Raw genomic sequence first — 144,179 nt, 5'->3', positions numbered from 1 at the left:
ATGCGTGCATACTTAATTTCATGCCAGTTGAGCCAGATTTTGCAAAGCCAATCATGGCCCAAAAGACTGGGCCCACTGCCCTTAGCTATCACCAGCCTGGCTTCAGCCTTCTGGCCCCTGGCTGAAATATCCGCATATAACGCCCCTAAATGAGGTATGGGCTGCCCCGTATAGGTCCTGAGTTGGAGCTTAGATGGTCTGATGGGAGGCAGGTTGGATCCCCATGTCCTCCTGTTCACTAATGACCGATGCAGTAGCCCCCGAATCAATCTCAAACTTAATGTCCTTTCCCTTGACAGTGACTGTGGCATAATATGGTTCAGGTGGTCCCTCATCCGTTTCCACCCCAAACATGTTGTAGGCACACGCAGCCTCCTCGTCTGCTTCCCCTAGGCGGTGTGAGGCTGCCCGAGACTGTTGAGCTTTCCCCTGCCCAGGCTTAACCTCATCCTTTATGCTCCTACACTTTTTAATGAAATGTCCCTTCTTACCACAAGCATGGCAGACAGTATCTTTGAATTTACAAACACTTGCATAGTGCATTCCTCCACACTGAAAACATTCCATCCACTTTGCCTGTTTACCAGTCTCCCTCCTGACTTGGAGCACTGCCGACGACTGCAACCCTCCATATCCTTTCTGTATCTCCTTGGCATTATCAACTCCATGCCTTGAGCAACGGTGGGGTTTCCCCCAACAAGCGGTGTTGTACGGCGTCATTATTAATGCTGCATACTAATCTATCACGGAGCATGTCATCCAACACGGCTCCGAAATCGCAATGCTCCGATAGCTGCCGAAGCTCGGTCACAAAACTGCCCACAGACTGACCTGGCTTCTGGACATGGCTGTGAAACTTGAACCGTTGAACTATCACCGAAGGCTTCGGATTGTGGTGGTTCCCCATGAGCTTGACCAGTTCGTCGTATGGAATTTCTCCCGGTTTCCGCGGTGTAGCTAAGTTCCGTATCAGCTTGTACGTCTTTGCCCACCCCCCCACACACACACTCAGGAGAATAGAGCGCTTCTTAGCCTCCTCAGTGATTCCATTAGCACAGAAAAAGTGGCCGGACCTTTCCTCGTACTCCGGCCACTCCTCGATTTGCTCGTCGAACACACCGACCGTTCTGAACACAGCCATCTGAACACGAGGCTCCCCACCCACTCACAGCTCCTGATCGAAAACAGGGCCGACCCGTCCACAAAACCAGTTTACCTCGTCGCCAAAAATATGTGGTAACTTCTACTTTACAAAATGACCACTTGACAACTTGATGGCCAAGAGAGCATCTTTATCTGGGACGGCAAATGATATTTACAATACAGAGGCTTCCCGATACCTCATGCGGCCTGGGTGGAGGAACTATATACAATGCATACCAGGAGTAAAAAGAGCGGAAGTAAAGACCCCGCGAATCCCGGATCCCGCCTCTTGCTACCAACAGCTCCCTGATTAGTATTAACTTACTTCTAATAATACATCACAACAATTCTTGACTCCAACAACTACATGTTCAGCAAGCCTATCACGTCAGTGAGTTGGTCATTGTCTGGAGTAGCCAGCTAGCGGTTCAGAGAAGGCGAGTTGGGCTGTTGGGCCGAGGGATTAGAGTCAGGCCAAGGGGTTCGCCGGATTGCATTCAGAAGAACTCATCTGGATGCAGACCATGCTGCGGCCTGGAGTTGGTGCCTTCGAGTGGGCATGGAGGCAGCATGTAGTGAAATTGTGAGTGACTATCTTGGACATTTTTGTTTGCGATTGTAAGATCCTGTTCGGCATTGTTTGCTGCAGGCCTGCTTCCCTTGTTTGGTGGCAAGATAGGAGTGTCACTTCTGTTGTAGTGAGAACTAGGCCTCAAGCCAATGGCTTGCACTGTACCGTGCCGTCCGGGCTCGATTAGGGCTGGCCACTCCGATCAGTGCTGCCCTCCAGTGGTGATTCAGTAGAATTATAGGCTGGGCTGCAACAACCCATCAATTTGCAAATCTTGTTGCTCAGGGTCTTGGACTAAAAATGTGTTTTCTTACGTGACTCTGTTCTCTTTTTTCCCTTTTTCACTATTTTGAATGTGCGTGTATCTCTTTGCACCCAGAGGAACGCTGTCTCATTTGGCTGCATCTATGAATGACAATTAAACGTGATTTGATTTGATTTTTATTAAAAGTCTCTAAAGTATTTACCTCTACCACCATACCAGGCAGCTCATTCCAGCCACTCAATCCTCCACTCTCTGAGTAAATAACTTACCCCTCACATCTCCTTTGAACCTAACCCCTCTCACCTTCATTACATGCCTTCTGGCATTAGACATTTCTACCCTGGGAAAATGATACCTCCTGTATACTCTGTCTATGCCTCTCATAATCTTACAAACATCTATAAGACCTCCCCTCAGCCACCACCACTCCAGAGAAATAAACCCAAATTTGTCCAGCCGCTCATTTCTGCACCCTCTCCAAAGCATCAATATCCATCTGATAGAGGGGTGACCAGAACGGTATGCAATATTCCAGATGTGGCCTAGCCAGAGTTATAAAAGTCTGCACCATAACCTCTTGACTTTTGAACTCAATGCCTCAGCTAATAAGAATAAGCATTTCACACGCCTTCTTAACCACCCTAACAAGCTGTGAAGCTACTTTCAAGGAGCTATGAACCTGGACATCAAGATCTCTCTGCTCAGCAACACTATTAAGGATCTTGCCCTTAACAATGTATTCTCTCCTTGCATTTCCCCTACCGAGGTGCAACACCTCACATTTATCTGAGTTAAACTCCAGCTGTTATTTATCTGCCCATATCTGCAACTGATCTAAATCGCACTGTATTCTTTTCCAGTCTTCTGCACTATCCACAACTCCACCAATCTTGGTATCATCGGCAAACTTACTATCATGCCCATCTAACATTTTCATTCAGGTCATTCATATGCATCACAAGCAGCAGAGGTCCCAGAACAGATCCCTGAAGAACTCCACTAACTTCTGACCTCCAGCTTGAGTAAGTCTCTTCAACCATTACCCTGTCTTCTTTGTTCAAGCCAAATCCATCGCAAACTCCAATGCATCCTAATCTTCTGGACTAACCTCCCATGAGAGACTTTGTCAAATGTCTTACAAAAACCCATGTAGACAACATCCACTGCTCCACCTTCATCATTCTTGTCATTTTGTCAAAGAATTCAATCAAGTTGGTAAGACGTGACTTGCACCACACAAAATCATGCTGGATCTCCCTAATTAGGCCATGGGTTTCCAAATGCACATATATCCTATCCCTACTCTCCAGCAATTTCCCTACAACTAAGCTAAGACCTACAACTAAACTAAGGTAAGTGTATAGTTTCCAGGATTGTCCCTTCTTCCTTTCTTAAATAGAGGTACAACATTAGCTACTCACCTGTCCTCCGGGACCCTGGGACCTTGCCCGTGCCTAGAAAGGGCACAAAGATACTGGTCAAAACTCCTGCAATCTCATGCTTGCCTCCCGTAATAACCTGGGATAAATCCCATATGACCTGGGGACATCCACCTTAAGACTCATTACGAGACCCAACACATCCTCATCCTTGACCTCTAAATGACCTAACATCCTAGGAAGGATATTAAGATATCAAAATGGCATTTCTTAGCTTAATAAGAATTAAAGTTTGTAAGTTTGAAGAAAAATTGAAATGGAACAGGAAAGCGTACAGTAGTTTACAAGTTTGCAAAAATAAAATGATTTAAGACAAAATGTGAAATCAATCCTTATCTGGAATGTTACAATACATATGACAACACCATTATAGTATATTTTGCGACATAATGCTTTTGTGCAGGATCCATGAGCTTACTTCTGGTTGTTTCTGTGTATTTGATGTTGATGCAACTATCAGCAAATATCCCCACATTCTCATACCAGACAAGGATTGATTTATCATCTATGTTTAGTTTACAGGTGAGTGTTTTACTCCACTCAGTCTTTGAAAAGTTGTTTACAATTGCATATTACATACTTACCCATTAATTCAAGATGGGTATACTTAAAGCAGAGGTTGATAGGTTCTTGATTAATAAGGGTGTCAAAGGTTACAGGGAGTCAGGAGAATGGGGTTGAAGAGGATAATAAATCAGCCATGAAGGAATGGTGGAACAGACTCGATGGGCTGAATGGCCCAATTCTGCTCCTGTGCCTAATGGTCTTATGGATGTTTCTGAGCTGCATTTTAGTATCGCACTGCTATCATTTAAATATTTATCTCATTTTTAGGGTTTCAAATGAGATTCAAATCCAAATTTCAAAGGTGAAACATAGTCCACATCTGTAAATAATAGATATGTCCAACTGAATTAAGCATAACATCGGCTACAGTTGTAAATTTTAACATACACTTCAATGGAATAAGAGTGTTGCACACACCAAAAGTATTTAAGTACAAAATTTATTGCTATAAAGCTGGTTCAAAGTTTTTCAACTCACCTCAAAGGGAGTTTTTTCAATTTGCATACATTGTTTTTGAAAGTAAGCATCAATATCTAAACATCTTATAATTGCAAGACAATTTTAAAATTGAATAATACATTTATGTAAAATATTAAATGTTTTAGATTCTGAATATAGAATTTATGAATATAAGTTTTACTCATTTAAACTAATTAATTTTATGCAGTAATTCATTAAGTGATTTAATGATATTTAAACGTAACAGCTCAATGTTTGTGTTTGTAACTCACAATACAGAAGCCAACCAGAGATGGCAGAAAAATGATGCATGGCAAAATAAGTCCAAATAGCTGGACACTGTTTGAAAGTGCTGTACTTCACAAAACTCATGTGTAAGTTTACAACAAAGTACCGTTCATATACCACAAAAACAATAAATAAATTGGATTCTACTGTAGTTGTAAGCTTGCAGTGTCAACATAACACATGCAAAATGGCCAGGAAAAATTTGGCTGAATATTTGAATGCAGCTTAGTTTAAGCCAGTCATTCTTAACATCAGAACTAATAAACTGATATACACACATGTAACACATTGCATAAAGATATGCAGCAATGTAGAGGCCCTCAGTGAAAATAAACTACATAAATAGACTTTGGACATTGTGCTTACAAATTTTGTCTGAGCTGTAAAGCTAAGCAAACAAGATTAAAAAGATAAACAATGAAATAATGGCTATGCTGCTATTATCAGAGAGAAATGAACATTAAGGTATCTATCTTCCTAGTAAACTCCTGTTCTAATATTAGATTAAATGTTGTGTGCTAAATGGGGAAAAAATGCACAGAGCAAGTCTTTGGTCAATGACAAAGCAGCTGATAATGTGAAAAGGGTAAGGGTTAGGCCTGCTATCCTTTTCCTGAACTGAACCTTGATTCCCTGCAAGTTGGAATCCTCTTTTACCCTTTTAGAAAGCATGATATGTATCTTAACTTACTGAAAAGTCATTTTATTATTGTCGTACATTTATATTCTTACATTCAGATAAATATTCATGTAAAAATCTAACAAAATAAAATGACTAAAAAAGCGTAAACAGTTCTGGGCAAATAAAGGACTGCTTTTCAATTGAAGTAGCATTTCAGCAGCAAATTTTTTATAAACAATATATTATAATGATAGGATTAACTGGTCGCCATTTCTGGGTATACAATAATTAGAAAATTAACATCTTAAAAGTACTTTCTTCCATTGTTCCCTTGAAGAGTTTGTTCATTGCTTTGGAATTCAATATTATTTGAAGTCACTGTTTAAATGTCTACCCGTGTTGCCTGACCAAACCAGAGAAAGATAGAAAGGCCAAATGCATTCACAACACTGATGACAGTGAACACAGACGGCCAAGATCCTGAGGTCTCTATGATGTAACCTGCGAGGTACACAAAAGCAACGCCTGCAAAGAAGGAAAGTAAAATTAACATTCCTTAGGTCTGTCAAAGTACACTGTCACCTACTCAATCCAAGACTCTTTAACAGTTTGCTCTACATTCTTTGCATCAATAGGATGATGCACTCTTACAAGATTCATCATCAACATGAAAAGAAAATAGAAACAGGTGGTTTCCTGGTTTCTCAAGGCTGCTTCACCCTCATTAAGAGTGGGGCAGCATGGTAGTGTAGTGGTAAGCACAATGCTTCGCAGCACCAGAAACCACCAATCCGGGTTCAATTCCCACCACTGTCTGTAAGGAGAATGTAGATTCTTCCCGTGACTGTGGGTTTCCTCCGTGTGCCCTGGTTTCCTCCCACATTCCATAGATGTGCGGTTAGTGAGTTGTGAGAATGCTCTGGCAGCCGAAGTATGATGGCACTTGTGGGCTGCTGGTCGTTGACACAAATAACACATTTCACTGTATGTTTTGATGTACATGTGACAAGTAAAGCTAATCTTAAACCTTGTCAAAATAATAACTGCTGATCTACCCCAGGGCTTTCCTCTTCTTCTTGACAGACTGCCACAGCTCTCAATTTGTTGATTTTTCAAAACAAAATTGTCCACTTACTTTTTAAATACTAGTAATCTAGCCTCCACCACCCCCCCCAGAATATAAAATTCCATAAATTTAACACTGTGTGAAGAAATTCTGATGCACCTCAGTTACAAATAATTGCCCCCTTATCTTGTAATTGTGGTTCCTCATTCAAATCTCCTCCAATAGTGAAAAAATTTCAACATTTGTCCTATTATGCTCCCCACTTAGAATCTTAAATATTTCAATAAGATTACCCTTCATGCTTCTAAACAAGGGGTATTGAACTAACTTCTTTAGTCAAATTTTAATCCCCATATCTATCTTGTATAATTGTCATGAGATCCCAAATTCCAAGGCAAAAATGTCAATTGCTTTCCTAACGATTTGCTACAACTGCTTGTGAGATGTGAGAAAAACATGTCTGTACTTCACTCATTGCAAATCTCTTTCCATTTAGTTTATAGTCTCCTTTTTAATTCCTCCTTCTGAAGTGCATAGTCCCACACTTCCCCACTCACTCTATCTATATTCTGATGGAGAATCAAAATGTCTTTGCCATACCATGCCCTTCCACCTATTTTACCATAATTGCCAAACTTTGATTCCTTGCCCCCCATCCTCTCCTCCAGATCATTAATATACAGTTAATTGGACCATCGGTTAATTGGGGCAGCTGTTTATTTGTGGAAACTCTTAAAGAACAAAAATTAATCGAGAAAAAGAACAAAAATTGATCGAGAACATAGCTGATATTCCCGTTGTTTATTTGGGAAACTATGCCATGTAATTGGGACAGGAGAGTGTTGCTGAACAGTTTACAACTAGCCTCAGTCACGTGCTACTGTGTGGCAGTGAGACACTACACTGTGCTGAGAGTGAGCAGTTTTTAAGTGGCATTAGTTGTGTGTGATGCATTCAAAAAGCAGTGATTTTGTCACTGATGCTGGTGAGAGACAAGAAGTAAAATAATTCTGAACTGTTTTGCTCACCGTGATTTCAATCATTCAGGCTTGGTGATACCAGAAACAGCCAGCAGTGAAAATGAAACAATTTTACTACTTTTATAAGTTTGGAACTATGAAGAATTTGAAAGTATCAGCATTCAGAGTCGAATCAGAATCAGGTTTATTAACACCGGCATACATTGTGAAATGTGTTTTGAATATCATAATGAAAATGAAGATTTGGACAATACAATTTTTGAAAGCATTGTAGGAAGCCAGGCCATTTAAGGTTGTGTTCATTTGAGTAGATAGATAGATACTTTATTGCTATCAAAGGAAATAACAGTGACACAGTAGCATTACAAGTGCACAGATATACAAACATTAGAAGATAAGTAAGAAAGAATAAAAAATGTTGCCTCAAACAATTTAAAAGGAGGGGTAATCACTTCCCCAGCTACAGGCTGACTCGTTATAGAGCCTAATGGCCGACAATAAGAGTCACCTCATACAGCGCTCTTTGGAACAGCTCGGTTATCTCAGTCTTTTGCTAAAGGTGCTCCTCTGTTCAGCCAAGGTGGCAAGCAGAGGGTGAGAAACATTGTCCAGAATGGTCAAGAATTTTCTGTAAGGTTGTTTGTTCTACCACAGTCTCTAGTGTGTCCAGTTTGACTCCTATAACAGAGCCAGCCTTTCTAATCAGTTAATTAGAACACAGAATATAGAAATCTATAGCATATAACAGGCCCTTCAGCCCACAATGTTGTGCCATAACCTACTCTAGAAACTGCCTAGAAGTTCCCTAATGCATAGCCCTCTATTTTTCTAAGCTCCATATACCCATCCAAGAGGCTCTTAAAAGGAACTATTGTATCCAATTCCACCTGCAGTGCATTCCAACACTCTGTGTGGAAAAACTTACCCCTCAGTACACATTTCCAAGCTCCTTAAAACCATGGCCCTTTGTGTTAGCCATTTCAGCCCTGGCAAAAATAAACCTGGCTACCTACACCATCAATGTCCCTCATCATCTTAAATGCCTCTAACAGGTCACCTCTCATCCTCTATTGCTCCAAGGAGAAAAGACCAAGTTCACTCAACCTATTCTCATAAGGTAAGCCCTCCAATCCAGGCAACATCCTTGTGTAATTATCTATGTATTATACTTGTGTAGCCATTGATTAGATTTTCATATCTATGAAATTTCTGTTATTTGAATTGAGCCTGTTGGCATCACCTGTGTTGATGCCATTGCCCCAGCACTTCAGCAAATAGAAGACACTGGTAACAACAGACTGAAAGATCAAATGGTCAATCAAAAGAACATGGTAACATACATTGGATGAATTTCTGTTAATAATGATTAGGAAATAATGCAGTTTTATAGTACTGTAGTAGCATTGATAGTATTTTAATTTGTTCTGTTTCATTGAAATGCATAACTTGTCACTCAGTTAAATGGTAGTTTGCCTTTCTTAATCCTTTTTAACTACAGTGGATTATAGTTAATTAGGACCAGTACATTTTGGCCCAATTAAGCAGCTGCAACTATTAGCTGAAGTTTCGAGGAAATATTTAGTGCAAGTTGTGAGAAATATGTACTGCCCACAAGTGACCAGAGAAGGAGTTATACATATGAGAAGGAATGAAAAATAGCATCTAAGGGGCGTTTTTTAAAAATCCATAAAGCAGTGATGTTGTAAACCTTGAGGCCCTTCAAAAGTTCTGTCAATTATAAAATGTTGGATGAAATCGTACATGATATTGAAACAGGTAAGTGAAGCTATGTGGACTAGAAATTGTGCCAACGGCAAACTGCCAAGCATTCCACTTGCAGCACGATGAATTCTATCTAATAAAAGACAAAACTGTGCTTGTTTGCTGAAAGTTCAAATTCCACAACCATAATGATAGGTGAATCAAAATAAATCAAAATAATACATATTACATCTCCTGTCTGAATATATTTGCTACTTACAATGTTTCTCTTTGTTCTTAAACTGAGCAGGAAAAAAACATGATACGTAGTTTCACACAAAACTACTGAGTTTGTGTGAAGCATTTTTTGGCCCTCTTTTATGGATCAAGCTTTTCTTTTATGGAAAACAAAAAGTATAACATGTTTTCGTGATTTGTTTTTGGATGATAGTTTTATGTCCTTTGAACAGCTATCTAGTAAATATAATTTAACTAAAACTCATTTTATTAGATATTTACAAGTTAGAAATTTTTTTGTATAATGAGTTAGTCTTTTCTGAAACTATGTCCATTGAACATTACGGAAAGAATTTTAGCTCCAAATCCTTATCAAAAGGGTTTATTAGCTGTCATTTATAATATGATCATGAAAATACAGCCAGAAGTATCAGAAAAAATTAAGAAGGAATGGGAAAAAGAACTTCATTGTCTTATATCCACTGAGCAGTGGGAGAAATTTTTACTATTAGTCAACTTGTCTTCTATTTGTGCTAAACATGCTCTGATACAATTTAAAGTTGTATATAGAGCTCATATGTCTAAGGATAAACTTGCTCGATTTTATTCTTATGTTAATCCAAACTGTGACAGATGTCATTCTGATGCTGCTTCACCGACCCATATGTTTTGGTCTTGCCCTTGTTTGCAAAATTATTTGAAAGGTATTTTCAGTATTATTTCAATAGTTCTGAATATCAATTTCCAACTGTATCCCATTACGACAATTTTTGATTTACCAATGGTGGATAATAGTCATTTATCCTCCTCATCTTGGCAAATGATTGCATCTGTTACATTAATGGCTAGTAGATCTATTTTATTGAATTGGAAAGAAATTAATCTTCCAACTATATTTCAGTGGTTTTCTCAAACTATTTCTTGTTTGAGCTTAGAAAAAATTAGAAGTGTTGTTTTTGATCCTTCAGTTAAATTTGAAGAAACTTGGAGACCATTTATTCAACATTTTCATATGAGTTAAATTGTCTTTTCCTAAACCTCACTTTTATTATCCTTAAATATTTGGATGGAGGTTCGGAGTTATTGGCACTACTGTATATATCTGACATTATGCAATGGCCCATGTTGGTTAGTGTTTTTTTTCTTCTCTTTTTTTTGGTTTTTTTTTCTCTTTTTATTTCTTTTGTTCATAAATACTATGAGTTTGGGAGGTTATATATATTGATTATTATATATTTGAATGTCTACTTAAACTATTAACTATGTACTCTCAAATTCTTTGTATTCATGTTTCATTTATGTTTGCTTAAAAATTAATAAAAAGATTTAAAAAGAAAGTTTGTGTGAAGCATGCTGTGTCGAGCAAACGGCAAAATAAAAAATTATACTAACCAAACAAGGCTCCACCAGTGTTCATAATACCTAAGTAATAGAAAAAACAAAAATTCACATTATTAAACTTATTTCATGAGAAGTGCAATCAACAATGATTCATTAATTAACTAACCACTTTGCAATCATTTTGCCCATTCAAGAGGAAGACAAATAGTGTCGCAGAGAAAGCTTTTGACTCACTGGCCATAATAAATCAAAGTACTGAGTACTGGAGATGGCATGTCATGTTGATGTTGTGTAAGACATTGGTGAGGTCTAACTTGGAATATTCTGTACAGTTTTGGTCAGCTACCTACTGGAAAGATGTAAGTTTGAAAAAAATACAGAGAAAATTTACAAGGATGTTGTCGGGACTGGAGGGCCTGAAGTATAAAGAACGATTGAATAGGTTAGGACTTTATTCCTTGGAATATAGAAGATTGAAGGCAGATTTGACATTAGGCATATAGATAGAGTAATGTAAGGAGGGTTTTCCACAGAAGTTGGGTGGGACTACAACTAGGGGTTATGGGTTAAGGGTGACAGCTGAAATGTTGAAGGAGAACATGAGGGGAAACTTCTTCACTCAGAGGGTAGTGAGTGTGGAATGAGCTACCAGCGCAAGTGGTGCATGTGAGCTCGATTTTAATGTTTAAGTGAAGTTTGGATGGCTACATGGATGGTCCCGGTGCAGATCGATGGGAGTAGGCAGCTTAAATGGTTTGGTGCAGACCAGATGGGCCGATGGGCCTGGTTTTTTTCCCTATGACTATGACTCTAACAGGAAATCACAATATTAGTAAAAGTTCATAATTTCTGGTACACGTTGGAGACTGCCATATAAGATGTAATTTAAATAATTTCACATCAGTATTACCACCATTTGGTATCTGCAAAGGTTTTACACTGTATAGAAGTGTAAATTGGATTGAATAAATGTCCAAGCTAGACACATCAAGTTTTGGTGCTGTTATGATCCCAGCCCCCTCCTTTGTGAGAATCGCAAGAGCACCCGTTGAGGGGGGTCAGTAGACCCAGGAAGTGAGAGAGAGAGAAATGTGAAAAATTGCTCGTCCCACCAGGGATACAGAATAAGATGCCAGCAACTATTGTCTCATGGAGACCACGTGAAAAGCCCTCGGGCAAGGTGGGCTGGTTGAGAGAGAGAGATTGCATCATCCCAACCTGATTGACACCTGCGACCCCGTGAGGAAGTATAAAGGAGAGTCTCAGGGGGACAGCCCCTCAGACGCACCCAGAAGACAAAAGAGAGTGATCCTGCAGCAGCGGGATGCCATTCTGAAGGAAGCCACGTGCGTTAGATTCCGGGATTGGTATTTGTGGCTGGAATCACAGAAAACCGCTTTTAACTAACATCGGGGAGAGGAAACCAACGCTCCCCCGATTTCACGGAAGATTCATCAAGACTCGGCAAGTTCTTTCTCTTCTCCCCCAATCTCTCTCTCTCGGTCGCCCCACGCAAAACCCAGCGATTTTCAAAGGACTGAGGCCTGCAGACTTCTGAGTGACTTTTATATTTCCAACGGACGATCTATTAACCCCTAGACACCAGCAGAGCTCACTTCTTAATGATGATTATTACTATACCCGTGCTTTAGATTGAGTGTTGATGATGTGCACTATCTGAATGTATGTATTAACCCTACTTTTGTGTCCCTTTACGAATAAAACGTTTGAAAATAGTGACATCAGACTTCAACGGACCTCTCTATCTTTGCTGGTAAGTTCTCCAGTTACGGGATTCGTAACAGTGCCAACAGAAGGCAAAAATCCAGACCCCAGTTCACCTGGTGGAGGAAGAAAGATGTTAAGAGCCCTTTATTTTGGTTGATAACACTTCTGTGAATAGCTTGGTACTGCTTCTGTAATATTAAAAGGTGTTAAAAGAATGGCTGTTGTTGCTTTGAAAGATCCCACTACCAGATGCAGGCAATCAGATTCATGTATTGTGTCTGAACAAAGTGATGCTGTGTGTCTGTCTACAACACTTTTGTGTCAGTGTGGCTGAATGCAAACTCACCACCCAATATTTCTTTCAATAGTTCACAGTCTGGAACCATACCAGGTGTTCAAGGCAAATAAAGCAGTGCATTTGCAATGCTGGCTGCAGGATCTGCCTCACCATAGTTACAGATATACAGTACACAGTCAAACCCTTCAGCCAACACATACGTTGATGCTGAAGTAGTCCCGCTTGTCTGTGTTTGGCCCAGATCCTTCTAAACCAATGATTCCCTGTTAATGATGGATAAATACGTACGGTGCCGACAATGAAAGTCGACCCGGAGTATAAGACGATCCCCCATTTTCAAGGCTAAAAAAGTGACTTTTTCATGTTACCTTTTTATAAGCCGACCCCTTTTGTAGAGGTTTCTGATTTAATCAGAAAAATCACAAGATCTCACATGCCGGTACTCAGCTTTGCCGGATCCAGAACCTGGAAATTTTGTGAACCAGTACCTGCTAAGAAAACAGGCCCACACATAGTAGAGTGTTATAAGCGAATTCTTAATAAATAAATCGGGGAGGGAAATTTTGGATTAGGTTTCCAAAGGAAAAGAATCCTGAGAAATGTAACCCCCGTGAAACTATTTAGCGCCCATCGTAATCTCGTCAAAACATAACACAGGGTGGCGGGGTCAGTACGTGTACTCAGTTTGGAGTTTGCAACCACCATGTACAAAAGATTAAAACATTTGCAATATGATGCTGGTTTCAAGCTGAAGGTTGTTGATTTTGCTAAAGGAACGAATAATTCTGCAGCTACTAAGAAGTTTAGTGTAAACGAGAAACAAGTGAGAGAGTGGAGAAAGGCAGAGGACATGTTGAGGGAAATGCCATAGACGAAATATACAAACTGCGGGAAAACATGCCAGTGGCCAGAACTGGAAGAAAAAGTTTTAGAGTGGGTGAATCACCAGCGATTGTCAGGATACATTGTTACCAGAGAAATGATTCAAGTTCAAGCATTGAAATGGGAGGAAAAACACCGTGAGGTCAGCGAAAATTTCAAAGCTACACGAAGTTGGTGCACCCGATTTACGAAGAGACGTGATCTTGTGTTGAGACAAAAAACAAAGATTGCTCAGAAAATTCTTGCAGGGTGTTGTTGTTCACGTTCAAGAACGCTGCTGGATGGACAAAGCGGGTTGCTTGAAGTGGGTTAAAGAGGTGCGGCATCGATGTCCCAAAGGTTTCAGGAAGGAAAAGTCACTACTTGTCTGGGACATGTTCAAAGCGCACTTGTCAGGTGAGACAAAAGCAGCATTGAAAGCTGAAAATACGGACATTGCAGTCATCCCCGGTGGTTTGATGTCCATGCTCCAGCCATTAGACGTGAGTTTAAACAAACCATTCAAGGAATACATGTGTCGACAGGGGAACACATTTGACTCAATAAAAGCCAATAAATACGACCTGTCGTCCATGTATTTGTTTTACCAAAGTTGGCACCCTCTGCATAAGCTGACCCCCTAATTTTAGGACCAAAATTTAGGGCCAAATTCCCAGCTTATACACTGGAATTTACGGTAACTCTATAGCTCGTCGTATTGATGAAATGAGTGAAAACACTGAGTATCAACTATGCACAGAGCTACATAAAAAGAATCTGGGATATAACTGGATGAGTCAACTGTGCAAGACAATGAGGCACTGCTCACAGCATATGTACACTTTATCAAAAATGGAAAAGTTTATGAAGAGTTCTTTTTGTAAGATGTTAAAAACAAATATCAAGGAGAATCAATCTATGATAAGCTCAAAATTAAGGATAAAAGTATTATGATTAGGAACATGATTTCTTGTACAACAGGCACCATATATGATAGGTCACCAATCTGGTTTAGTGGCATTTATGAAAAAAGAAATTCTAGGTCTGTTTGCAATCCATTGCATAATTCATTGTCAACGTCATGCAGCCAGAAACTTTAGCCAGTGAATTTTTGCAAGCATCAACAAAATTAAACCTCATCCATTAATTAGCATGGTATTTTGCCAGTTATGCCAAGATAATGGTGAAGAGTTTGAACACTTGCTTCTTCTCACTGAAATGCATTGCTATCAAAAGGCTGCTGTTTAAAACATTTCTTTGATCTTTTTGAAACTGTGGTTGAATTATTGCTCAAAATCAACATGAGTTTGGGAAACAAGATTGAACTTTTATATGGAGATGTGGCATACCTAGCCAATACATATGGCAAAATAAATATTCTAAATATGAAACTGCAGGGTGAGAATTTCAATGTAATCCAGGCAAAACATGCAGTGTCCACTTTAATCAGAAAATTACAAATATATAAACAAAACATTGGGAGAAAAATATTCTCAAAGTTCTCCTGCATGGAAAGTATGACACTCTCTTTCACAGATGGTGATTTGTAAGAGTACTGCTTATACCTGCAGTCACAGAAGAAGGATTTTCAGAATCAATTCAAGGATTTGAATGATCTGGAAATTCAAGAATAGGTAATTAACCTATTTCTTTGTAAGATGGAAGAACGAAAAGAGATGATCAAAATTCAGCGTGACGAAGCAACAATGCTTTTCAAAAATGTCGGCTTTTGTGGTATGTGGTTAAATTGTCATACAAACTTTCCTGATCGTTGAAGACGAGCCAAACTGATCTTCTTTGCATTTCCATCCTCCTACCTTGTTGAAGGAGGCTTCACATCAGCGAACTACACACTCACAAAAACAGAAGCCGCTTGGACATTGTAACGTGGGGGGGACTTAAAGCTTTTGCTGTCACAGCGTGAAGAGATATTTCAACTCTTGCTAAAAACTATCAACCTCAACAATCACACTGATATCAAAGCTGCTGTAAAGTGCACAGGTACTGTGTAAGTTCAGTTTAAAGACAAATAAAAATTTAAAGCAGTATGTCTTTAAATGAGTATAAAGACATGTCTTTATACTACAGGGATGCCAGAAAGTACATTGTGCCTAAGAGGGGCATGGCAAATATGAAGGTACTTAGGGGGGCATTGGGTTAAGAGTTTGGGAAACCTTTCCTATCCATATATCTGTCCAAATATCTTTTAAGCGTTGTAGTTGTACCTGCCTCTACCACTTCCTCTGGTAACTCAAGCTTATCAAGCTTAGGTACTTTATCATTTGTTGATAATAGTCATATGTAAACTCTTGCATTTCTGCCGACCTTTTCGGATTTATTTTACCTGTGAAAACACATTTCCACTCGCTACTTACCAAATAGTGAGCCTGCACATGATGGTGCCAAATCTTGAACATTTACAGAAACACCACTATTAAAACAATCAAAAGGAAAATTGTTTAACTTTTATCTGGAATAAATATTAGTTCTGTACAATACCAAAACAGATTAGATAAACACAGCTTACAATGGGATTTCATAGAATTGTTTATTTGGTCAGTACTTCAAACTTAGAAAAATTATTTAAGATTTTAACTTTTCTGTGAATACAAATTGACATACAAAAAATGGTGAATTATGCTTATGCACAGCTTTATTAGATCTTCAGAAGTTTTAAAGTATTGTTACAAAAACTGGATATATACTATAATAGGCAACCCAAGACCTGCAAATTTAACACAACGAATCTCAGCTTACCTGTGACTGAATGTCTGAAGTCCTAAACTAGCAGACAAAAATATTAAGGCTTGGTAATAGTTGCCTGAGTAACTCAATAATTTGGTAAAGACACTGGATAACCCCATGGCAATCACCTACACAAAAAGAAACAAATTACTTTTACTTCCACTCTCTTATGCAGCTGAACTCTGCAAAATTACTTATCGTAGAAGTTTTCAGTCATCATACCTGCATTAACTTACGCACCCTAGCAGTGTCAAACCCTGAAAAATATAAATTAAAGGAAATACTAAGGCATCAGTTTTTGCAAATTATTGTACAAATTTCTCACTTGCACAGATGACTTGTTAGTCCAAAGTACTTGTTTAGCTAACATTAACAAAGGATTACATTACAACTTCAGTTTTCTTTTGATTTTTCACTTCAGTTTTTTCTGCATTTGCGAAGTTGTATTTTTATTCAGTGATTTGCATTCCCAATAACTTAAAGCATTTCAAAAACAAGCATTACCATAAGTAATTCTAATATTTGCAAATGTAGTTAATTAAGGAAGCTACAAAATGATTTACACACAGACATTTTATCATCTTTCCAAGGTAAGTTAGAATGAATCATAATTATTTATTAGAATAATAAGTAATATACCTTCCTATCAAATTGTGCTTTTGAAATAAGCAATTTAGGGTAACTTAAAATGCTTGCATTTTATTAAAATACATTATCAATAATTTGAAACATAAAGAGAATTTTCCAAAATACAACATAACTGACATTTTGCAATCCTTGTTTTGTATCTAATTGCACCCTCTTGTCAAATCGCTTCAGAACTTAAGAAATGTGTATTGTCTGCAATGATCCGAATCACAATTTTATTGGTGATATTGTGCACAGTCTGAGGTGGTGGGTCAGAGAGGCAGGTACTGTGGCTAACGAGCAGACTGAAAGGGTACCTAGCAAGCTCAGATTCAGTTTGTGATGTGAGACAACTGGCACTGTAAGATGGGAAAGTTATTAGGAGATAAATTATTTAAAACCACAGTACTCTGCCACCAAAGGCACATTATCCAATGATTTTGAAATTAGCTGTATTAATCAAAATGCCATGTGCTTTTAAATACGTTGATTTAAAATTAAGCCTGCTGATTATTTTTATATCCAGTTGGAAGATTCTAATATGCCATGAGAATTCATATGTATGGTCTTCCAGTTTTCTGCAAATGAAGACGATGGCTTTCTTTTACACTTTGTTTTACACAGTACTATAAATCAACGTAAACTAGTTCCTCACCAAGTCTGATCAGATGATCAGTCAGAAAGCCACCAAACAAGGAAAAAGGAATGGCAACAGCCCATGGGACTACATTAAAAACCCAACCCTATATGAAAGAAAAGAAAGACAACTCTTAGCATGCAAATCCTTCAAAATCCTAACCTTCTTCAAATTAAACTCACAAAGCTTAGTTGGAGCCTTCACTATAACATACGATTATTCAGAATATTTACTGAAGTAGAACTGTCACCAGCTCAATTGTTTATAATATATTCTCTTTATCAATCATAAAATAAGTGGAAAGACTATATAAAATTAATGTTCATCTCAGGATCAAAAAGAAATTTAATGTATTCCAAACGTATTCTTAATTAGGCATCTGGCAGCTGAAAATCTCTACTGCACAGTCAGGGTTAATTTTCCTGATGAAGCCTCGACAATTGGTAATGTACATTTCAAATTTAATGCACACTGTATGAAATATCTGTACCCTCATGCACAAAGGATGCATCTAATGCCATGTCGGGAACATCACATGGGAAAGTTCATTAGAGATAGAAACAAGAGTAGGCTATTTTGTCCCTCATGGTTTTTACATTACTTGGTAAAATCATCTCTGATTGCATTGTGTTAATATCCAAAAATCTAAATTCTGACAAATACTTCTCTCCCAATTAGTACCTTCAGTAGATTGTTAATTGTCCTAAATTCTAACATCTGCAGCTTCTTGTGTCTCTTGAAAGATTAATATTTTTATTTAAACGAGTGAGCATATTAGATCGTGCACGTCTGTATTCATTGATGCCTTTCTATTTTGCTCTTGATTTCACAATTATTTTCTACAAACTGTCTAATATTCTCCAACTGAGACATATCATTGCTTTAGCCACTATAACTCCACTAAAGCACTTCCCAAGAGCAACCCACAGAGTCTTACCCTCTCTGTGGGTCAACTGCCAAGGCTCTAGCGACCACTTCCTTTTGATGTCACAATTCAGAATGGAGTCATATCACCATGCCTCAGATTTAGAGTTGACATATGTCATTCAATGGAAACACAACATGTGATTTTGCTTGGATATTCATTCAAAAATTGCATCTTGAAGACCTGAGAGCCTCATTTATTGCCAGGTGGAGACACGAAAGTTCTGAAAAGATTTTGTTAACATTAATATGAACTGTATTTCATAAAGTACTTTAGGTTCACAGAGTAGAGGCAACATACCTTAGATTCAGGAAATAAATCATGGAAGAAGGTTGGCATCCATGACAAAAGGCAGAAAAAAGTCCCGCCCAAGCAAACATGAGCTACACTGACAGCCCTGTAGAAGAAGAAAACAAATATCAAAAGGATTACATATTGTAGACTGATTAATTGAAATAAAAAAAGGAGCAATGAAGAAGCCAAGGATGTTTAGATAACCGATACTGTGTAGGAAACGCCTTATTAAAAATAATATTAAGGAATCTTTCCAGACAATCTTGTTACAACAGGCATTCCCAGTTAGTTGTGGTGAGGAAAGAATAATTTTCCTAGCATGGCAGAGGAAAGATAATGTCAAAGACATTTATTTTCAATTGTTGATAACTATTGCATTAGGATGATTGAAGTCATGACTGAAGTCACTAAAGATTTGACAAAGTAGACTAATTGTTTTTTCTGTAATAAATAGAGAGCTCCAAGTCATAAGCATAATGTAAACAAGTGCTGTCAGGAATTGGATAAAACACCTCTGATTCAATATTCTAGATACGTGAAAGGTGCAACCAGTTGCTATGTTGATGAACATTGAAGATGGATAAATAGCTAGTTGAGAAAAATCGGAAGACTATAAAGTAGGTATCTGATAGTACAATGCTATCTGGCTAACCATCTATGAAGACTAACTAGCCAGGGAATGAAATATTTAGAAGTTACAATGGATAGATACAGGTCCTCTCCCGGTCATGACAGGATTCCATTCACATGAACTGTTCATAATCCAAACAATTCAAAAGCTGAGAGTGTAATACAGATAGACAATAAGGTGCAAGATCATAATAGGGCCGACCGTGAGCTCAGGAGTCCATCTTATCATAACAGAGAATAGACAACATTCTTACATCAGTGGGATAGAAGTTGTTCTTGAGCCTCATGCTTTCAGGGTTTTGCATCTGTTATCCAATGGAAAAGGGAAGAAGAGAGAATATCCATGGTGGGTGAGGTCTTATGCTGGCTACTTTATCTGGGCAGCAAGAAATGTAGAAAGAGTACACGGAGGGGAGACGGCTTTCTGCGATGTGTTGAGCTGTGTCTACAACTCACAGCAGTTTCTTATGTTCATAGGTGCAGCTTGCCTCACTGAACCATATGAATCCAGATACAATGCTTTTCGATGGTGCTGTAGCAGTGTGCTACATGCAGCGCTAAACTAACGACACGGAGTCGGTAAACTGCAGTTAAAGAATATTTTATTCAAACTTCGCGGCTTTGCTTTAAAGCCTCCCTGATCCCGCCCTCTCCGGGCTCGGATGCTGTAGGAGGCACGTATTCACAGTCCCGCGCGAGCTTTTCCCTTTGTTGGTGAAGCAGACCTAGCGCCCTTTTGGGACTGGCCTTTATGCCGGCGCGCTGGCTATTTGTGAGCCAATTCGAGCTTCTGCTTGCTGGAACCATAGGTGAGGTTGCAGTGTCCAGAAGTTTGGCAGTTTCAACGAAACTGCATGAATAATGCGGCATCGTTCATCTCCGGTCCAAATATCGTTTGGGCCGTCGGGGTCACCAATTGTAGCAGTGTGTTACACGCAGCGCTGAAATAACCACACGGAGTCGGTAAACTGCAGTTAAAGAAGATTTTATTCGAACTTCGCGGCTCTGCTTTAAAGCCTCCCTGATCCCGCCCTCTCCAGGTGTGGATGCCGTAGGAGGCACGTATTCACAGTCCCGCGCGAGCTTTTCCCTTTGTCGGTGAAGCAGACCTGGCGCCCTTTTGGGACTGGCCTTTATGCCAGCGCACTGGCTATTTGTGAGCTGGTTCGAGTGCGCTAGGAAGTGGGTCACCACAGTGCATTGATTAAATATTGGTGAAGGTTGGCAGAGATGCAAATTCCTTCAGCCTCCTGAGGAAGCAGAGGTGCTGGTGAGCCTTCTTGTTCGTGACATCTACTCAGATGGATCCAGAAATGTTTTGGTGATATTGATTCCTAAGAACTCAAAGCTCCCAACCCACTTGACCTCAGCACCATTGATGTAATAAGGAGCATGTGCATCACCACCCCCACCTTCCCAAAGTCAATAACCATCTCTTTTGTATTGCTGACATTAAGGGAAAGTTTGTTGTCATGACACCTTGTCACTGAGCTCTCCATATCCTTCCTGTACTCTGACCCATCATTATTTGACCTAAGGTCCATAACAGTGATCATCTCCAAACTTATAGGTGGAGTTACAGAAGTATCTAGCCACACAGCTGTGAGTGCACAGGGAGTACAATAGGGTGCTGAGGATCCAGCCTCAAGCACCAGTGTTGAGAATAACTATGGGGCGGGGATTGCTGCCTAACCTTACTAATTGTGAACTGTTGGTCAGCACTTTGGAATTTAATAAAATTAGGGGAGCTCATGTACAGTAGTTACACTTTTGCACAGTACTCTACATTGGTTAAATTAGGCTCGGGTTAAATCATGGGTTGCTGGGGTAGAATGGCTTAGAGGGCCAGAAGGGCCTATTTCATGCTGTATCTCTAAGTGCAAACTAAAGTAAGAATTAAGTTACCAATGTTAATAAAATGTTTCATACAGGAGTTTCAATCTAAAGCTATCTTTCAGACTCATTGCTGCTTAGTAATGAATCAGAATCAGGTTTATTATCACTGGCGTATGTCATGAAATTTGTTGTTTTGCAGCAGTGGAATACATGACAGTAAAATACTATCAATAACAGAAAGTACTGTATAGGTTTAAAAAAAAAGTAGTGCAAAAAGAGAGAGAAAAATAGTGAATTGGTGTTTGTGGATTCATTGTTCATTCAGAAATCTGATGTCGGAGGGAAAGAATCTGTTCCTGAAATGTCGAGTGGGTGTCTTCAGTCTCCAGTACCTTCTCCTTGACTGTAGCAATGAGAAGAGTGTCCTTGATGCTGGGGAGGTTAGTGCCCATGATGGAGCTGGCTGAATTTACAACTTTCTGTGACTTTTTCAAACCCTGTGCATTGGCACTTCCCTATCAGATGGTGATGCAGCCAGTTAGAATTCTTTCCATGGTCAATCTGTAGAAATTTGTGAGCATCTTTTGTGACATACCAAGTTTCCTTAAACTCCTAATGAAATAGCACCACTGTCAATCCTTCTTTGTAATTGCGCCAATATATTGGACCCAGGATAGATCTTCAGAGATAACTTCAGCCAGGAACTTGAAACTGCTCACCCTTTCCACTGCTGATTCCTCGATGAGGACTGGTGTGTTTTCCCTTAACCTCCCCTTCCTAAAGTCCACAATCAACTCCTTGGTCTTACTGATGTTGCGTGTAAGGTTGCTAATCTATCTCACTCCTATACACCTCATTGTCACCATCTGAAATTCTGCCAATAATTGTTGTATTGTCGGCAAATTTATAGATGGTATTTAATCTGTGCCTAGCCACACAGTCATGTGAGTCGAGAGAGGAGATCAGTGGGTTCGGCACACACCATTGAGGTGCGCAAGTGTTGATTGTCAATGAGGAGGGGATATTATTTCCAATCTGAACAGACTGTGGTTTCCCAGTGAGGATGTCAAGGATCCAGTTGTAAAGGGAGATACAGAGACCCAGGTTTTGGAGCTTGTTGATTAGAACAGAGGATATGATTGTGTTGAGTCATAAACAATAAACAGGAGTAGATGTGAGTGTCACTAGGCAATAGTCATTGAGGCAGCTCACACTGCTTTTCCTGGGCAACTCGTATGATTATCACCCTTTTGAATCAGCTGGTAACCTCCAACTGCAACAGTGAGAGATTGAAGATCTTTTGAAGCAGGTGGTAACCTCCGACTGCAACAGTGAGAGATTGAAGATCTTTCGAAGCAGGTGGTAACCTCTAACTGCAACAATGAGAGATTCAAGATGTCCTTAAACACTTCTGCCAGTTGGTTGGCACAGGTTTTCTACCACCCTACCAGGTACACCAACAGGACCTGACACCTTGTAAAGGTTCACTCTCTTGAAAGATGTTCTGATGTTGCCTTCCAAGAACAAAGCCAACAGGTGCCACAGGGATTCTCACAGGTGTAGTTTTATTCTCCCTTTAAAAGCATTGAGCTCATCTGGGAGTAAGTCACCAGAGTGATTCATAATATTAGGTTTTACCTTGCAGGAAGTAATAGCCTGCAAACCTTACCAGAGATTACCTATATCCAATTCTGTCTCAAACCTCAATCACAATTATTTTTTTGCTCTTATGATGGCCTTCCATAGGTCATACCTGGACTTCTTGTATAGCTCTGGAGTACCAGTCTTGAATCCCACAGATCTAGCCCTCAACTGATGAATCTCCCAGTTCTTCCTTGGCTTTTAGTTTGGGTATGTTCAGTATGTTCTCAAAGGCACACACTCATCCACACAGGTCTCGATGAAGTCGGTGACAACTGTGGCTTATTCATTCAGATCTGAAATAAAATCCTGAATATTGCCCAGTCCATTGACTCAAAGCAGTCTTCTAAGCACTCATTTGCCTCCTTTGACCATACCTGCTGGTGCTGCAGTCGTTAGTCTCTGCCTATATGCTGGAAGTAGAAGTACAGCCATGTGATCACACTTTCCAAGTGTGGGCATGGGATGGCATCTTTGAAGATGGTATGACAGTAGTCAAGTAGGTTAGCTCCACTGGTTCCATGGGTGATATGCTAGAGGTAGCTGTATTGGCCACGATGGAATTAAAATATGGAAGGAAACATCAAACTCAAATGGACAAGGACAGCAGATGTAGATCAAACCAGATGTCTTTTTTCTTGCCAAGTGCTTGAAGGAATGGAGGCTGCCATTTTATGAAACTGCTCTGTTACATCCATTTTGTTTGAAGAACAGATTCTTGCTCTAGGATAAATTAATCACAGCAGTTGAATGCAGACAAAGGAGCTTCTGCTATTGATCTGATAAACCTGGGATCGTTCTCGGATAAACTGTTTATTGTGTACAATGGCAGGTTTGCAGAAGTAATCTCGTTATCCTGGCCCAAAGTCAAGGTTAACTTCTTTGACTGGTTTGAACCAGAGTCAAACAGAACAAAAGAAATCACCTAAAGCACAAAGGTGTGTCGCCCTTGGACTGCACCCAATGGGAATCTTACACAGATTGGTCAGCTGACCTAGAGCGAACAAGATTGAAGCACAACATTTGAACTGATGAGGAAGACTTTAAGAATGAAGGGCTTCAAATGCAAATGGACAAGAACCCCGGAGACTAACTATTGCAATGAAGACAATCACAAACAAAACAAAATCAGCTGATACTGAAAATCCAAGCTACACAAAATGCTGGAGGAACTCAGCAGGCCAGGCCCCTTCTATGGAAAAAAGTAGTTGACATTTCAGGCCAAGACCCTTCAGCAGCAATCACAATTAACAAATATTTACCTTCCCTTTTAAGGAAATATTTCTACATGCAATAGGCCCATGATATGGAAGGAAGGCCGGAGAAGTAGAAAACACTCTCCCAGCTATATCTGTGTAATAAGGGTTTTGGCCCAAAATGTCCACTGTACTCTTTTCCACAGATGCTGCCTGGCCTGCTGAGTTCCTCCAACATTATGTGTGTGTTTTTGCAAAGAAGAACAGAGACTAACTATTGCAAGGAAGAACAGAGATTAGCCACACAGGGAGAGAAGAAAGGATCAATAGTCCTGCTAATGGGAGAACTTTATTTCAGTGTTTTTGTTCGGAGAATTGGTCTGAGTGAGTATTGGTACAGAGGAAACAGCAGCATTCAAGTTTTAAGTTGTTGGCCTGCAGTCAACATAGTTACTTTTTTGTTCGTACAGAGACAATAAAGTGTGAGCTTTGATGAATTAAGAGTTGCGTAGTGAGTTGCCTAACCTAAACCTGTTTATGAATAGTCAACAGCTGTTCAGACTTGTTCAAGTGGCCTGGTTGAAATCTCCCTGAATGATAGGGAAGGTATCAGGATGCTCTTTCTTATCCCTCCTCCAGTGCCTGCCTGATGCTGGCCCAAGGTGGAATGTACACTGCTAATAGAGTGATGGTGAAATACTCCCTTGGCAAATAAAAAAAAAGGATAATATTTGACTGCTAGATGTTCCAGGTCAGGTGATCAGGACTGAGACAGAAATGCCATGTCTGTGCACCACAAAGAGTTCATCATAAAGCATACTCCACCTCCTCTGCTTTTAAAAGACACAACTGACCTGCCTTAATGGTGAATGGTGAAGTCATCAGGCTGCAGTGCTACACTGGAAAAGGCACCAAAGAGCCATGTTTCCATGAAGCAAAGTACACAGCAGTCCTTGATGTCCCTCTTGGTACTGCAATCTTGTTCTGAGGCCTTCACTTTTACTTTCCTGACAGGATAGTTAGGAGTGGAGGTCTAAAGGCCCTGCATTTCAATCGTATCTGTAGCCCAGAGCGCTTCCCTTTTTTAAAGGGGAACTGCACTTCCAAACCGAGTCTGCTAACCGGGGTCCACTGACTTTGAGTATCAATAAATATTTTTGAACACCCTAAAGTGAAGCTTCTTACTTAAGTACCCACTACTGCAACTGGGTTTCAGCTGTAGTGGTCCTAAAGGGGAATATTTGATGATTCCCATCGGAGCTGAACACAAAGCTTCACCACTTATTGCTGCCGTCCTTAGAAAGTAATGGTTAGATTTATTGTAATTATTCTCTTGATATGAATTAGTCCAAATTAGCACTATTTTGAGATCCTGGACACATCTCAAGATCGTTTACCTGAAATGCTAACTTTGTTTATCTCTCTATGGTTGCTGCCTTACTGACTGGTTATTTCCTTCATTTTCTAATTTTATTTCTGAATTCTATCATTTGCTTTGCTCTCTGCCACAAAACAGTTGATTAATAAAACACTTGTGACACAGGGCAAGGATCATCGATATGTATTAAGTAGTTTTCATTTTTATAAACAACAGTTACTTTCATGTCTAAAAATGTCTCAAGGCAAGTCTTTACACTGTTTAAAACCAATTACAACATTGTCCCTGACAACAGAGCAACCATTGTCACTAAACTAACTTTTCCTAAAACAATTCCAAAATGATAAAACCTAATAAGAAAAGAAAATCATATTTTATAAAATGCATTTTAGGTGCTACTGGCTCTTGTTGCACAAGTTATATATGTGGCAAATTTGGGTTCAACCTCCATTCCAAGGGAAGACCGTACAATCCAGGTTGATACCTCAGTGAGGAAATGAGGGAGAGTTCTTTTGCAAATGGTGAACTATGACTTTTAATATCATCCAATCTTTTAGGCAGACATAAAAGAATCCAAGACACTACTTAAAGAAGAGCAGGGGGGAACTTCTGATGTTCTCAAGTAATTAAAGGAGCAACATAAAATTCTCTTTCTTAAACCTCTATAAAGATTTCTGCAATTACTTACCAGACAGGAGCGCTTCTAAGCAATTTTCTCCATGGCACTTTATTGTTCTTTGAATTCACTAGTCTGTTGCCCAAACTTTCCAAAGATATTATCTGGTCTACATGACATAAATTGTTGTTATATTATCTAAATGAAATAAATATAATTGCATAAAGGAATAGTAAATCTCACTGAGGAGAAAAATTGAAAACAGTAATAATTAATGTATATTTACCTTCCCCTTTAAGGAAATATTTCCACATGCAATAGGCCCATAATATGGAAGGAAGTCCAGCGAAGTAGAAAACAGTCTCCCAGCTATATCTGTGTAATAATATCGATCCAACAGCTCCGATTAATAATGTTCTATAGAAATAAAAACGTTTCAGAGTTCATTAGATTACATCGTCAATCAATCACATATAATACAAAAAGGATCACATCTGCTGTCTGAACACTGCACCCTATTCAATAGACCATGCAATATAACAAGTAAGTAATGCTTTGTAAATAATTATCAATCATAGATTTTTTTTCCCACTTGAGCAATGTATTTCTTACAATTTTGTTAACACAAATGGCACATTTCACTCTATTACAAACAAGAGAAAATCTGTTAATGCTGGAAATCTGAGCATCAGACAGAAAATGCTGGAGGAACTCGGCAAACCAGGCAGCATCTATGGAAGAAAGATACAGTCGACGTTTTGGGCCAAAACCCTCCGGCAGGACTGGAGGTTTTCTCAGCAAAGGCTGAGGAATGTCCATCTCCCACCCCCCATCCTCATCACATTCTACAGGGGTTGTATTGAGAGCATCCTGAGCAGCTGCATCACTGACTGGTTTGGAAATTGCACCATCTCGGATCGCAAAACCCTGCAGCGGATAGTGAGGTCAGCTGAGAAGATCATTGGGGTCTCTCTTCCTGCCATTACAGACATTAACATTACACGCTGCATCTGCAAAGCAGACAGCATTATGAAGGACCCCACACACCCCTCATACAAACTCTTCTCCCTCCTGCCATCTGGGAAAAGGCACCGAAGCATTTGGGCTCTCACGACCAGACTATGTAACAGTTTCTTCCCCCAAGACATCAGACTCCTCAATACCCAGAGCTGGATTGACACCAACTTACTGCCCTCTCCTGTGCCTATTGTCTTGTTTATAATTTATTGTAATGCCTGCACTGTTTTGTGCACTTTATGCAGTCCTGGGTAGGTCTGTAGACTACTGTAGTTTTTTTCTGTGTTATTTTTACATAGTTCAGTCTAGTTTTTGTACTGTTTCATGTAGCACCATGGTCCTGAAAAACGTCTCATTTTTACTGTGTACTATACCAGCAGTTACGGTCAAAATGACAATAAAAAGTGACTTGACTTGACTTGACTATATGTTTCGATGTACACGTGTTGAATGAATAAATATGAACCTGAGGCTGAATCAGTTAAAAATATGGTTTCCTTGCAGTTCCCTATTAACCTGAAAATTTTAGCCAGCAGAAATACTCTAAACTATATTCAATACAAATCAAATGTAACCTTCCTGGGCCATATCTTAAAAATAAATAGGTTTAGTACAAATGTAACATAACAATTAAGGATGCAAACTCAAGTTTGTCAATCAAAAGTTTTAGAAATTAAGACTGAATTGCCTCAACAACAACAGTTAAGGGAACAGTAGTGGGAATTTGCCTGTTACTTTATTTATTATGTTGGTAGATCTAGTAAGGAACCATACTTATCTCCATCTACAACAAAATCATTAAGAGAAATCGCCAAACAGAATTTTCAGTTCAATAGACAATTGGGAATGCACAATAAATGTAGCCCATCCACATTTATTGTTCATTATCAATTGCAATGTCAAGATTCCTGAAACAAAACAAAAATGCAACAATACTTTCATAAATGTTAGCCACAGTAATTTCAAGCCTGCAAATGTTTAGAACACATGTCTGCTAAGTTTATGCCTTGTATTCTCAGTTGCTGGTAATACACATAGTATTGTCAACAATTAGTATGACAAAGTATTTTTATCTTGGTCCCAACTTCTTGCAGTTCGCCTGTACGTTGCAACTCACCCAACTTGAGCACCTGTGCAGACAGTACTGGAGGTAAATGCTCGATCACATTCTCGCACTTTATTGGAGAATAAACTTGTTAGGGATGGATAAAATACACCTAGAATCCACAGAGAAAAAGAGAGATGTTATCGTCTATTGTTATTTTATTTACCTGAAAGCAATTACCACTTTGAAGGGGTTAAAATTGTTCTCAGCTTTAAAGGTACTTCAAATTTGATTTAAAGTTTTGTGCTCTAAAATATCAAATTGTGGTATTTTGACAAGAGGATATTGTGAAACACTACACCCATGAAGAATACTGTGACTGTCATTTAAAATGAGTTCTTTCTGTGATCTGAGATTTGTCATTTCTGTGGCAAACCAGAATCTTGTTAATATCCACAAGCAAAATATACACCATGTCATAATCTATTTGTCCTTTTAAACATTCCACTACTCTGCTCTTTTTCCACTGGGGAAAAAAACAAAATTTTATTTTAATAATGTGCATATAGAAAGTGATTAAATGCCCCATTAGGTGATAATTCACATTAGTTCTCTGTTGCAGCTACAGCTGGGCTCTGAAGTATGGAAGCGGCCTGCCATCAAGATGGTAAAATGGAAAATAAAAAATAAACCAAAACAAGGAGGACATTAGTACAATACTAACAACAGCTTTGCAAAATACTGACAAATGCAGATTTTTTAATAACTAGAAAATAAATAAATGCTAGATGCAAAAGCAGTTCTCCATTTACTCAGTAGAAGTATGCACCCTGCATTATGTTACTGGACCTTAGGATAGTGTAATTTAAAAGTAAGTTTATATGCTGTTCAAAATGAACAGAATATAAACTTACCAAAACCTATCAAACCCCACCTTTAATTAGACCATAATAGATTTAAACTATGAAACTTAATTATTTGTTGGTGCATTTTCTGAACAGTTACTATCTTGTTTTATATTACATAGTCTATTTATACAAAATAATGCTCCAGCATATGGTATTTTAAAAAGCAGCCTTTACTTCACACAGTCACTGATATTTTCAAGCTTTTGAACAAGGCAATCTGCAACTAATAGAATTCCCACAAAGGACACTATCCTTAGTTGTGAAATATGGTTGCAATAGCAAATTACCGTGAATACTGAAAATATTAAGTAAGTACTGTGGATGTTGGAAATATGAAGACAGTTAGGCAGCTGTGGAGAAGGAAATAAGTAATCATCAAAAATAAAGAGGAGGAGATCCCATCGAAAGTTGTAAAGTGCTGACTATATCTTCGAAGTTCACTGGAGGCAGGATGTTTCCCCGGCTGAGAAATTAGACGATAAGGACTTAAAGTTGGAGAGTGCAGGATAGGCCATTTAGTACTGAGATGAGAAAGCAATTCTTCACTCAAAAGTGTGGCAAATTTCTGGAGATCTCTACCTTAGGTGGCTGTGTAGACTCAGTTCATTCAAACTAATGTTGAAGCATTTCTAACTAGAATCAGAGGTTATGGCAATAAGACAGGAAAATGGCACAGAGTTTGAAGATAAGTCAGTATCTTGATGAATGGCAAGACTCAAAGGGCTAGAGGCCTACTTCTATCATTGTTTCTATATGAGAAAACAAGAAATGGAGTTAAAGTTTCATAGTCTGATAGATCAGAATCAGAAAAAAAGGCAATTTTTTAAATGCAAATAAAGGCAAAAGGAAAGAACAAAAGCAAAGTCTGTGAAAGGCCAAGTTTAAATGACACACAATGATAATACATAGTTTTGTTTGTGAATACAAGGTTTGTTGTATAATATGTAAACACAGAATATTTATTCAAATTTATAGAGGTGTGTGGAGTGTGCTGGAATTTTGCATTTAGAATGCCAATTGTCAGAAACTGTTGAATTCATGTTGACTAGAAGGTTGCGATGTGCCTAGATGGAAGATGCGGGTCTGATCCTCAAGCTTCACTAGAACGGCATGTGTGGCTAAGGACAGAGAGGTCAGAGTGGAAGTTAGATGAATGATTCAAGTTATAAACAAAAAGAAGCTTGGATTCATGCTTGCAGAATGAAATGTGTAATGAAAAAGTGAAGTTGAAAGGCCAAACAAGCAAAGTTTAAGATAAATGAAGTAGTTAATTAACTGGAAGCATGCACAATGAATCAACATTCCACAAACCACGATCAATTCCTGACCTGTAGAAAAAATAATGTTGGCTTAATACTTTTGTGATGACAGATGGAAAGACAGGAAACACAAGAATAGCATTTAAGCAAACAAGCAAAATGAGTAAGTGACCCTAATGGATACACACATGAACTTGATACTTCTGAGAGACAAATGCTTTCAGTTTGCCTTGCCTGATGTGGCATGAGAAGAATATGAATGGGACCTTCCAAATGGATCTGGCAATATTGTATCTAATTTTAATTTAATACTCTCGAATAAGTGTGCTTTTGCCAAAGGCTTTGAATAAACCTGACTGCACTTCAGAAAAGTGCTGTCACACAGAATCAATTTGAAATCAGAATGGATCATCTAACAACTAGTAAACATTTCCCCTGTCCAGTAAGACCCTTGACTATATCTAACCAGGTTAATTATCAATCCTTATCAGAATCTACTCTTCTACTATCTTTTACAACATTCCATTAAGACATTTTTTCCATGCGATCATATTGTCAATTTCATTCATTCTTACCATATATCTTCAGACACTGTAACAAGAGAGTTGTTTAACACTGAAGTAACTATGACACTCACATAACAAATAAAATTAAATGAAAAGAATCCTTACTAGCATCAGTGTTTTATTTATTTATAATTTTTGAACACATTAAATGTTGAAAATTTAAGAGAGCTTAATTCAAATTGGAGGATCCATCACGAGCAAAATACTAACATTGCCTTGGTGAAAGACAAGCTCAGGTTTGTTGTTAAGAAGTTTCATACTGCATGTGATAGTTACCCGGAGTAGGGCTTTGATGGGCTACTGAAGGAAAAGATCTGCAAATGTTCAACAAAAAAGAGGCAGCATAGATTTGCGGCTGAATTTTTAGGATTTCTACAAATCATATTTCACCCATTTCTTCATCTCTAATTATTGATTTCAATTCCCATGTTCTGTTGCTAAAATTCTATAAGTTATTTGATAGACAATAATGCTTCAATAATCCTGCCTGATCTTTGGAAGGTATTTAATTATTGTGCACTATATACTTAACAGTTCCTGATCTTGGGAGCTATTTGTGTAGAATCTGCCTGTGGGTTTCAATTTCCACTCACACCCCAAAGACATGCCGGTTGGTAAGATAACTGGCTGCTGTAAATTATCAGAAACATCATGAGTGCTGATGGCATGGCAATGTGAGAAAGTGTTTCTGTGAAGGAAGTGGGGGAATGGGATTGATGGGTTTGCTGTGAGACCCAGCATGGACAAGTAAACTGAATGGCCTCCTTCTATGTAGTAAGGAATTATGGAAACATTCTTTCTCTCTCTTCTGGTATTCTACACTGTGAAAGCAGCATTCTTTGCTTATTCTTAATGTACCTTTGTGTTTGTCCCATACCTCCGGAACTTTGGATGTTTAAAACCTGTTTCACATTTCTATCTATATCTTCACTCAGACTTTGCCACCAGTCTAGTTCATACATTTCACCCAAACATTGCAGCTCCTTCCTCTGAATTACTAGTGTCAGATCCCGAGAATTGGACTGCCACTTCTACACTTACCAATATTGTTTTAAAAGCTTTCTTTGAAGATATTTTTTACATAAATGGGTATGAAGACAAAATATCTTAAGAGTGATAAAAAACAGTAACTAAGACTTCTTTGTGATGAAAAACAGTAACTACGACTTCTAATTTATGGTTACATTGTATGTCCATAGTTAAGTACATTAAAGTTGAAGTTTCAGGAAGAGAAACCAAGCAGTAGTCTGTTTCAATATGCTTTAAATAATTTTACCAAAGCAAGTGATCATTGCAAAGGAATGGCACTCCCTGCTCACCTCCATGCATAGAAAAGGTTAAGACAAGAGGCTGATTTGCCACTTTCCAAAGTGATCTACAATTGGGCACCACTCACTCCACATCTACAGAACTCAACAAAAAGTTCCATCAACCTGGCTGAAGAATTCTCAGAGAGAGCAAATCAGGAAATAAAAATAACAGAGGTATTATTTAACCAGGAAAAGAAAGACTGAACACACAGGTGTGGCTGATAAGATAAAATTTTATAAACTATTAGAAACTATGTAACAGTTAATCACAAAATGGAAGGAGTAATTAAGTTGTCACATCCCATAGCAATAATTCTGGGTTACTTTGCTATTAAAAGCTCAAGTTCAATTCCACAACCGAGCACTTTCAATGTTTATTTAGAGTGAGAACAGTTTGCAAAATCCTAGACCATATCTATATAAAGTTTAATGTTGTTTAGAGAGGAAGCACAGCAACAGGCTCTTCCAGACCAATAAGCCCATGCCACATAATTACACTCTTGTAAACAATTAACCTTCTAACCTGTGCGTCTTTGGAATGTGGGAGAAAGGAGCAAATGAACTCTTTACAGAGAGCAGAGGCAATTGAATCCCGGCCATTGCCACTCTAATAGCATTACACTACCTCCTATGCTAATGTGCAATCCCCTGCCAGCCAGCCTAACCTATGGATAAGCAGAGAGTCATGAAAACAACTCATGAACCTCAAATGTATAAAAGATAGAAGTTGCTGGGGTAGTTTTACAGGGAAGTGTCAACAATCACCTGCTGCTGCTACCACAAACTCTGCGACAACAAAAAGAAAGACACTCCCTTTCCACCACTGTTGAAACTCACCCTGTAACAAGCCCATAAGGAATCTGGATGCTGTCAAAAGAACAATCGGTGCAGAGCTCCTGTACACGAGAAGTGGAGTCAACAAGATTACTGATCCCCAGGCACAAGTTGAAAGCATAAGAATTTTGTCTCCACCCAATCTGTTTTTAAAAAATGGATAGGTCAAAGTAGAAATTCATATTAAATATGTTTAAATATCAGAGTTTCACTGAAAAAGCAATTTGCACTCTTACTAGTCATCTTTATTGTTTATGTAATACATTATAAAAGGGGATATAATTATGTGTAACATAAAACTAACTTTAACACTTACAGTAACAGTAGTAAGTTCTTCCTCATAAAAAATGCACTATGAAAATGAGGAAGTTGTTAAACAGCCAATTCTGCAATCAGCTGCTTTAAATGAATGCAATGATTTTTTATTGTTTGGTGCTAGCTGCTTCCACATGTTAATATACACACCACCATAATTACTAGGAAAAACTTCACTGGTGCCTAGGAAATATGCATTCTGTGATGTGGTAGATTGTATAGGATTTCTGGAAAGCAAATATGCAGTATGTTTATGTTCAAAGACATCTTTCTGCTCAGTGCCTCTACTTTTACAATCATAAGAGCTTGTATAGCGCTATACAACTAAGAAAGAGCTGGCATTTAGTGTGTGTGTGTGTGTGTGTGTGTGTGTGTGTGTGTGTGTGTGTGTGTGTGTGTGTGTGTGTGTGTGTGTGTGTGTGTGTGTGTGTGTGTATTTTACCCTCCAAGAGGGCCACAAACTTGTCGTAGGGTATGGAGGCTTGTGTGCCTCAGTGACCGAGTGAGCCACTTTGGATAGAGTCAGGGCCTTGTGCTTTAACTTTTGGTAGGGTCACCCATGCCAAACAGATCCATGGGTAGAGGCCAGACTAACGTCCACTGGTTCTCCAGGTTCAGTTGTTCAGCTCATGGCCTGAGTGGTCAAAAAATTATTACAGAAACAGCAATGAAGAATCCTTCTATATCTGTGTGTGACAGCATGGACAGACAGAGAGGGAGGACTTTCATTGCTGACCTAAGCACCAGTGGGGTAAAGGGATGTAAATATATATATTTGATGAAGGAAAGCAATAAAATCATATTAAAAAGGCACTGAATACATCTTAGAAAGTTATAGAACACATAATTAAAATGAAATACTTTTCTAATATGTACTTATTGATTATGGCAGTGAAGAGGGCAAATGGAATGTTGGCCTTTATTACAAGGGGAATTCAGTACAAGAGCAAGGATGTCCTTTTGCATTTGTACAGGGCCCTGGTGAGACCACACCTGGAATATTGTGTACAGTTTTGGTCTCCAGGTTTAAGGAAGGACATTCTGGCAATTGAGGAAGTGCAGCGTAGATTCACTAGGTTGATTCCTGGGATGGCAGGGCTGTCTTACGCAGAGAGATTGGAGAGATTGGGCTTGTACACGCTGGAATTGAGGAGATTGAGAGGGGATCTGATTGAAACGTTTAAGATAATTAAAGGATTTGATAGGATTGAGGCAGGAAATATGTTCCAGATGTTGGGAGAGTCCAGTACCAAAGGGCATGGATTGAGAATAAGAGGTCAGTTACTTAAAACAGAGTTGAGGAAGAGCTTCTTCTCCCAGAGAGTTGTGGAGGTGTGGAATGCACTGCCTCGGAAAATGGTGGAGGCCAATTCTCTGGATGCTTTCAAGAAGGAGCTAGATAGATATCTGATGGATAGGGGAATCAAGGGATATGGGGACAAGGCAGGGACTAGGTATTGATAGTGAATGATCAGCCATGATCTCAGAATGGCGGTGCAGACTCAAGGGGCCGAATGGTCTACTTCTGCACCTATTGTCTATTGTCTATTTAATTAAGCTTCCTATTCATTCCTTCTCCACCAAATCCTAGCAGATGACATATCTACTATTCACATATATGTAACACCATTTTTATAAATATCCTTAGATTTCTTCTATTAATAAATATAAAGGAATTGCATTAAAATTCAAAATGAAATGTATAGAATCAATAAACATATGTGTAAAAAGTGTCTATGAATTTAGAGAAAAATAGACTGACTATTAAAAACAAGTACCAACAAATGGCCAGACCAGAAAAGAATACCTTATTCATCATATCTGTTTGAATTCTAAAACTTTTCATTACATGTAGAACAACAAGTTCAAGCCATGTAATTGTTGTCAACTACATTTAGAAATTATAGTTTTGTAATTAATGACCCATAGTATGTACATCTTTGTCTCATTCTCTAAAGCCAAGCGTGCAGGGATCCAAAGCAGAATGAAATGCTATGCTCAGATCTTGCTTGACTCTGTTCAACCCATTTTTTCCTTCCGCAATTTAATTGCTTGTGGCTCTGTAGTTCCAATGAAGAGTAACACCTGCTCAAACAAGTTTCAACAAAAACTTAAGCAACAGATAGTAGTAAATATTCAAATATGTGTTATTTAAAATTTCCATCTCACCTGTCACTGATGTAGCCACCTAATATTTGTGTCAGACAGTAGCCCCAAAAGAAACTTCCAAGTACAATTCCAGACTGTTTCTTGTCCCAGTCGAATTGTTCCGCCATGGCAGATACACAGATGGGCAGTGTTACTCTGGCACAGTAGAGGAGGCATGTGCCACTGAACAGAAAGGGAATCCATGACTTGGCATCTAACCTGTAGGAATTAAGAAAGACCATGTGATTTCTCTATGGTGGAGGTCCCACAAACTGCAATGAGCAAAAATGTGCAAGCTATGTCAATTGTGTTGCAAAGAACACAACCATGAACAGTTAACTTGTGAGAAATTAAGTGGAACACGAGTGAATCTGCAGATGCTGGAAATAAATAAAAAAAACACAAAATGTTGGCAGAACTCAGCAGGCCAGACAACATCTATGGGAGGAGGTAATAACAACGTTTCAGGCCGAAACCTTTCATCAGGAGAAATTAAGTGGATTTATTCTGAAAATAGAACTGACGTTGTTTATGCTATAGACTGCAGTGGCAAATACAATAACATCTCAAGGGAAAAACATTCCAGTCTGTACTCATAACAGTCACACTGCTTCCATTTTCCATACTCCCACTTTAATTTCCACAGGGTGGTGTTCAATTCAATGTCATCTTTTTATTTCAAATTCCTTCAAGCGATCTGCACTTTGCAGCCTGAGCCAAGTTTAATGGACCATCCCTCACTGCCCTTGAGAAGATCATTGTGAGCTGCCCTCATGAAATGCTGCAGTCCTTGAGATGTGGGCAAACCCACAATGCTGTTAAGGAGAGAGTACCAGGATCTTGACCTGGCGACAGTGGTATACTTGATTGATAAAGTTACAGCGGTGGATGTTGTCTACATAGATTTTGGTAAGGTGTTTGACAACAATGTGGCAAATTTATCAAGAAGATTAAGATGCATTCAATCCATGGTGACTTAGCTGTTTTCAATTTATAATTAAAACAGAGGGCAGAAGTAATGGGATTAATTCTTGCTGAAGTTGTTCTTCAGGGATCTGAACTGGAACCTCTGCTTTTCCGATATATGTAAATGACCTAGATGGATATGGGGATGGGTGGATTGGTAAGTTTGCAGGCAATACAAAGATTGGTAGTGGGCTGGATGACGTAGAAGATTGTAAACCAAACAGCAGCAGCAGGATTTAGATCAGTTGCAAATATGGTTGGAGTAATGGCAAATGAAACTTCGTCTGGCCAAATGTGAATTGTTGCACTTTGGGGAATCAAATGTAAATGTACAGTATACTGTTAAAGGCAAGATCCTTACCAATACTGATATACAGTGGAATCTAGGGGTCCAACTCCATAGCTCTCTGAAAGTGACTGCAGTGGTTGATAAGGTGGTAAAGGTGATTGCTTTTATTCGTTGAAGCACTGAGTTCTTGTACTGGGTAGTTGGAGGGGTACTATGCAATGCACTGAGGATACAGGCCAAATTTTTCTATACTGAAACACCATCAATGTGGGCAGTGTGAACAGCAGCAGAAGTGAAGCAGCTTATAAAGGGATGATTAAAGCCTTAAATTTATGAACGAATAAAGACCACACGCACTGAAGGTTCTTAGTGAAACAAACAAGGGGAGAAAAAAAGGACTTTACTGAAACACTAATCAGATGCTTCTTACAGAATGCCTATAAAGGTGGCTTTCCTTTTAAGTAACTCGGTAAGTTGCTATACAGGAAGGGTGAGAAAGGCAGGTTACAAATCAGTGCACCAGGAAGGAAATGTGATTTACACCATTTTTCATTTCATGAAAATATGACTGATAGGCACAATGGGCCAAAGCACTAGCTTCTGTGGCTGTGTATCTCAAAGTTCAAAGTAAATTTATTATCAAAGTACATATATGTCACCATATACAAACCGGATATTCATTTTCAAGTGGACATACTTGGTTAATCCAGGAAGCATAATAGAATCAATGAAAGACTGCACCCAACAGGGCGGACAAAAGCCAAGGTGCAAATACAAACACGAGAAAGAATGTATGAATGAATGAATGAATAAGTGAGCAAGGAAGCAATAAATATTAAGAACATGAGATGAAGACTCCTTGAAAGTGACTCCATAGGTTATGAGAACATTTCAGTGCTGGAGCAAGTGAAGCTGAGTAAAGTTATGTTCCTGAACCTGCAGGTGTGAGTCCTGAGGTGCCTGTACCTTCTTCCTGATGACAGCACTATGGGGTCCCTGATGATGGATGCTGCTTTCCTGTGAGCCTGCTCCATGTAGATGTGTTCAATGGTGGGGAAGGCTTTACCCAAAATGGACTGGGCCCTTTTCCTTTCAAGGGTATTGGCGATTCTCTAAAATATGAACTCAGAAAATAGTTTAGAATATCTATTGCAAAGTTAAGATTAGGAGATGTTGCTTTGTGAGAAGTAGTAGAGATACTGAGTAAGCTCACTGCCTTTGCATGATCACAAGTTCTGGATTAGAACTGTTGGTGAAAGTAGGTTTTGGTAAGTGAGCTTCTGAAACAGTTCCATTCTGCTCCCAATTCACAGAGAATCCAAGGTCAGAGCTTTAGACCATTAGGCCATTCAGTCCATCAAGTCTGCTCCACCACTCCATCATGGCTGATTTATTATTCCTCCCAACCCCATTTTCCTACCTTCTCCCAGTAATCTTTGACAGCCTAACTAACCAAGGACATATCAGCCTCTACTAAATATACCCAATGACCAGGCCTCCAAAATCGTCTGTTCCCACAGATTCACTACCCTCCTGCTAGGTAAGTTCCTCCTCATCTCTGTTCTAAATCCCTCTATTCTGAGTCTGTTCCCTCTGGTCCTAGGCTCCTCCATTACAGGGAACATCCCATACACACCCACTCTATCAAGGTCTTTCAATATTCCATAGGTTTCAATTGGATCACCCCTTATTCTTATAAACTCCAGCATGTACAGGCCCAGAGCCATCCAACGCTCTTCATACATTAACCCTTTTGTTCCCAGAATCATTCTCGTAAACTTCCTCTGGACCCTCTTCAATGCTAGTACATCTTTTCCTTGATAAGAGCTCAAAACTGCTTACAACACTCAAAGTGTAGTCTTACCAAAGCTATATAAAGCCTCCGCATTATATCCTTGCTCTTATATTCTAGTCCTCGCAAAATGATTGTTAACATTGCAGCTGCCTTCCTTACCATTGACTCAACCTGCACGAATCCTGCAGAAAGACTCCCTTGTGCAAGATTCCCTTTGCATCAATTTCTGAGTTTGCTCCCATTTAGAAAAGTCTACACCTTTATTCCTTCTACCAAAGTGCATGATCATACAAGTCCCTACACAATATTCCATCTGCCACTTCTTTCCTCATTCTCGCAACCTGTCTATGTCCTTCTGCAGATTACCTGCTTCCTTAATAATAACTGCTCTTCCATCAAACTTGGTTACAAAGCCAGCACTTCCATCATCCACATCATTGACATATACCATGAAAAGAAGCAGTCCTAACACCAATGTCTGCAGAACACTACTAGTCACTGGCAGTCAACCAGAAAAGGCTCCCTTTATTCCCACTCTTTGCCTCCTGCCAATCAGCCAGTACTCTATCCATTCTAGTAATACCACAAGCTCTTACCTTGTTAAGCAGCTTCATGTGTGGCATCTTGTCAAAAGCCTTCTGAACATCCAAGTAAACAACAACTGTTATTTCCTAGAAGAATTCCAACAGATTTGTCAGGCAAGATTTCCCATTAAGGAAACTTTGCTGACTTTGGCCTACTTTATCATGTGCCTCCGAGTACCACAAAACCTGAGCCTTAACAAAAGACCTATAATTTTCTTTCTTCTGCCTCCCTCCCTTCTTAAAGAGTCCTCTCTTTCCCAAAATATTCCATAATATTTGCTATCTATATCTGGTCCTCTAGATTTTATGGAAATAACTATTTATTATCATCATGGTTTAGTTTAATTTTCAAAAATTCTAAAATGTTATTTCAACTACTTAAAAAAGGTAACTATTGTCAGATGCTAAAATTCCTCATCCATGCCTGAACAAACAGTTCAATTTAATTGTTAAAGGAATTGAGTAAAATACTGACATTCTAGTAAGTTGAGTCATGAAAAGTAAATGGATTTTAAAGCCCACTTTATGGATTAAAAATTGAACAAACTTAGTCTTATGAGGATAGGTTGAGTGGGCTAGCACTTTTCTCCTTGGAGCAAGGGAAGATAAGGTGACTTGGTGGAGGTGTACAAAAAGATAGTAAAGACCTTTTTCCCGGGGCATAAATTGCAAATATAATATGCATAATCTAAAGATGATTAGAGGAAAGCATGGGGGGGGGGGGGTCGGAGGTTTTTTTTTTATACAGAGAGTGTGGGTGTGTGGAATGCCCAGCCAGGAGTGGTGGTAAAGGCAGATACATTAGGAGTATTTAAGAAACTCACACGTGAAGGATGGAAGGATGGCGGGCTCCGTATCAGGGAAGGGATCTTAGAAAACGTTAGAAGTTGTCACAATATTGTGGGCTAAAGGGTCAGTGCTGTGTTGTACTATTCTATGTAAATGACAAAGCCAAGATTCAGAAACAATAAACAAACAAGAAAACTGTTAACCTAGATTTGACATGTTTTCCATTTGAGTCAAACAGAACTTTCATTAAAGAAACAGCCTTTTCAGATCAATACTGTACATCCACACCACAAACATGGCTCTTCACAAGTATCTCCCACTCCACTGTATCGATTCCTTTCTCCTTTATTTAGTTCAAACGTATTCACTTCCAACAGCTCCCTAGTCTACTGAGTTCCACACTCTTACCACTCTTGAGCTAACAGTTTCTCCCGAACTTGGCAATGGATTTGATGGTATCTGATTCATTTTTATGACCTGGATATCAGTCCACATCTGACCTTCAGAACCCTTTAATTCTGAAGATCTCTATCAAGTCACTCCTCAAGACTCTTTTTGCCACAGTCTCACCAGCTCAGCTTCTCTTGATGGGCATATAGTATATTCTCGGTTCAGGTACAAACCTCGCCAACCTTTCATTTTACATTTCATAACCCTATAATCCTTCGCATTGTACGAGGATCAGACTCAGGCAATGGCGTCTTCTTGAGACTTATAACACATTGGCCAATCAGCAGAATAGACATTACCTGCTACTTAACGATAACTTTCCGAATAAATAAACATTTAGTTTTCAGCTACGTAAGTACCTTACTTACTTTGACCAGTACGTCCCATTGGAGTGAATCCTGTTGGCTGGTAACTCAGTTTCTGAGTCCCCTGGAAGCTTGAAGCCCATGCTAGCATTTTTCTCGCCATTATGATACACAGCAAAAGCCATCAATTAAACTTTTCAAACAAAACCATCACAGATTTTTTTTTTCGCAGGAAGTTAACTATTGATCATCGGCCACTTTCGCTTTCGCTTGAGTGATTTTTTTTTAATTAAAATTCAGTTCAACTTAGATCGAGTCCCATCTGAAAACAAATACGCCTGTTCTTCCTTCGATCCGGATCTGTTTGTCATACGTGTCATTTTACACAGAAATCAATTTCAGGACTTCCGGGTACACCTAATTCAGTTTCACGACTTCCGGGTAGTTATTTCTTGCGGGCAGGAAACCAGGGAGATGGCAAATGCGAAAGAGACCCTCATTTTCAGGCGCAGTTCCTAGGCACCGAACCGTTGCTCAGAGCCCCCTGCCTTACTCAGCGTATTCAGGCACCGGCAGAATCCAAGCCTAGCTGGTGCAACCTCGTTATTTATTTATTCCAGTAAGCGATGCCACAGTGTTCTTCACATAGAGCTTCTAACTAAATAAGTAAACTCAATCACGAATGTATCAAATATTACATCTGTACAGACCGTAGAATGTTCAGCATCGCTCATTGTGCGGTGGCGTCCATATAGCTACATACCAAGGACAAAGCTGTTCTCTTCCTGCTGCACGGGGAAGTTTCTGTCACATGCATCCAGCAAATCGATGAAAAGGTGCTTTTGATTCTTGGAATGCAAACGTTGAAAGGTTATAAAAAGGAAAACAAAATAATGTTTCCATTGGTTTAAGTGTATCATTTAATCACACTGCACATCTAAACCAATCGTTAGCTTCCGGGGAAGACAGAGAAGTCTACCTCAATGTGTGGCTGCGTTAATGTGTAGACAAAGCCTGTGCAGATACCAAGTGTCACTCTGTGCTAAACTCTGAAATTGTGGAAGATGAATTAGGCCATCCTGCCACAGAACCTTTCATTCAATCTGAAATTGTCCCTTGCAGTAAAGTTTGTGCGGAAGATCACCCCGAACACATCAGTCAGGCGGTGATTTGCACAGAACATCTTTAAGATCCTGTGGATAAAGGAGATCAGGAATCATCCTTCTGTTGCCAAGAAATTTTGGAAGTTTGGATGTAACTGTGTTCCTGCATACTTAAAAATGAATATCAGATGTTCTGTATAATGATAAGCATCATTTTATTCTAAATTCTGCCCATTTAAATTAGGGATCAGAGAAGCATGACTGAACGGAGTAAAATCAACAGCAGTACCATTACTGGCAAGGAGTAATTGCAACAAATTAAGTTTACCCGTAAGTGCAAATATAGCAATTTATTATTGGGGTGAAGTAAAATGCAACAAAAATACCATTTTAGACAGAAAAAGCAGACTAATTTCATATGAAAATTAAAGAATCTGAAGTTGCTGGCTATCTGAAATAAAAACAGTAAATGCTGGGGAGGAGGTGGAATTTAACAGGTCAGGCAGCATCAATGGAAAGAGATATGGTTGCTAGTTCAGGTCCACGTTAGATGCTCATTGGTCCTTTCGTAATACTGTAGGGTCAATCATATTTTGAAAATACTGATGAAGAATTGTAAACTTAAGCTTTCACCATTTGTGAATGAGCAGGAAAAAATTTCCTAGCTAATTATCTACTAAGTCAAAAAAAAATCCAACTCAAGCGTCATACACCAGTCCTGCCAGACTCGGAACTTGATGCACCTTTGCTGCCATCCCCTAGGGCAGAACTTCCCAACCTGGGGTCCACAGACCACTTGCATAATGATATTGTTCTATGGTATTAAAAAGGTCTAGAGTCTAGGGAAAAAACATTATCCTTTCTTGGGTAAGGTAATCAAAATTATATCCAGTACTGCAGGGCTGAATTCATTGAGGCCCTGGTTGCTAACCAGCATCCAGTTTCATGGAAATAAAAACTGCTTTCTCTCACAGTGTCAAAATCTATTCACTATAATGGGCTTTCCCCAGATGATTTGGTAAAAAGGACAAATAACTCACTCAGTAGGTTGAATGGAAGCTTATTAAGAATTTGTAAGTTTAATTCATTTTGATAAGAACAAGTTCGAATATAATAAAAACTGAAAACACTGGAAACACAGAAGGGCATGCAGTACCTGTAGAAAGAGGTTAATTTTTGAATCTGATGAAAAATATTTATACTGAAATGCTGTTTCAGTTTCTCCATCTACAGATGCTGCCTGACCTGCTGAGTGTTTCCAACACTTTTATGATTTTTAGATTTCCACTATCTGCAGCTTTTAATTATCATTTAGTTTAAATGTGGACAGATATTCGTAAACACAAGAAATTCTATAGATGCTGAAAATCTTGATCAACACACAAATTGCTGGAGGAACTCAACAACTCAGGCAGCATCTATGGATGGGAATAAGCAGTCAATATTTTGGGCTGAAACCCTTCATCAGGAACAGAAAGAAAGAAGCCAGAATAAGAAGGTGGGGATAGGTGAAGGCATATAAGCTGGCAAGTGATAGGTGAAACTAAGTAAGGGAGAAGGTGGGTGGGGGGGAGGGCAGATGAAGAAAGAAGCTGGGAGGGGATAAGTGGAAGAAATAAAGGTCTAAAGAGATAAGGAATCTAATAGGAGAGTTCAATAGACCATGAAGAAAGAGAAGGAGGAGGGTGAGCAAAGGAAAGAAGTGGGCAGGAGAGGAAGTGAGAGGGTACCCAGAATGAGGAATGGAAAAAGAGAGAGGAGGTTCAGGGAAGTAATTACTGGAAGTTACAGAAGTTAGAGAATGACTTCATTCATCCCTCAATGCATGTCAAGAGATAACTTTCTAGACCGTTCCATTGGAAGAGTTAAAGTAGGGCTTAAGGAGTTGCAAGGTTGCTTGGCTTATTGAAACCAGTTACAACTAATGAAGCAAAGACTCAGATGAGTTCAGAGAGACATCACAGTGAAAGAACAAAAGTTACAAAAAGCAAAACTGAAAGTGCCAGAAACAAAAGGAATTTGGAGAGCAGGAGGTGGGCAAGTTGATCACGTGAGGCTATTTTATTATCTAGAAACAGAAGCTTAGATCATTTTGAAGTAATTTGCACAAGTAAATAAACAAGAATAGAGGGATATGAGCCTAATGCAGGCAAATAGGTTTGGCATCTATGTAGGTGTCATGTTCAGCATGGACAAGGTTGGCCAGAAGGCCTGTTTCTGTATTATATGATTCTGTGATCCTATGAATCAGCAGGAATAATACAGGGCTGTTTTACATTACAACCAAATCAATTGTAATTCAAAACTCTGCAAGGTCAGATTATGAAGTACTTCATTGTTTTCCTTTTCAGAATTTGATGTAAATCACTAGGAACCTCAAATCAATAAAGATAGGCAGCAGCACCTCTGCTATGATTATTCTAAACACATCCACAGGGATGTGTCCTCATCCCCCTAGTCTACTCCCTGTATACTCACGTCTGTGTGCCTAGATTCTGCTCTAACTCCATCTACAAGTTGGGCTGATACCAAGATAGTGAACTGCATCTCAACTAACAATGAGTAGGAGTACAGGAATGAACAGAGAGCTTAGTGACCTGGTATCACCACAACAATCTTTCCTTCAATGTCAATGAAATAAAACAGGTGTCCAATGCGTTCAGAAAGAGGAACTGTACACAAGCTAATCTCTACATCAACAGTGTTGAAGTTGAGATGGTTGAGAGTTTCAGGTTTCTAGGTCTTGTACGTTAAAATGGCTCTTAGTCTCACAACCTACCTCGTTATGATCTTGCACTTTATTGTTTTCCAGCACTGCACTTTCTCGATAGCTTTTACATTTCTTCTTCATTGTTTCTGTTACACCTTTTTTAGCTCAATGCACTGTGTGATTTGATTTTCACAAACATGTTGCAAGACAAGGTTTTCCATTGCATCTTGGTACATGTGACAATAATAAACAAATACCAATATCAATACCAAATTGCAGTCAATCAATGTGAAGAACTATTAGCTACATGTCTGTGAGCAGCCTCTGAGTGCAGCATCTAAGAGTTCAGAGAGGCTAGAGCAATGGGGATAGCATTAAATAGATTGATTACATTAACTAAATATTTAAATACAGGCAAGGCTGGGCAAGTATTGCAATGCGGCAGTACTATGTGATAACTGATATAAAAATACTATTGGGAATGACATCAACCACATTTTCTATAAGTGTTCACAGTGTGAGAAATCTCAACTTACAGTTGATGTGTTAGAACCTAAGATTAAGATACGATAGGGAAGGGGATAGAAACCTGGATACTTTATTCCAGCAGACAGTTAAATTACCTAGAGTAAGTACTATAGAACTGGAGTATATGACTGAAGGTAAAGCACACCTAAGGATCTTGGGAGATAATATTGTGAGCCTTGACTTCTGTGCTGTCCAACAGCTACAATGTTCTTGCAGTCTCTGCAAAATGAGAGCACAGACTCCTGGGGCTGCTCAATTTGCTGAAGTGAAAATAAATGAAATGTTCTTGTTTTTAAAAACATCTTGTTAGTTAATATTCTAGTTAAGTGGACCAATACTGTTCTGTGCAGTCTTGAGTGTGTGTCCTATAGACTATGTTGCCTGACCTTTGATATGATTGACTGAACTACGCTTGTGTTAAATAGCAAATACAGAAAAGCAATGGACAGGATTAAGTGATCTAATGGCCAAAAATCAGTTTGAAGCTTTGAGATCGATGTCCACATCTTTAATGATGATGGAAATTAGTGTGCTAAATGTAAGGATGTATTGTTTGCAATCATGCTTAGCCAGAAATGTTAAATAAATGATCCACCTTGCCCTCCAGCTTCCTCCTGAGACAGTCCTACTATATCAAGGGTGTAGATGTTCAGCCAAGTGTATTCACTCTATGCAATATTAAGAAATGGCCAAGAAAACTGAATACAACAAAGGCAAGGAGCCAATATCCTAGTCTGGCTGAAGAACCTGTGCTCCAGAACTGATTGCACCTGTAGCCATTGTTATAACAATACCTATCAATGCAGACAATTGCTTAATAATATCCTGTTCACAAAATGCAAGATAAATCCTACCTAATTAATTACTACCCAATGTCTGTTATTACCAGAGTGATTGACAATGCCATAAAAAATGCTATCAAGCAGCTCTTATTCACCAAGAGCTCCCCCCAAAAATGTAGGGAATTAATTAAAGCAACACACAGAAAATGCTGAAGGAACTCAGCAGGCCAGGCAGCACCTATGGAAAAGAGTAAGTAGTCTAGGTTTTCATGTTTGGAATTAACAAAAGATAGCTCTGTCAAGGACAGATCCTGCCTGAGCAATCTGACAGCATATTTTGAAGAGGGAGCAAGGCATATTAATAAGGTTAGTGCAGTAGGTGTGGCTTACATGGTCTTCAGTATGTCTATGACCCTTGTAGGAGAATGGTCCAACAGTTTAGGATCTAGGACATTGATAAATTGAATCTCTAAGTGGCTTGGCAATAGGAGTTGTAGAGTGCAGAGGATGATTGTAGAGTGTTGTTTTTGTGACTGGATGCCTGTGACTACTGACATTCCATAGGGATCAGTATTGGGAGCTTTGCTGTTTATAGTATATGTGAATGAGTTTGATGTGGATGTGGGCAGCCTGATCACTAAGTTGACAGATGACATGAAGATTGGTGGAGTTTTTGATGGAAGATATTCTTAGGGAACAGAGTGATAATGATAAGTTGGTGAAATCGCCTGAGAAAAGTTCAGTTGGCGTTTAAGCTTGATAAACTTTAGGTGATGCATTTTGAGAGTACCAATGTGGTTGGACACACATCATGAATGGTGGGGTCCTAGGGAGTGTTGTGGAACAGCAGAACTTTGGTGAACATGTCCAGTGATCCTTGAAAATAGCAGCACAGGAAGGTTGCTTGATTAAGAAACCATATCTGATGCTGGCCTTCATTATTTGGACCATTGAATACAAGAGCAAAGAATTATGGTCCATCTTTACAAAGCATCGGTCAGACCTCAGCCAGAGTAATGTGTGTAGTACAGTCCATACCTGCATACTGCACAACATTGCAACAGTCAGGTATGAGCTAATAATTGGCAAGTAATATTCACAGTAATAACCACTTCCAATGAGAAGAATTAGGCTACTTGGCTCATTTAGTTTGCTCTGGCATTTGATCATGGCTAATTTATTTTCCCTCTCAACCCTGTTCTCTTGTCTTTTCCCTATAACTTTTGATGCCCAAAGACTTCACAACCTCAGATTTAAATATACCCAATGACTTGGTCTCCACAGCCTTCTGTAGCAATGAATGCATTCCAAATTCACCATGATCCAGCTAAAAAAAATTCTTTCTCATCTCTGTTCTAAAGTGACAGTTTTCCATTATGAGGCTGTACCCTCTGGTCTTAGTTTTTGCCGTTAATGGATACATCCTCTCCACATCCACTCTATCTAGGCCTTTCATTATTCAGTAGACTTCAATGAGATCTTCCTTCGTTCTTCTAAATTCCAGCAGGTGCAGGGCCAGAGCCATCAAATGCTGCTCTTATGTTAACCCTTTCATTCCCAGGATGATTCTTGTAAACCTTCTCTGTACCCTCTCCAATACCAGCACATTCTTTCTTATATACAGAGTCTCAAACTGCTCACAATATTCCTAATGTAAACTGATCAAAGTTCATAATGCCTCAGGATTACATCCTTGCTTTTATATTTTAGTCCTCTCAAAATGAAAGCTAACATTGTAAAAGAAGAGAGAAAGTCTAACTTAAACATTCAATTGCATTACCATTGCTGAGTCCCCTACCAGCAACAATCTGGGAAGGTCACTGTCGGCCAACAAATGCCAATGGAGCATTCACAAATATATTATAGATAAAAGAAGTTTGCAATTGGGTATCTTGCAGCAAATGACTCGCCTTCTGTCACCACCATGTACAAAGCTAAAGAGTGTGATGGAAAACTTACCACATGCCTGGAGGTGCACAGCACCAGTTCACAACACCATCAACAGCAATCAAGACAAAGCACTCCTCCATCATTCTAAATATTTATTCCGCTCACTGTCAACACACAGCAGCTTAAGTGTGTACCATCCATGAAAGAAATTGCAGTTACTCATCTTGGTTACTCTCTTCACCTTCAAATCCTTAGCCAATATCACCAAGACAAGGGCAGTAGCTGCATGGGAACTCTATCTTGCGCAGGTTCTCTTCCAATTTGTACGCAAATCTGACTTGGATATATTTTGCTAACCTTTCAAAAATTGTTTAGTCTAGATCCTTGTACTCCTTTGCTAACAACAAAAATTCAAGGTGGTGGTTTATCCGTTCTATTATTCACAGGCAATTTGGGAATAACAATAAACACATTTCTTGCCAATGATGCTCAGATCCTAAAAATGAAAAAAAAAATCATGTCGTTCCAGTTATTTCATTTATTTTTGGCCAAGAAGGTTGCAAATGGTCTATGATGAAGTACTGAAACACAAGCAGCAACTTTCCAAGCCTGAGTAGGAATTTGTGGAACTTTCTAAAATTTTCATGATGATTGCCAAGACTATAATTGCATCATTCAAGCCATTATTTTCTCTTAAAGGTATATAAAGTTTATGTCCCATTAGAAATTGGTACTCAATATTGAGAGATATTGAGGTCCTGGTTAAGAAAAAGGAGGTGCGTGATAGGTATGAGAGGCAGGAAAAAATGAGTTAATTAAGGAACATAAGAGATGCAAGTGAACACTTAAGAAGGAAATCAGGAGGTCTAAAAGAAGACATGCCGAAGGAGAATCCTAAGGGATCTTAGAAATACAGTATATTAGGAGCAAAATGATAGTAAGGATCAAAATAGTCCTCTGGAAGATCAGTGTGGTAATCTATATGTGGAACTGAAAGTGATGGGGGAAATCTTAAATGGATATTTTGCACCTGTTTTTATTTCAGAGATGAACACAGAGTCCACAGATGTGAAGCAATGCAATAATGTGGTCATGGACGCTATACAGATTATCGAGAAGGTGTTCGCTGTCTTGAGGCAAATTAGAGTGGATAAATTCCCAAGGCCTGACAATATGTTCCCTCGGAGCCTGTGGGAGGCCAGAGCAGAAAATGCAGGGCCCCTAGCAGAGATACTTAAAATATCCTTAGCCATGGATGAGGTGACAGAGAATTGGAGGACAGCTAATGATGTTCCATTATTTAAAAGTTATTAGCCAGTGAGCCTGACATCACTAGTGGGAACTTTAATGGAAGGTACTCTAAGAGACAGGATATATAGTAGCTGGATAGACAGGATGTGATTAGGGATAGTCAACATGGCTTTGTGTGTGGTAAGTCATGTATAACTATTCCCCAGAATTTTTCAAGGAAGTTACCAGGAAAGTTGATGAAGGCAAGGGAATGTTGTCTACAAAGACTTTAGCAAGGCTTTTGACAAGGTCCTGGATGGAAGGTTACTAAGAAGGTTCAATCGCTTGGCATTCAGGATGAGGTAGTAAATTGGATTAGGCCAGGGGTTCCAAACTTATTATGCCACGGAACCTTACCATTAACTGAGGGATCCATGGACCCCAGGTTGGTAACCCCACTGGCTTAGAGTAAGAAGCCAGAGAGTAGGAGTAGCCCCTCAGACTGGTGGTAGCCTGTGACTGGTGGTGTGCCACAGGGATCGGTACTGAGTCCATTGTTATTTGTCATCTATATCAACAACCTGTAAAATAATGTGGTAAACTAGATCAGCAAATTTGTGAATGACACCTAAATTGGGGGGGTTAGTGGACAGTGGGGAAGACTATCAAAGCTTGCAGGAGGATTTGGACCAGCTAGTGAAATGTACTGAGAAATGGCAGATGCTGTAGTGTTCTATAATTCTATGAGTTGTTAATGATTCTTTTGAATAACAAAATAAAGCAGAATTCAACCAGGTCACTTCCCATTCCTGATATTCATCCTTCCCCTCTATTTTCTGTTCTCCTGTAATGGCTACTGCAGTTTCACATCCCATATCTCACAGTTGCATTGTTTTATTTTTATTATACACAGAGCAGGCAATACAAATATTTACCACCAAACTCCAAAGCTAAAGTTGTTCCTATATTATATCTATCAAAGGGTTTCAGATGCAAGGCTTGGAGCTACAAGTGGATGAGTGATTGGGATGCTATTAAAAATATAATCAGGATATTTTGGATTGAGGGGTTGGTTAGATTAGTATTTGAGAGAGCAAATTGTGTATTGATAAGGGCCAGAGGAAGGCGAGAGGAGGTTCCTGAGAAGTATGACTTGCTGAAATCATTTGGGGGGGGGGGCAAATAGCCCATACTGTGGTATAAATTCTACCTAATTAACAGGAATGCAAACCCTAAATGAATAGAAAGAACTGCGTTCAGAAAGACTAGGTTTAATGTGGAGTACATCTGGATACCGAATGCTGCAAAAGCCAATATGCACCTGTATCCTATATAGAAGGATCCAGGAGGCATCAAGGCATGTTGTGTGTTAACAGCTCCAGATGGACTGGAAATTTCATGGCTGCATCTGGAATCGGATAGGAACTAGGACCGGAGATAAATGGCTGAGAGAAACAGGGGTGAGGAACGTCTATTCAATTACATATACATTTTAAAACTGCTTACTCAGGGCCGGCAATGAGATTGTAGAAGCTCCCTAGCCCCGCCTTGTGGTGAATGTACCTCCACTTGGTAAAACAAATGTATGTATCACCATCTGAAAGTAGAACTAAATGCATTTAACATACAATCATATATTCATTAAAACTAAACATCTCCTCAGAAACGAACCTCAGAAACTACCCGATTTTGTATGTTTGTCTCCCAACCTAAACCAGTTATTTTGTGCCACAACTGGTTCTACAGAAACTCTAAACGTAATTGCTTCATAAATAAGACTCAAATCCCCAGTCAAACATTTTAGGTACAAAGAAGTTGAACAAAATTAATCAAAACGTCCAACTAAATATTCGCTGAAATAACTTTGTTAAAAAAACTTGTTTTGAAATCAAATTATTTAACTTTGAAATGCTACCATATTGAATATCTTAAAATGTTTAAAACGATTACTGTTTGTATTTTGATGATGTTACATATGAGAAACAGAGCAAAGTGGTTTGAAATGGAAAATATTGTAGATTTCGGAAAGGCAGTACCTATATTCACATTTTGGCCGCTTTGGAATTAGGAATTAGATAAGTAATTTGTATTTTTGGTGGTAAAAGAGTCCAATTACTCGATTCTTCAAAGTAATGCTGACGTATTATTCTTTCCCCATTATTACAATCAACAAATTTTCTGAAAATAATACCCAAAGCAGAAGGTATTTCTGCTTCTAATTGCTACATTAATCAATTTGATCTTGCTCTGTCAGAAATATTCTTCTTATTCTACAGATTACTTTTGCACCTTCTCTGCAAGTGAAAGCTTTTCACTTTCTCAGTGCCGTGAGTGGTCTTGAACCCGTGTTGGAATCAGTGTTCATGTTTCTAAGTTTCATGGGTGCCACTGTGGTACAGCTAGCTGAGTTAGTGCCTCACAATAGCAGAGAGTTGCGTTCAATTCTGACCTCGGACAGCACTTCTGTCGAATATACATCAGTGACTGTGTGGGTTTTTCTTGGGTGCTCCGGTTTCCTTCCATATCCAAAGACTTGCAGATTGGAGGGGTAATTGGCCATTTTAAATTGTCCCTAGTAAGTAGATGGGAGCAGGTGGGGTCAAAGATCAGAATTATGGGAAAATAAAATTTCAACGTAAGTAGTATTAGTGTAATTGGTCAGCATAGAATTGCTGAGCAGAAGGGCCCATTTTTGTATTGTCTATAGGTTGTGGAAACGGTTTGTGTTGAGGTGAGGTCATGTAGTCTTGTGGCAGCTGGCAGTATGCTCGGTCACTGCCAGCTCTCTGGATCCAAATAAAGGAATAATTGTTAATCTTTTGTGTCTTTTAAAAGCAAAGCAAGTAAAAAATTTATTATCAGAGTACAGACATGTCACCACATCAACCCAGAGATTCTTTTTCCTGCAGGCATATACAGCAAATCTATAGAACAGTAACTGTAGACAGGATCAATGAAAACTAATGGTGCAAATGCAAATATAAACAAATAGCAATAAATAACAAGAGCATGAAATAACAAGATAAAGAGTGCTTAAAATGAGATCATTGGTTGTGGGAACACCAGAAATAGAATGAATGTAGTTATTCTCCTTTGTTCAAGAGCCTGATGGTTGGGAGTTAGTAACTGCTCTTGAACCTGGTGGTGCAGTCCTGAGGCACTTGTACCTTCTACCTGATGGAGCAGCAAGAAAAGAGCATGGCCTGGGTGGCGAGCATTGTTGATGAATGCTACTTTTCTACGACAACACCAGCGATGAAGAGAGATATCACTTCTCTAAGAGGGAAATGACACAGCAATTTGGGGGAGGTAAGGATAACTGGGAAATGACAATGTCAACAGCTCAGAGAGCTGATGAGCCTTCCATGGATTATGCAGAATGTAAATACCGAGTGTATGAGGAGCATTCGGGGATATATAATCCAGGGAGGGATGATCCAGTCTTCCTGAAAACTTTGAAAGAAGACCACCAGAAACTTTTAGATTTGGAGTTAGTGGTGGGATTAACCTACTCTGCAATAGTGTCATGGGCCAGTGAGATAGACCAGAGGAGGGTGAAGAGAAGTTGTAAAATGGCTGTAGTGAATGTAGCTGTTGGGATGTCACAGATAACTTGCTTTGTGTGCCGGTAGCCAGGGCACATAGCAAGGAACTGCTGGAATAGATGTGGGAGAGTAAAGGAGATGATTTTTTACAGCCATGGTTGGAGGCAGAGCCTTGAGAAAAAAAGGAAAGTGTGAAAATTACTGACCATAGCAGGCAAAATCCACAGCAGCACCCTTTCCTTCTGATTTGGCTGCTGACCAGATTAGTAGGAGGCAATGAATGGAAATCAAAGGATCCTTTCCCTGGTTGACTGCCAGCAACTGTTGGTGTTCCACAGGGAACAGTGTTGAGACCACTTCTTTTAATGCTGTATATTAATTATTTAGATGATGGAACAGGTTGCTTTGTTGCCAAGATTGCAGATGGTACAAAGATCGGTGGAGGGACAGGTAGTGTTGAGGAAACAGGTAGACTGCAGAAGGACAGATTAGGAGAATGGGCAAGAGAGTGGCAAATGAAATACAATGTTGGAAAATGCATGGTCATGCACTTTGGTAGTAGAAATAAATGTGCAGACTATTTCCTAAATGGGGAGAAAATCCAAAAATCTGAAATGCAAGGTGACTTGGAAGTCCTTGTGCAGAACACCCTAAAGGCTGACTTGCAGGTTGAGTTGGTGGTGAGGAAGGCAAATGAAATGTTAGCATTCACTTCAAGAGGTCTAGAATTCAAGAGCAGGGATGTGATGCAGATACTTTATAAGGCACCGGTGAGACCTCACCTTGGACATTGTGAGCAGTTTTGTGCCCCTCATCGAAGAAAAGATGTGCTAGCATCGGAGAGGGTTCAGAGGAGGTTCATAAGGATGATTCCAGGAATAAAAGGGTTATCATTCAACGAACATTTGATGGCTCTGGGTCTGTACTCACTGGAATTTAGAAGGATGAGGGGGTCGATCTCATTGAAACCTTTTGAAAGTTGAAAAGCCCAGACAGAGTGGATGTGGAAAGGATGTTTCCCATGGTAGGGGAATCTAGGGCAAGAGGGCACAGCCTCAGGATAGAGGGGTGTCCATTTAAAACCAGAGGGTGGTGAATTTGTGGAGTTTATTACCACAGGCAGCTGTGGAGTCCAGGTCATTGGATGCATTTAAGGCAGAGCTTGACAGGTTCTTGATTGGACACAGTATCAAAGGTTACAGGGAGAAGGCCCGTGAGTGGGGCTGAGGAGGGGAAAAGGATCAGCCATGATTGAATGGCGGAGCAGAGTCGATGGGCCAATGGCCTATTTCTCCTCCTATGTCTTATGGTCTACTCATAGAGCTGGTGAGGTCAGATAAATGATTGACATTCACCTTCATTACCACTGATGGTTATCCATGGATATACACGAGGTTTACTGGAGTGCCAGCAAAGTGAAATGTTAATGGACACAAGGTCATCAGTATCAATAACTGATCAACCCTCGTCCACAACTGGCGAGGTGAGTTACAATACTGCTGCAGGACGTGAAACAATGAGGGCAGCGAGAAGTCAGCCCCAGGTACTTAAGATTGAGGGAGTGCAGTTTCATGTAGATTTCTGGGTGTAGCCAAGCAATGAAGGCAGGTGCTGAAGAAGAAGGAAAATAACATGGAGAACACAGCGACAGCGAACATGTGTGACCCACAAAACAGCTAACATGGCCCACAGAGAGACAGCAGCCCTAAGCAGGGAGGAGAGCCAGGGCGATGTGTGGGAAACATGTCAGGAGGTACCAAGGAGTGGGGTCAAGCACAATCAGGAGCTCCTAGAAGTAGTGCAGCTGCCTGATGAGGCAGCAGTGATTAAAGTAAAGGCTCATCAGAAAGGGGATAGTAAAGAGCCAAAAGGGAATGAATGGGCAGACATCAGTGCGAGGAGGGGAGCAGAAGAACAAAAAGCAACAGAAATTACAAGTGCACAGAAAGAAACCACAACTGCCAATTTAGCAAGATTATATGGACAGGGTAACACATTGAGAGAGTGAGCAAAGCAGCCTCCAGGAATAGCATGTTAAAGTATAACAGTAATGGTACTCTGCAAATTACGTTGCACTTAAAGGCATATACTTTGCTTCGAAGTTTGACAGCTCCAGTAACCCAGCAAAAAGTACTTTTGCTGATAATGTCGAATTAATGCAAAATTTTTAGAACCAAAGTCGTTATAGATTGTAGAACGCTTTAGGTTTCATAAGCAGAATCAAAAAGAAGGGGAGTCCGTTTCAGTGTACATGGCTGAATTGAAGAGATGGTCTGCACATTGTCAGTTTGGTAATTGGTTTAATGGTCAACTGAGAGATTGTTTAGTTTGTGGAATCTTCAAGAAAGCATTCAAAAACAGCTCCTAACTGAAACACAACTTACATTTAAAAGAGCAGTTGAAGTTGCTTTTTCAATGGAAACTGCAGACTGAGGTGCAATTGAGTTGCAGTCAGGAATGAAAGCCAACGTAAACAAAATTGCAGCATCCAGCCAGAGACGTGACTAGCTGAACAAATTGTGGGAGGGGCTCACATACACCAGACCAATGGAAGTTTAAGGATAAAACCTGAAGAAAATGCAGTAAAGTAGGACATATACAAACAGAATGTTGGGCAGACAAAAATAAATGGGCTGCTCAGGGAAGAGAAAAAAGCTAAAAAGTGAACTTGGTCTTTTCTCCTTGGAGTGATGGAGGATGAGAGGTGATCTGATAAAAATGTACAAGATAATGAGCAGCATTGATCGTGTGGGTAGTCAGAGGCTTTTTTCCCAGGGTCGAAATGACTAACACGAGAGGGCGTAGTCTTAAGGTGCTTGGAAGGAGGTACAGAGGAAATGTCAGGGGTAAGTTTTTTACGCAGAGAGTGGTGAGTGCATGGAATGGGCTGCCGGCGGCGGTGGTGGAGATGGAAACGATAGGGTCTTTTAGGAGGCTCCTGGATAGGTACATGGAGCTTAGAAAATTAGAGGGCTATGGGTAAGCCTAAGTAGTTCTAAGATAAGGACATGTTCAGCAGAACTTTGTGGGCCGAAAAGCCTGTATTGTGCTGTAAGTTTTCTATGTTTCTAAGTCAAGTTGCAGTTTCAAAAAGAACACTAATCTGCATGCTGTCAATCAAAAGTCTGATAATGATGAGAATGACACAGGACTATGTAGCCTTGAGATTTAAAATGTGAAAATAGATAAGCCATATAGCTTATGCCAGAAGTGAATGGAAAATTAATTAAAATGGAGTTGGACACTGGCTCAGCTATTTCAGTTATTCCACAAAATGAGTCCGAGTTGCATTTCAAGGATTGCAAACTGAAGCCTTCAGATATTCAGCAAAGAACTTGTACTGGAGAAAATATAACTTCAGTGGGAATAGCATTCCTAACAGTGAAATACAACAAACAGCAAGCCGCATTGAACTCGGTTACTGTGTGTTATGCCACTTGCATTTAGGCAACAATGAAAGTCCTCCATCTCTGTCTGTCCTTGACCATCTTCTCCATTGTGCCCCAGGTGTGGTTCAGAGTCCTCATTTCTGCCTCTATGGTACAGCACCAAGTTGTCTTTGATATCCTCCATTTCCTCCACCCTTCAGCAGTCCAATAAATTGCTGTCTCGATGATGGAGTTGGCCTCTCTTCTCATCACATGCCCAATCCACCTCCAACATTCCCCGTGATGATTCTGCCCATGTCCTCTTGGTGATACTTGAAGGAGTAGGACAGAGTTGGAAATCTTTCTTGGCCAGAAAATACCACTATCTTCTGGAAGCACATGGTGTGGACTGACGACAGCTTGGCAAGGTCGTTTTCTGTCATGCACCAACATTTTAACCAATACAAGAGTGTGGACAGAACACAGCTCTGGTACAACTTTACCTTGGCATGGACGCTATCGTAAGCTACTAATTGATCTGAAGACGTTTGTAGATTTGCTGAGTCTGCACTGGATACCATCTTTGGTTCCACCATCCTGCTGAATGATGCTGCCCAGGTGGGTGAATTTGCAAGTGCATGGTAAGACATCACCAATGCCTTGACGGGAGGAGGAGACTCTACATTGCGGGTCATGGTCTCAGTCTATCTCTGAGTCCAACCTGTCCATCAAAGGTACATAGGTGCTGAGTTTTCTCTTGTGTGCTGGTTTATATGCAAGGTCATCCTCAAAGTCAAGGTCTAAAGTAGAGACTACAGTCCACCTAATGCCTCTCTGTTTATCCTTCACTGTTTGCCTCACAACCCAATCAATCACCAAGGTCAAATAATATCACTGACTTCACACAGCTTTTCTTATCTCCTGTCTTGACTTCAGAGTTCAAATTGCAGTCTCCAACCATGCAGGCGAAGTTAATATAGGACTCTGGATGGACAATTTTGGAAGGGACCTATATGATCTGAGAATTCACCAGAGGCTTCCCCTGTAGGAGCTATCAAAAGCCTTTCCAAATTCCACAAAATTCACATAGTTGTGTTTGCCACTCTCTGCACTGTTCTATGGTGTTATGCAGTGTGAAGATCTGGCCAACCCAGCCTCACTTTCTCCTGAAGCCAGCTTGCTCTTTCCTCAAGCACACATCGACAGCATCTGTAATCGGTCAGATGATGACTTTGGCAAGAATCTTGCTGGCCCTGACAAAAGTGTGATGCCACGCCAGCTGTTGCAATAACTTGGCACTCCTTTCTTGGGGATCTTTGTTCAGTTCTTGTGTACTTAGCCCTGTTCCCAGATTATAGTAAACAGTGGTTGCAGGATAGCTGCTGCAACTTCTGGTTCAGCTTGAAACAGTTCAGCATTTAAATAGTCATGTCCTGGAGCTTTACTTTTCTTTAAATTGCAGCAACAATCTTCTCTTTCTTGGGTGGATCTGTGTTGATGTTGCGGTCCTCTGCTACCTCTTGTATGTCAGGTTCTTCATCTGCTGGTGGTTTATTCAGTAATTCTCTGTCCAGCATGCTTCTTTCTGTTTTTCAGCTGTCAAAAGCAGACCATTCTTATCTCTCACAGGACCACTGGATTTGGCCTGCAACTTTACACATTGAAATCTTGTGTATATTTCCAAGATCACCTAAACTGGTTGCTTCTTCAGCCTCCTCTGCAAGGTCTTCCACGTAGACTCCCATTCTTTCTTACAAGTCTCTTCACTTTCTTGTTAGTTTCGGCAAATGCGAGATGAAGTTTCTCCTTAATTCATATTGACTTTGCACCTGACACTTCCTTCTTAATTTTCTGTCTTCTAAGGCCATCCACTTTTCCTGCTGTTCCATTCTTTGTTCAGCTTTCCAGCTCTGTATCCTAGACAAGCCTCACTGCTCTCCTTGAAGACCAAGGCAATCCACTTCCATAATGTGTTGATCCTGTCTACTGGCACACCTTTGTCATGATCTTGCAAGGCCTGGAATCTTTTCTTATGGTGAAGGCAGATCTCACACTGATGTCCTTGAGATACTCAATATCAGAATATCCTTGTTCATGTATTTTGGTCGCAGTGCCTTTCAGCTTCTGTTTCATCACTGCTATGACAAGGCGGTGATCACTTCCTGTATCTGCTCCTCTCTTCACCTTGTCTCCACGTACCATTGATCAATAAATGGTCAGTCTTGTTCTTGTCTTGTCCATTGGGTGAGCGCCATATCAATCTGTGGATTTCACCATGCGGAAAGAGTCCTTCCTATGACCAGTAAACACAAAGTACACTGCAGATGCTGGGGTCAAATCAACACATACAAACAAGCAGGTCGGGCAGCATCCATGGAAGTGAGCAGTCCCCTATCACCGCAATTTTTGGTTTACCAATGATAGAGTTAAATCATTTGTCTCCTTCTGCCTGTCGGATGATTGCATTTCTTACATTAATGGCTAAAAGATCTATTTTGTTGAATTGGAAAGAGATTAAGCCCCCTACCACATTTCATTGGTTTTCTCAAACTATGTTATGTTTAAATTTGGAAAAAATTAGAAGTGTCATATATGATCCTTCTATTAAATTTGAAAAGACTTGGAGGCCATTTATTCAATATTTTCATATGATGTAATATGACCTTTTCCCAAACCTATTTCTTTCTGCTTCTGATTATATGCATGTAGAGAGGATCAGAGCTGATGACATGATGACACCTATGATTCTTTTTCTTTTCTTAGATATTATAAACAGCCCGTGTTTCTTTTTTAAGTTAGTGGTTAGCTTGTTAGAGTAGTTTTTTTTTCCTAGTTTTGTTTGGGGTATAATTTTTTTTCTTTTTCTGTTTTGTTTTCATATTGTTATACCTAGTTTTCTTGTCTTGTACACATTATATTTGTATCATGTATGATTTTGGGAGACTTAATTTTTTGTACCTATTGTCTATATATCCTTTTATGTTAACTTCTAATTTTGTAATCCCAATAATTATGTATTAATTATGTATCGATTCTTGTTATATGTTGATATTAATAAAAAGATTGAAAAAGAAAGAAAGGAAATGAGCAGTCAATGTTTCGGGCCGAGACTCTTCGTCAGCAATTGGTAGAGAGTTTGAGGGAGCCAGCTGCTGACATAGTGAGATCCTTAAAGGCACAGAACCCTTCGGCTACTTCTGTGGGCTACATGCAAGCATGTTTGTGCATGGCCAAGTGGTTGAGGCATTTGTCTAGTGATCTGAAGGTCGCTAGTTCGAGCCTTGGCTGAGGCTGAGTGTGTGTCCTTGAGCAAGGCACTTAACCACATGCACGCAAGCCTCTAAATCCTACAAGGTTGTGGTCCTCTTGAGAGGACATTGAGCTTCTATGTGGTAAGATCCCAAAAAAAACAATATTGTAGGGGTGTGATAGGCTGAGACATCTACTTGATTGGATCTCCGTCCATGGGTCACCTGCAATGAATTAAGAAGGATACTGGATGATGCCATAGCAGTGTTCAAAAACGGCATTGGAAAACTCAAACATATCAAGGGTAAAATAGTGTTAAATGAAAATGCCGCACCCAAGTTTTACAAAACCCATCCAGTTACTTCTACCATCAGTGATAAAGCAGCCAGTGAGCTGGATCACATGGAGGCTGAAGAAATTCTTTCCAAGATTGAGTGTTACCCATGGGCAAAGCCTGTGTGCCAGTAGCCAAGAAGAATAAGTCTGTCAGGATCTGTGGAGATTTTGTTACCATCAACCCAGTAATGAAAGTAGATAAATTCCCTATGCCCAGGATAGATGATATTTTTGCAAAACTTTCTGGAGGAAAACACATTAGCAAAGTAGACTTAACTAAGGCCTACTTTCAGATGGAAATAGAAGCGTCCAAAGTGTTTCTCACCAAAAACACTCACAAAGGTCTTTAACACTATAACGGGCTTATTTTTGGAGTAGCACTGCACCTGCACTCTAGCAGAAAGCGAAGGGCCAGGTGGTGCAAGGCTGCCCAAACACTCAGTGTGACATAAATGGCATCATTATTACTGGTAAGGAACATCTTCAAAACCTCAAGTCAGCGTTAAAAACATTATGGGCTCAGAGCACAACAAGACAAGTGTAAATTCTTTAAACCAAGCACTGCTTACTGTGGTCACACGATTTTCACACCAGTATTATACAAGTGTGCTGAGGAAATTCAAGGAGTGTTAGATGCCCCGAAGCCAAAGGACGTGCCACAGTGACAGCCCTTCTTACAGTTCGTCAATTACTATAACAGGTACCTGCTAAATCTGTCTATTGTGCCCCACTCCTTGAACTCATTTCTATAGGTCGGAAAGAAAGGACAATGGACCAAGTAGGGTGAGGTAGCTTTCCTAAAGGTAAAGGAAATGGTGACATCAGATGTGTACTCACACATTATGATCTAAATCTTCCGGTGAGTTTTGCCTGTGACACCTTGCCTTATGCTACAGGTGCCTTCATGCCACAGGTTATGATTCATGGAAGTGAACGCCCCATAGTCTTTGCATTATGTTCCCTTACTTTTGCAGAGAAAAATAACGCATAGGTTCACTGAGAGACTATGGTATCGGATGCCAACGTTTTAACCGTAAATTTTATGGGAGCGAGTTTACAATTGTTACTGATCATCAACTATTGGTCAAACACGAGGAAATCTGCAGATGCTGGAGATTCAAACAACAAAACACAAAATGCTATAGATGCTGCTTGGTCTGCTGTGTTTCACCAACTTTTTGTGTGTGTTGTTGTTTGAATTTCCAGCAACTTTATATCTGAATTGAGAAGTGAATGATGAATCTTTTCATGGTCTAAGCAGGACATAATATCTCTGAGCCATTGAACATGAGTGGGTGGGCAGCATCTCTCCACCTAAGAAGGACTGCACATCTGGCCAAAAGAGAGGCGAAAGACAATGTACAACGCTTAGTCGGATTTAAATGCATGTCAGCTTCTCCCGAAGTACTGAAAAGAACAATCAGAGGGTTAAATTCCAAATAGCAATTAAGTATGTGAGATAAAGTTAAAACAAATCTCGCCAGAATTTCTCCAAGTTAGGACAAGCTCAAAACATATGAGTAAGAGAGGCCTCGCCCCCTTTGCACTTGTCACAACAGGGACTAATATCAGGATAGAACCGCAACAATTTAGTTTTAGACATATGAGCCCTATGTATCACCTTGAACTGTAAAAGGCAGTGGCGAGCACATAAAGAAGTTGAATTAACTGACTTGAGAATTGAATCCCAAACCTCATCGGACAAAGAAATATTTAAATCATGCTCCCAGGCAGTTTTTCTCTTCTTGTTCTACAGCGGTTGGCACCCAGCTTAATGGTGTATTACCGCCACCTTCAGCTCCAGAGTGTGGATCAGATGATAGACTTACATGCTAAATCCACACACACACACACACACACACAGACACAAACACCACCCCACGACCCACAATCCACACTTTATCCTTTCTTTTTTGGCCATCCTAGTACCCTATTCCTGCTTATCCATCATATCCTATAAAAACCCCTGTATCCCTTAAGAAAGCTAGAAGTACCTTGACCTGTGTTCTCCCAGCCATGCCCAGTAACCCTTTTAATGTGAATTTCTGCACCCCCAATTCCCTTAGATTAATTCTCATTATCTCTCTCTGTATCCCATACTTCCTGCAACTCAGAATTACATGTTCTACTGATTCCTCTTCCTGACGATCCTCACACAATCCTGTCAGGTGTTTCCCTATCATTTTCAATGTTTGGTTTAGTGCACAGTGCCCCAGCCTTAACCGAGTCCACACAGTTTCCTCTCTTCTGTGTCCACTGCCTACCGTAGTACCTGTAACACTCTTTTGTATTTGATATAAATGCCTCCCTTTCCTCTCTCTGTCCCATCTTCCTTGGCACATTAGGATGATTCTTTCCCTTTTTATTACACTTAGTGCAGATGTTGGCAGCGTTGCGGTGGGTGGAGAAAGGTAGACTAGTCAAAGTGTTGATATGCTCAGATTCATCCTCAGTTCTAGCAAGTTTAAGGTCTTTTCACTCAAACAGCCGGCAAGATGTACTTCATGAAATCCTTCAGTCAGTCACAAGAGTTGCAAATCAGGGAGGTCAGGTTAAATTTCTATGGGATCCAGCTCATGTAGGGGTGAAGAGGAATAGGAGGGTGGATGAGTTGGCATGAAAGAAAATATAGAAATGCACATTAGTATCAGCAAGGCAGTTTTTGTCGAAGGAGGTCTGCTTCAATATCGTTAACATATCTCGAATAGTAAAAATTAAACCTTTTCCCAATGGATTCATACAATGAAACAAATCCACATTTTTAACAGGAACCTCGGGAAGGTTTGGTATTAAAGGGTTCATAAAATGTCTAATTTCGAGATATCTAAAGAAATGAGTGTTGGGTAGGCCAAACTTTACAGACATTTGTCTTTCCCAATAATTCAGACAGCTACATTGATTGGTTTGGAGAGAGGGAGAGAAAATCTTCCCTGAAAGGCAAAACCAAATGAACTTTACCACAATCTTATTGCTTTCTATGGTTTCTATTATCAACTTTTTGAATTACAGGAAAATCTAATCACTTAATTTAAATTCCCCTGTCACTATGGTGTGATATGAACTTATACTTGGATCAAGTGATCAACCCACTGAATGTAAGTCCAGTAACTAGTCAGTCTGGAAAAAAACTGAATGGTTTGTGAAGTTGCTTCAAAGAGTAAAGAAAGCATAACAGAGACATAGGCTATTCGGCCCACGCTGAGCATTGTACATCTGCACACTAATCCCATTTTCTCATCTTCTACATCTGTTTGACAACACTAGTTCAAGTTTATTGTCATTCAACTATACACATGTATATAGCTAAATGAAATATTGTTCTTCTGGAGACAAGGGGACAGCACATACAGTCACATGCAGCATATGTAGTTATGAACCAGCACATAATTAAAAGATAGTATTAGTACAGTCCCTGAGTGGCATGGCCTGAAGATTGACATAAAGTGCAAGATCCAGATTATGTAAAACAGTATAATTATAACAAAGAAGCAGTAGTATAATTGTGAAATAGCAGCAATAAAGGATTAAAAGTGACTGGTGCAGAACACTCAGACGGTATACATGTGTGTTGGGTTGCAGAAGTGTGCAAAGGTGGAAGAAGCTGTTCCCATCCAGTCAATTCTGGCTCTTATGTTACAGTACTTTTTGCCTGATGGCAGGAGGTCAAAGAGACAGGGCCTTGGGATCAACACACATAAAATACTGGAGGAGCTCAGCAGGCCAGGCCGCATTTATGGAAAAGAGGTGATGTTTTGAGCCGAGACCCTTCATTAGGACTGACGAGGTGTAGAGAGGACATGGAGGTTGTTATTCTTTGAAATAGCTGTTGAGGGGCAGTGAGTTAGAAAATGGCTGTCCTATGATAACTGCATCATTTTTTTTATATCTCTGGCTAAATGAAACAAAGCAAAAATAGCTAATTTTTTCCTACCCCCTCCACCTTCATTGTCCAAGTGGTGGGGAGGGGAGTGAGAGGGAAGGAAGCAGATTTGGGATTGGTGGAAGAGACAATGGACATGAAGCACCATCTATTTTTCCAAGGGGAGAGGTCAGGATTTGGACAGGGATGAGTGCTAGATACAGAAGCTTGCAAAAGGGGAGATCTTGGACAGGTATATAAAATGATGAGAGGATATGATTCTGAAGCTCTACTTTATACTGGCTTCCACTTGGACAGTTATTATATTTACCTTTGCACTCACATGAAATGTTAACTCTGTTTTTCACTGTCTGACTGCAGAGTGTTTCCAACAGTTTCTGCTTATGATGCTAACCACTGCTTGTTGTCAGTTTGTCATAACTAAACTCAAACATCAAGCTCACCCTATCTACTTTTTCACGTGGCCGCTCAACAGCCTCAATATCTTCATTACCTTTGATAGCTCTGATTCCTTACCATTCCATCTCTGTTGTCATTCCTAATCTTAAAGAAAATCCAATGCAGAATGCACAGACTTGAGTAAGTCAAAAAATATATAGTTTATTCGAGGGTCTTCCTATTCTGCTTCTGGAACTTGATGGCTGCTGCTATTTGCATGACATACTCCTTAAAGGAACGATAGCTTCAAGACTGTTTATGATTTATATTTTATATACTAAATCCTTTTGAAAGCAAAATTACCCCACTCATCATCTTATAAGTTTCCCTATCTCACCTTAAAGCTATGTCTTCTAATATTTGACATTGCTTCTTTAAAAAAATGCATATAGCAGTGGTCCACAGACAGTAAGTAAAAGATGACCAAATTTATTTGTGTTGGCATGAATAAACAATAATAGTTATTTTTATTGTTGTTCATCTGATCTTGGTGTACCTGGTGTTGGATTAATGCCCCATGGAACAGCACGATATATTCACTGCATTGAACAGTTAAACTAGATTATAAATTCAAATCTACTTGAATCTACCCTGAGGCAAAGCCGAAGTAAATTCATAATCAATATGTTACCATATACTGCCTTGAGGTTCATTTTCTTGCAGGTATTAACTGGAGAATAAAATGATACAAAATAATTTACAAAAAGCTATACATAAAGACTGACAAACAAACAATCTGCAAAAGAAGACTTGTGCAAATAAAAAAGTAATATTGAGAATATGCGTTGTGGAGCCCTTGGGGGTGGGTCTGTGGGTTGTTCAATCATTTCAGAGTTATGGATAGAGTTGTCCGCACCAGTACAGGAGCCAGATGACTGTAGGATATTAACTGAGTAGTGACATTCAACCCAGAAAATATTTGAATGCAAGTCTCTTATTTGCTTGCTTTCTGAAAGAGAGTTCTTGGGCCTTAATGTAAAAATTAATGCTATTAAAGTGCCTGGAGGGGTTAACTTTAGTGGAAATGTGAAAAGCGTGTCTTGAAGTAGGAGTACTTCACCTTATATTTGGCAGTTATCCAAGGCTTATAATGAAGATAGGGATATCAGTGTCAATGATTGAATCGTAGACAAACATTCAATTTTCAAGTGTGTACACTGTTAGGATTAACATCTCTTCATCAGAATAGATACATGATGTCCCTTGTATTAAAAATGCTCCTCACTAGCTAATTTTAGCACTGATTATTAGCTCCAAATGAAGTGACTACTGCCAGTGTTGTCTTAAATTGCACAGCCAGTAACCCATTTGCGCCCAATCCAATTTAAAACCAATTGATAGAACATAGCTGACCCCAAAATCGTCCATTTCTTAATCAGTAGGTTGAAACAAGCTAGAAGTTACTTGTGTTTAACTGGTTAAAGTAACTGCAAACCCTAAGCAATTATGTCTGTTATCAGTGGAATAAATTATTATCTTACAATTATTTTATTGGTCATTAATCTTCTCATAATTTTATAAACATTATCAGGTCTCCCGTCTCCAAAACTCCGGTTTGTCCAACCTCTCCTTGTAGCCAATACCCTCTAACTTAGCAGCATCCTGGTGAATACAGTCATATTGTTTTATTATTTTCATATCTACTGAGATACAGTGAAAAGCTTGTCTTGTCTACTGTTTATGGAGATTACGGCACATTGAGTTAGAAAGAGGTAAAACAATACCATTGCAGAATAAAGTGTGAAAGTGACTGAATGAGTATGGCACAGGATCACGGCAAAGTACAAAACCCCATTTCCAAAAAGTTGGGATATTTTCCAAAATGCAATAGAAACAAAAATCTGTGATATGTTAATTCACATGAACCTTTATTTAACTGACAAACATACAAAGAAAAGATTTTCAATAGTTTTACTGACCAACTTAATTGTATTTTGTAAATATACATGAATTTAGAATTTGATGGCTGCAACATACTCAACAAAAGTTGGGACAGAGTTAAAATAAGATTGAAAAGTGCACAGAATATTCAAGTAACACCGGTTTGGAAGACTCCACATTAAGCAGGCTAATTGGTAGTAGGTGAGGTATCATGACTGGGTATAAAAGTAGCGTCCATCAAAGGCTCAGTCTTTGCAATCAAGGATGGCTCACCCCTTTGTGCCAAAATTCGTGAGAGAATTGTTAGTTCAAAAGGAACATTTCCCAACGCAAGATTGCAGAGAATTTAGGTCTTTCAACATCTACAGTACATAATATTGTGAAAAGATTCAGTGAATTCAGAGACATCTCAGTGCGTAAAGGGCAAGGTCAGAAACCACTGTTGAATGCGCGTGATCTTCGAGCCCTCAGACGGCACTGCCTAAAAAACTGTCATGCTACTGTGACAATTATAGCCACCTGGGCTTGGGAGTACTTCGGAAAATCATTGTCACTTAACACAGCCCGTCGCTGCATCCAGAAATGCAACTTGAAACCGTATTACACAAGGAGGAAGCCTCTATGCAGAAACGCCGGCGAGTTCTCTGGGCCAGAGCTCATCTCAGATGGACCGAAAGACTGTGGAACCGTATACTGTGGTCAGATGAGTCCACATTTCAGCTAGTTTTCAGAAAAAACGGGCGTCAAGTTCTCTGTGCCAAAGATGAAAACGACCACCCTGATTGTTATCAGTGAAAGGTGCAAAAGCCAGCATCTGTGATGGTATGGGGGTGCATCAGTGCCCATGGCAAGGGTGAGTTGCATGTATGTGAAGGTACCATTGACTCTGAGGCATATATTAAGATTTTAGAGAGACATATGTTGCCATCAAGGCGACGTTTCTTCCTGGGACGCCCATGCTTATGTCAGCAGGACAATGCCAGACCATATTCTGCACGGGCTACAACAGCGTGGCTTTGTAGACACAGAGTGTGTGTGCTTGACTGGCCTGCTGCTAGTCCAGATCTATCTCCCATTGAAACTGTATGGCGCATCATGAAGAGGAGAATCAGACAACGGAGACCACAGACTGTTGAGCAGCTGAAGTCTTATATCAAGCAAGAATGGACAAAATTTCCAATTGCAAATCTACTACAATTAGTATCCTCAGTTCCAAAACGATTAAAAAGTGTTATTAAATGGAAAGGTAATGCAACACAATGGTAAACATGCCTCTGTCCCAACTTTTGTTGAATATGTTGCAGCCATCAAATTCTAAATTTGTGTATATTTACAAAATACAATTAAGTTGGTCAGTAAAACTAATGAAAATCTTTTCTTTGTACTTTTGTCAGTTAAATAAAGGTTCAGGTGAGTTAACATATCACAGATTTTTGTTTTTATTGAATTTTGGAAAATATTCCAACTTTTCTGGAAATGGGGTTTGTAGATCATGAGGCCAAAAATCCATCTTGTTATACAACAGGTCAGTTCAAGAGCCTGATCACCATAAGACAGAAGCTCACTCTCATCCTCATCCTTGTGTGAGAAGCTCACATTTCATCCTCATTGGTGTGGAATTTCTTTCCACAGATGGTGGTGAATCTGTGGAATTCATAGCCACAGATGGTTGTAGGGGGCAGGTCATTGGGTATATTTAAAGTCAAGGTTGATAGGTTCTGAATTAGTAATGGCATCAAAGGTTACGGGAAGAAGAGGGATGGGTTTGAAAAAAATACTGAAGCAGACTCAATAGGCCAAATAGCCTAATTCTGCTCCTATGTCTTATGGTCTTATAGATAGGGTAAATACATGCAGGCTTTTCCCCCCTATGGCTGGGAGAGTTGAGAACTGGAGATCACAGGTTAAAGGTGCAAGATGAAATACTTGAGCGGAAATTGAAGCGGAACTTCATCACTTACTAGGTGGTGCAAGTGTGGAACAAGTGCCAGTGGAATTTGCAACATTTAGAAGTTTGGATAGGTAACATGGATGAGAGAAGTGTATTAGTCCAAAGGTGTATTAGGTAGGTTAGCCAGTCATGGTAAATTCTCCAATGGTTAAGGTCAAATCAGGGCTGTCAGAGGTTGGTAGGCTCTGTGGTTCGAAGGGCCATTAGGGCCTATTCTGTGCTGTATCTTGAAATAAATAAATAGTTTAAACTCCCCTATCAGTATAAATTTTCTATTTGATTATTTCCTCTTAAATATGATTCATCACGAATACTTACTGTTCTGACAAAAGTTTCAAGTAGATTTATTATCAATGTATATATCACCATATACTATCCTGAGATTCATTTTCTTGCAGCCATTCATAGAACAGAAATACAACAGAATCAATGGAAAAACTACAAAGACTGACAATCAGCATGCAATGAAGACAGGCTGTACAAAATAATAATAGTAAATAACTAACACTGAAAACATGAGTTGTAAAGTCCTTGAAAGTGAGTACATAGGTTCTGGAATCACTCTACACTTCCTGGCCTGTTGAGTGTTCCTATCATTTTTTGTTTTTAAGATCTCCAGCACCTGTAGCCTTAGTTTTTTTTTAAATTTTCAGATGCATTTGATATCCTAAGGAAAATGATTCTGCCCATAAAATCTGTATTCATGCAATAAATCAACCCCCTTTACAACCACATTTATGAAAAACATCACACGTCTATTCACCTAGGGCATTTTTAAATTGTAGCTCCTCTTCACATTCAATACAGTGACCAAAATGAGTTTTATTAAAACTTAAAATACATTGTATTTGTTGTACATGAAAGACAGATTCCTGTATATAAATAGAATTTCCATGGACAATAATTTTCCTGTTTAATAAGTTTGAAACCATTTTAAAAGGTAGAATGTTGTATTATGCAACACATGATGTCTTATTTTGTGGCATTGATGGAACTCTATGGTTTATAGGTGAGAAAATCTCATTGCTGTGAACTAAGTATCATCAAAAGTTTTTATTTTACAGGAATATCCTTGAAATTTGAAGTTTTTTTGCTCTTTCCAGTCAAGAACAATATTTCTCTCTTTAATAAATATTGTTTTGCATGTGAAGTGAAGAGCAATTTCCAGTTATTAAATTTGGCACATGCCACACACCTTCAGTGGACTCAAATCGCATCAAATTTAACTATCCACTGTCCCAATTTACAAAGACTATGCTATTTCAAAATTTGAGGGACTAATTTTTTAAAAAAATATTTGTTTAGACTTAAGTCATACGGCTTTGAAACCTGCCCACCAGCCCCATTTGTCCAACCCAACCATGGCCTCTGCCAAGCTAGTTCCATTTGCCTGCATTTGGCCTAAATCACTCCAAAACTCTCTGATCCAGGCAGGTACTTATTCAAACAGCTTTGAATATTATTATTGCATCTGCCTCACTTTCCCTGGCAACTCATTCTGTATACAGTGCCCATAAAAATTATTCACCCCCTTGGAAGTTTTCATGTTTTATTGTTTTACAACATTGAATCACAGTGGATTTAATTTGGCTTTTTTGACACTGATCAACAGAAAAAAAGACTTGTGTCAGTGAAAACAGATCTCTACAAAGTGATCTATATTAATTGCAAATATGAAACACAGTAAATGATTGCACAAGCATTCAGCCCCTCCCCCTTTAATATGACACACCAAATCACCACTGGTGCAGCCAATTGGTTTTGGAAGTCACTCAGCTAGTTAAATAGAGATCTGTTTTTGGTGACTGGTGTGCACTCAAGGTGTTTCAATTGATTATAGTAAAAATACACCTGTATCTGGAAGGTCCAATTGTTGTCCAGTCAGTATCCTGGCAAAAATAACATCATGAAGACAAAAGCACACTCCAAGTAAATCTGCAAAAAAGTTATTGGAAAGCACAAGTCAGGAGATGGATATAAGAAAATTTCTAAGTCACTGAATATCCCTTGGAGTACAGTTAAATCAATCATCAAGAAATGGAAAGAATATGACAGCAGTAAATTTGCCTAGAGCAGGCTGTCCTCAAAAAACTGAGTGACCATGCAAGAAGAGGACTAGTGAGGAGGCCACCAAGAGACATATGACATCTCTGGAAGAGTTACAAGCTTCAGTGGCTGAGATAGGAGAGACTGTATATACATCTGTTGCCCAGGTGCTCAACCAGTCACTGCTTTATGGGATGGTGGCAAAGTAAAAGCCACTGTTGGGATAAAAACTCACATGAAATCTCAGCTAGAGCTTGCCTGAAGGAATGTGGGAGACTCTGAAGCCAACTGGAAGGTTATAGGCACAACATGCTGGAGGAACTCAGCAGATCGGGCAGCATCCGTGGAAATGAACAGTCAACTTTTTAGGCCGAGAAACTTCGTCAGGATTGAAGAGGGAGGGGGCAGGGTGCCTATAATGCAGGTGGGGAGAGGGTGAGAAGGCGGCTGGTAGGTGCCAGATGAAAAACCAGTAAGGAGAAAGATCATGGGGTGGGGGAGGGGATAGTCAGGAAAGGTGAAGAAGGAATTTAAGGGGAAAGCACTATGGTTAGTAGAAGGAGGTGGAACCATAAGGGAGGTGACAGGCAGCTGGAGGAGGAGGCAGAGTGAAACCGGGAAGGGAGGGGGAAGGGAAATACTGGAAGTCGGAGAATAAGATTCTATGGTCCAATGAAACCAAAATTGAGCTTTTTGGCCATCAGACTAAATGCTATGTTTGGTCTAAGCCAAACACCACACACATCTAATACATACCATCCCAACTATTTAGTATGGTAGTGGCTGCATCATGTTGTGGGGATGCTTCATTGCAGCAGGCCCTTGAAGGCTGGTGAAAGTAGAGGGTAAAATGAATGCAACAAAATACATTGAAATCCTGTAGGAAAACCTGATGTAGTCTGCCAGAGAACTGCGAGTTGAGAGAAGATTTGTTTTCCTACAAGACAATGACCCCAAGCCTAAAGCTAAAGCTACACATGAATGGCCAGAAACACTAATGTTCTGGATTGGCCAAATCAGAGTCCAAACCTCAATCTAATTGAGAATTTGTGGCTGGACTTGAATAGGTTCATTCACACACAATCCCCATGCGATCAGAAAGATCTTGAATAGTTTTTTAAAATAGGGAACAATTGCAGTTTCCAATTGTGCAAAGCTGAGAGACCTATTCACAGGCTCCAGGCTATAATTGCTGTCCAAGGTGCATCTACTAAATACTGACTTGAAGTGGGTGAATACATCATAATCAATTATTTTGTGCTTTATGTTTGTAATTAATTTTGATCACTTTGTAGATCTGATTTCCCTTTGACATAAAAGTATTTTTTTGTTGATCAATGTCAACAAAAGCCAAATTAAATCAACTGTGATTCAATGTTGTAATACAATAAAACATGAAAATTTCCAGAGATTAATACTTTTTATAGGTACTGTATATTATTATTACTACACAGTATTGGACATTGGTAAATTATTATTGTGTATTTTATTATTAGTTATTATTGCATATATTATCATTTGTGTTTTTAAATGTTGCTGCCGTAACAAAATAATTTCCCACTCAGGATAAATACTTACATAATACCACCCTCTGCGTAAGCAAGTTAACCATCTGGTCCCTTTCAAATTTTTCCTCTCATCTTAAACTTAATTTTTGGTTCCCCTTCCTTGGGAAAAAAGACTACATGCATTCACCATCTCTATGCCCCTTGTTTTATATGCCTTTATAAGGTCACCCCCATCAATCTCCTGTACTCCAAGGAATGAAATCCAAGCCTGTACAACTTCTAAAATTCACGACTCAAATTCTTGCAGCAGCCTTGTAAATCTTCTCTTCACACTAACATCTTTTACAACTGGTCTATGTGCAAGAGTAGGCAGAACATTGTGGACGAGATGGGCCAAAGGGCCTCTTCTATACTGTAATGCTCATTAACTCTATGACTAATACCATAGGGGGTATTAGGGGACATTAGGGGGCTAATGTCTCTTGAAAATTAGTTCAATTAGCTCCATTCAAAATTAGCGATAAGTTAACCATGCATTGCAAATTCCACTCAGAATTTTTCTATGATTCCCATGAAAGTTTCTGTAAGATAACCACCTACAAAGCCAGCAGCTGGGGTGCCCTCCTAACAGACATTGCAGATGGCTTGAAAGGAATAGTCTGAACTTCAGACTGATGTATATAGGAAGCAGACTCACGTACATCAAGCACAGAAAGTGCAAATCTTATAGAGTATAGAGAGAAGGCTTACAATGGATCCTAAAGTATTATTTACAGACAATGTCATATTGCATAAGGTATTTCATCGTTGAACCAAGATTATTTTCACATCATAACTGCATCAAAATGCAAACGTATTAGTAAAGCATTATGATTACTGGTTAAGCATGTTTTATTTTTGAGTTCTTAGATCCAAATGGAAGATTATGAAATTCAAGAGAAGAATGTGTGAATTTTAGACCTTTTATTTATTTTTAAATTCTGAAGAATTCTGTCACCAAAATAAACATGACTTTTTTTCCCAAAAACAATAGCTCGCCATTTAATAAAGATGTTGTTTTTGATCTTACGTCAAAATATTCTGCAACATAAAGATTTATAACAATCTGCTTCAACCCACTCACCAATCAACTTAGTACATAGAACTAAATTCATCCATCCAGATATTCTTAAAAATACAAAATGTACAATTTCTCAATCTCACCATTTTGCCTCAAAGCGTTTTACCTCAATGAAAAAAAAGGTACAAATATCTCTTGCAATGAAGACACTCAGCATAATACCGATGTTGACAAATTCAAGAGGAAACTGGATGGTTTTATAGACAAGTGATTAAAAGCCTTAAATGATGTTCATCAATGTTGCATTTGGAAGGATGGGGATTCTGACTTGATCAGTGAGAAGAACTTAAATTCTTGATACTTCTTAAGTCAGTACATTACACAAAATCTTTTCTAATTGGAGTTAATTACAGACAAAATCTTAGATTTGCTATTTATTCTATTCAAATAAGTCCCCTTAAATAATAATTCACCATTTATCAATATATGAACATGTGTAAACTGTAACTTTGGGATTTGTATTTCTACAAAATAGTTACTTTATACAGACAAGTTGTTTTAGATTACAAACTATCAGAAGTCACTGATAACTGTGGGGGCAAAAATAATGGAAGGACTGAGGTTAATACTGTCTCCTGGACTTTGCGCATCTTCAGGCAATTCCCTAAAAGTTTTTGCTACATTGACTGAGGCAACTTCGTAACAAAAACATGATAACCATGTGCATGATTACTCTCTACTGAAGGGATTCTGATGCAAAAGGGATTTGGGGCTGATGGGATTTTTCATTTCCCTGTATCTGAAGACTCAATATCTGGCAATTGGTGCTAGAGTAAGCAAGTTACTAAAGTAGGGCAACACAAAGGAGGTGGAGGAACTCTGTGAATTTGGCAGCATCTATGGAGAGAAATGTACAGTTGATATTTTGGGTTGACACCCTTTATCATCTCTTCTAACTCCTTTATGTATTACTCCAGATTTCCAGCATCTGTAGCATTTTGTATGTCTACTGGGCAACTGTTATCACATTTGATCTGTATTTTCATATTTAAAGAAATTATAAATTTTAGATTGAAGAAGGTGGCACTTAAGAATAAAAACTGTTCAGAAAGATTTTCAATAAAACTCAAAAAATTAAAGAAAAGATTTTGCAGATGCTGGAAATCTTGAGCCACGCACACAAAATTTTGAAGGAACTCAGCAAGCCAGGCCCCATCTATGGAGGGAAATAAACAGTCAACATTTCCAACTTATTCTGGCTTCTGTCCCCTTCCTTTCCAGTGCTAATGGAAGATCTCAGCCCAAAACATCGACTCTATAGACGCTGCCTGGCTTGTTGCTCCTCCAGCATTTTGTGTGCATTGCTCAAAACTTTTAACACCTGCTCTACAGGCCCACCTGTTTACAAGAGATTACCAATTATGTGATTTGCACTTTCTTACAGTTATACTGAAGTGATCCAGGTGTGTATTCCTAAAGTAATTTATTGTTATGAAACCTTGAAAACAAATAGGGTGATGAGGACGAAAGTAAAGAGTTCACATCTATTTTTGTACAGTATTTTCACCATACTTGGGCCAGCACAAGTTTCATTTTTACGTCTATTATACTTTTAAAGTCCCTCTAGGAAATATTTACAGAAGATTGCACATAGAATTTTCCTTCTAAGCTAATTATAAAGTTTTGAAAAATTAAATAAGCTTTTAAAACTCTGTTTAAAAGATATTAGACAGAGTCTGCATTGAGCTATCAAACTAAGTAGATATGAATGACTTGTGTGGATTTTCAAAGTACTTGCTGATCTATGCAATGATAAATTAACATTAAACATGTTGACACGTTATGAACAAATGAAAATGTTTAAAAGCACATTACATGAATTTCAAGTGTAAAGCACTTTTGTATTGGGGAAATCATTAGACTATTATTTTCTACATTATATACAATCAACTCTTCTAAGGGAGTCATTCCCACAAAATATACAAAATTGAGATTAAATACTACGACTTACAAGCTTAGTTCAATACAAGGCTACTTAATGAGAATTAACAACTATGTGAACTTTTTCCTTGACAAGGGAACATTTTAATGAGGCTGACAAAAGAAAGATGAATAACTGTTTCTAATAATTACATTCCTAGAATCCATACTGCATCCTTAACTGGTTCCAGGTAAGTTTTAACAGCAGCCAGTAGGATACCATATTAATAGTAACATTTTTGATGATACTCATTAGAAATTAAGTACAGGATTAATCTCAGCTATGACTAATTAGCGAAAAAAATCAGATGTCTAGTAAAATGTTCTGAAAATATAAACATACAGTTAAGAAACATCAGCATATGAAACAAAAATTGCAAATAGAAACTGTACAACAGCCAAAAGTAAATACCAAATAATCTGTAGTTTCAGTCCAACATGCCAAGTTGGTAAATTTATAAGTTACCATAAAAATGAATTTAGGACTGGGGTGAATCTTGCAATCCGTTGAGCCTTCAGCAACCATTTGATGGCGTTCTTTGATGTACTGCGTTGGTAATGTTTTGGACTTCATCCCAGCCTTAAATGTGATTATTCTTAACCATAGAGTTTTATTCACATGTTCTGTCATTTATTAGTGAATTTATCACAGTCCTTTCTGAAACACTGTAAGCAGTTAACATACAGGAAGACAATCCAGAATCCTGTTCATTCCCTTCGTACAGCCTTTATTTGGGTTCCTCGATTGTTCCCTTACTGAGGTCTGTCATCTTAGGATACTTAACTTTCTTGTGGTCCAGTTCATTCTGTGCCCATAATAGAAGCTTTAGCAGTTTGGCTAACTTGGGTGTTGATTCACGATTCTCATAATCCAAAACAGCCTGATTCACTTCACTCCAAACCTAAAAATAAAAGGACTCCAGTTTTTACACTTAACCATAGATTTTATATTTAGAAATCATGAGTGTGTTGAAATAATTTGTGGATTCCCACAAAATCAACAGACCATAGAGTGATAGACTGAACTAAGAATTAAATTATTTAGCTTCACACTGGTACAATACTAAATGAGCAGTAACGTTACCGAAAAATACATCCATAACTGGCTCGAGATAAGTTTAGCCACAGCCAGTAGAATACTATTTTAAGTAGTAAAATGGATTCAACAGTGGCTGGATGGGAGATGCCAGAGAGTAGTGCTGGATAACTGTTCATCAGGTTGGAAGCCGGTGACTAGTGGTGTCCCTCAGGGATCTGGACTGGGTCCAATGTTGTTTGTCATATACATTAATGATCTGGATAATGGGGTGGTAAATTGGATTAGTAAGTATGCAAATGATACGAAGATAGGTGGTGTTGTAGTTAATGAAGTAGGTTTTCAAAGCTTGCAGAGAGATTTAGGCCAGTTAGAAGAGTGGGTTGAAAGATGGCAGATAGAGTTTATTGCTGATAAGTGTGAGGTGCTACATTTTGGTAGGACTAATCAAAATAGGACATACATGGTAAATGGTAGGGCACTGCAGAATGCAGTAGAACAGAGTGATCTAGAAATAATGGTGCATAGTTCCCTGAAGGTGGAATCTCATGTGGATAGGGTGGTGAAGAAAGCTTTTGGTATGCTGGCCTTTATAAATCAGAGCATTGAGTATAGGAGTTGGGATGTAATGTTAAAATTGTACATGGCATTGGAGAGGCCAAATTTGGAGTATCGTGTACAGTTCTGGTCACCGAATTATAGGAAAGATGTCAACAAAATAGTGAGAGTACGGAGGAGATTTACTAGAATGTTACCTGGGTTTCAGCACCTAAATTACAGAGAAAGGTTGAACAAGTTAGGTCTTTATTCTTTGGAGCATAGGAAGTTGAGGGGGGACTTGATAGAGGTATTTATAATTATGAGGGGGATAGATAGAGTTGATGTGGATAGGCTTTTTCCATTGAGAGTAGGGGAGATTCAAACAAGAGGACATGAGTTGAGAGTTAAGGGGCAAAAGTTTAGGGGTAACGTGAGGGGGAACTTCTTTACTCAGAGAGTGGAAGCTGTGTGGAACAAGCTTCCAGTAGAAGTGGTAGAGGCAGGTTCGATTTTGTCATTTAAAAAAAATTGGATAGGTATATGGACAGGAAAGGAATGAGGGTTATGGGCTGAGTGCAGGTGGGTGGGACTAGGTGAGAGTAAGCATTCGGAATGGACTAGAAGGGCCAAGATGGCCTGTTTCCGTGCTGTAATTGTTATATAGTTGTATGATTAGAGTACTGTGCTTAGTTCTGGTCGCCTCACTATAGGAAGGATGTGGAAACCATAGAAAGGGTGCAGAGGAGTTTTACAAGGATGTCGCCAGGATTGGGAAGCCTTATGAGAATAGGTAGAGTGAACTCTGCTTTTTTTTCTTGGAGCGATGGAGGGCAAGAGGTGACCTGATAGGGGAGTAGAAGATGATGCGAGGCATTGGTCGTATGGATAGTCAGAGGCTCCCCCCCCCAGGGCTGAAATGGCTAGCACAAGAGGGCACAGTTTTAAGGTGCTTGGAAGTAGGTACAGAGGAGATGTCAGGGGTAAGATTTTACACAGTGATGAGTGCATGGAATGGGCTGCCGGCGATGGTGGTGGAGGCGAATACAATAGGGTCTTTTAAGAGACTCCTGAACAGGTACATGGAGCTCAGAAAAATAAAGGGCTGTTGGTAACCCTAAGTAATTTCTAAGGTAAGGACATGTTCAGCACTGCTTTGTGGCCACAGGGCCTGTGTTGTGCTGTAGGTTTTCTAAGTTTCTATTACTTTCTTTATTCAATGCACAGGAATAACTTTACAGAAAAAAATTACCGGTAACCACAGAATGTAAGAAAGGAAATTAATAACTTTTGAGTGCTTTGATAGTTACTTGCTCAAAGTGCCATTGGTTTGAAAAATAGCAAACTTTTACTAATAATATCCAATTATCAAATATTGAAAAAGTTACCTTTTGCCTTTGCATCATATTAAGCAGATCCCCAAACGGTGATTCTTCTGGATTATCAAAAGCTAATAGGGCCAATGTACGTTCCATCTCAGTAAGACATTCCCGACTCTCCTCACCTTGCTCAGCAAGCTGAGTTTGAGCAAACTCCAGAGCTGCCTCAGTTTCACGTTGGCGAATCAACTCAATCAAATGCTGTTGCTGCAAAAATCCAGATTTACTAGCATTATCTTAATTATTCAGCAATACAATAAATACTACAACATTCCAGTTGCTTTCCACTTTCATTACCCCCTTTAAAAATATGATGGAAAGCCAATAACAAGATTTGATTTATGCAATGGGTCAAAAATAATTAACTAATTAATTTTAAATTTAATAAATGGTAAAGAGATATTTGACAAAAATGGGGCACACAGGTAAACATGCACATCCAACAGTTGCTTGTGCTGAATTGCTGATCAATGAATTTCAGTAATGCCTGATATTCACTCTTGAAACACAAATATTTCAAGTCAACTCACTTTTATTGTCATTTCGACCATAACTGCTGATACAGTACATAGTAAAAACGAGACAAAGTTTTTTTCAAAACCATGGTATTACATGACACAGTACAAAAACTAAACTGAACTATGGAAAAAACACATGAAAAAAACTACGCTACCTACCTACCCAGGACTGCATAAAGTGCACAAAACAGTGCAGGCATTACAATAAATAATAAACAAGACAATAGGGCAGTAAGGTGTCAGTCCAGGCTCTGGGTATTGAGGAGTCTGATAGCTTGCGGGGGGGGGGGGGGGGGGGAAGAAACATTTCCATAATAGATATGAAAAGTACATATATTCAGCAAGTCAGTAGTAGAGCATTTAACACCTAATCATTCATGACAATTAATCTCTTTGGCACTAATTAGGAACTTTCTTATGTAGGAAGTCTCCTTCTGATAATTTTTAATTAGTCGACCTCCTACATTTTCCTCTCTGAATATCTTTTGTAACTTTCCATCTTTATCGGTACATGATTTGACATTGAAATGAACTATTATTATGATTTAAACTTTAATTTCCCCAACAGTTACAACTTCTTTATTCAGGAAATAACTAATTGTTTATTGAGTTCATTCAAGTCAAGTGCCATGTTTTACCTCAATTTGCTGTCATTTCTCATGCTATCAATGACCTTATAAGTAAAACTAATTATGAATTGAAGTCTAGGCAGGTGCCTAGTTAGTAGAGAACACTGAAATACCCTGACTTCCTTGGCTGTGTAAGTCTAGGGAAGATACTCTCAAGTCCCGCCAAACTCATGAGATTGAGACTGTGCATCCCACCCCAAACCCCAGTTTGTGTAGATGCTGTGCAATATGCTACCCTGATACAAATTAGTGCCATGAAATAACAGACAGTACAGTATACTGCATATGATTAAAGGAATTATATTTATGTATCTTAACTTAAAGGGTTAGTAAAGAATAACAAAAAGGGCCCATTCTAATTAAACAGCCAAATGTGCACGTTGGAGCTCATCTTGAACTTCTCTGTCACTCATGCACTGGGCCCTCGGTCAACGTAAAAGCACACACCACCTTCTAAACAAACGGGTCTCCCACCAGCTCGTATGCTATGAATGGTTCTCCCCAGCATTCTCCATCTCCCGCTGAACAAAAGCCCAAGACCAACCTTATCGTCCCTCACCAAGAAAACCTCCTGCTAATTGGATGGCAAGCATTCCACATCATCCCTTATCTTCAACAATAACCCAAACAGACTGAAAGCAGAATAGCTGCTCTTACAGAGCTGCTAAATAAAATACCTACAGTATAACAGTAAAGATGTGAACCAGGGCATTACAAATGCTACAGGATAATCCCAGAAATGAATCCTCTACCCTCTCAAACAAAACAATAATGCAATATTTTTTGAAAGGACAGATAATTTTCTGTATTTGAATTATCAGACATTACAATAAAAAACCTAAATTTAACAACAACACTATCATTAGCTCACACAAAACTTTCCACTGCCCAAATCCTTCTTACTTTTTGACCAGTTACAGTATAAAAATTTCTTCTTGTTCATTCAACAGACAAGCCGAAAAAGAAATGCCTAACTTTATTGCTGCTTTACCCTTCTTGTTAATGGGCATGCATTAGATTCAAGATGCAAAAAGGCCTATTACTGTTCAGATTAAACTATAATCTTACCAGTCTAATCCTCATCTTTACACCTTACTCAATGAGATCAAGTAACAAACATGAATTATTTTAAAATGCATAAATTGTAGATGCATGTTTCAAACAATAGTTCAAACGCTAATTACAATTTTCATGCAAAATATGCCTAGTTTTTCACATTGCCTTTTACTTACGAAATTAGCAAGTACATTTTGTAAACTTGGATGACCTCCTTACCTGCAAGTGGAAGTAGAGGTAACGATTTGTGTCCAGAAGCTCAGGATGGAGACTGTTGATTAATGCAATGGCCTCTTGAATCTGTCCATTCAGTATCACCTCACGAATTTTAATACGTTCATCAAGAGTGTCCAAGTCAACACTAGGCTCTATTCCAGATTCCACTCTAAATTTTTCAGCTGCTTCCTTAAATCCTTCTAAAACAAAAGTATGCAAAAACAAAAGAAAGTTGCATTAAATTTCATATGACCTTTTGTTACAGATGTCAATATCTTTAATGGAGCATAAATAAAAACAACTTTTGCTCCAATTATAATTTTAAGTTATGCTACAATCATTATGATTACTTCCACATTTTATGGCATCTGTTGGTACCAAAGCTATGCTGTACACATCTTGTACTAGGCACTGGTATGCAGAGGAAGTGCGCTTGTTTGAAACTCATCTAGCTCTATTTCCTGGCTGCTGTTTTTTTTTAAACACTTGCACTCCTACTTGGAACAATTCCAAAAAAACATTTGTATCATCTGTTTTATTTTTTTGCTTTAAGTATTGTTCATTTTTATGTTTAAAAAAATCCCCTTCAACATAAAAAATTGTAGCTGCTCCAAATTACTGCCTAATCACTATGTTCATAAAATTAATATCCACTTTAGATGAGCTAATTTTTGATAAAGTAACAGAGCATGTTTTTTCAAAACCACGTGTAAATATTAAATGTTCTTACCAGTAACTAAATAATTCATGATAAGCCGATTCATGTCAGCTCTTTGTATATGTAAATTATTGAGCTTTTCCATCCATTCATCTTTAGTAATTTCATCAGGCTTTTCTGTATAACTCATTCTGAAACACATAAGGAACATAATGAATCAATAAATAATGTCAAATTAAAATCAAAACCTGAATGGAAAATAGAGGTGATATACTTCCATTATAGAGAATTTTTATTTTTGAGTTTACAAAAAAGTGGTATTTTAGAATATTTATAGTTCAGCAAACTATTAAGAAAATTTTTTATATTAAGTTAGAATAGGTCATTCACAAAAAATAGAACACAAAATCCAAAATATAAATTTTAGCTCAGTAAATAAATAGTCTTTGCTTTACATTGATTTAATGAGTAAGGCTGTCAAAGGTATTGAAAAGAAGGCAAGAGAAAAGAATGGGATGAGAGGGATAATAAATCAGCTGTGATGGAATGACAGAGCATAAACCAAGGACCAAATGGCCTAATTTTGCTCCCATATCTTATAGTCTTACGTATGGCATAATCTGTCTGCACTGCCACAAAGAAAAGCTTTATAAGGTATCCTGGTATATGTAACAATGATAAGACCAATACAAATTAGTAGATCCAAAAAATTTACTTCACATGCTCAATCTTTGAAAAGTTAACAGTGTAAAAAGTCTACAAACTAAATAATTCTTCTTCATGCAAGCACACTAATTCCTGCAATACATGTTAAAATTATATCATATTAAACTATATACATAGAAGCAATGTTTATTACCGCAAATAAATTGTCTGTTCGCCAAGACAAAAATCAGGTAGAAAATGTCCAGCTGTTTGATACCCAACTGTCTCCTTCAGCTGTGTTCAATCACTTACAATCCATTGACTGCACACTACTGAGGGTCCTGAAAGGAAGAGCTACCATACTGTGGCCTATGGTATACAGTTAGAGAACCAAAGATGAAAGTTCCATTAGAATTCACTAAGCCAATCTGGCACGAGTGCACCTTTTTTAACATGGTGTACAATCCTCTTGAAAACCCCTATTTACACTACAGACACATCATGTTAAGTGACAAAATCAAAATTAAATGGATAACGAATACATCATGGATGGCTAAAAACTCCAGCTCGAGCCAGGAGACCAGAACTGATTCAATATGGATTGCAATAAAGCAGAGTCGCAAAGTATTCTAGAAATGAAATGTAAGCAATGTGTCAATACCCCCCCCCCCAAAAAAAAAGCCTTTTCCAAACCTGCACTTCCACACCAGAACAGATTCATGGAAATAGCAACAGTTGCATTGCTAGTTCATTTCCAATGTCACACATCATCTTGACTTGGTAAAACTACTGCATTGTTGCTTCAAAATCAGAGCAGTCTCATCTAAGTCTACGTCCTCACTAGACTGGATAATTTTGAAAGCGCCGGTTTCGCTTTAAACGACAGGTGTCCACACCAAGCGTTTTGAAAATAACTCCGTCCACATTAAACGGATATTTGGGTGAATCTCCTCCTACTGGGCATGCACAGTACACATCTACAGAAAACAAGTGGCATGTTTGATGTCAAATCTTGCTGTGAAAGTGTGCACTTGTGCAGTGGCAGACTAGAAAACTTAAAAGGAAATTGCCAAATGGCAGACAGCTGTTGGCTTTTGCACAGGAGTACTTAAAACTAAAAAAAAACACAAATACTGGAGTGTATAGAGGCAACCGACAGGGAGTTCACAAATGGTATGACCTAGCTGATGATGAACATTGAAAAACTGACTGTCGCACCCGACGCAGACTGGGAGACCGTTTCACTGAACACCTATGTTCTGTTCGCCAAAGAAAGCAGGATTTTCCAGTGGCCACACATTTTAATTCCATGTCCCATTCTGATATGTCTATCCATGGCCTCTTCTACTGTCAAGATGAAGCCACCTCAGGTTGGAGGATCACCTTATATTCCGTCTGGGTAGCCTCCAACCTCATGGCATGAACATTGATTCCTCTAACTTCTCTTAATGCCCCTCCTCCCCGTCTTACCCCATCCCCTATTTATTTATCCCCCCCCTTCTCTCTCTGCCCCTCTCACAATCACTCCTTGCCTGCTCTCCATCAACCTCTGGTGCTCCCCTCCCTTTTTCTTTCTCCCTAGGCCTCCTGTCCCATGATCCTTTCCTTTCTCCAGCTGTGTATCCCTTTTGCCAATCAACTTTCCAGCTCTTGGCTTCATCCCTCCCCCTCCTGTCTTCTCCTATCATTTCAGATCTCCCCCTCCCACTTTCAAGTCTCTTACTATGTTTTCTTTCAGTTGGTCCTGATGAAGGGTCTCGGCCCGAAACGTCGACAATGCTTCTTCCTATAGATGCTACCTGGCCTGCTGCGTTCCACCAGCACTTTGCCTGTGTTGCTTGAATTTCCAGCATCTGCAGATTTCCTCATGTATGCGTATTAATAAAGCACTTTATTAAACGTATAAAACAGGTCTGCATCAGCGTTATCTTGTACTTCTGTACAATGTTACATAAGGCTGTTACACATCTATTGTCAGAGAAGTACTTGCATAAATAGGTAAACCACCTTCATACAAGCAAGGACAGAAAACAGGGTAAAGTGAGTATAGTTATTTACTTGCAAACACGAGGAAATCTGTAGATGCTGGAAATTCAAACAACACACACAAAATGCTGGTGGAACACAGCAGGCCAGGCAGCATCTATAAGGAGAAGCACTGTCGACGTTTCGAGACCTGATGAAGGGTCTCAGCCTGAAATTTTGGTGAGTGCATTTTTAACTCTTCTGGCTTCCCTCTCGATGCTGTCTGTTCCACAGGGGAACCATCAAGACAAGTCGTCACTTTTATTGTCATTTCGGCTGTAACTGCTGGTACAGTACACAGTAAAATCAAGACAACATTTTTCAGGACCATGGTGCTACATGAACAATACAAAAACTACAATGAACTACATAAACCAACACAAAAACTACACTAGACTACAGACCTACCCAGGATTGCATAAGATACACAGAACAGTGCAGGCATTACAATAAATAATAAACAAGACAATAGGCACAGCAGAGGGCAGTAGGTTGGTAGTCCGATGGCTTGGGGGAAAAATCTGTTATGCAAATAAACAGCTGAATGGCAGCGTCCAGGATTCTGTCCGTTTCTGTACTCCCGCCGAGTATTTCATTGCCTCAGATGTAGTCCAATTTAATGTCCACTGGAGAGCAGAATGGACAAGAGCCAACCAGCAAGGGCTTGCTTTTATCCTGGCACGGACTCCTGCCCACTCACCTTGCTTCCTCGCACACCGCTTACGACGTCCCCACCTCTGGCCACCGGCATCAGGCGACTCTGAGGACTGCAGGCCCGATTCCCTCAGCAAGCAGACACTGGAGAGCAGAATGGATGGGAGAGATGGCCAGCTAGGGCTTAAGTTTTTTTGACTGCAGCAGTTCAGAGGCATTCAACAATGCCTTTTCAAAACATTCAAGAAGTACCTTCATTAAGGTAAATTGGTTTATTGCTGTCACATGTACTGAACAACAAAGAGAAACTGATTTGCATGTCATCCATACTGATCATCTCATTACATTGTGAATTTAAGTGAAACAAATAATTACGGAAAGTGTTAGTTAGAAAGTGCAATGCAGGCAGACAATAAGGTATGGGACCACAACAAGGTAGAATGTGAGATCAAGAGATTTTCTAGGGGACTGTTCAATAGTCTTATAAAAGCAGGACAGAAGCTGTCACTGTGCTTGGTGAGACACAAGATTCTCTTAACTTAGAGAATGTTCATTTCTAAGTCTTTCATTATCTTGCAAAAAGACGCTACATCAGCCAATGTCGGGTAAATTAACTGTTTGCAACAAAATTAAATCAGAAGGATTTAATCCTTTAAATTCACTTTTCCATAACTTTTCTTTAAAAAAAATAGGCATGGCATAATATACAAACACCGTGGATCTTTTTATAAAATGCAAGCAAATTTCAACTTAAAGACACACAGTGCCAAGAAATGAACACATTTTAACACTGGGAAAAAAATATGAAACATGCGTTCCAGCTTATCAGTATACAACAGGACAGCATTACATTATAGCCTTTACCCACAGATGCTTTGTGGCAGCCTCAATTTTCTGTATGTTCCCAAGTACATAAATCTGGATCCATTGGGGACATTGTCAAGAGCACTGTGCACACAGGGCCCTTAATATTACCCTTCTACCCAGTATCCTCTGACATTTAACCCTGAGTTGGGAGACCCCAATACATAAAGACTAGAATAGTCAGAACAGCTTCTTCCCTCAAGCCATTAGGGTTCTGAACTTACTGCCACATCACATTCCAAGTATCACCAGATAATTTGTATTGTACCCTACAATATTTAATTTTTGCACTTTGTTATGTGTAATTTATTTGCAGATTTAATTCTTTCCTAAATTATTGTGTGTTATGTGTACTACTGTGCTTTACACCCTGGTCCAGAGAAACATCTTGTTTGGCAGTATACATGTATATAATTAAATGACAATAAACTTGACTTGACTTAGAATGTCTCAACCTCTGATATTCAGCTGTGGACAACTAGGTTTGAGCACAAAGTAGGTCGTTCACGTAGTTAACAATCTTCCAAGCAATTGATGTTTGTTTCAATATATATACACCCCAAGAGCAAAATGCAGATCCTGTGTTACACAGCTGGACATGTTTAACCTCAACAATGACCACTGCAGCACTTTTCTGGCCTCCTTAGCAAACATGCTCATCTCCATCAAAGCTACAGGGAGAGCAGCATGCTGCAGCACAGACTTTCAGGCTATGTATAAAATATCTGACAGGAAACCCATTTGGAACCACCAGCCAAGCAAACTCTTGGCACGTATTTGAAATTTATGGTGCTGTGGCATTCTGCCAAATAGTTAACAGTCTACTTAATTACTGCTTATGTATAGGGTTGAAAAGAATTGATCATGCCAACTAATAAATGTAACACAATATGCAACATGATGATGTTTAGTCAGTACCATCTTTATTCAATATAGATTCACAGCACCACAAATTAAATAGGCTTATTTGCCTATTATTTATCAATTTTGTATTACTGTACCAAGTTCCCACATGCGTATATTGGAATTCATTCCAATATTAAATGACAGAACTTTTATTTAAATTGTTCGCTATACTTGTATTACATTCAAAATCAGCAAAAAGCACAATCGACAAAAAATGTTAATCAACTTCTTTTCTACATTAATGTATTAGTCAAAAGTACTAGTATTATTTCACCAATTTATCCTAGGTGTAGTAAAAAAATAAACACATTAAATATCTACAATGGTTCAATTTTGTAATGTATAGGTAACCCTCATATTAAAAGGGATTGGGGAAATCACCTGTATATTTATCAAGAAGTAAAAGGTTTAAAAGTATGATACAAATGCTGTGAACAAAGTTCCATTACCCAACTGCTGCAATGCAAAGATCACCTGAACAGTTAGTTTAACAGAACTACTTGTAGAAAAAATTCTAGTTCATCACAGACTACCCATGCCATTACCAATACTTTTAGACCTTAAGGGAATAACAAAAATATCCAAGTAAACTGCATCAGGACACAACTTACACAACTCTCTGCTACTGTAAGTGTCAATATAATGTCTGCCTTAATTATTTGGATATGCTTGATTTTCTAGCATTAATAATGTCTGCCTTAATTATTTGGATATGCTTGATTTTCTAGCATTAATCTTCAATTCTAACCAATGCCTACATAAGTAGGATTCAATCAAGTTGGTTAGTAAGAATTGATGATTAATCTGCACAAGATGCCAGCACATCTACATCCCAGCCACGCATTCATTCGCAGTGTTAGATCAAGGTTACTGCTCATTGAGGGGTACAAAAAAAAAGAAACCTGATATTTAAATGAAAGCATTTGAGATTCAAAGAGAGGTCAGAAACACTTTTCTAGTGAAATCTCAGGGGACAGATTTGAGATATTTAATGGATCAAACTGAGCTTCTATTGAACTGAATTGATTTGACTTTATTTCATACATCCTTCACATACAATAGTAAAAACCCTTTATGTTACATCTCCATCTAAATGTGCAATCATAATAATTTATAACAAAAAGAACAGTCAATATAACATAGAAATACACTCAAATCAGCGCGAGTTAATCAGTCTGATGGCCTGGTGGAAAAAGCTGTTCCGCAGCCTGTTGATCCTGGCTATGCTGCTGTACCATTTCCCGGATAGCAGCAGCTGGAATAGATTGTTGTTGGGGTGACTTGCATCCCCAATGATCCTTCAGGCCCTTTTTTCACACCTGTCTTTGTAAGTGTCCTGAATCATGGGAAGTTCAAAACCACAGATGCGCTGGGCTGTCTGCAGCATTCTTTGCAGAATCCTGCGATTAAGGGAGGTACAGTTCCCATACAAGGCAGTGATATAGCCAGTCAGGATGCTCTTGATTGTGCCCCTGTAGAAAGTTCTTAGGATTTGGGGACCCATACCAAACTTCCTCAACCATATGTTGTGCCTTTTTCACCACATAGCTGGTTTGTACAGACTATGTGGATGCCGAGGAACTTAAAGGTGTACACCCTCTCAACCCTAGAGCCATTGATGCCAATAGAAGTTGCCCATCTCCATTCTTCCTGTAACCCACAACCAGCTCCTTTGTTTTTGCGACATTGAGGGAGAGGTTGTTTTCTTGACACCACTTTGTTAGAGAGATGACTTCTTCCCTGTAGGCCACCTCATTATTGTTTGAGATTAGGCTAATCAATGTAATGTCACTGGCAAATTTAATTAGCAGATTAGAGCTGTGGGTGGCGACACATTTCTATAATACATTTCAAACAACTATAAGCTCATATTTAAACTAGGGAAAGTGTGCAGGTATCTCAGATTTTTGTTAAAAAGATCCTTTTTCAAGCTGTAGGTGTTGTTAATACAACTAGATTGTACACACATTTATACTTGCCTTAGACACTATGGAGTTGCTTAATACACTGCTTCATAGCTAAAATTATTATGTATGACTAGATTGATAATATGATTTTCAAACCTAAAAACATATTCATTTTGGTTGAAAGTCATAGAAGCAAAATTAGGCCATTCAGCCCATCGAGTCTGCTCCGCCATTTCATCAAGGCTAATCCTGGATCCCACTCAACCCCATGCACCTACCTTCTGATGTCATGGCCAATCAGGAAACCATCAACTTCTGCCTTAGAAATACCCACGGACTTGGCTTCCACCGCAGACTGTGGCAGAGCATGCCACAGATTCACTACGCTCTGGCTAAAAGAATTCCTCCTTACATCTGTTCTAAAAGGTCACCCTGCTCTTTTGAGGCTGAGCCCTCCAGTTCTGGAAACCCCCACCACAGGAAACAATCTCCACATCCACCTTATCTAGTCCTTTCAGCATTCAGGTTTCAATGAGATCCCCACACATTCTTCTAAATTCCAGTTAGTACAGGCCCAAAGCTGCCAAATACTCTTCATATGTTAACCCCTCATTCCCAGAATCATCCTTGTGAACCTCCTCTGGACTCTCTCCAATGACAATACATCCTAGCTGAGCTATGGGGCTCAAAACTGTTGGCAATACCTCAAATGTGGTCTTACTAGTGTTTTATAAAGCCTTTGCATTATCTCCTTACTTTTATATTCTATTCATCTTGGTTTTGTTCATAGTCAGTTCCACCTTTTCTTTTGCAAACTTAAAACTTCACAACATTTTTAATGTAGTGATTCAAAATCTTGTGTATTATAAAATAAATTGTGATACTTAATTGGGTATCAAAGATCATGTACTCCAGTTCAGTGTCTTATACGGTTTGTTTTTTTATTTTCTGACTTATAAGAACTATTCAGCAATAATGTCTCAGTGGTAGCAAATTTTACAACAGAAAGCCAAGTTGAAAAATATACATTTTCATATATTTTAAACTTGATACCCAGTTTTATTGTTTTATGTAACAAAATACCTGATCTAAAAATATCTGACCATCTTTATCCTAAGCCAACTTTTAAAAAAATACCTTGCCTAGATATCAGTAAAATAAATAAATTTTCTACTTTTAAATCTTAAAACTTTTGCCTCAAATTAGCTTCCTCGTAGCAAGCCCAATAGTCCACAAGGAAATAATGTAAAACAATTTTCACATTAGTAGATCGGCTAACTGATTAAAATGTCAGGAGATATAGTGAAACATCACCTCTTGATGAAGCTGCAAAGCAGTATTTAAATATATTGAAGTGTTCTGAAATATTAAGCAATAAAGTAATTTCTTTTGGCTCCAATGGTTTTAAATGAGTGCCTGGCTTTGGTTGCATCAATCTAGAACTTACTGTTTCACAAAAGACCTAAATTCTTCAAACACGTTTTGGCCAAATCTCTGGAAAAGACACCTTGAATGTATTCACCTCTGTCCTTTAGAGAACATGCATGGAAATCAAACATCCGGTCTTAGGGATGTCATCCTTTACTTATATTTAGTTAAACGATCTACTGACACTCATTCAAATATTAGTTTCCTTAAGTCTGACATGTTATTCTCCTCTATACACACACACACACGGTGCAGAAGTCTTATGCACATGTAAATAAATTCTGTGAAGCAAAGATGCTTTCAAAAATATTGAAATGTTAAGTTTCTAAATATCAAAAAATTACTATAAATAGCAGTAAACTAAAATGAAATGAAAATTAGTATTTGGTGTGACCACCCTTTGACCACACTGCATCAATTCTCTGAGGTACAATGTTGTGCAGTTTTACCAGAAAGTTGGCTGGTAGGTTGCTCAAAGCATCTTGGAGAACTTGTTGCAGTTCTTCTGCAGACTGGCTGTCTCGCTTGCTTCTGTCTCTCCAGATAATCCCAGACAGCGCAGATGATGTTGCGATCAGGGCTTTGTGAAGGCCATACCATCTTTTGCAGAACTCCTTGTTCTTCTTTTCGCTGAAGATAGTTCTTTATGACCTTAGCCGTGTATTTGGGGTCATTGTCCTGCTGCAGAATGAAGTTGAGACCGACAGACACCTCCTTGATGGTATTGCATGATGGATAAGAATCTTATACTTCTCAGCATTAAGGATTCAATTAAATCTAATTCTGACCAGATCGTCAACTTCATTTGCAGAAATGAAGACCCAAACCTGCAAGGGATCTCCACTGTGCTTCACTGTTGGCTGCTCATCCATGTAGCACTGTCCTGCTTTTCTACAGATAAACTGCCTCCTGAATGAGCAAAACAATTAAAATTTTGACTTGTTAGTCCAGAGCACTTCATGCCATTGTTCAGCACCCCAGTACTTGTGTTTTTATGCGTAGATGAATCTCTTGGCTTTGCTTCCTCATCAGAGGAATGGCTTTTTGGCGGCAACTCCTTCATGAAGGCTACTTCTGACAAGACTTCTCCAGAATGTAGAGGGGTGCTTGGGTTCTGTGAGTTCAGATCTGATAACAGTACTAGACTTCTTCCGATTTAGAAGGGAAATCAGTTTGATGCATCTCTCATCTGTTACACTCTGCTTCTGTGGTCAACCACTGCATTTCTGGTCTTCAAACTGGCCTATTTCTTTGTGCTTCTTCAGAAGAGCTTGGACAGCACACCTTGAAACTCCTGTCTGCCACAAAATTTCTACTTGGGAGAGACCTTACTGATGCAGGATGACCACTTTGTGCCTTGTTGCTATGCTTACCCTTGCCATGGAGTAAGAATGGGTGATTTGGAGGATACACTGTCACATCTGCCACACTTTCACCTAATATTTTAGTTTCAATATTCTCCGCCCTGTTTGATTGCTTCTACACCTGATTCTGTTTCAATTAATCAGTTTAGCTCATCCAACTCTATGTTACTGATCATTTGCACTTGTTTGTTATCTAGGCTATATACCTATAAAGTAATCAAGTTTTTATTTGAAAAGTGGTCTATTACTTAATAGGTTACTTTCTTTAAGAAAATACAAAATATTTCTCTGTAACATTTAATCTTTTTGGAAAACGAATGTTTAGAAATCCATAATTTGCTCTTTTCTACTGACAAAAGACAAAAAAAATATAAAACAAAGTGCCCACAAGGTCCTACCACTTTACCTAATATAATGAAAAACATATTTGCTGCTTTCAGCATCACAGGCTTCTTTTTCTGCATTTTTTTTTTAAACATACAGTGGCATGGAAAAGTTTGGGCACCCCGGTCAAAATTCCTGTTACTATGAATAGCTAAGTGAGTAAAAGATGACCTGATTTCCAAAAGCCATGAAGTTAAGGATGACACATTTCTTAAATATTTTAAGCAAGATTACTGTTTTATTTCCATCTTTTACAGTTTCAAAATAGCAAAAAAGGAAAAGTGCCCGAAGCAAAAGTTTGGGCACCCTGCATGGTCAATACTTAGTAACACCCTGTTTGGCAAGTATCACAGCTTGTAAGTGCTTTCTGTAGCCAGCTAAGAGTCTTTCAATTCTTGTTTGCGGGATTTTCACCCATTCTTCCTTGCAAAAGGCTTCTAGTTCTGTGTGATTCTTGGGCCTCCTTGCATGCACTGCTCTTTTGAGGTCTATCCACAGATTTTCGATGATGTTTAGCTTGGGAGGCAGTGAGGGCCATGGAAAAACTTTCAGCTTGCACCTCTTGGGGTAGTCCATTATGGATTTTGAGGTGTGTTTAGGATCATTATCCTGTTGTAGAAGCCATCATCTTTTCATCTTCAGCTTTTTTACAGATGGTATGATGTTTGCTTCCAGAATTTGCTGGTGTTTAATTGAATTCATTCTTCCCTCTACCAGTGAAAGTTCCCCATGCCACTGGCTGTAACACAAGCCCAAAGCATGATCGATCCACCCCCGTACTTAACAGTTGGATAGGTGTTCTTTGCATGAAATTCTGCACCCTTTTTTCCTCCAAACATACCTTTGCTCATTGCGGCCAAAAAGTTCTATTTTAACTTCATCAGTCCACAGGGCTTGGTTCCAAAATGCATCAGGCTTGTTTAGACGTTCCTTTGCAAACTTCTGATGCCAAATTTTGTGGTGAAAACGCAAGAAAAGTTTTCTTCTGATGACTCTTTCATGAAGGTCATATTTGTGCAGGTGTTGCTGCACAGTAGAACAGTGCACCACCACTCCAGAGTCTGTAAAACTTCCGGAAGGTCTTTTGCAGTCAAACAGGGGTTTTGATTTGCTTTTCTAGATATCCTACGAGCAGTTCCCTCAGAAAGTATTCTTGGTCTTCCAGACCTCAACTTGACCACCACTGTTCCTGTTAACAGCCATTTCTTAATTACATTACGAACTGAGGAAACAGCTACCTGAAAATGCTTTGCTATCTTCTTATAGCCTTCACCTACTTTGTGGGCATCATTTATTTTAATTTTCAGAATGCTAGACAGCTGTTTAGAGGGGCCCATGGCTGCTGATTGTTGGGACAAGGTTTGAGTCAGGGTATTTATAAAACTTTGAAACTTGCATCACCTGGCCTTTCCTACCGAAGACTGTGAAGAAGCCATAGCCCTAACAAGCTAAATAAGGTCTGAGACCTTGGTAAAAGTTATCTGAGAGCTCAAAACTCTTGGGGTGCCCAAACTTTTGCATGGTGCTCCTTTACTTTTTCTCCACTCTAAAATTGTACAAAACAAAAATAATACACTAATCTTGCTTAAAAATGTTGAAAATAATGTTTCATCTTTAACTTTATGACTTTTGGAGATCAGTTCATCTTCTACTCACTTAACTATTCACAGTAACAGAAATTTTAACCAGGGGTTAAAACTTTTGCATGCCATTGTATACCCCCAGCATTTAACCAATTAGGTCTACACTAGCTCCAAAAGAAACAATCCCATTAGATCCATTCTCCCTCTTTATTTCCCAATACCCTTGCAAACTTTTCTCTCTCATACAAGCCTATCACTGACCTTTCATTCAGCATCAATTTCGATGCTACTTCTGCCTTTATCATTAGTTTTAGCTTTGCTCAACTTTGATGTCTTTTGGCATTTAGATCAGATGCTGCTTAAAAGCATAAACTGGCTTGCTCAAATACCTTTTTGAACAGTTCCTATCGGTTGTTTGTCACATTACCCATTAGCAGATTTGCACTATGGCTGTCTTGACTCAAAACAGGAACAATCTTTTTATCCAAATCCAGAATCTCAGCAAACGTTTCACCCTTCTTCCTTTTAAAAGTTGCACTGAACTCAATTGCATTGGTATCAACACCACTATTAAAACAATTTTTACTAGTAGTTAACCAATAAATTAAAAATGCTGCTGTCAGAACTCAGGGTCAGGCAGTATCTATGGAGGAAAATGGACAGGTGACATTTTAGGTCAGGAATATCAACTGCCCCATTCCTTTCCACAGATGCTGCCTGATCCACTGAGTTCCTTCAGCATCTTGCTTCACCTCCCAGATTCGAGCAACCTCTTGCTTCTCTAGGCAGTTAAGTCAGACGCAAACAAATTTAGTAAGTTGGCTGCAGAAATCTGTTCTGATAACAAGAATTTCATTATCTTTCTGAGAGGTACCAATCAAATTACCCTAACCCATTAGGGCCTTTATCCTGATAAAATCTATTCTGTTCAATGGAATTCTGTTCTTTATTCTTGGGTGTTTCTTAATAGAAACCACATTGCCTAAATTCTCAGCCCTTAAAAGATATTTGCTATTCTTCTAACGGTTTTCTCCTATTGTCACAACAATCTATTTTATCTTCTTTAATAGTATTAGCATCAAAATTCTATTTTAAATTCCACTGATAGCTAGCCTCCCCTTGACCATGAAATGAAAGAGTCTTAGTTACTAAACACACAAATAGTGAGTGTTTGCCAGGACTCGAGAGCCAATCTGAATCTTCTCAAGAGCCAACAGAGATGCGTAACAAATACCAGCAATTGTCTGTAATACCCATTTCCCAGAAAATAAAATTAAGTTCTACAACCCGTGCACGAACAGCAAGATCGTCATCCCCTATCAATGCAATCTGCTGACTGAACAGTAAATACACTCCACTGACCTCAGTCTTTTCTCTGTTGTAATTTCACATATTTTCTTGAATTCCTTTCACTTTGACACTGTTTTTCCATCCTTTGCAGTAAAGCGAAACAAATAAAATTCACAGAGTACGTAGGATATCGCTAACAAAGAAGCCTGGATAACTGTTAACACACCTATAACAGCGTTATGCTAGCTTATTTTTAAATACTCCTATTTTTTTCGCTTCCACCTACAATCTTTACACTCATATATTACTCACGTATACGAATTATAAACATCGCTAAGTTCCATAGTTACTGTTTAAAGAAACAGCTTTTTCCCAAATCGAACAGATCAAGAACTTCAGAATAGCAAAACTACAATTTAACATGATACATAAATGTTTTCACTTGATGAATGACACAGGTCTAGTGTTATTTCAACAAACTACTACTAACAGTAGAAATCATGACCCCTCGAAAACGTATTCAAAAAACAGACATTTTCTGCTTCATAAAAACTGGAGACTTCTTACAATGGTTTTATAAGTAGCCCGCAATATTATTAAATTACCAGATTTTTTGTTTGTCCAAATAATAAAAACGCAAGTGAAAGGACTTGAGTATTTTTATAATGCGTTGCCGAGGCCTATTCGTAGGACACTACTTGGCCCTTAGAAACAAAAATATTACGGCAAGTAAAACAAAATCGCGGAACACTAAAATTTTCGTAGATTTCATTCCTACACAGTATCCTAGTTTGGTTGCTATTTTCCGTCTATAACCCAGCTTTAAACTGAAAGAACATACCTCAAATGTGAAAGATTTGGTTTGTACCCAGACCTAACACCTGAAAAGCTCGCGATCTTTCCGTCCACGAAAGTTTGGTTGAACTAATTACGATTCAACCGAGCTTACCTACCATCTGATTGGTGGTCTCCCAGACGTACCGGCCAATTCTCTCGTCCGTGTGTGTTACGGTTGGTGAATTAGACTGTCAATCATCCTGCCTCCCCGACTCTCATAAATTACAGACCTCCCTTCCCCCCCACATCAGTGAGAAGAGGGGCTGGTTTGAAAGAGCGCTACTGCACATGCGTGAGTGGCCCGGAGCCGGCCTGATTGGTTCGGCGCTCTTTTCCTCTGACTCAACGGTCGGCGGTTCTCATCCCCAAGGTGCGGCGCACGCGAGATTTCTCGCACGGCCTCCTCCCTCAGCGGGGAGCGCGCCCGGGCCGCTGGGTGCGCGCTTGCCGGCGCGCGCGTGTCAGGGGAGGGGCGAGGGGAGGAAAGAGGAAGTGGAGGCGACGCCGTGCGAAAGTGAAGTGCTGACTGGAACCTTCCCGATGTGTTTCATGTCGTGAGCGGTTGACGAAGACCAGTTAGCCAGAGAAGAGGACGTAGAGCAGGTGAGGCGGCAGTGAATGTTCCCCTCGGCGCGCTCCTTGCAGCTGTCGCCTTGTCCTTGTACCGGTATTTAATGCGCGGTCTCGGCCATGCATGATGGCGTTGAGTCTGATCCACTGTCGCAGACAGCGCTACAAATCTGAAGCGCTCGGTGGATTTGGAAAGGATTTAATTCGCTTAGTGTCTCCTACTTGGGTGGGGTGAATGAGGATTACCCACCTTATTTTCCAGTGTATCTCATTACTGGGCGTTGATTATGGGGAAGTAGCGGAGATCGCCGCGGTTAGATGTCATAGGCTCTTTGAATGGGAAGCCCCAGGGTTTCGATCAAACGCAGCAGCAGCATTGCAGATTTTTTTTCATGCATTCGCATAACCAGGGAAGAAAAATGCAATCTGCCACTGTCCTCAGGCATGAATTAGGTTGCTGTCGGCACTTGGCAATTTCAAATTGTTTGTGATGTCATTATTCTGTTACATTGGTGAGAAAATTCAAATAATAACGATGGAACTGCGTCAGCAATCGTATGAGTCGGTACTCCTTATTTCTGCAAAGCGAACATCAGGGAGCTGAGTAATCCCTGCTGGATCCCGTTTGGGTTGGGGAGGGGGAGGCTGGGAATGAGTTGTTTTTCATCATACGCTCTGTAATGATCTATGAAGCATGACAGGTTTTCTTAGCAGCCCTAGTTTTCAGGAATTATTTATTGCGTTAAAGGATGTCAGAAAGCTCTCAATTACTGTTATACAGTAACAGATATAAATACCAGTTTAAATATTTTGCTCTATTTATATTTAGGATAGGAGCATAATATGCCTTCAATGCTTTCTAGATTATGACGCGGGAAATGGTCTAAAACGTTAAGTTGCTTGTTCATGTTAGCATAAAAGATGTATGTCAATGCATCGAGAAATAGTGGTGTTACAACTTGTATTAAATTTGCGCTAGATGGCAGATATTTTAAACTTTAGTTGCGACATGTAAATGTGTTACTGAGTTGAAGCAACAGGTTCAACAGGTTTTGTGTTGTAATGCTTAAGGATTGCGCATAAATTTGCCGTTATTGAAGCATCAAATGTCGCAACTGAATGTTTTACACATTGTGTCTGCTTTGCCATTGAGTAGGCAATGCTATCTCCCTATACTTTGAGTTCTCTAGTACCCAATGATCTGTAAATTAACTTTGACTAGATCTTCTAAGTCCTCTGGGGCAGAGAACGCCAAAGATCAATGGTAAACTGACGTTTCATTTAGACCTAAGTGGATGCCCCTTTGAGATTGTAACCCTGGTTCTAGACACTTCAGCCAAGCAGAATACCTTCTCCTTGTGTGTCCTGCCAAACTAAGAATTTTACATTTCAAGGGAGCAGCCTCTCTTTAAATTCTAAAGGAAAGGTGCTGAGTTTATTCAAATCTTTATCCAGCTGACAGTCGTACTGTCCCAGAATCCAGTCTCCTGAATCTCTATTACACCTTCTCTAGAGCCCTCCTTGGATAAAGCTAAAATTGTGCACAATCCTCCTAGTCACACCAAGGCCTAAATAATTTTAATTAGGCATCATTGCTCTTGAATTCTTAACCTCTAACTATGTTGACAAAAATCAATTAGCCAGAAAAAATATAAAAGTGAAGCTTAATGGGTCAGGAACTGCCAACTGCAGCCACATGTCAGCTTTCAATAACTTGTCTACAAATACACTCTGGTCCCAGTGAACACAGTTCCCAATCTTTTGCCATTTAAAAAAAAATGCCATGCCTTGAGTTTTTCTCACTGGAATGGATACCTTTATGTTTCTACATGGTACATCATCTGCCATTTTGCCCACTCACATAGCTTGTCAGTATCTCTCATGAAGCTTCTCTGCCTGTTCATCTATCAGTAGTTGTGTTTCAGTGTGGTTTTGAACAAAGCCAAGTTATACCGTATGGAGCTGGACCTTTTGGCTCAAATTGACCATGCCAAATGAGTTTGCCTACCTGAGCTTGTCTCATTTGCTTGCATTTGGACTAAAACACTCTGTCCATGTGCCTGTCCAACTGTCTTTTAAATATGTAACTGTATCTGCATCTACTAAGTCTTACGGTAGCTGATTTTACCCATACTCATCACTCATTGTGGAAAAAGTTATCCCTCATGTCCCCTTTAAATCTTACCCCTCAACTTAAAACTGTGCCTGTTGCCTTTAGACAGGCATGGGTTCTCAGTGATGTTCTAACTGTATTGTTTTAATTGTTTTCAAGATTAATATGTGACTAACATAAAATTTGTATCTATTTATGTACACAATCCTCATCAGTGATTTAGGTGAATGAATTGATTATCAAAGATTTCAATGTTTGCTGATAGGAAAATAGGCAATTATGAGGAGGTTACAAGAAGCTTTAAAAGGATATTAGATGACCAAAAGCATGATGCATTGCATTTAATATGAAAAACGTGAGGTCATGTACCTTGGTAGATATTGAAATGTTAGATATACAAAGAGAATTTGAGACCACACCTAGAGTTTTATAGCTGAGTTCTTGCCTTAGAAAAATGTCTTGCAATTGGTAAAGAGTAACTGGACTGGTTCCTTGAATATCAGGTTTCTAGGGTGTGAAGCAAATGCCATCAAATCTAACTGGACTACCAAGGCAATTATCAGCAACTGCATCTTGCCACTAATGTAGAAAATTTTACTAACTTCATTTTTCCATCTTTATAATTGATCATCTTTGATCATCTTTATAATTGTCTTATTTCATGACATCCAAAATTTGTCCATTTCTTCTTGAGTATCACAAAGCATAATGACCTTGGAAGGCTTTATCTGTTCTGTGGAACTGAAATAAGTATTATTGGTGGACATACATTAAAACTGAAACAAACTGATAGAACTAGGAACATCTTCCTCAGGCATCAAAATTTGCACAGTTACTAATAAGGAATGTACATTTTGCACAAGATTTTTCACGATTAATGGTTTTAAACAAAACATGAATCTATTATAAGGCTATTATGTAATAGTGTCTATAATTACATTTTGAAATTTGGCAAACAATTTGAATTCTAGGTCTTTTAATGTTGCTGTTAACTGTTGCTTTATAAAGTTAATCAGCATTTGCTAACTAAATCAAACATGATGCTGTGAAAAACATCTTTAGGTTAATAGTGCCACAGTAAAATTGTAAATGATCATGATTTCAAAATTTCTGAGAAGCTGGTGTATATTGTATGCTACTTGCTTCAATAAACCTGTGTATATTATAACCTTTGCAATACCGTTGTGATTTTTTTTCCCTTTTTTGGGGGACCAAAAGGAGAGAATTTGGGATTTTTATGTTGACAATCTTGAAAACATGGCAGGTAATTGCTAACAATCTTAAAAATGTGTTAACTGTGCAATACTTTTTCAACAGGCATTTAATGTAGTAGTTGTTCATAGCTTAAATTTCAACTTCGTAGTTGCTCTTGTTTTTTTTAAAAGCCTGAATTTTAAAGTCTTGTTATAAAAGAGTTATTTATTAGCATTATGGACATGTTTTTGTGTCGTGATTCACACATTAATTGTCCAGGATTAGAGCTCATATCTTTCTATGGCTAGAGTGCAGACCACTATCAGTGCAGTAGTAATGACTGTTGCCCTTTTGTCTTAAATCTCTGAATAAAGTTTTGACAGCTTAAACTTCCTGAATAAATATTTTTTCCATGTATATATTTTAGTATTTGATAGTTTCCCTTAGCATTTTATCAAGTCATAAAGTTTGCTTAAATGTTTTTTGGTGGCTTTTGCTATATTTTGAAGGGGAATAAAGTCTGACCACTTTCTCCAAATAACTACCATGGGAAGTGTTTTTGTTCATTAACACAAGCTTTCAGTGAGGTAATCTATGGGGAAACTGAAAGCTAGGTGGTAGGAAAGTGATATGAAAATTGGGTCATCCATTTTGATAAGAAAATGCCAAAGTAATATTCTTTAACCAGTGAGAAATGAACAAATACTGACAGAAGTTGTGACACTGCTAAGATCTAAATAATTTACACCAGTACAACTAGAAATTGGGAAACCATATTATATTTTGACCTTTATTACTAAGAGTTTGTAATAGAAGACTTCAACTACTGCAATCCTTGAATTCGCATCTGGAATACTCTGCAGTTTATGGCTTGCTATCCAAGAAAGGATATTTCTGTACTAAGTATAGATTTAGTGGATTAATTTCTGAGGTGGTGAGATTATTTATGAAGAGAGATTGTGCAGGATTAGTCTATTCTAGGTGATATCAGAGTAATCTCATAGACATTTGTAGTTCAATTTATATGATGTCGATACTGAATCTTTCTTCTAACTGTCAATCCAGAACTGGGGAAACTGGGGGCAGAGCAGTAACACAACAGGAAAAGCTGCTGCATCAGCTGTAGCGTAGTCTTGACTTCCAGTGCTGTCTTTGTGTGGTTTGTACATTGTCCACCTGTGACCCTGTAGATCATCCCAAGTGCTCCAAATTTTGTACACCTGCCAATGTAGGAAGGTTAATTGTCTACTGTTGATTGTTAAATGTAAATTGCCCCTAGTGTAGATGGGCGATGATGGAATTTGTGGATTTAATAGCCACATGAGGAGAATTAGTTACTGAAAAATCATTGATTAATAGAATTGCTCTAAAAGCCAATCTAGACTTGTTGGATCAAATGATCTATGGTGTAAGGGAAGATGCAAGTCTCCAAGGATAGGACTAAGTTTTTTTTTGTTGATAACACCTTTTATGCACACGTTGAAAGAAGAGAAAGCTACATCTCAAATCCCTGCAGCATCTGATGACACTATGATCTTTATCATGCAAGCTGATATCAGAGTATCTTCAAGAAGCTGAGCCCTCGCAAGGGCTTGATGATGCATCTGGTAGGGTTCTGAAAACACGTGTAAACCAATTGGCGGGAGGGCGGGAGTGTTTAAGGACATCTTCAATCTCACTACTGCAGTCATTGGTTCCCATATTCTTCAAAAGGGTAACAAGCATAGCACTGATCAAAAAGAAAAGAGTGAGCTGCCTCAACAACTACTGCCTGGTGGCTCTCACATCTACTGTGATGAAGTACCTTGAGAGGTTGGTCATAGCTAGAATAAATTTCTGACTAAGCAAGGACCTGGACCTGCTGCAATTTGCTTATCATCATCATCGGTCCACAGCAGATACAATCTCACTGGTTCTCTTTTTTAGTCTTGGATCATTTGGACAAATAGTCATACCTACTGCTTATTGACTACAACTTAGTATACAACACTATCTTGCCCTCAGTTCTAAACAACAAGCTCTAAAGCCAAGGTCTCTGTAACTGGATTCTTGACTTCCTCACTGGGAGACCAGTCTGTGCAGATCAGAAATAACTCCTCTTTGTTGACAGTCAACACCGGTGCACCTCAAAAATGTGTGCTTAGCCCATTGCTGTACTCTCTACACCCATGACTGTGTGGCTATACAGAACTCAAATGTTGTCTATAAATTTGCTGACTACGCAACTTGTAGGCAGAATTTCAAATAGTAATGAGGACATGTACACGAGTGAGATAGATCAACTGGTTGAGTGGTATCACAGCAACAACTTTGCACTCTGTCAGTAAGACCATGGAATTGATTGTAGACTTCAGGAAGGGTGAGTTAAGGAAACAGACCAGTCCTCATTGAGGGATCAGCAATGGAAAAGATGGCTGTTTCAGGTTTCTGGTTGTCAACATCTGAAAGATCTATTTTGGGCCCAACATATCAATGCAATTGTAAAGAAAGCACGCAGCATCTGTATTTCATTAGGACTTTGAGAAGACTTGGTATGCACCAAAGACAATTTTTATAGATGTAATGGCCTATTTCAGTGCTGTAATTGTTGTATGGTTATATGTACTGTGGAGAGCATTCGAACTGGTTGCATTACTGTCTGGTATGGAGGGAACATTGCACAGGAACTGAAAAATAGCAAATGTGTTCATGAACTATTCAGGAATATGATGGAGGGGAAGAGGGTTCTTACAAGATGGTGCCACGTACAGCAGCCATGTTGTGAGCTCTGTACCAACTTTACAGTGTACTGTCAACTTCTGCAATTTCCTTTACATTTCATGTTCAAGAAACTGATAGTCATGTTAGATATGATAGACCGACTCTTCTGAATATCAGCAAGACAGCATTTACCACAATGTGCTGCCTTTTCTACACTGGGAACCCTTGCTTACCCAATCCATGGGAAGCTCATTTATTACACCGTCACTAGCCTCAGAAGCAGCACTGGAGGCGAGGGAGAAGGGCCCGCGTCCTAATAAGGCTAAGACAATGTGCTAATCAGCTGCTGCTCCCTAGCATACTCCTGGCTAAATTTTAATCCTTAAATAATAAGCTGAGTGAACTGAGAGCCAGAATCTCCTATCAATGGGAAACAAAGAATTATAACATCTTGTGCTTTGTGGAGACCTGGCTGATGGTGGAGATACTGAATTACACCATCAAACCCTCTAGGTTCACCCTGTTCTGGTTGGACAGGTCTTAAAAACCTCTCTGGGAAGAGTAGAGGAGAAGGGGTATGTTTCATCATCAATACCTGGTGTGGACCCCCTCTCCCTGGAATGTGCATACCCTCAAATCCTCTTGCTCCCTGGATCTGGAGTACCTTGTGCTACTGTGTAGACCTTTCTGGCTGCCTCGGGAGTTCATGGCTATTATTATCAGAGCTGTGTGTATTCCACCATAGGCTGATACTAACCTGGCTCTGAAGGAACTGTATGAGACCAGCACCCTGGAGACTGTACACCCAGAGTCTGCCTCCATCATCACCAGAGACTTTAATAGAGTGTCACTGGCTAAAGTCTCCAAAGTTTTGTCAGCACATCCAGGTGAGCATGCGGGGAGATAGCACACTTGGCCACTGCTACTCTCCCTTCCACAAAGCTTACAAAGCACTCCTCAGTCCACTGTTTGGTAAGTCGGATCACTTCTCCATCTTGCTTCTGCTGATGTACAGGCAGAAGCTGAAACAAGAGGTAGCTGTAGTTAAAACCATCCACTGTTGATCCAACCAATCAGTCTCCATGCTACATGACTACTTTGACATCAAATGTCTTTTGTGATGAGGCTGTCTGGGTTAATGGAAGCGGTCATGGCCTTCATCCGGAAGGGCATAGAGGATGTTGTACCCTCAAAATCGGTTGGGGTCTATCCAAACCAGAAACCTTAGATCAGCAGTTTTGTGTGTGCAGCACTTGCTGTGCGAGACAGAGCTTACATTGCCAGTAACCAAAGGGATCTCAAGAAATGCAGCTACGATCTATGCAAGATCATCAAGCTAGTGAAACGAACATACAGGGGTTAAGGTCCAGACAATTCTCCACCAGCAACACACACAGCTTTATGGTTGGCAAGGTCTGCACACCATTACAGGCTTCAAAGCCAAGTGCAATGGTGCTGCCAATATTGCTGCCTCTCTTCCAGATGAGCTAAATCTTCTTTATGCTTGGTTCGATGACAACACTGAGCCGCCGAAGTAAACTGCACCTTGGTAATATCTGAGGCAGAAGTATGCAGGTGTTTCCAACACATGGACAATAGTAAAGCTACAGGACTGGACAGGTGCGTTTTAAAAAGGGCCCAAAGTATTGTTGGGGAACTGAGTCACCCTAACTGCAAACTATTCCAGCTGCTACCATCTGGAAAATGGTACCGCAGCTTAAAAGCAGGACCAACAGACAGCTTCATCCCCCTGGCCATCAGACTGATTAATTCACCCTGATACAATTGTATTTCTGTACTATATTAATTGTACATTCTATTTATTACAAATTACTATACATTGTACATTTAGACAGATGTAATGTAAAGATTTTTACTCGTGTCTGTGAAGGATGTAACAAATAAAGTCAATACAATTCAACAAACACAAGAAGATCTGTGGACGCTGCAAGATCTGTGGATGCTGCGCGCACACGCACACAGTGCTGGGAGGAACTCAGCAGGCCAGGCAGCATCAAACTCTTAATGAAGTATAGCTGCTGGCATGCCTTCTTTGTAATTGCATTAATGCGTTGAGCCCTGCATAGGTCTGTAGATATATTGACACCCAAGAACTTGAAGCTGCCCAACACTTTACACTGCTGACTCAATGACGACTGGTGTGTGTTCTCTCAAGTTCCTCTTCTTGAAGTCCTCAATCAATTCCTTGGTCTTACTGATGTTAAGTGCAAAGTTGTTCTTGTTGCAACACCACTCATCCAGCTGGTTATCTCAGTCTCTACGACTCCTAAGAATCTACCAACAGCAATTGTCATTCACAAATTTATAGATGGTTTACTAAGTGAAACTCCAAAGCTTGCTTTCTCTCCTTTCCATGTGCACTGAATATCTACTAATTTAGAATTGGTAAGAAGCGACAAGTGATGAAAGGAATAACTTTTTTAAAGTAGCGCACATACTTTTGTTGTGGTTGTTTTGTCTTTGCTGCCATTATCCCTATCCGGTCAATTTCACCCTTCCATTCCCAAGTACATCACTGATAGTACATAATTCACATTAAACATAAAGATGTTATACATTTTTATCTTCATTTAAAGGTGATTCCTTCCCTATGAGCTTACTGTAAGTTTACAAAACCAAGTTCTTAGAATTTTATGCTGTTACGATTCAGCAGTGGTGTTTTCGCCTGAAGTTTCATTATATAAAATCAATAATATCATAACATCTATTATGCACTGTGATGCTGAGTAATGGCCAAAAGTTTGCAGTTTAACATCCTGAGGGAATGTATTCTTAATTTCATTTGGCACAATATTTTAAGGCTCTGAAGAGATTTAACAAATTAGTTTATAAAACCCATGAATTCCTTATTAATACACGGTATTTAAAGGGAAACACTTAAGAGTTGACTGATAATTATGTATTGAGACATTTTCAGTTTTTAGTTTCTCTGACTTTAGCAAACAATTGCTAGTTATAGTTTAATAAGTTTTAGTATTTGAGGTTAGCATATTGAATTTGTAAGATTTTCCTTATCAGGATGCATCATGCCTCTTGATTTGTATTAAGACCAATATGGATGTAGTTTAAATTAATATTTAGAAAATAAAAATGTCACAAATTCTCATGTGAAAGAGCAAGTGCATGATTTGCTTTGCCAGAGAAAGCATGCACTTGCATCGTTTTGTTAATTGTAGTTTCAGGGATCTAAGCTAAAATGGTACTTTTTTTTAAATCAGTGAGCAATAAATATTGTAGATTTGTTCCACTTGATAAATTCCTAATCTAATCCAAATTTAGATGTTTTGGTTTAATGAAAATAAAGCACTTGGTCAAAGTGGTGAGGGTAATTATTTATTACTGTCAAATGCTATTCAACTCAACAATAGCTTTGAGAACCTCCTATATTTGGGTAAATGTGACGCATGAGCTGTGTATACAAAACTTGCAGAATTTGCTATTTGGAATGTTACTGGAAATCTGGATAGAAAAGGGAATGCTAAATTCTTTGAATCAAAATAATATTAAAGCTTTGAATTTTGAAGATTTTCTTTCAGTTATCAAACTAAACTTGACACCAAGCAATATAGTGAAATTAGGGTGATTTGAAAAAGAAGAGTTTGAAGGCAGTATCATAAAAACTTAGAAAATCTACTGCATATTACAGTCCCTCCGGCTGGCAAAGTTGTGCCAACCATGTAACCTACTCTAGAAGCTGGCTAGAGTTTCCTTGCCACATAGCCCTCTATTTTTCTAAGCTCCATGTACTTACTTAAGTCTTTTAAAAGACCCTGTTGTATCTACCCCTATTGCACCCACCACTCTGGAAAAGCTTAACCCTGACATCTCCTTGTACCTGCTTCCAAGCATTTTAAAACTATGCCCCCTTGTGTTAGCCATTTCAGCTCGGGGGGTGGGGAAGGCCTCTGGCTATCCACAAGATCAATGCCTTTTTATCAGGTCACCTCTCATCCATTGGTCCAAGGAGAAAAAGCCAAGTTCACTCAACCTATAAGGCATTCTCTCCAATCCAGGTGACATCTTTGTCACTGCACTCCTCTGCACTCTATAGTATCCGTATCCTTATGTTATGAGGTGATGGAACTGAACACAGTACTCTGTGGCGTCCAACTAAGGTCTTGTATAGCTATAACATTACATGGCTCCTGAACTCAATCTCACAGTTGATGAAGGCCAACACACCATACCTCTCAACAACACTGTCAACCTGTGCAGCAGCTTTGAGTGTCTATGGACATAGACCCCAAGATCCTCCACACTGTCAAAAGTCTTACCATTAATATTATATTCTGTCTTCAAATTTAACCTACCCAATTGAACCACTTCACACTTATCTGGGTTGAACTCCATCTGCCATTTCTCAGCCCATCCTATCAATGTTCCGCTGTAACCTCTGACAACCCTCCAGACTTTTCACAACATCCCCAATTTTTGTTTCATCAGCAAACTTAATAACCCACCCTTCTACTTTATCCAGATGATTTATAAAAATCAGAGGAGGGGTCCCAGAACAGATCCCTACAGAACACCACTGGTCACCGTACGTCATGCAGAATATGAACCATTTACAACCACCCTTTTGCTTTCTGTGGTCAAGCCAATTCTGGATCCACAAGTCAAGGTTTCCTTGGATCCCATTACTTTCTGAATGAACCTCGCGAGGGGAACCTTATGAAATGCTTTGCTAAAATCCATATATATTGCATCCACTGCTCTACCTTCACCAGAGTCAGTAAAAGGAGCATAATTCTATTCTGGTTAATTATTGCCCTTGCTATCTCAGTCATGAGCAAAATGTTGGAAGTAGTTGTTGACACTAAGTGATAATTGTGCACCAATCTCATTTTGGGTTCACAAAATCCACTTGGCTTCAGACGATGATCCAGGTTCTAGAAGGGAAATGAATGAGGTATCAGGGCAACATTTGACTGTGTGCCCATGGACACACAAAAGAATCAAAAGAATCCTCATGGAACACTCAGTTCCAGTATATTAATATTTTAAATTGTTTATAAGCAATTTCCAAAGGACAAGTCAGCATTGTTTGCAGTTCTTGTGCAATGAGGCTCGGGGCTGTTTCACGTGACCTTGGTAACCACATCTCCAGCTGTTCAAACTGTAGCACAATGCCTGAGTGTGAGGAGAAGAAACTTGCTGCTAGACATTTAAGATCCTTAGAATTTGCGGTGATTCCCAGATTATCTTGCAGCTTGGTGAGCAGGGTTAATACATTTAGAGTATGCCCTAGTGATTCATGGTAATACAGGGAATTTATAAACCAAAACTTTGTTGCTAGAAGATTCTACACAAATAACCATCAAAACTCAACATTTTGACGAACATTGTTTAGTGAAAAACCTATTATGTAAAAAAAAATGATTAACTTAAATTCGCGATGAAAGTAGGTGAAGGATGCATTTTTTTTTGGTATGTAGATCTTAGGACCTTATGATCCACATAAGTCTTGCTAGGAAATTAAAACACATTGAATTTAAGAGATGTTGGTAGCATATACAAAATTGTTGAAAGGACAGAGAATGGAAATATGGTGTTATTTTTAGACTGGCTGGATGTTGATTTCTAGGTCAGACTGTGACTGTTAGTCTTTTGGATATTTAAACAACTGGATAGATATTAGGAACTTAGCTTTTGAAGTTGGTTCAAAAAGTAAATATAATGTAATAGTGTAGTAGTATAGTAGACTTTTAAGAATTTAAATTCTAATGTTGCAGAGTGATTGTATTTCTTACTGAAGAGTAAGAGGTGGTATAAATTTAACAATTTAAAGTGTTTGTGGAAGCATAAATGTAAGAATTCATCTTGTAGCTGAGTAATATGGAGCAAAATATTCTCTTGTGTTATATTGTATGTTACGAGGGAATAACTTTCATCAATTGGGAAAACATTGACCCTAATATTTAGATACTGCTAAATGCATGGAATGCAAACAAATCACAATAACTTGTACATTTAGTTTGATTTGGTTATTTTGGGCTGTATTTTTTGCAGAGTTTGGACTTACAGTATTCAAGATACTTTGATTTAGTATTTAGTAACATATCAAAGATAGTGGGGGTAAAAATCTTTCTTCTTGACTTTTGTATTAAATTCCCCTGAATTCCAAATAGGAAATGAGAGTAGGCTATATTAATTGTTAGTGAATAGTTAATATGTAACACTAACTTGTACTTGTTACTGTTATTTTTATATGTGCTATGTCTCTGTCATAATTCTAGGGCACACTTCCTGTTTCATACCACCTCATTCCACCTGCTTCCTGTGAGGGTGCAATTTTGGTACAATCTTGTAGTACTAAGCTCTCTCTCTTTCTCCCCCCCCCCCCATAGAAACTACCTGTACTGCTGGACTTTTGCAGCACTTTCCTTCATTTCTGATTTCCAGCGATTGCTGTGATCTGTATCAGAATCCTAACAGGAATTTTTTCCTCCTTCTCTCCTTTCCTCTATTTACCACCGCCAGACAGATCATCTGTCATTGTTCTGATCTTGCCATAACCCCGCTTCCCCCACTCTGCGGAAAGATTATTAACATAAAATGTTACCCTTGTACTTTTTTTTGGATGATATGTGTGTGTTTCAGGTATTTTCAGCACATTCTCTCCTAGTTGTAAGATAATTCCAACCTACTTCGTGTTTGATCTGTTTGTAGTTTACTAATTGGAATCCTGGGCCAAGTTTTAACAATTTATGCAATTTGTACATTTTTGGAAGCAGCAAATTAAAGATAAATTTCCCCCCAAATTCATTACAAAATCCTAGAAATATTACATCAGTGAAGGACCTTAATACAAACTAATTCTTCAACACTGTCCAAGTTGCCCATTGTGTCCATAACATTCTTTGCCTTGGTGAGTCAAATGCTTCAATTGATGCTCATCTATCTTGAGTATTTGCCTCCACCTCTTCAGCTCACTCTAGACTTCAGCTACCCTCTGTGAAATATTCCCCTTCAGATCCTATCAACTTTAACTTTGCCTTTTAGTCACCGTCACTGGAGGAAGATGGCTTTTCTATTTGCCCAATCTATCTCCCTTGTTCACTGGTTATCCATTAGGTCGCCCTTGATTTTTTCCACACAAGAAAACAACCCCAGCCTATCCAGTCTCTTTAGACTGTGGTGCTTCAATCTCCAGTGTAATTGCATCCTTCATACAGTGTACTGATCAGGACCACACAGAAATGGCTTAACCAATGTTTTACACAGATACAACATAACATTCTAGGTAAGTATATTCTGTATCATGACTACTAATAAAACCACATGCACATTGTTCTTGATGCAATCAAAGATGCAGTGTATAATGCAATGTACTGTATTGTTTTAGTTTCTTTTTGGACTAGCTTGATGTTTACTTACTGTTATGAATTAAAATAGACTTTTTCTAGCAAACATAAATCCTTCACTTTTAAATGGTACAACTTTCTAGTGATATACATGAATGTACTGAATTTTCTGAACACTCTTTAAATAAAGACGGACTTTAATCATGCACACCCCATTTTTTTCCCTAAAAGATTTGTAATATATTTTAGCAGAAGAAAACGATTTATTATTCCTTCACCATGGCGGTACATGACTGGAGCAAAAAACAATTTAGAAGTTGTTTACTACAACTTTTGATAACTACCCAGATTGTAAATAAAAGGCCAGTGGTGAGATCCATAAATTGTGGATAACTGCTATTTGATTTTAGCTTCGAATTGTTAATTCGAACCCCAATTTTTTTTCCAGTGGTTTTGTTTTGAAAAATCAGCAGTTTTACACTGATCAAACATAATTTGGTATTTTTGACTCCATTCTTTCCTCACTAGTTTTTGTAATCAGAAAATTAAGCTATTACGAACTTCTCTCCCTATTAGTTTTTAATGCTAGTTTGAACGTTAATGATTCGCAGTTGAGTTCCATGGATTTTTGTTAGAGTAGTGAGATTGGGCTTTCATCAATACCAACATGAAATGGGGATTATGATTGTTTTTTTGTTGCTGATTAAATATTTTATGAAGTGTTGAAGTAATTTTAATCTAAGTAAACAGGGATAGCTGATTGGATTGCACATTTCATTCATCCAATTTTCCAATGAAGTGACTTGGAATCTTAGAAGTTGTAAATACTAATAACTCAATTTCCTACAGGATGTACAAATTATAATCTTTTTGTTTTTCTAACTATATTGAAACTGTGTTTCAAATTGTATATTCACTTCCTCATAGTTGAATGATAGACTAAAGAATATTCTATAAACCAGCAGGAAATGAAATTTATTAGTTGTTTTTGTATCCTCTACTATGTAATTAAAATGATCAACATCAAAAAAAGATTCTTTAAATCTTGTCACCCTTGGCCAAGGGTGTATCTGGGCCATTAAAGAAGTCCATTCTCTCTATTTGGCGTCATTCCTTTTACTTTCTTTGATATATACTAATTGCAATCTAGTTTTCATTTCTATGCATTACAATATACTTCAGCAAAAACCAACAAATTTCACAACATTTGCCCGTGATATTGTTACGTACTCGTGACACATGACAGTGGTGCCCTTGTCACGTGACTGGGGTTGAAGCTATACTGGACTTGAAATAATGGTCTTGTGATGGTGGAGTGACATCATTTTCTGGCCAGTAGAGATCATGCGACAGGTTTTTTTTAGGTTATAAAAGGAAGACCCCACCCTGTGAGGAGGGGCAGTTCATGGCTGGATTTGCCAAGTTGACTTCATGCCACTGCGTGATTTAATGTGATGACGCAGTTTAGTTGAAAAACGAAGTTTTATCTAATGCCTAAAGTTTAAAAGGTCATTGCCAGCAGGTTCTTTACAATTCTGCTCGTTTGAGAATCAGTGGAGAGTGAAGATCGAAGTTCAGGAGTTAAAGATCGAGGAGAATCGATTTATACGGTGAAACGGGTGGACCTTTGTTTGATCCTTATTTGTAAGGATTTCGTTAACTATTCTCGCGTTAATCCCTGGGTTTACCAGAAAGGATTGAGGATAGTGAGGAAGGAAAGGTCAGTGCCTTTAAGCCGTTTCATTTCGTAAATTCTTCGTGGGAAGTTCAACGTTGGGGATCGAAGCAAGCGACGTGAAAGAGAATTTAAATCGTCTTATAAAGTCTCTCCTTTTAAATGGACTGTGAGCATATCGAACTTTTGGCAATACCACTTTAAAGAACTGTTTTTGCAATATCGCTTTAAGAACTGTTTGAGCTGCCGCACCACAGTTGATTTCCGGTTACGTTAGTGTTTGTTTACTTTTGGGGGGGGTTTGTTTTCTGTGTTTAATAAAAGTTTTTTTTTGTTATAAAAAAACCCTTGCCAAACTCATATTTATTGTTGCCTGAATATGTAACAATATTAAATCTGATTCTGACTTGCCCCATTCTGATTCATCTGCCTTGCAGTGAAGCTTGCACTTTGTTGCTTTCTGCCTTTTTTTTTACTTTGTTAAACACAGGCTAGGCTTTTTTGTAAGACATTTATTTAGTCTACAAAGAGTATAAACAGTTCTCTAATCATTGAAATTTCTTTGTGCTACACCTTTGGAAAGGCAAAGCTATTAGAGTTTACAAACTGTTGAAATGTACAAACAAATTCTATCAATTATTGCACTTCTGGTATTCATACGTTTATGATCTGAGCCAGATTATCCTGCTTGGTTTCCTCTTTGTATTTATGAAAATTGGATTTGTTTTCTGTACTTAAAGCATAGCAAATTGACCACATGAAAACTATGTAAATAGTTTAATTTAAACAAGCTACATTGCTTTGATTTGCAGATTAAGCATATAACATCAACAATTACAATAAAATTATCCATTAAGTGCAGAGCAGCATCTAGATGGCTCAAAGGAGAAAATTTTCAGAATTTGCCCCAAAACTATGTACAAATTTTTGAATATGGTAATTCCTGTTTTGTTGATAGTCCTATTGTTTCTGCTGTTAAATTTGTGTTTGGTGTAAGGGAATTGGAGTAATCAGTCAGATTACCTGATACTCATTCTTTGCTTTGTAAATTGAGCTAGATTTGACCAGAGCAGAATATTTAAAACTTGCCTTGAGCAGATGTTATAGTTTACAGTACTTTAAAATGAATATACACTGACCTGCCTGTTCACATATAAAATTGAAGCAATAGGAAAAAGTACTGCTGGAATTGTCTGAACTTATTTCATTTTTCCAATTGTCTTCATGTATGTCTTCAAATTCTTAAAACTCTATTTTGCTGAATTTCCTATGGTATTGGGCTCAAGCATACAATTGCAGAACTGCTGTCCCATGCATTATCAATCTTGTTTATCCTCAGGCTGGAAATTTATTTAGCTTTCATCTGAAAAGCTTCGTGATACTCTTACTCTCGTGTAAGAGTACTGGTACTCTGAGCCCTAGAAACACTTAGTGTCAGAATGCATGATGTTTATTGTGTATCTGTTTCTTGAATTTGATATTCTAGAATGCATCCCCTCACACTTGTCTGCACTAATCTCCATCTGCCCTTCTCCTGCCCAAATTTCCAATTGATCCGTACAAGACCATAAGCATTCTCAGCAGAATTCGAGCCATTTGGTCCATCGAGTCCGCTCTACTATTCTTCATAGCTGAATTCTTCGAATCCTTTTTTTCCTCTTCCCCTCCTCCCCCCCCCCCCCCCAGCCCCACTCCCAGGCTTTCTCCCCATAATCTTTGATGCTGTGACCAATCAAGAACTTATCAAGCTCTGCCTTAAGTACACCCAATGACCTTGCCTACTCAGCTGCCTGTGGTAATGTTCCATAAATTCATCACCCTCTGGCTGAAGAAATTTTTCTGCATCTGTTTTAAATGGACATGCCTGTATCCTGAGGCTGTGCCCTCTTTGTCCTCGTCTCTCCCACCATGGGAAAAATCCTTAAAATCCTTTCTACATAAACTCTGTCTAGGCCTTTCAACATTTGAAAGGTTTCAATGTGATCCTCTCCCCCCCCCCCCCCCAGTTCTTCTAAATTCCGGCAAGTATAGACCCAGAGCTATCAAATGATCCCTGTGTGATAACCCTTTCATACCCAGAATCATCCTTGTGAACTTTCTCTGAACCCTTTCCAATGCCAGCACATCTTTTCTTGGATGAGGAGCTCAAAACTGGTCACATACTCAAGGTGAGGCCTCATCAGTGCCTTTATAAAGCCTTAGCATCACATCCTGCTCTTGTATTCTAGACCTCTTGAAATGAATGCATTGCATTGGCTTTCCTCACCAGCCACTCAACTACAAGTTAACCTTTAGAGTGTTTTGTGCAAGGATTCTCAAGTCCTTTTGCATTTCAGATTCTTGGGACTTTTTCTCCCCGTTCAGAAAATAGTCTGCATATTTATTTCTACTAAGTGCATGACCATGTATTTTCCAACATTGTATAACATTTGCCTCTTTCTAGCCCATTCTCCTAATCAAAGGCCTTCTGCAGCCTAGCTGTTTCTTCATCGCTACCTGCCCTTCCACCAATCTTCGTATCATCTGCAAACTTGGCAACAAAGCCATCTATTCCATCATCTAAATCATTTATATACAGCATTGAAAAGAAGTGGTCCCAATGCCATCCCCTGTGGAACACCACTAGTCACTATCAGTCAACCAGAAATGGATCCTTTTATTCCCACAAGCTGCCTCCTACCAATCAGCCAGTGCTCTAACCATGTTAGTAACATTCCTGTAATACCATGGGCTTGAACTTGTAAGCAGTCTCATGTGGCATCTTGTCAAAGGCCTTCTGGTAGTCCCACTACATCTCCTTTAGTTATCCTTGTATTTTCAAAGTATTCTAGCTGGTACATTGGATAAGATTTCCCTTGAGGAGACCATGCTGACTCTGTTCATTTTTGTTCTTTGTCACCAACTACTCCATAACCTCATCTTTAACAATTGACTTGAACGTCTTCCCAACCCCTGAGGTGGCTAGCTGGTCTATAATTCCCTCTCATACCACTGTAATTTCCATTACTCCACTGAAATACTGCTCCATCAGACTTTGGTTTCTCCCTGTTAAATTTAATCATATTGTGATCACTACCTCCTAACGGTTCTTTTACATTAAGCTCCCTATTAATTGCCTCCAGTTCATGTTCATTATTTAACATCCAATCCAGTGTAGCTGATCCCCTAGTAGGCTCAATGCCAGACTGCTCTAAAAAGCCATCTTGTAGGCAGTCAAGATCCATTACCAACCTGATTTTCCCAATCAACTTTCATGTTAAAATCTTCCATGACCATCATAACATGCCCTTTTGACACCTTTTCTATTTCCTGTTGTAATTTGTGATCCACATCCCAGCTGCTGTTGGGAAGCCTGTGTATGACTGTCATCAGGGTCCTTTTATCCTTGCAGTTTCTTAACTCAATCCACAAGGATTTAACATTTTCTGATCCTACATCACATCTTTCTACTGACTTGATGCCATTCTTTACCAACAAAGCCACACAACCCCCTCTGCCTACCTTTCTATCCCTCCAATACAGTGTGCATCCTTGTACTTGGGAGCTGTATGTCCAACTTTCCTTCAGCCATGATTCAGTGATGGCCACAACATCATACCTGACGATCTGTACAACAAGATCATCCACCTTTTTCTTTTACTCTGTGCATTGAGATGTAACACTTTGAATACTATATTTGCTACCCTGTTCCATAATTCGCCTCCTGCAACTTTGGGGTGACTACTTCTCTGCAACTCTATCGATTATCTCCTCATTCTCCCAGAGAAAGTGAAGGTTATCCAGCTGCTGCTCCAGTTCCCTAACATGGTCTTAATGGAGCTGCAGCTGGATGCACTTCATGCAGATGTAGTTCCCTGGGAGACTCTGGGTCTCCAAAACTCCAAAATCTGGCAAGAAGAACACACAAACAATGACCATTTTCTACACCAGGTACAGTAAGAGAAAAAAGGGAACCTTAACAGAAACTTACCCAGAGCCAATGCCTCTTTCGAGCTGAAGCCTCCTTCGAGCCAAAGCCTCTCTCACCACTGGCCTATTCCCAACAATGGCTGTCCCACTTAGCCCTTCTGTACTTTCATTTAATTCGCTGTGCTCCGCTCCCACCACTGGACCACCAGAATGAGTCTAAATGTCCACAAAGCTCCACTTTTAAATAAGTGTTACTGACCTGCGAGAAACCTTGTCACTGTGGTGTGCTCCCGCCATTGATTGGGCCGCTGGAATCTTTAGACAATATTTTTTAATTTTCCCCAAAGAAATTTCTGCAGCCTTGTCTAGGGGATTTTATTTAGTGATGCCTTAATGCATGCTGATAGATATTTCTAAGAAGCTAAAGGAATGGTACAGCTATTCACCCAATCAGTTTGAAGGGTCTTTGCAAGCATTTCATACTGCAAATTGGAAGATTTGGAAGAGAAATTGCATACAAGTTGTGCACAGAAAATGATTAAATGAAAATAGTGGATATTTGTTTGCTTTTTAAAATCAACATTTTATCCTTTGAGGGCATGATTATTACTTGAAATGTGCTCGCTATTGCAATAAATGTATATAGTGAATCTTGTAGGCAAATTCTGTAAATAGGTTGTGGAGAGTCACAACCTTCAGCTGTAATTCCTAAGTTTGACTGTATTTCTTCAGCTGCCTGAAGTTGAGATCTGTGCTGTATTAAATGTACAGCAAAAGCTTTGCCGAAATCCTGAACCTTTGATAGTTCAGTGAGGTAAAGCCACAGTAAGTGTGTGATAAGTAGAAATATTTTTTTTTGGGTTAAACACTTGAACAGAAGACCTTGAGTTTATGACCATCTCGGGGTTTCTCCAAAGTTTCAGGAAACGAGTAACAAAATTTGTTCAATGTGCCGATCAAACTTGCAGATGACACAGCTTTGATCAGCCATATTTCTAGTGGTAATGAGACAGCCTACATAGGAGAGGCTATCACCCTGGCACAGTGGTGCCAGGATAACAATGCTCGATGTCCAAGAAAAAAACCAAGAGCTGATTGTGGATTACGGGAGGAACAGAAACAGGCTCAGCCGATCAATGTCAATAGGTCTGCAGTTGAGAGGGTGAGTAGTTTCCAGTTCCTCAGTATACACATCACCAATGATCTCACCTGGACTATACACACCAGCTTTGTGGCAAAAAAAAAGCACAACAGCATCTCTTCCACCTCAGGTGTCTGAAGAAGTTCGGCGTGGGCCCCCAAATCCTCAGACCTTCGACAGGGGCACCGTTGAGAGCATACTGACTGGCTGTATCATCACTTGGTATGGGAACTGCACCAATCTTGATTGCTGGGCACTGTAGACAGTGGTGCCGACAGCCCAACACATCTGTGGATGTGAACTTCCCTCCATTGAGGTTATTTATAGCATCAAGTGCAGAAAGAAGTCCTGGAATATCATCAAGGACACCAGACAAACCCAGCCATAAACTGTTTCAGTTGCTTCTGTCTGGCAAACACTACTGCAGCATTAAAGCCAGGACCAGCAGGCTATGGGACAGCTTCTTTCTACAAGCCATTAAACTCTTAAATTCCCATATCTGTACATTACAATGGGGTCATAACACAAAGATTTTTACTCCCTCACAATGTGGAATAGATGTAAGACAAATAAATTCAAATTCTAAATTCAAAGTTATTCAATGGCATACAGTGCAGTTGCCTTGTGTCTAATGCTATTATCTCCTCTGCTGTATAATACAACTTTGGTCATCACCCACACCAAATAAGTTTCATAAATTTGAGCTTAAGTTTTTGAATAATTTATTAGTTCTCAGTAATTTGCCCCTGAGTTTTTGCTTTAGGAGGATGGTATTAGTTTACTGGCAGGTTAAAGATGATAACATGATTGTTTAATTCATTGTAATGTATTTGATGAGGCTTGCAAACAATGAAGAATGCATAAAATATTCCTGTCCCCCATCAATTTTGATGTTGCAGTTTAATTACAGTACTCGGAAGAAATAAAAAGGGTTGTCACAAGTTATAAGGATGATGATCAATTGTATTATAGAAATGAAACTGCTCCAGAAGTGCCCTGTTTTCTTTTTATGCTTTGCAAATTTAGCTGTTGTGTGAGTCTCTGCTGTAGATCTAGCTCTTCCATACCAAATTCAAACTTTTATCTATTAAGCCTTCATGATCAAATAGTTCTCCTCTAATTTTATTCCAATGCTCCATGATTTCTGCTCAATATCCTTAATTTATACCTTTCCTTATGTTTTAGACTTTATTGATACTCTAATGCAATATTGTTCTGATTTGTCTTCAACCTGAAACTTTCACTGTTTCTTTCCTCAAATGCTGAGTACTTCATTTTATTGCATGTTTTCAACAGTTCTGTTTTAATTATTGTATGTTTTCCAATACAGTATATGGAATCGTATGTGGTTTGCTTTTTGCCAATCTTGGTAACTAAGATGCCTCAAATTACATTTTAAGATGGCGATCTTCCTCTGCTTGTCCCAGCATTAATATAAATTTTCATGGGAAGAAAATACTGGAGTCTCTTTCTAATTATGTAATCAAGGTCTTGATACATGAACAGTTTTAGTCCCCATTTCTAAGAAAGGATATGCTGGCACTGCAGAGTACAGGGGTTGTTTAGGAGAATGATCCAGGGAATAAAAGGATTAACATACGAGGAGCATTTGATGGCTCAGGGCCTTTACTGCTAAAGTTTAGAGGAATGAGGGGGACCATGGGGGTGGGGTGAGGATTGCATTAAAACTTAACAAATGTTGAAAGGCCTGGATAGAATGGACATAGAGAGGAAGTTTCAAATAATGGGAAAGTCTAGGACTAGAGGGCACAGTCTTAGAATAGAAAGACTTCCCTTTGGAAGTTCAAAATAAATTAGTTAACTATATATGTCACAATATACAACCCTGAGATTATTTTTCTTGCAGGCCTACTCAGTAAATCCAGGAAACATAATAAAAACAATGAACAACCACACCCAACAAGGCAAACAGCCACTGTTCAAAAGACGACAAACTGTGCAAATACAAATGAAAAGTAATAATAATAAGCAATAAAATATTGAACATGAGATGAGCTTTTGAAAGTGAGTCCATAGGTTGCATGGAATAGTTCAGTGAAGGGGCGATTGAAGTTGCCGCCCCACCCCATCCCGATTAGCTCAGGAGTTTGATGGCTGAGGGGTTATAACTGTCCCTGAACCTGGTGGTGTGGATCCTCCATCTCCTGTGCCTGATGATGGATGCGGCTCTCCTGCTACAGTGCTCTTTGTAGGTGTGCTCAATTGTGGGGAGAGGTTTATCCATAATGGGCTGGGTTGTATCTTCTACTTTTTGTAGGCTTTTCCATTCAAGGGCATTGGCGTTTCCCTACCTGGCTGTGATGCAACCAGTCAATATACTCTCCACCAAGTATCTATAGGAGCTTGTCAAGTTTTATATGCCATACTGAATCTTTGTAAACTTCTAACGAAGTACAGCTGCTGCCTTGGTTTCATCATAATTGCACTTGCATGCTGAGTCCAGGACAGATCCTCTGGAATGCTAATAGTGAGTAATTTAAAGTTGTTGCACCCTCCACCTCTGATTTCCCTGATAAGGACTGGCTCATGGGCCTCAAGTTTCCTCCTGAAGTAAATAATCAGCTCCTTGGTCTTGCTAATATTGAGCAAGAGGTTGCTGTTACAACATCATTCAATCAGATTTTCAATCTCCCTCTATGCTGCTTTGGCAACATACTTGAATTTGCCAACATTGGAGGTGGTGTCAGCAAATTTAAATATGGCATTGGAGCTGTGCTTAGCCTAACAAATGTAAAGTGAAAAGAGCGGGGAGTAAAAAAACATCCTTGTGGTGCATTTGTGCTGATGGAGATTGTGGAGAAGATGTTGCTCATGATCCAATTACATGAGGTATGGAGGCCAAGGTTTTGAAGCTTATTGATTAGTTTTGAGAGCATGATTGTACTGAATGCTGATCTGCAGTTGACAAGAGCATTCTGATGTATGCATTGTTCCTGTCTAGTGGTCCAGGGTTGAGTGAAGAGTTAATGTGATGGTATCTGTAGTGGACCAATATGCCAATAGGCAAACTAGAGCATATCCAAATTGCTCCTCCAGCAGAAGTTAATATGTTTCATCATCACCCTCTCAAAGCACTTCCTCACAGTGGATGTAAGTCCTATTGGATGATAGTCTGAGCCAGGTTACCATGTTCTTAGACACTGATATAATTGAAGCTTGCTTGAAATGGGTGAGTACCTCAAATTCTGAATAAAAGGTTAAAGGTGATGGTGAATACTCCAGTCAGTTGATCAGCACAGGCCTTAGTACTCAGCCAAATACCCCATTTGGTCCTGATGCTTTCTGTGGATTCACCCTCCTAAAGGATTATCCCACATCACCCTAGGACAAGGTCACTGGGGGGGGGGGGGGAATGTATATGGAGGTTCCTTTCTGTTTTCACTGTCAAATTGAGCTAATAGAAATGAGCTAATGTGGGAGTGAAGCTTTGTTAGCTGTATCATTTGGTTTCACTTTGTAAGAGGTAATAACATTTGAGCCCTGCGCACGCACACAATAATCCTTTGTATGTGTTTGGATGCATGCAGGACAGTAGAGTGGTATACCTGAGCTGCAGTCTCACAGCTCCAGAGGCTCAATCCTAACATCTGGTGATATCTTTCTGAAGTTTCCATGTTCATTCTGTAACTATGTACATTCATTATGCTGCTACCATTTCTTCCCATGTTCCAAGGAAATTGTGATTGGTGGATTTGCAAATGTAAGTTGCCTCTGGTGCAGGTTGCTATAGAATCTGGGCGAGCTGATGAGAATATTGGAAGAATAAATCAGATTAGGATAAATGTTCTGTTTGAGCTGTATGCTGCTCTAACTTGGACAATCTTCCTCACTATCCACAACATCATCAACATTTTCATCTGCAAACTTCCTTGTCATACCTCCTGTATTCATTTCCAAGACTTCCATATAATACAAATGAAGGCCCATGACCTGATCCCAGCAGTAGACCACAGGGCAGACTTTCCCATCAGAAAAGTATCTTTCCACCATTACCCTCTGCTTCCAAGCACCACATCAATTGTACATCAGTTTAGTTTCCTTGCCCAGATTGCCCATGTGCTTAATCTTCTAGATTAGCCAACCATACAGAAATTTGTCAAATGCCTTCCTAAGGTTAATTATAGGTGATGTCTTCCATCCTACTTTTATCAGTTTTCTTCACTACTCTTCAAAAATCTGTCATAGTAGTGAGGTAGAATTGCCATCTACATAAAGTCATGCTCAATATCCCTGACCAGCTCCTATCTTTCAAAAGGTGTATGAATTGTATCCCTTGGAAATTTCTTCTGTAATTTTTCTGCAGTTGATTGGCCTGTGGTTACCTGGCTTATGCCTGCTACCTTCAAACAAAGAAACAACATTAACTATCCAACAACTTTCTTGCATCACCCTACAGCTAATAAAAACAGAAAAACCTTGCAGAGGCCCCAGCTATTTGTGCAGATTCTAGAACACACAAGCAATGCACACAATGCTGGTGGAACTCGGCAAAGGAAGAGATGGCTGGGAAGTCGGGCTGCATCTATGGATGGAAGTGAACATTTCAGGTAAAAACCCTTCATCAGGATGAAGGGCCTCTGACTTTTCATTCCTCTATGGATGCTGCCTGACTTGCTCGGGTGTCTCTTGCGTTGCATTTTGTAGCAATCTGGGATAGATCTCATTTGGCCTGAGAGATTTACCAACATTTCTGCATCCCATGACATCTTAACATCTTTCTTTATATTGGCATACTCCAAATTATCCACATCTCCTTATATTCACTATCTTCCCTCCAACCTCTACTTCCCTTTTCTTGCAGGATTGCTCCCTATGCCTCTCCCTTGTCCAGTCACCCCTCCCCACTGATCTCCCTTCTAGTATTTATCCTTGCAAGGAGAACAAATGTCATACCTACCACTTGCCAGATCCTTTTATTCAAATCAGTCACACCACCCCCACCCATCCCTTGCCCACTAATCCAAGATCTAAGTTTGGTGATCAATTGTACGCCTTTCCATAACAGTATTGAAATTTACAGAATTATGGTCACCATCCTAAAGTAACACTTTCATTACCTACCCAGTTCAATTTCCAAAGATGAGGATGACTACTGCCTCATCTCTAGTTGGAACCTCTAAATATTGACTCAAAAATGCTCCTTGGAGGCAATTAACACGTTTTGCCTCTATTCTTCTAATTCCAGCCAGCTACTTTGAGGCCAATAACACAAGTAAAGTGAGCATACCTCTCATTGTTAAGTTCTTTCTGTATGGCCTCATTGGATGATTCCTCTAAAATGTCATCTCAAAGTAGAGCTGTGAATTCTCCTTGAGCAACATGATTTCCTCTTCCCTTTAAAGTATGAAACTTACCTCACTACAGAACATTAAGTTGACAGTCCCTGCCTCAGTGAGGTTTCTGCAATTGTTAAAGATAATTATAAGTGCTGATCCACGCTCTAAGCTCACTTGAACTCCCTGTGGAATTCCATACATGAATATAAATTCATTTGAGCCTGGTACCCTTCTTATGCTCCCTGACTTGCATCATTTATCTATATTTTTCTTCCTACCTGCTGCACTTACTGTTTCCTAATCCCCTGACAAATCAGTTTAAACCCTCCCACGTAGCATGAGCTAACTTTAATAACTAATAACCAAAGATATTGGTTCTGTCTTGTTTAAGTGCAGCCTATCTTGAACTAGTTCCAGCTACCCCAGAAGTGATCCTGATGTTCCAACCACATAAAGCCTTCTGCACCAACAGCTTAGCAACACATTTGACTATCCTATTCTTCCTTCTGGAACACGTACTGTGTAACCCAAAGAGTACGTTGTTAGAGGTCCTGCTTTTAACCCACCTATGGTTAATTTGGATAGCCTTATTTCATTATGTTGCTCTTTTTTTAAAAAAATTGTCCTGCCTCTGTTTTCCCCACATAATACTCTATTAGCTTAACCTATGTATGTCCTCTTCCCAGCTTGCTTTGCTTTGCTACATTGTAGTCATCAACAATTTTAACATCCATGCCTTTAGATCATATATGTCAAACTCAAGGCCCGCAGGCCAAATCCGGTTCGCGGTGGAATTATCTTTGGCCCGTGAGATAATATCTAATTACTATTAAAGCTGGCCCCAGTAATTGAAGCGCCTATGGCGTATGATATGGCTAATGCTGAGTTTATTCAGGTACTAGGTTTTCAGGGTTTTTAGTGTTTATTCGGTTTCCCTGGTTTATTTCCTGAATATCATTAATGAATAATTTTTTTTCTCTATTAGAGCTGGCCCGCCGGTATATTGCATGCACCACTAATACTACAAATCCCACAATGCACTGCCAGTGCATTGCTCGCGCTTGCCTTACTCTCTCATCAGCATCCTTATGGCGCTAGTCACGTGTGGTCAACTTTCAGCTATCCCTCACCCCAAAAATGGCTGAACGAAAGGTGGACTTTGAAAACAGGGGTTTTCAAGGCAGGTGGGAGGCAGAGTATATGTTCGCAGATATAAAGGGCAAACCTGTTTGTCTTGTGTGCGGAGACGGTGTGGCTGTAATTAAAGAATATAACGTAAGACGACACTATGAAACGAAACACCACGACAAATACAAGCATCTGGACAAGAAACAGAAGCCCGCGATGTGCGGTCAAAAGAGTGGATTGGTGGGCAGGATCCGGGAGAAGATGCGGGAGGAAAACGGCGCAGGTGAGCTGACAGCTTATCACTGCATCATACACCAGGAATCGTTGTGTGGCAAAGCCTTGAAAATGGAACATATAATGAGCACCATAACACGAGCAGTTAACTTCATAAGAGCCAAAGGTTTAAATCACCGTGAGTTCAAGTCATTTCTGGAGGAGTTGGGTTCAGAATATAATGATTTGCCCTATCACACAGAGGTGCGATGGTTAAGCCAAGGAAAAGTGCTGAAAAGATGTTTCGAGTTGCGTGAGGAGATCTGTCAGTTCATGGAAAGCAAAGGGAAAGACACAACAGAGCTCCGGGATAAAAAGCTGCTTTGTGAAATGGCGTTTCCGTGTGACATCATGAGCCATCTCAATGCACTCAACCTGCAGCTTCAGGGGCGGGGTCGTGTGATCACAGACATGTACGCTGCAGTGAGGGCTTTTAAAACCAAGCTGCGCCTGTGGGAGACGCAGATGCAGCAAGAAAACTTGAGCCATTTTCCGTGTTGCCAAACTATGAAAGAGCAGGTTTCTACCGCAGTGTTCCCACGTGCAAAGTTTGCTGAAAAACTTAGCATACTTGGTGCTGACTTCACATGGCGATTTGCCGACTTTGAAGCCCAAAAAAGCAGGTTTGAACTGCTCAGTAATCCATTTGCAGCTGACGTGGAAAGCGCACCAACCAACATACTGATTGAACTCCAATGTAGTGACACACTCAAGGCAAAGTATGACTCGGTGGGCGCTGCACAGTTTCTACGTTTCATGCCCGACACAATGCCCCAGCTGCGTACCCAAGCAGCTCAAATGCTCTCTATGTTTGGCAGCACATATCTGTGTGAACAACTGTTTTCTTTGATGAAGATAAACAAAACATCACACAGGAGTCGACTTTCTGATGAACACCTTCACTCAATTCTGAGGATTTCCTCAGCTCAGAGCCTGACTCCAAACATTGATGAACTTGCATCCAAGATGAGATGCCAAGTATCTGGCTTAAACTAGTGTGAATCACAGAGTGTTGGCCTGTGGAAAAATGTTTTCATTAGAAATTACTCTGGAAAAGCTGCAGATAAAGCCATAAGAAATAAATGCAACTGATGTTTTATTTATTTAATGTTCAATGTTGTTTTTGTAGGCAATAACCTAAGCTTTGTTAGTTCCAGGTTAATATGTGTAATAAATTCATTTCAATAAGTTTTGCAATAAACACTGAACCAGTCCGGCCCTCGACTTGTACCGATTTTTTAAATTTTGGCCCACTGTGTATTTGAGTTTGACACCCCTGCTTTAGATTATTTATGTAAGTGGCAAAAGTTGAGCTACAGTATCTAGTCCATTAAAACTCTTAGTTGAGCAAATTGCTAATACCATATCGTTGGTGAATGCAACTTTCCAGAGTTTCTCCCTCCCTGCTAATTTGTAACTTGCAGCTTTTTTTTTGCATGTTATTTCTTTACTCTGCAGTGAAGCAGCTATTTCTTGCATGTTGTATTCTCCATAGTGAAGCAAAAGCACCTTACATTTATTTACTTGTCTTTAACTCCCAACTACTTTGTGTAGATCGTTATTAAAATTTATTTGATAATCTATTTTTGTGCTCTATTTTTTCTTTCCAAATTAATGTTTTGGTTATTCTGTGTATTTTTATTCTACCCAATTTTCTAACCTTCCACCCTTGTTTCTTTCCCTCCTTTATTTGGTACCATTACTAACTGTCCTGTAGTTTCTTGCTTGTTACTTGGCTACTCTGACAGCATTCGTCAAACCAATTGCCTCTACCTCAAGAAGGACAAAGGCAGCAGATATAATAGGAAGACTGTAGTAAGATATAAGCTGGAGGGAAAATCATCCCAATGTGGAAATATATTGTTGGTCAAAATCTGGAAATTAATTCCAGTAACATGTGATATTACCTTCACCAGAAGACCTCTAATGCTTCAGGAAGTTGGTACTGAGGTCATTAGTTAATCTTCTCATTGTATAATACCAGCTGTATTCCAGCTTGCCCTTCGGTTGCCTCTAGAGTATGGTCCTCTAGTAAGTTGTTGTGAAAATAGTACAAACTCGCCTTGGCTACCCTTCCTCGGGATTTTCTTTTCCCAGTCTATACTTCGATTAAAATTCCTGTTGATTATTAGCTTGCATTTCTGATCAGCTCTATTCTTGCTTTATGCTTCACCCAACCCTGTGTTTACTATTAGGGAGAGCCAGAACACCATCCTTGCCTATGTGTATTTTTGTGTCCATCCAGATGTTTGTGCATTCTGGTTTGCTGAACATGGGTCCGTCCTCTCCATTGGACCATCATTAATTACAGACCCACTTCTCCCGCTAATTTCCACTAAATTTATCAAACATTTCTAAGGGTTATATACTCTCAAAATTGATAAATTTGTGGTCATGTAGCTAGTCTCTGTAATGGTTATTCAATCATATATTCTCTACTTGTCCATGTTTTGAATGTTGCATGCATTTAGATACAGAACTATTAATCTTTAATTTTCTTCCCTCTCTTTCATTCCCAGGAATGAAAGGTTTAATATAGATGAGCACATGATGGCTCTGGGCCTGTACTTGATAGAGTGTAGAACGGGGGGGGGGGGGGGGAGAGAAGATCTAATTTGAAACCTATTGAATATTGGACATGGAAAGGATGCTTCCTATAGTTCGGGGAGTCTCGGAGGGCACAATCTCAGAGTAGAAGAACTTCCCTTTAGAATGGGCAAGAAAGAATTTCTTTAGCCAGGGATTATGAATCTGTGGAATATATTGCCACTGACTGCTGTGGAGTCCAAGTCACTGGGTGTGTTTAAAGCAGAGGCTGATAGGTTCTTGATTAGTGAGTGTCAAAGGTTATGGGGAGAAGGTAGGAAAATGAGGTTGAGTGGATTATGAAATAAGCCCTGATTGAATGACTGAGCAGACTTGATGGGCAGAATAGCCTAATTCTTGTGATCCTAGTTGCTGATTGAAATTTGAACTCTTCCTTCCTATCAACTGTTCATCATTCTCCTCTTTTTTTTTGTCTTCATTCTTTGATTTACCACATCATTTCAACTTTATTTGCTTATCCTATTTAGTTTAAGATTCTTTCTTCTTCCCTGGTTTGCTGTGACACCAGTCCCTCCATGGTTCGGATATAGTTTACCCCACTTTCTGTAATAAAGGTACCAGTACTGAAGTGATAAGTTTAAATATTTTCTCCTTGCTTTTTGGTGATAATGCTATACTTGCCTGTCACTCATTGTTTCCTACTTTGAGTGCTTAAAATTAGTACCCAATAGCTTTTCAGTAGGCTGCAGTTGCAGATGATGATAGTGGGGGTTTGATTATTGCATGTTTAAAAAATATTATTAATGCCTTTAGTTCTAATTATAGGTAAGCCTGTTCTATTTTAAGTCATTCCAACTGGATTACAGTTAAACAATAAAGTGTGTATATGCTGAGAGTTTAACTAATTGCAAGGTAAAGGTTTCAAGAAAAACAGTGTTAGTCTTTTTCATTTTTAAAGGCTTCCTTGGCAATTTTGAGTGTTGTCATGTATTGGGGGTGGGGGGGGGGTAGAAGAATGGTCCATTATTGCATCTATAGCAAGCAATGAACAATACATTTAACTATAAATTTTCTGAGCTTTCTTGATGCTATGTTCATTCTGTTTTCTGGCCTTTGGTCAACTTTTAGTTCATGCCGGTTTACTAACCCAACACCCCCCCCCCCATTTTGTTCACTGTAATTATAATAATCTTTAATAGATTTCAGCATCTCCCCCAACACTGATGTTAGTTAGGCTAACTCTGACTTTATTTTGTCTAAGGTACCAACTACTGCTTTCACTATTTTCATAGCTACCTTATTCAAAACCTAAGGATGCAGGTAACTATGCAAGTCAAAGCTGTCCTGGATGACCTGGAAGGTGAAAGTTGAGGATCCATAGTGGTGTTCTGTGCAGCATTTCCATCTGCAGACACATTCTTCTCTTCTGCCTCTGGTGAACTTTCTCCCTTAGTGTTTCTTTCACATTACAGTATACTCCTTCTCACTTTGGGAAATTTCAGGTTCTTCACTTTCTCAAGGTGCAGCTTCAAATTTTCATCAAGTTACTGGTGGGAAAAAACTCTGAAAACAACTGCCTAGCAGTTAAAAGTAGCTACATTATCGCAACTTTTATATGGTTTGAACTTGCAATTCTGCTGTTAATTCTAAACACCACTTGTTTAGAGTTGCCCTGCTCCCTTATTGTCTGCAGGCCCTTTAATGATCTGATGCCTGTGTATGAGCCATGATTTGCTCAATCAAGAACTACATTTGTTCTATTCATTCAAATCATTGCATGTTATAGATTTTGCCCCTGGGATTTGATTGTTGAAAGCATCGCCTCCATTTCTCGGCTGCTGCTACCCTGCTGGGTATTATCTCTTTGGCAGCTCAATTGGAAAATGAGCCACTTAATGGCTGCTGCAAGCTCTATAATAGCATACAGTATGTTTAGCCTTTATTTCTGTATTATTGAATACCAATAATGAGGATAGCGATTTGCCATGTTTTTAAGTTTTCCATCTTTTGTCAATCTGCTTTAATGCAAGAGCCCTAATTAGAAGCTGTCATTAGAAGTTAAACAGTGTGTTGCTGGATCTGGCATTTACCTTAAATTGGCTAAAGGATATTTCCTCCACTTTTTGCCTTTCAAAAAAAAAAACACTGTGCCTGATGCCTGAATTGAATGGACCATGTAGCCTTTAATTTGTAACTTCTGTGTTGTACCTGAAGTTGAATCCTTTTTTATGTTCTTTTAGGTTCATAGGTTCATTTATTATCAGTGTTCTCTGGGTAGCCATGAAACCAAGAAAGAAAAGCAGTATGATCATCAACCCCAAATCACACCACTTCCCACACAAAAAATGAACTAAAACAGAATAGGTACATCAATCCCCAAATCTTTCCTCCCTGCACAAAAACGGAACAGGCCCATTACCACCCAAATTCTTCCTCCCACACAAAACGACAAACAAAATGGAACAGGCACATCAACCCTCATATCCCCCTCCCTGCACAAAAAAGACAGCAAACAGTGTAAAAAAAAACATTTTAGGCAACTAATAGAAAGGTAACAAATGCTGATGAAACAAATGAATATTTAATCCAGTCTGTTCTTGGTATTTAAAGCTGAGAACCATTCTTAGATTGGGAAAGGTGGAAGGGGTAGGGTGGTTTATTTTGTTTCTGGACAGGAGTAAAAATGTGGCAAGTGTGATTGTATTTCAGTGCTGATGGCATTACAATTGCAAAATTGCCTTGTTTATTACTAATGATCATGGCTTATTGGAGCTTTGGTTTGGACCATCTAATTTTTTTGTGATGAGTTTCTACTAGTTTGTGAATTTAACAGGAGCACAGCAGATGTGAAATATTCCAGACTGGAAGCTGCTATGTAACTCTAGTTGAAGACAAATTTAGATTAATTTACTTCCAGTTAGATTAAAATGAAAATCTTAGTTGCAATTGTGATAAATCACACTACAGTATGTATTAGACTAGGTTTATACATGAGGATGTACATTTATACATTTAACTGAGGATGCCAGTTAACTAATAATGGTGAATTTTTTAAAAGTATATTTATCTATGCTGTACTTCTGCTAGAAAGAATTTGGGTTGAATTGCGTCTACACTCGGTGCAGATAAATATCCAGTGAATGGCATATCTGAAGGCAAAAATACCTTGTTAATGACAGATCAAAGGAGAATGACCAGACTGATTCAAGCTGACAGGAAAGTGACAATAACTCAAATGGCCACGCGTTACAACAGCAGTGTACAGAAGAGCATCTGTGAACATACAGCACATTGGATGGGCTACCACAGCAGAAGACCACAACATATAATCATTGACCACTGTATTAAATACAGGAGGTGTTTAATAAAGTGGCCGCTGAATGTGCATCTGTGAAAACAAAAATTAGTGAACAATTGGCTTTTATCGCTAACAGCTTGTTTTATGAACATTACTAAACATCAGACTGTTTTATTGGAGTATTGGCAAATATATTTCCAATGGTGAAGTGAGATGTTGATAATATTCTAAGCTCTATTTTACTTAGCATTTCATAAGAAAAGGTAAGGGTGTGATATGGAGAAATTTGAGTATGTGGGTTTGACAGCAGAAGCACAGTTATCCATAGAATTATTTTAAATCTGGCATTCAGGAGACCAAAAATTGATGAATCGGATATACCAGAAAATGATGAAATGAGGCACAATCTGAAAATGTGTTCTTACTATAAAGATTAGGATGAAGTTAAGATATTAAAGATGTTTAGAGTAGCAAGATTGATGCAAGGCTTTTTGTAAGAGGTAGTATGGAGAAGTTTGACCTAGTACTTGAGAGCTGTAAACCAAACATGGATGAAGATGTTGTGGAACTAGTAGTTTCTACACTGATATAATTTGATTGCCTATATCTAAACATCTATCGATCTTCTGCTGTAGAAAACAATGTTACTTTGATCAATTCTGTGCTGAAAAGCAACAGCTGGGTATCTAGTTATCACATTGTTTTTTTTTCTTGCCTCCTTAGTTTGTGCAATATGGGCGACCAAAGGCAACGTTCACTATCCACCTCAGGAGAATCACTGTACATTGTTCTGGGACTTGACAAAAATGCTTCACCAGAGGACATTAAAAAGTCATATAGGTAATTTCTACAGGTTTCTTTTTGTTGTGAAATTTTGTCATTATTAAACATAACACCAGAGGGTGCCATTTGTTCGCATGTAGGTCTGTCTGTTTCAGAAATCATTCTGTTCCATATACTTTGAACTGGAATGAAATATGAAATTGCATTGGGTGAATTTTTGAAGTACTGTTGTACTAAAGTTGTAGAATGTGAACATATTTAGAGTTTTGGACTTCAGTGAGACATTTTTGCATGCTTTTTCCTGCAAAATTTCTGCCACTCCCTTGTCCAGCTCAGATGATGAGGTATACATTACTGCAGCTGCAAATAAAATTTTTTGGTTATAAGAAAGGTGCAGCTAAAGCAATTCTGTCAACTTGAATAGTTCTATTATTTATTTTTCCTAAGAAACCTACAAATTGAAAATGCTTGCTCATTTCTGATAAATAAAGTAGCCCAAGGAAAAACAGCCTCTCTAATACTTTGTTTCAATTTTGTCTTTAGTATAATTTAGAAACTAAAGAACCATATATAATTTACTGAAGCAAATGGAAAATGTTTTTTGGAAACGTGTTTGTCTTCCTCTTTCCCAGAGAAGGCAAACTCAAATGTTAATTTCTTACAGGGCTTTTTATGTTGTAACCATTTTAGTATCTGTGACTGAATATTAACTGCCTAATAGCAGAAAAATGGCAAATCAACCACCAGTTAGCTTTATTTCTTGTGGTTTTGCAACTCAAGGTCCTAATCACTAAGAAGACCTCATCAAATGCTTTATAATCTCACCTTATCATTTTAACCTCCAACTTTACTTCTACATCTGTCCTTGTGATTAGAGGATGACAGTGGGTAACAAAGCTCACCCTGTACCTACAATGCCATGCAAAATTAGGTATTTTGAAGTAGTATTCCTAAAGGAATCCTTGACATTACACTTCAGTCTATAATGCACTTTGACAACAACTTTGTAATAAAGTGACAATTTTGAGCATTCATTAAAAGGTAAGACTAAATTCTAACATTGTTTCCTTTACATATAGAAAACTTGCATTAAAGTACCACCCTGACAAGAATCCAGATAATCCTGAAGCTTCAGAGAAATTTAAAGAGATAAACAATGCTCATGCAATTCTGACTGATGCCACAAAGCGGAATATTTATGATAAGTACGGATCATTGGGTCTCTACGTGGCAGAGCAGTTTGGCGAGGAGAATGTAAATACATACTTTGTCTTGTCCAGCTGGTGGGCAAAGGTGAGAATTTCTAACAGTACTGATGTATTTACCTGAAGTAAATTAGTTTCAATAGTTTCATGATTATTAGACAAGTGATTCATGAATTACTAAGGTAACAGAATGTGCATGAATAGGGACATAACCAGAAGAGTCAAGGGCAGTGTTTCTTATGATACGTTAGACTTGCCTGCCCTTAAAGACAAAATTCAGTCATAATTTTAAGGGGTTAGGAGAGTGCTCTTGCTTTAACCTGTTTCGATAAAGGATCTTAAAAACATAGTGTAAAAATAATTTTTTAAAGTCTGCCTGACATGTCTATCATCTAAAGATCTCCTGCTTCCAAGTTTTAAATTTATGCAGTCAGAAATTTAATGCTTGTAACTTCTGCAAGTTAATTTGAGACTGGATATTGGAATTTGTCAGTTTGTAAACATTTTGTGCTGTCAGTCACATCTCCATTTCCCTCCACTCTGTACAAGTTCAACACTTCTGCTGTCTGCTATGCTGGTTGGCATTTGTTAACAAAATATTTTGTTTACATCAAGCAGTTACTCATAGAATCTTTACTAAAATAGAATGACTGTTCTTCATTTCTAAATGTTAATTTTTGGGCTTGTAGTCCATATTTATTCCCACCCAGTACTTCACAAAAAAGCATTAAGTCTTAAGCTTGTGAAAATATGTATTTAAAAAGCATGTGAACTGAACACCAGCATACTGATTTGTTAATGTACTGTTCCCATGTAGTTATTCTCTCCCAAAGGTATGTAGATACAGCCTTGCCTAAGTTTTCTAACTGTTTGTTCTAACTGGTTTTGGTAGCCTTTTCACAAACATGGATCTCCAAAGCTATCATCTGTAGTTGGGTACTTTTTAAATTGTTTGGAATATGATCTTGATTATTTTGCCTCCTGTCCCATTCCATAGTACCATTACTACTGCAGAAGATGATAACGCTCCATAGTTGTATGTGTTTCTTCCAAATTTCTGGTCAGTGTTGATAGTGGAGGGATCCAGTAATATAATTCCTGTGAAATCAATTGAATTGGCTGAAAACTGGTATATTTTTATAGTGTGTATCTCAAGAGGAAGCAAAGAATTGTCCACTTAGTACTTTCTGTTGAAGATTATTTGTGAAAGTCTCAACTTTAGCAATAGTCTTGGTGGTGCAAATATTGAGGATGATATCCTTGAATCCATCTCATCTCTTTAGCTGCTAAATTGCACAATTCCACTCCTGACTAGATGTGACAAGATTGCAGAGATGTTATCTGATCTGTTGGTTGTGTAATTCTTCAACTTGCATGCTATTTTTCTGTGTTCTTGATTTTATTTGCTTGGTGCAACTCCCAGCATGTCTTCCTCCATTCCTCACTGAAGAACAGGATTTATTATAATTTTAAGTTAAAGGATGTAATATCCCAAGATGATATGGGTTGGAAGTAGAAGGTAAATATCTTCACTATGCTATTTGATTCTCCTTGTTCTGTTTACTATTTTAGCTGGTTTTCTACTGGCCTCTCCCCAATTCCTACCACCTTTTCTCTAAGAAACAGCAATGTACACTTAGTGTCCAGAAATGAAACCCGGTGTGGTCTTCTGCTGCTGTATCCCGTCTCACTTCAAGGTTCATGTTATGCATTTGGAGGCGCTCTTCTGCTCACCACTGTTATAATATGTGGCTTTTCAAGTTACTTTTGCCTTGCTTTGAGCTTGAACCCATTGGCCATTCTTCTGACCTTCCTCATTAATGAGGTTTTCATCGATTTTTTTTCACACTATTCTCCAGAGACTGTGAAAATCCCAGGAGGTTTGTAGTTTCTGAAATACTCAAATTGTCCTGTCTGGCACCCCAACGATCATTTCACAGTCAAAGTCACTTGGATCACAATTTGTCCCCAATTCTGATGTTTGGTCAGAATGAGTGGACCTCAATCATATCTGTATGCTTTTATGTGTAGAGTTGCTGCCACATGATTGGCTGATTATTAGGTACACTTGCATGTTAGTGCAAATATCTAGTGCCCACTGAGTGTATGATATAGTAATAGAGCACAGGAACAGGCACTTCAGACTGACTGGTCCATGGCAACCAAGATGTCCATCTAGGCCAGCCCCATTTGTCCCAGTTTGGTCCATATCCCTCTAAAGTAAACCATTCTAATTCTTGTACCTTTTTGAATGTGCTTTTAAATGTTAATATACTGCACCTGTCTCAACCACTTCCTCTGGCAGTAAATTCTATTTACAGAGCATCCTCTGGGTTAGAGTTGTCTCTCAGGTTACTGTTTAAATTTCTCCCCTTCCCATACCCTCAGCTTAAACCTATGCCTTCTAGTTTTTGAAATCGCTAACCTGGGGGAACAAATATCTAGTTGAATCTTAGTCACAGTTTTTCAATTGTTTTGTTTAGTTTCTTAATGTGATTCTAAATAAGCATGTTGCATTATATATGAAATATGTCAAATCATTGCTCCATAGGAATATTTGATTAGCATTTTATTATTGAAAGTCTATTTGAATGGAGTCTGCCACTATTAATGACAAAGGATTTTTTTAAATTTTCAGGCATTGTTTGTCTTCTGTGGAGTGATTACTGGTTGTTACTTCTGCTGCTGCCTCTGCTGTTGCTGTAACTGCTGCTGTGGGAAGTGTAAACCAAAGCCTCCTGAAGGAGAAGAACAAGAATATTATGTGTCTCCAGAGGATCTGGAGGCACAGCTACAATCAGACATGGAAAAAGGTAAATAGAATCTATAACTTGCATAACATCGGATGCAGTCTTTCTGTAAATGAAAGAGCTTAATTCTGGCATTTTTTTATAATACTGGATTATTACAAAAGTTAAAACACTTAAGCGATAAGACTAACTGATTTTAAGCAACAAATTATATTGGTGCAGAGTTTACAACCTGCAGTACACTAATGGTTCTAGGCACTGAATTTGAAAAAGACCTCATGACCTTGATGACTGTAGTTCTTTTGTTAAACTACACATGTGGAACACTAGCCCAGCAGTGTCTCTACTTTCTGTGAAGGCTGAGAAAAGTCCATCTCCCTCCCCCCATCCTCACCACATTCTACAGAGGGTGTATCAAGAACATCCTGAGCAGCTGCATCACTGCCTGGTTCGGGAATTGCACCGTCTCGGATCACAAAACTCTACAGCAGATAGTGAGGTCGGCTGAGAAGATCATCGGGGTCTTTCTTCCCCTATTACAGACATTTACATCACATGCTGCAGCCGCAAAGCTAACAGTATTGTGAAGGACCCCACACACCCCTCATACAAACTCTTCTCCCTCCTGTCATCTGGCAAAAGGTACTGAAGCATTCGGGCTCTCATGACCAGACTTTGCAACAGTGTCTCTCCCCCCCCCCCCCCCCCAAGTCATCAGACTCCTCAATACTCCGTCTAGACTGACATCTACATCATTTATTATTATATTGTACTTTGTCCTCTACTGTGCCTGTTGTCTTGTTTATTAATTGTTGTACTGCCCTGCACTGTTTTGTGCACTTTATGTAGTCCTGTGCAGGTCTGTAGTCTAGTGCAGTTTTTGTTGTTTTACGTAGTCTAGTTTTGTGTTTCATGTAGCACCAGGGTTCTGGAGGAATGTTGTTTCATTTTTACTGTTTACTGTACCAGCAATTTATGGTCAAAATGACAATAGACTTGATTTGACTTTGTGTATAACTGCATTTTTTTGTGGAGGCCAGAGCAAGCTGTGCTTATGAAATGATTGGAAGAATTGTGACACTAAGGAAAGCTATGCTGTCTTTGGCTGTCAACTTCTTAGTTTTCAATGTTTTAAACATTAGAACAGTTATAAACTTCTCAAAAAAATTATCATATGCTTTAGCAATTAATTTTTCCTAACTTGCACATTTTATTGTTTGTGTCCCACTCAATTCATTTCTGGTGTCCAATATTAACTCTGATTTGCGAAAGTTATCAAATCTAACACTTTTACTGCAAGTTTTCCTCTGCTTATTAGATGTCACTAAGCAAGCATTTTAACTTTCCATAATAGATTTTGATGACTTTACTGTTCCAAATCTAAATATCCCAAAGATGGTATATTTAATTATACAAACTTCTGTTGAACCATCATGAGTGAAGGAAGGGCAAACACAGGGTAGATTTATCATAAATATTGCATGAGGGTATGTTAAACTATATTGCTAAAAGAACGCAGATAATATTCCTTTGGGGCTGCTCCATTTTGATAACTTCTCCATGTACCAAAACTCCAAGTTTGACCTTGCTGATTGAAAGTGTGAAAATTTGTAGTGAGACTAGAGCATTTAACATGGGCTCACTTTTAACATTTAAGAAAAACTTGGACAGGTACATGGATGAGAGGTGTATGGAGGGATATGGTCCAGGTGCAGATCAGTGGGACTAGACAGAAAAATGGTTCAGCACAGCCAAGAAGTGCCGAAAGGACCTGTTTCTGTGCTGTAATGCTCTATGGTTCTATGCCACTGACGCAAGTTATGGAAATTGGAGCTTAAGTTATTTATTGATTTCAGTGTTTTTAGAGTTTCAAGGAAATGCATTTGAGAGTAATTTCTCTAATTTTTGAGTGTTAAATTCATCATATCTTAATGTTAAATAATGAAGTCCAGTTTCCATGAGTCTTTTGTTGTATTTGCATCTTGAATATAGAGATTTTCCAAACTTCAGGATGCTGGCAATGCCCAAGAAGAAGTGAGCATTTTGAATATTTAAGACCATAATTGAAATGAATGACATATTGCCATAAAATAAATCCATAAAGTTATAGAAGATGGAACCAGGAACTTCTACCTAGTGGATGCATAAAAAAATTCAATTGTTTTGCACTTGCTTTCTAAAACCTTATAATGACAAGTTCCTATCTTGAATTGTGCAGACCATCTGAGGACAGTTGGATCAATGCATCTTTCAGTACTTTAGCAGCTGCTGTCTCTTAAGCAGTCATTCGTAAACACTTAAGTCTAATAATGTCATTCTGCATCTGGTGCCTTTAAAAGAGAACTTGGTACAGAGTCCTAATGTATACACTTCACTTGTCATTTTTACTTCACATTAGAATTGTAAATGAGGCACAGATTAATTGTGTTTAGCCTTATTTCTATAATTGTGGATATCTAGTGAAAGCTTGAAGAGCAAGTCTCTTTCATAATCACTCTCCTTCATAATCTAATCATCATCATCAGGTGCCATGCCCAGTTTGAGCTTTGACTGCCATGGCCCACACACTCCTGTTTTGGGTCAGGTGGATCAATTCATTGGTATTCATTTCCAGTTCTCTGGCTGCTGTCTCCATCATCACTTGTCTTTGCTTTCCTCTGTTTTCTTTCCTTCAATCTTTCGTATAATTACTGTGCATTCTAACTCTTTCCTAATCACATGTCCAATGAAGTTGCGTTGCCTTTTCATGATCTCATATATTATTTCTCTTTTGTGCTTGCTGTGTTCATGACGTTCTTGTTAGATATTTGTTTTGTTCATGATGTTCTTTGTATCCTCCTCAAAAACCACATCTCTCTGCTGCTTCAATTTGTTTCCCCATGTTAGTATATGTTGTCCAACATTCTGAGCCTTTTAACTGGATAAACGTAACATTTCAGTACTCTGAGGCGGGTTGTCATGCCTAGTTTAGTGTTGATCAGTATACTTTTTATCATCTTGTTGAGTCTCAAATTAATACTAAGGTTCATTTGTTCATATAATACAACAATTTGTAAAGCTTTCTACATGCCATTTTGTATCAGATAATTCTCTAAGTAACAGTTCAGTCTAGTAAGGGATTCAGTATTCTTGTCATTGGACGTATAAGCAATGTGGTGGCAAGCCTAAGGCACGCACAAAAATTGTTGGCACGCAGCATGCAATGCTGCCCCTCAATTCATTAAACCCATCCCATAAATTAAAAAAAAAACAATGTTCATATACACTCAAATGAAGCAGTGAATGAGTTTTTTTTTTACAAACCAAGGCGGGTAAATATTTTCACAGGAAATGTCTCGTACTAGCTTCAACCCTCTAGGTGGTTGTAGGAACACAGGCTATTGGATGATAGACTTTTAAGTCCTCGTGGGCCTGGTGTACACTGTTTTGATAGCAAAGTTACTATAATTATTTAGAAATGTTAATTTTCCAATTGCCTTTTTAAAATATTAACATTAATTTTTAAACCATTTTTATTTTAATCTGTCGCTGTTATACTTTTGTTAATAGCAAAACAATGAATTCACTTAAATACACAACAGGACTCATCCTATTTTTTTTTGTTTCCCCTTGAAGTCCATAATTATTGTTACTAATTCATTAATCAGTGATAATCTATGTTCAAAATTACCATGGAATTACAGGAGTTTTTTGGGCACGCATTCTCAAAAACATTCGTCACTGTAGTGTAGATTGTTGACTTGTCATGTCATCTGGAGTAGTTTTCTAGAAACACATATTATGGAATCAGCCAGACAATGGAATATTTTACCCTTCATGCCCTCCACTATTTTGACAACTTCCAACTCCCTGACCCTGACCACCCATCTTCAGCATACACATGTTTCCCATCTGGAAGATTGTGGAGCTCTCCATTTCTTACGGGAACAAAGACCCAATCTACTCTCCTCTACTAATGCTCTCGGCATCTGTGAGGACTTGTTCTTGTCTTCACAACTTCAATTTCAACTCCTCCTGCTTTCTACAAATCAAAGATGTATCTGAGTATTCATACAGACTGTTTCATGCATTTGTTGGTATTATCACCCGTGCTACTAACTTCCACCCTTCTCTTAAATTCAGACCACTTTTGACATGTGTCTCCATCACAAGAGATAACTAGTCTGCCAATTATCTACTATAACACACTGACTCACAGTTACTATGACTACACCTCAGTCTACTGCTCCTTTCCCTTCCTCTTTCCTCTCTCTGTTACATTGGCTTTCAAGATGATACATTCCAATTTGGGAATTCTAACTGTCCTCATTTGTCAGGAAATGTGGCTTCCCTGCTACCTTGGATATCTGCTCTCTCTACTTCTCTTCCCCCGCCACCCCGGTAGTTAGTTTCCTTCATCCTCTTTCACCCCACTAGCATCCATATCCTTTATAATCTCTGCCACCTATAAGAGGATTCCACCACCAGTCACATCTTCCTCCTATTTCTCCATTAGACCTGGTTCACTCATTTTTTCGGTAACCATCCATATTCCCTGTACTTTCCCCTGGCACTGTAGGAGGCGCACCCCTTGTCACTGCACCACCTTCCTCAACACCATCTCCAGATGATCCAACCTTGTTTGTTGCATTTGGTGCCCATTGATACCTCTGCATCAGTGAGATCTGCATTGAATAGGCAATCATTTTAAAGAGCTTCTGCGTTCTATCTGCAGTGATCAACTTGAGTTTCTGGTTATTTGAACTCCTGTTCCTATTCCCACACCAACCTGCCCTCTGCCTTTGTCATTGTGAGGCCAAATCCCTCACTAGAAGAACCAGTGCCTCATATTTCATGTGCATAGACTACAGCCCAATGGTTTGAAAATTGAATTTGCCATTTTCATGTAACCTATATCTGCTGCATTCTGTTTCCCTCTCTTACCAGTCCACCTTGGTCTCATCCTTTACTCATCTTTCCATTTCCCTCAGCTAGGTTCACCACTGTCCCCTATCTGACCAATGCCCACACACTATCCACCTGGGTTTCTTCTACCTTGGCTTCCCTTCACTGGTTCTGCTTATCACCTTCCAGTTATCATCTATACCTTTTCCCTACCTGTCTGCAATTGTTTTTTTAACTTGTTTCCACCAACTACCCAACAACTCCTATATCAAAACCTCCCCCCTTCCCCATTTGGCACCTTCTATTCAACATATGCCCCTCCCACTACACCTGGTTGCTCTAATCACCCACCAGCTCCTGTCTAGCTCCTTTCCCCTCCATACTGCTAGTCTTCCCACCTTTTATTCTGCCCTGATGTAGGGTCAACCAAAATGTTGACCGTCCCTTTGTCTTCACAGATGCTGCTTGAACTGAGTTCCTCCAGCAGTTTTTTCTTTTCCCTACCACCTTCAGAATATTTGAACTAGTGTCTCCGGTAGGCTATACTGCATCTGAAACTGTATAATGCTATGTGTTTCAATTATCCTGAGCTAAAAGATCTTGGAGGTAATAATCATAGCATGGTAGAATTTAGCATTAATTTTCAAAATCAGAAACTTGGATTTCAAACAACATTGTTAAACTTTAAGGGTATTTACAGAAATGAGAGAGTTGGCAGACTTCAATTGGACAACTAGATTAGCAGGTAAGATCATGAACCAGCTGAGAAAGCCATTTAAGGAGAAAGTTATATCTTCAATTGAAACAAGATTCCTATGGTGTAAACGCTGGGAAGATGTTTTCCTTCAAAATAACATATTTCCTCTTTAAGAGTGGAATGAGGTAGACTTTCTCTCAAAAGGTTGGATCTCTGGCATTCCTTGACCCAGAAAGCAGTGAAGGCTGAATATTTGAATGTATTCAAAGCTGAAAGATTTTCAATCATTCGGGTTATTGAGGGTTGTAGGGGTAGGTTGAGAAAGTAAACTTGAAGGCAGAGCATTCTTAATTGTATTAAATGATGGAGGAGGCTCAAGTTAAAATGGTGTATTCCCCTAACTAATGGGAGCATCTTACCTAAAGAAAAGTTTTCATAACGTTTGTTATATAATTAATTATCAATGTACAGATTTTTCTGGTTAAATTTAATTTAGATTTGGCTATCTAGCATGTCTAACTTGCTCCTAATAACTTGGTCTAGATTTTTCTACATTTCACATTGGGGATCACTTGCTTTCCTAGGTAACTTGCTGTTTAACTTGTATTTTTCCCATGGCTAAAAGAGAATGCTGGTCCAGGCAAGACACTAAACTGTATTGTCAGGTTATTCAAGGAAATGAGAGTATTGATTTATCCATGTGGTTAACTCTTTTGCAAAACTCTTTAAGCTGTTTCCATGTCCAAATGTGAAAGTGGACTTTATTAAAAATAAACCTGAGTGTTTGCTTGTTTCCCATTTGTAGGCATCAATAATTTTCCCTTTTATTGGTGAGAGTATTTTAAATGTATAAACAAAATTTGGTTTTGTGTTTTACTTGTTTTAAATATTATAAATTGCTAATTTGAACCAAAATTGTCCTGCTTTTGAATGAAGTGTAATATGCAAAATAATAATATGTTACATTATTTTGATACACAATGTGCAAAATCAAGAAAGGTTACATTTGTGAAATTTTAAAGACTCATTTAACCAAATCATATTTATTCTCTCTTCCTTCCCCTCAACCCCATTACCTCCAGAGGGAGATGGAACAATTGTGGTGCAGCCAACAACAGCCACAGAAACAACCCAGCTCACCAGTGACAGTCACCCCAGCTATCACACTGAATGATTTAATTTAACCAAGTTTGCTCTTGTAATTAAAAAATATATTTACAGTTCATTTCAGCACTGGGATAGTTAAAGCTATAGATAAAACTTTCACAAGATTTTCTGCCAAGGTGAGAGCAGCCACCAACATTGAGAAGGCCACCTTCCCTTATCTTGCCTTTTGCCACTGTAAATTAACTTCGTTAAGTACTGTAGTGAACAGTATTTAAAACCATTTGACACTTTTATTTACATAATATTATGTGTGAATGGAATGATGTCATGTAATTGTATGAAAATAGAAACAGTGCACATAAACTACCACATAAATATGACTAGAAATTCAGTGCTTGTCACGCTGACCTGTAGTTTTATTGGCTTTTGTAGAATGTTGCCAATAATGAGTTTGTTTATAGTGCATTTTTATATAGGGAGCAGGTAAATATAGTCAGCTTTGTCTTTGTCATTTATGACATGTTTTGTGCTTGAGGTCAAAGGAATTTTGTTGTGTGATCATATGGTGTACACAACTTGAATCAATGCATTATCTACCCAAATGAAAGGGGTTTTTGGTTGTTCTGAAAATCAGGCGCAGCTCAATTACTGTCCATTGTATAATTCAGTGTGGTACTTTGAGATTGTGTCCAACTGCCAGTTTTTGAAATCCATCTAACATTAAATTGGGAGGAAAACACCCTCCAGTGTGGAGTTCTTCATAGCTGTGCTACAGCAGTCTTGCAGAAATATCAAATTTAAATTTAAATGTTACAGTAAAATATTAAATATGGTGTTTCAAGTGATCAGTGGACCAGTGTAACCATTGTAAGAGATGCTGATATAGAATGGTTGTTTGTTTACACTTTGGTCATTTTCATTTTTAGAAAACATTCTTTCTAAATCTGTATGTTCAGATCAAGTTTCATAGCAAATGTAGATTGTGATGGCTCTTAGCAGGAGTACAATTACTTTTATAACCAGTCATAACATAAGGTAGCAATTTGCCAAATGGTAACTACACTATTCTATATTAACTATTCTTCCCTCTCAAAATGAGAAATTTTTCCAAAATGTTTTAACTACTTCTGTTTGATCCTGTACAGTATGGAGATAGTGCCCCATTTTCTGCCTTCTGCAAAAGTCATATGTTTGCCATTTTTTAAATGTAACCAAATTAATTATAGTGGCATGGTCAAAGAACACTGGCCAGAATGCAGTACTAGAAGAAAATGTATAGGTAATTTTGACTAAAGGGCATATAATTTTAATTTGTGTTTAAAAATTGTCTTTATGGTGCTAGGCTTATTGTCATGGCAGTCTTGAGAGAACGGGGAATACTGGTTAGCTGAAATGCAGCATTATATCATGTTTGAATTACCATCAAGCTGTGGTAATGGAAAGCAAAGGTTCTAATATAAACTGGCAGTTTCAAAAATGGACCAATTTTTATTTTTAAAAGAAATGCATTAATAGTTTCTTCCCCTTTGTGCTTTTTTTGAAATTTATTTGCATGTTTGTTTCTTTGTAAAATGATCAGTTCTTGGAGTTGAAACACTAACCTTGTTAGAATTATAATAATTGGTTGTATTTGAGCATCTTGTATTGAGGGAAGATTATAGAGAGCTGTCTAAATGCTTTATAAAGTCATGAAGTTGCTATGTTAATCTGGTCAAGTTTAGTTCAGTCTTGTTGGACTGCATGGTTCCTTACTGTTCCCATCAAATCACCTGCTAACATATATGTTGTGATCATGAGCCTTAATGTCCTTTTGAAAGAACAAATTGTAATTGAATATTCCTCAATCTTCGTTAATCAAATGTATTTTGAGAGGTTTTCCCAGTATGACCAAATCCCAATCTATCCACAATGGTGTAACATTCTCTGATTGTTGGATTTGTGGCAAGCTGGGTAGGAATGGATAAGGTCACTAACAGATTTTCAGTCAGTATAAAGTGATGTGAATAGAATGATAGCAACTATTTGATAGCAAGAGGACAAATGCAGCTCAAATATTTAAGGTGATGCAAATTTAATGTCAATTTTTGAAGGATTTGCATGTTTTTACTGAAAAACAACTTGGATAATTCATTGTTATCACATTGGATAGATGCTTGATTTATATAGAATATTAAATAGACAATCATTTGTGCTACAATTGGCACATTGGATGATGTCCTAATTAAATGTCACTGGTTTACTTAAGTTCATTTGTTACAAGTCCAAGTTTTATATTTTGAAGGATTCATTATTTTTTACATCTGCACTTGTATCATAAGAACTATATTTGGATGTCATTTTACAGCAAGAAAGCAGCCAAAATATTAATTATTTTCCTTTAATGTATCCTTAAATCTAAAATAATTCCTATGGGTGGGGAAAACATATAATTGTATTTGACTCCTAGCCTCTTATCATGAATTGAACCTGACTTAACATCCAGTTTATTTAATTGGACATACTAATACCAAAAAATTTAAAAAGTAGTCTTGATATTTAGTCTTTCAACATAATTACAATTTTTTTGGATTACTGAAACTGTTCTGCATGATAGTGTTGATTTAAAATTTTCTATGGCTGACATCTGGATGAATACCATATTGAACTTGAGGAAATCAAAGGCAGTTTAGAGAAATTGTATCATGAATTTTATAATGCTGATTGGCCTAGCCAAATTGCTTTATGTTCTGAAGTGATACTCACAGTAAAAGAGCATTTGTGGGCATTACACATTGGAATTTAAAAATGGATATTGCCTAATTCAAGGGACATTTAACTGTAATTAATAATCAAGACCAGTAGAGGATTCACTTAACCTAGCACTTTCTGGCTTGTGGATAAGGATCTAAATCTTTCCTTAATTGATTATTCTACTGAATATATTACTTCCTTTTCTTTCCTTTCTCCTTGCACTTCTTTAGTTATCGCTTCAAATTTATTTTGCCATAAACAGTTGGCTGCAAACTCCAAAGATCTTTGGCTCTGCTGACTCCAAGATAAAACATGGTTTCTTTTTTCTTTGCTTCAGTACTGTTGAGGTAGTTGAGGCATGACAACTGACTAAACATATTTTACAAACCACTTCAGTTTCAAATGTCAGTGAACCATCAAAGCTGAATTGTGAATGCATTGTCTCCAAAATGTCCCTCCCCCCCCCCCCCCACAACCTTTACATACATTCCTCGATGTTCTGATCTTTATCATATTAAACTGGTATGGAAAGTGGAAATTTTTGTTATTGTTAACTTTAATAAAGAATTTAAACATAGAATTACACTTCTACCATAGCTTGGGTCATGTAATTTGTGTCTAGTAAGTTTGTCTGGTTAATAATACCTGTTCCAATAATGTTCAGATGTAATGTTAATGTAAACAATGTTTTGTTTTGTAATGAATCAGGATAACCACACAATATAGGAGTAATTTGAGTTTTGTTGAATAGTACCTCTTGCAAGTTATGTTCCATTTATATGGTTCATTTTGAGAGAAGTTTACATTTAGTATTATAGTTTAGTTTGAAATACAGCTTTAAAATAACTTTCTGGTACACTGAAGGAGTGCAATACTTCTAGTACTGTACAGTTGAGTACAAGATCCATAGAATATTGCAATACATTTAAAGCATTCCCAGTCAACTAAATTGTATGTGTTGATGAGTGTTTGAATAAAGAGGGTGGGTGTCATCTATAGTTTTAGATTATCTGGCAATTCTGTTTCAGGTAATTGTAACTTAGTGGTAATTATAAAACACAGTGGCTCAAGGTATTCAAATCCACAGGATGTTTTTTTTTTAAAAAAAATCTGATTTCTCCAAAGGTCAACCAGTCATGTAATTTGCATGCTATTAAAATAATTGTTTATTTGATATATTTGTGTTTAGTTGTTCATTATAAAAAACACCATATTTAGTTTTGATTTAATATCATTTCAATGTAATGACTACTACTGATTCTGCAGCACTAATGCTAAAATTAGAAATTGGACTTCCCATTTTAAAACTGCATTATTCCGTTACAGTACAAGGTAAATGGCCTATTTAATACATTTGCATTACATTGACTAATTGAGGAAAAGCAGAACTAGATGAAGCTATTATTTCTGTCACATTAAATTATAATACTTTGTTACCCTGCTGCACTTACGAACTTTGTGAAGCCTTTCAATCTCCAAATCAGTTTGTGAAATGTTGTCTGTAAGTTTGACATACCAGGCTTTAAATTTGCTTGTCTAAATACAATAGAGATACCGTAACATAATTTTCAATTGTAATGCAATGTTGAATTTGCAACTACAGAAATGCTTTTCATCGATCACTAATTTTTTGTTGTGCCAGTCATCAAATGAATTTGTACAATGATTTAGAAACTACTAAAATTGAATAATATTGCAATTAATTTAATGTACACTGCTTTCGCATGTTTCAGGAGTAACACTAAACAGACTGAATAACAAATTATTTGAAAGATTGTTGGATTTGGCTGCAGATAAAATATTGTAAAGCCAGAATGCAATGTGTGAACTGTCTTCAAAATTTGATAAATCCTTTAAAATTCAGATTATTGGTATAAAATTAGAAACAAACATTTGTTATGCAACCTTTTTGGTATTCTTAAAAGGACCATAGTTGAAATTGTATGTAAGTAGATGTGGTTATGTTAACTACAGGACTTGAAGCCCATGGACTCCTGTATATAAAATAAACTGTAATGTTTTTAGCATGGTTATTTATGTACTGTATTGCTGAAAATCATTGGTAATTTATTGATTTGCAGTTGTAAAATAAATGTTTCCAATGCTTAAATCACTGGCTGTGTAGCTTTTGTGTCATTTTCTGTATGAACCAGTTCTAATTCTAAAATAGTTTAGTTAATATTGAGGCAAAATTTATTTTAAATTTTGACTTGAATAGCAAACTGCTGTTTAAAGCTTTGCAGATATCAGAAATATGAAATCAAAAGTCCAGAAAATATTAAATGATCAGGCAGTACTTTTAGAAATTATTAACTTGAAATATTAACTCTCAGCACTTGCTGTTTGACCTGTTGAAGATTTACTGGATGTGGGTTCTGTTCCATTTCTAATTTATCATTTGGTCTACATGCAAATGCAGTAACTGTAGCAAATAACCTTTCATGGAAAGGTTCAAAGAACTACATTAGTTGCATTCTCTGAAATCAATTTGTAGGAAATGATCATAAATAATTATTCTGTATACTGAAATTACTTTCTGTGTAACTACCTAAAATTCTAGGTTGGAAGTTGAATTGTCAATATTTATAGAGAATCTCTTTCAATATTGTTGTGTCTTGAAGGGTTGTTAAAATAGAAGATTGCCAGCCCCAAACAGTTTGCATTTGGTGATTGGGTTAACATGTTTCCTGATTGAATTTTGATTCATTCTAAGAGGCATAATTCTGTCTTTCTCTGGTCCCTACTGAAAACTCTTAAAATAGATTATCCTTAGAAATTTGA

General features: G+C 38.6%; 3 protein-coding genes across 6 annotated transcripts; 1 reads left to right on the top strand and 2 right to left on the bottom strand.

Moving 5' to 3' along the window:
* Positions 1 to 4,411: 4,411 nt before the first annotated feature.
* On the bottom strand, positions 4,412 to 41,035 carry slc17a9b (solute carrier family 17 member 9b). 3 transcript variants are annotated; one of them, XR_009514104.1, is made up of 15 exons: positions 39,140 to 39,229; positions 37,715 to 37,860; positions 35,515 to 35,712; positions 33,034 to 33,173; positions 28,226 to 28,325; positions 26,378 to 26,508; positions 26,164 to 26,260; positions 18,801 to 18,897; positions 17,594 to 17,681; positions 16,534 to 16,568; positions 16,324 to 16,439; positions 15,942 to 15,997; positions 13,074 to 13,196; positions 10,731 to 10,760; positions 5,796 to 5,879 (listed from the first exon to the last, which is right to left on the bottom strand). XR_009514104.1 is itself a non-coding variant. In XM_059980630.1 (14 exons), the coding sequence occupies exons 1-14, from the start codon at positions 39,164 to 39,166 to the stop codon at positions 5,737 to 5,739; spliced, it is 1,404 nt and encodes a 467-aa protein (XP_059836613.1). In that variant the 5' UTR covers positions 39,167 to 39,224; the 3' UTR covers positions 4,412 to 5,736. The 3 variants fall into 3 exon arrangements, 2 of the variants coding, with proteins under 2 accessions (XP_059836613.1, XP_059836614.1); XM_059980630.1 differs by lacking the exon at positions 13,074 to 13,196 and having other exon boundaries at positions 4,412 to 5,879; positions 39,140 to 39,224; XM_059980631.1 differs by lacking the exons at positions 13,074 to 13,196; positions 37,715 to 37,860; positions 39,140 to 39,229 and adding an exon at positions 40,735 to 41,035 and having other exon boundaries at positions 4,412 to 5,879.
* Positions 41,036 to 73,462: 32,427 nt separating this feature from the next.
* LOC132399826 (glucose-induced degradation protein 8 homolog) lies at positions 73,463 to 94,149 on the bottom strand. Of its 2 annotated transcripts, none has more exons than XM_059980627.1 (5): positions 94,077 to 94,149; positions 80,258 to 80,376; positions 79,531 to 79,727; positions 77,118 to 77,315; positions 73,463 to 75,058 (listed from the first exon to the last, which is right to left on the bottom strand). In XM_059980627.1, the coding sequence occupies exons 2-5, from the start codon at positions 80,373 to 80,375 to the stop codon at positions 74,885 to 74,887; spliced, it is 687 nt and encodes a 228-aa protein (XP_059836610.1). In that variant the 5' UTR covers position 80,376; positions 94,077 to 94,149; the 3' UTR covers positions 73,463 to 74,884. The 2 variants fall into 2 exon arrangements, with proteins under 2 accessions (XP_059836610.1, XP_059836611.1); XM_059980628.1 differs by lacking the exon at positions 94,077 to 94,149 and adding an exon at positions 83,556 to 83,653.
* Positions 94,150 to 94,260: 111 nt separating this feature from the next.
* Positions 94,261 to 143,505, top strand: LOC132399827 (dnaJ homolog subfamily C member 5). The gene is made up of 5 exons (XM_059980629.1): positions 94,261 to 94,675; positions 127,966 to 128,082; positions 129,105 to 129,318; positions 131,869 to 132,043; positions 138,644 to 143,505. Exons 2-5 carry the CDS (start codon positions 127,976 to 127,978, stop codon positions 138,733 to 138,735), a joined length of 588 nt encoding a protein of 195 aa, XP_059836612.1. The 5' UTR covers positions 94,261 to 94,675; positions 127,966 to 127,975; the 3' UTR covers positions 138,736 to 143,505.
* Positions 143,506 to 144,179: the final 674 nt, after the last annotated feature.

Source organism: Hypanus sabinus, chromosome 9 (assembly GCF_030144855.1).
Source record: "Hypanus sabinus isolate sHypSab1 chromosome 9, sHypSab1.hap1, whole genome shotgun sequence".
Lineage (NCBI taxonomy): Eukaryota > Metazoa > Chordata > Chondrichthyes > Myliobatiformes > Dasyatidae > Hypanus > Hypanus sabinus.
Note: the sequence above shows the minus strand (reverse complement) of the source record. Positions and strands in the feature narration are given on the sequence as shown.

Bases quoted from the DNA above. Each gene is read 5' to 3' on its own strand.
- LOC132399827 (XM_059980629.1), top strand. From the start codon at position 127,976: ATGGGCGACCAAAGGCAACGTTCACTATCCACCTCAGGAGAATCACTG. The intron at 129,319-131,868 runs GTGAGAATTTCT...TTAAATTTTCAG, and splicing joins TGTCCAGCTGGTGGGCAAAG to GCATTGTTTGTCTTCTGTGG. The intron at 132,044-138,643 runs GTAAATAGAATC...CATTACCTCCAG, and splicing joins ACAATCAGACATGGAAAAAG to AGGGAGATGGAACAATTGTG.
- LOC132399826 (XM_059980627.1), bottom strand. From the start codon at position 80,375: ATGAGTTATACAGAAAAGCCTGATGAAATTACTAAAGATGAATGGATG. The intron at 77,316-79,530 runs GTAAGGAGGTCA...GGATTTTTGCAG, and splicing joins ACCTCTACTTCCACTTGCAG to CAACAGCATTTGATTGAGTT. The intron at 75,059-77,117 runs GTAACTTTTTCA...TTTTATTTTTAG, and splicing joins ATATGATGCAAAGGCAAAAG to GTTTGGAGTGAAGTGAATCA.
- slc17a9b (XM_059980630.1), bottom strand. From the start codon at position 39,166: ATGCCACACATGAAGCTGCTTAACAAG. The intron at 28,326-33,033 runs GTGAGTTTCAAC...TGTGGATTCTAG, and splicing joins CCTTATGGGCTTGTTACAGG to GTGTATTTTATCCATCCCTA. The intron at 18,898-26,163 runs GTAAGTAATTGC...CTTCTTCTACAG, and splicing joins CTTAGAAGCGCTCCTGTCTG to GGCTGTCAGTGTAGCTCATG.